Source organism: Rhinichthys klamathensis, unplaced genomic scaffold, assembly GCF_029890125.1.
Source record: "Rhinichthys klamathensis goyatoka isolate OS25496 unplaced genomic scaffold, OSU_Roscu_1.1 h1tg000222l_1, whole genome shotgun sequence".
In the NCBI taxonomy this organism is placed as follows: Eukaryota; Metazoa; Chordata; class Actinopteri; order Cypriniformes; family Leuciscidae; genus Rhinichthys; species Rhinichthys klamathensis.
The window spans coordinates 29,352-137,599 of record NW_026606746.1 but is presented as its reverse complement, the minus strand read 5'-3'; the positions used below and the strand labels follow the sequence as shown (position 1 = coordinate 137,599).

The window sequence follows — 108,248 nt, the reverse complement described above, 5'->3', positions numbered from 1 at the left end:
AAGTTTTTCAGTAAACTGTTGACAACATATTAGAGGTAGTGTAAATTTACTGCCACTAGGCTGTCATTCTGACTAATCTTTAAACACTTGCTCACCACCTCTCATTCATTTGTAATTAGATGTCAATGTGAAAAACAATCTCATTCCACCAATTCCAGCACTTCTCTTTGCAAGCATCCAAATTGCACCCATGTATTATTTAATAGAGCCGTCCGAGGCAGTTCAAATACATCACTTTGTCAAATGAACATTGAGGGCTTGTCCATTGTAAATGTGGCTCATAATCAGAGGTGATAGGTTGTTGTTCTTATAGTGAAATCATTTTAAGCTCTATATCAATTATTCATTCCCAGGAATGATTGAAGCAAGCAACTGTGGATAGATCGCCGTAATGTATTATCAGGATGTTTAACATAATAAATCCAAAGTTTCCATATTTTAAATGTTATTACTGATTACGTTTTATACAATCATGTTTGAATATTATTTGTGTTATTTACCTTTAAATCACACATAAAATCTGCTATATGTGTCAGTTTTATTAAACAAAATATCAAACAAAATGGCATGAGCATTCAAAAGATCCTAGAGCTTTTCTGAAATGTTTGTTTGATAGCCTATCTTTATTTAGCAAAACGTAATCAAGTCATATTTATTTAATGCAATGAGCATTTGGGGGTAATGCAAGAAAGGTGAGTTCCCTTTCAGTCATTCACGTTCGAAGTATCGACGTCGACTGAATGGGATCACGCTTAGGGAGCCTGTCATCTTCGAGTACAGTTAAAACGAGCCAATGCACATTGGCGTGCGAGATTTGCATCTCACACTCCCCTGTGTGCTCCGGCACTGGTGATGAGTCCCATTTCCTGAAAGAGCAACACGGGTGCGTTTGCGTCTCTTTCAAGATGTCATTCCATCCGTGCGTTTCTGGATGCGGTTGTTCCCTGTCCCCCTCTGATGGCCACATCGCGGTGTTAAGATCAAGACTCGCCTTCAGGCGTGAAGGTGGAGTCCCCATTACCACGCCCCGCTACGGCGCCGTTTGGGATGGGTGATCAGAAGATCATAGTGAGGCTTCCCTGCCCGGTAACCAATCCCTGTGGGCCCCTCACTCCTCTATCACAACGCAGCCGGTGGAGCTCCCCGTGGAGCGTGCTGGTCCCTCTGTAATGGACCGACCAGCCGTTTCATTCGGGGCCCCTCCAGAGGACAGGATGCCGATTGCAGCATCGGAGGGTGAGCTGACCTCTGGAAATGATGACTCGGCTGTATTATCTCCCTCTGGGAGTGGAATCCCCCACTGTGTCCCGAACAGTTTTGGTTGGATGATTGGTATCTTGGGGCGGGCCACGCTGGTTCTCAGCTCGCTGCCCCAGTTCCTTTCTTTCCCAAAGTGCATGGAGAGCTGCCAGGTCGTGGACGGCACCTTTCTCTGCCAGAAACTGCCTGAGTAGCTCCTCCCCCCTCACTATCCTTGACGGAGCAGCGGTGGTGGGTTACGAGGCTATCCCTCCAGTGGAGCGGTCTGTCGCGACACAGGTGCACCTGTGTCCGGCGGCCACTGCCCCACTGCCTTTTGGATGGAGGATCCTCGTCTCCCCCTAAGGCCTGCGAGGTTTCATCCGTTCCGACGGACAGAGCTTACAAACCTGTGAGCAAGCCGCCTCCTCTTTGCATGCCATGGTGTTGCTACAGGTCTATCAAGCCAGGGCACTCATGGACATGCACGAGGGTTGCCCAGACCGTGCGCTCATAGGTGAGCTCCACACTGCAACCGACCTCGCCCTCTGGGGCACGAGCGTTGTGGCGTATGTGATCGGTCTGGCGATGTCCACTTTAGTGGTCCAGGAGCGCCATCGTTGGCTCAGCCTGGTTGATATGGCGGATGCGGTCAAGGTTCGGTTCCTGGACTCCCCAATTTCCCAGGTTGGGCTGTTCGGCAACGCGGTGGAGAACTGCGCCCAATAGTTCTCTACCGCCCAAGCGCAGACGGAGGCCATCCGGCACATCATGCCCCGGCGGCCCACTGCTGCCTCCACCCCGCCGCCGGTGGCAGTTCCTCCGCCTGCTCGTCGCCGAGGGCATCCCCCTGCCGCCATTTCTGCTCCTGCTAGGCCTCTGCAGCAGCCTCCACCCAGGCCTCAGCGTGGAGCCAACCACAGGATGGGGGAACGAGCTCTTCAGATGGTTACTGTCGATACCCGACTCAATAGAAAGAGCAAATTTCTCTGTTCCTGGGTCCCAAGAGGGCCAGACTGGCGGTGTGCGACCCTGTAAAGACTTGCACCCCTCAGCCCTCTCTTGTATTGCCAGCCGGCAGCTGGGTATGGTTCGAGGACCCGGTCACGCCTTCTCACACACCCCCTGCCGTCATGTGGAGACAGGTAAGTGTTGTGCACCACAGTCAGAACCCGCTTTGGGCCGCTTTCGGGCCTTCTGAGCCGGGTCCCTGTCCTCCACCTTGCTGCCTCACTCCGGGTATGTCTCTGGTACCTCTGGTTCCCTGGCCCGGTTCGTAGAAGCCTAAGATGCTCCCCAACCGGTCCAGCTGGCTCCTCCGTACCAGCAGACTCAGCTTTGCGATCAATATCGCTCAGCATCCGCCCAAGTTTAGTGCTGTTTACTACACCTTGGTGTTGAGCAAATGTGCTCCTGTCATGCGTGCAGACATCGCAGTCCTACTGACGAAAGACGCGATGGAGCCCAGCCGATGTGAAGGCCGGCTTCTATAGCCCGTACTTCATTGTACGCAAGATAGGTGGTGGGTTACAACCATCTTGGACCTGTGACCGTCTTGTAACGGGCCCTTTTCTAAGCCTCCGTTCAAGTTGCTAACACAGAGATGCATTTTCAAATGCTCCATCCCCAAGGTTGGTCTGCAACGTTTGACCTGAAGGACATGTACTTCTCTATCCTTCCGCAACACAGGCCATGTCTGTGTTCTTGCGTTCGAAGGTACAAAGTCCTACCCTTCGAGTGTTCCATAGCCAGTTGGGTCTTCAGGTCAACTGGGAAAGAGTAAACTCGCCCACGGGCTAAGGATCTCTTTTCTGGTATGGAGATGGACTCGGTCCAACACGTCTCTTAAGAAGAGCGTGTCCTGTCGGTGCTTTACAGAAGTGAGAAAGGGTCCCACTGAAATTTTCAGAGGCTCCGGGGGCATATGGCAGATCCAGCCGCACGTCTTCCTCCATATGAGGACCGCTTCAACACTGGCTTCATGGCCGAGTCCCAAGAGGCAGAGCTGCACGCTCCGTGTGACAATCACTCTGGGCCTCGGAGAGTGGAGACTCCATCCCCGGGCGGTCCAGCTGGTCAGGGACCACTTTGGGGCCGCACAGTTACATCTGTTTGCCTCTCCGGACTCGTCCCGTTTGACAGTTGTTTTTACTCCCGGTCCGAGCAGACAACCCTCTGCACGGAGACACTGGCTCACATCTGGCCCCGGGGCCCCCGCATAAATGCGTTTCCCCAGTGAGCCTTCTTGCACAGCACTGTGCTAAGTCAGGGAGGAGAAGGAGCAGGTCTAGTTTAGTTGCCCTTTATTGGCCCAACCGGACCAAGTTCCCCCGAACTTTTGCTCCTCTCGACAGCCCCTTCCTGACTCTGAGTACATTCTCATGGACGGGGCATGATGGCAACCGTGTCCAGACCTCTGGTAACTCCATGTCTGGTCCCGAAAGGACGGGACGGTGTGGTTCTGGATGATCTACCACAAACATGTCGTGGACTTCTGCATCACTTCTGCGAGAGCACCCTCTAACGAGGCATGCTTACACCCTGGAGTGGAACCTGTTCGTTGAGTTCCAGCTCTCTCTCCAAGAGGAGACCCCGAAGGTGTTCGATCTCTTCTTTGCTTCCTTTCCTGCAAGATGGGCTGGAGTGAGGGCTGTCTCCCTCCACCCTTAAAATGTGTTGCCTCTATGAATTGACGCACACACATGATGCAGTGGACATAGCTCCATGGGGAAGCACGAATGATCGTCAGGTTCCTGAGGGGAGCAAGGAGACTGAATCCGCCTCTATAACCTCTTGGGACCTATCTCTGGTGCTACTGCACTTCAGAGACCTCCCTTGAGCCGGGCAGTGAGTTGCAGGCAGTGAGTTAAAAAATCCTGTTTTTAAAGAAACAGTTCTCCTGCTTGCTGGGTCTCTATCTAGAGGGTAGGGGACCTGCACGCATATTCAGTTGACGAATCGTGCCTGGAATTCAGGCCGGCCAACTCTCACGCTATCCTGAAATCCCACTGCATAGTGGTTGCCATCATCTTGGTGAGTTATCCCAAGGTGCACGTGCCCCCCTGGGTAGTGAGCTCCTCCAAAGAGAGAGTATAGCTCCTGCCTAGGCCTTGGCACAGAGTGCCTCGCTGACAGACGCTTTAAAGCTGTGGGCTGGGCGACACCCATCACGTTCGCTATAAAAATAGCCTACGTGACGAACCGCTGCTTCCCGTGGGCTCCCTTCTCATGAAGCCAGTTTTCACTGTAAGCCCGGTTCGAAGTGTCAGCTTGCTGTGCCATTTCCCTCTTATGGACTGGATACATGCGCAATTCTTGCTCCAGTAGAGTTCCTCTTTAGCCGAACCCTGTTGAGTTCCTCCATACCCTTCGACTATGGACCTGACGGAGCGTCCAAAGCCAGGCCTTTCACTCGTATGCACTGGTGGAACCTGTGTTAGGCTGGGTCCATATGTTGTGATCCCTACGGCGATCCCATATGTGTGTTCTTCCATGGTACGGCTCCCTGCGGCGAGCCTGTGTCTTCCCTTGGCAGAGCCCGCTCTGCCGTCACTGACTGGTTGAGTCTCCCCTGTTATAGGCTGGAGCCACCTCAGTGACATTCCATATGTTGTACTGCCCAGTAACGCCCAGTCCATATGTGTATCCTCCACATGTTACCTCCCTGCGGGCTGGATGTGGCATCCGTAGCGTCCCTCCTTTCATCGAAAGGGCACGCCTTCCCAGTGGTCTTGCCGAACAGCAGTGACTTCCCAGGCCTAAGCCCTGTCCCATCTACGCCTCAATAATGTGGGGGGATCAGGAAGCTTTTGTCTAGGCACTGGAAGGTGGCAACACTAGTGGCGTTTTCAATGGTGATCCCATTCAGTCGACGTGCACATTGGCTCGTTTTAGCAGTACTCAAAGATGACAGGCTCCCTAAGCGTGATCCCATTCAGTCGACGTCGACTACGCAACCAAGACGTTACGTAATCAGATTACTAGTAACTAGTGTAATGCATTACTTTTAAATTTACAACAAAATATTTATTATATATAGTTACTTTTTCAAATAAGTAACGCAAGTTTGTTTTTCCATTTATTGACTGACCGCTCTCCATGCTGAGAGAAATCAGGAGTAAGTGGAGAGGTGTTGTGTGCGATGTGTAAACATGATGGTTTTTGTTGTTCTATCTAGACTAAATGTGAGCATGCATTTACTCATCTCAGATTCAGTATTCCTCAAAAGCAACACAAAACTATGAAATGCAACTCAGAATATTACGCAAACCTGCAATAATTTAATATGTTAAATAACACAAATATACTTTATGTATTTAATCTCACTTTATTAACCAATGTCTTTGCTAGCTGACCCTTGATGATCCAATTCAACCATACGAATAAGCAAAACATCTTTTATCTAAGGTAAGAGTTTTTTTAGTAAGAGTTTTGAACTTATCCTGCGTCATATTCTTCTGAAATTCAGAATGGCAGCACAGCTGAAATGTTTGTTTGAGCTGCGCCCTCTGCACAGGTGTGAATTTGCTTTCCCTTCAGCCTGAGGCTTATTCATTTCACCTTTGGTGTGAAAAATATAACTTTTTTTGTTAAAACAAAAGTCTTATAACTGATGCTGCTAATGTATAAAAAAATGAACACAGAACACAGTGAATAATATGTGCTGAGGTCTATTAGATATGATGTAGTCTATGATGTCATGTTTCCAACAAAGCAACATTGATGGATAATGAAACCTCGGAAGAATTTCTTTAAGAGAATGGCTTGCTGTAGATGTAAGAATAAGAATGCCCGTTTCCTTTGTGGAGAGGAAGGACATTTATAATTTATTATTACTTGGAAAGACAGATAGAAAACTAAGGAGAAACAACTGCTACATGTGGACATTTATATATAAGTGTGCTATGCTTTCATTTCAGTAATAAACATGCACCAGGATTTCAAAGTCCATTGCAAAATAATTTTTCAACTTAACCACTGGGTAAAACATATCCCTTTCACCAAATTAAGTAATACTGCATCAAACGGCAAAGTTCATCTTAAAAAAATATACAGCTAAATGTAGAAATAATCCCAGCATTTACAGTGCACAGTTTTCATACTGGAAACGAGATGTCACAGTATGTAATCAGAGCTTATATCTTGCATTTCAGTAACACACACATTTTTTTTTCAATCATTGTGTGGATTTTGCTTACACTTAAATAGTTTTTATATTTTGCATTAATGCATTTTAATTAAGACATTACTTAGCATGTTTGGGTCTGGTTTTGGTTGGAATGAATGCAGTTAGTAAAACCTGAAATCACCACAGCTAAAAATCTAAACAGCTAAATGTTGGCATACTAGACTTTCTGATACTAAACTACCTAGTTTATATTAATTGTAACACATAGGGAAACATGTCCAAAAAGAGCGTTGCTTTTGCGTCTACACGCTTAAAGAGGTAGGCTACTTCACCATTGGCAAAATGGGCTTTCAAAAAAAAATTGGCTGCCTATAGGCTACAGTAGAAAGGCGATTTTTTTTTCAGAGAAAAAAGGCTTTTGCCTTCCAATTTGCCAAATGTAAGAAAGCTTCAACACCCATAATGCATAATGTCAAATACTGCCTTGCTTTATAGGAAATACTTCTTCAATACAAACTTTATTCATAATGATTCATAGATAGCCTAAATGTTTAGCGGGAGTGAGTTTCTTTTGGTTTCCGATGAAGGATCCAGCGCGTTGTAGGCAGTGGCTAAAGGCTGCAAAGAATCGTAAATACGGAGAAAATGGCGCGACGGAAAATCTAAAAAACGCCATGTTCGTAGTCAACATTTCAAACTGGATGACCACGAACACAGTCATTTATGCCAAACGGAGGGGAAAAAACGAAAAGAAACGGCCATTCTGTCAGTTCCGCCCAACCCCCACAAAGCAAAGCTCTGTTGTGCGCAGGTAAGAAAGATGTTGCCATTGTGTTCCATTTGTACAATAATGCTGTTTAAAGAGAAGACATACATAGTACAATAAAATTTTCAGTGATAAACCTACTTACAATAACTGTTGTTAATATCCTTTTGTTGATCCGACTGTCCGTGGGTGGGAATACAAAAATGCAGAGGTATAATCTGTAGTTTTTGTGTGTGTCCCTTTAAATGCAAATGAGCTGCTGCTCTTGGCACAGAGGGCTGAGCTTCGCGAGCTCATGTGTTAGCAGCTCCTAATTACCTCACACAGACACGCACTGAAATTTTCTAAAACTTTTAGCCTTTTATGTTCAAACCGGACAAAGAGAGACTCAAGAAGAAGTGACATGTAGAATGCAACAGGACATTTCTGAATGGTTAGTTGATGAATTTATGTAGCTGATATGGAGTTAACTATCTTTAAAGTCCCTGTAAAGGCAATTTAAAAAAAAAAATGCTAAACACTTTATAAATGTTAGAAATGTATTGCTAAAACATATTACAAAGACTGTGAACTGTGAAGTACTGAATTGTGGAGTTAGACCGTTAAACAGTTTTTCACCATTGCTATTTTCCGGATTTTATGGGCGGGGCTTAAACAGGGCTCGATGACGCACTGGAGACCTTGAGCTCCTGGACACGCCCCTACTTGATGACGCACTGGAGCCCCTGAGGCTGGCCGCTCCTAACAATATTATAGAGCAGATTCACATCAGTGTGCCGCTCAATCGCGAGTTACTGTCAGTACTATTATTAGTAACACAGCCTATAGATTGCTAGCTACGCCTTCGTCACGGAAATGCGTACTACCTGGATGCGATCACCGGATCACGTACAAAACAGATCGGTGTCCTTGTTTAAATTTCCGAAAAACGATTACATCAAGAAGAAGTGGATTAATTTTGTGAAGAGCCACCTTGATGGAGAGCTGAGGATCACCGCCAAAACCCGCCTCTGTAAGTGATCATTTTACACGGGATAGTTTTATAAACTTTCGTCGGAGATAACTGTCTGGGATTCACTGAAAATCCGCTGTTACTGGTGAATGGGGCCGAACCGACTCCCGCCTCAGCCTTCATCCTCCCGTCGCGCCGACAACTGGTGCCATCATCGGCAGTGCGTGCCCACCGTGCGAGCATCCATATGAGCAGCCAGAGTTGAGTGTGGCTGGTCGACGGCAGCTTTCCCGCGAGTGGGCGTGGTTTCAGCGCAGCCAGCGGACACGCCCCCAGCGTTTGAGAGCAGAGATTACTGCTCATTTTTTCAAGATTTTGATAGCTTATTTTATGTACTTGCTGACTTTTTTTATCATTCAAATTTGGCTGGGTGACAAATAACATATTTTTTTGTGGTGTTTGACTTTACAGGGACTTTAAGTAATTGATTAGCATACCAGTCGTTTCTTGTAACTTGTCCTTAAAAAGCGATTTCTGTAAAAGAAAATATCTCCCTTTGCTTTGAACTTTGAGCGTTGTAACTTTGCAGATGTTGTTTATGCTCAAACAGCAACATTACACACTAACTAAAGTTAAAAAAGTGAAATCATAATCAACCAACATCCATAGGTTTATTCTTTAAGGTGGAAAAAGGTTCTTTAGATTATTAAAATGTTCACAAGAAAAACATGTTTTTTAAAGAACTTTCACTAAAAGGTTCTTTGGAGATCCCAACATGGAAAATAGTATTTGGAGCATTTATATTCTTACTTTATGTGTTTTCAAGACTTTAAAGTGAGATGTGAATTCAAGAGAAATATCTAGATTATGTGATGGGGACAGAGCCCAGATTCATCTGACAAGATTAGGGAAATGTTCCTTTGATGATGGATTGAGTATTTAATGATTATTTAATGGTGATGAGTTAAGATCACAACGGGACTCTGTAATGTTTCTCTTGTGTTCAGGTCTTCAGCTAATAAGGGCAAAACAACTATTGTGAATCACATCTACCTCGAGGCAGAAGAACCACCAGTCAATACCCAGGGACATAAATTTCCAAAGCTCTATCCAAACACATCACTGACTCACACATTGAAGAGTGAGAATGGGTGCTGTTACTTCTCTGATTCCGCTCCCAATTACAGGCAAGTCAAAGTGAAGAGATATTTAGCAGTAAACATTATTTGTTGATGGCAGCCTTAGGCATTCATCCACATATTTATTCAGGCTGATCAGTTGCCATTTTGGTGCTTAGTGTTGAGTGTTTGAATTTGCAGATCTTATAACTACAGCAGAATTTTGAGTGAATGACAAATTAGAGAATTCTTAAAATCTGTATAGCACAAGTCATATGGACTTCTATTTTGATGCAAATTTATCCTTTTTTGGAGTTTGACACCCCCATGTTACTATTCTATATGGAATGGTAAAAAACAGATTAGGGTCCAATTCTCATTATTGCTTGCATGGATATTACTATGATATTGCTGTTCATTAATTCTTATAAAGCACATATTTATGCCTTTTGACCATATTCTACATCCCTTAATCCTACCCAATACCTAAACTTAACAACAACCTTAACAATTAATAAGCATGTAATTTTGAGTTTGAGGCAAAAGTCGTAGTTAAAGTCCCCCTGTGGTTAAAATCAATAAGCTTTTAATGTTGTTTATACACTCACCTAAAGGATTATTAGGAACACCATACTAATACTGTGTTTGACCCCCTTTCGCCTTCAGAACTGCCTTAATTCTATGTGGCATTGATTCAACAAGGTGCTGAAAGCATTGTTTAGAAATGTTGGCCCATATTGATAGGATAGCATCTTGCAGTTGATGGAGATTTGTGGGATGCACATCCAGGGCACGAAGCTCCCATTCCACCACATCCCAAAGATGCTCTATTGGGTTGAGATCTGGTGACTGTGGGGGCCATTTTAGTACAGTGAACTCATTGTCATGTTCAAGAAACCAATTTGAAATGATTCTAGCTTTGTGACATGGTGCATTATCCTGCTGGAAGTAGCCATCAGAGGATGGGTACATGGTGGCCATAAAGGGATGGACATGGTCAGAAACAATGCTCAGGTAGGCCGTGGCATTTAAACGATGCCCAATTGGCACTAAGGGGCCTAAAGTGTGCCAAGAAAACATCCCCCACACCATTACACCACCACCACCAGCCTGCACAGTGGTAACAAGGCATGATGGATCCATGTTCTCATTCTGTTTACGCCAAATTCTGACTCTACCATCTGAATGTCTCAACAGAAATCGAGACTCATTAGACCAGGCAACATTTTTCCAGTCTTCAACTGTCCAATTTTGGTGAGCTCTTGCAAATTGTAGCCTCTTTTTCCTATTTGTAGTGGAGATGAGTGGTAACCGGTGGGGTCTTCTGCTGTTGTAGCCCATCCGCCTCAAGGTTGTGCGTGTTGTGGCTTCAGAAATGCTTTGCTGCATACCTCGGTTGTAACGAGTGGTTATTTCAGTCAAAGTTGCTCTTCTATCAGCTTGAATCAGTCGGCCCATTCTCCTCTGACCTCTAGCATCAACAAGGCATTTTTGCCCACAGGACTGCCACATACTGGATGTTTTTCCCTCTTCACACCATTCTTTGTAAACCCTAGAAATGGTTGTGCGTGAAAATCCTTATCATATTGAATACATTTCGCCATTGTCGTAACTTCACATCTGGCTCCACAGCGCCTGTTAGCTTAGCTTCCAAACAAGATGGAGGATATTGCTTTTAGTTTCAGAAAGTAAAGTCCCACCCACTGATCTGTAATAGATCTGTAGCATGAGTGGGTCCCACCCCCTGGGAAAATAAGGAACGAGTGTTGTAGTCTCAGCGACTTCCTGCTTACAATGATGCAAAATGATGATTTTTACATCATTATAAGCAGGAACTGCAACACTGAAATCCTTATTTCTCCTGTCTCAGGGAAAAATGAGGGAATAATGCACGACCATTCAAAAATATGACTGGGTTTCTAACGATACAAAGCTTAATGCAAATGGGTGAAGTGTCCCTTTAAGGCATGAAGAATGTTTTTCAAGAAAAAAACTTTTAAATGTGTCATTTTGGTGATAAAAGATGAATTTTAAGGGATACAATTATTGACCACAGGGGGACTTAAATAGTTAGTTAATAATGAGAATCAGACCCTGATCTAAAGTGATCACAGAATTTTCATTTTTGAGTGAACAATTCCTGCAATTCCAAATCATAGCAATTTAAATAATACATTATTTTACAGTAGGCTAGCCTAAATTTACATTTGCTGTTCTTTAAAATGTTTTATAAGATAACTTGTTAACATGTAGGCTAGTATTTTAGAGTCTGTATAGTCTAATTATATCATATTTATAGTGTGTGGCTTTAATTGTCATGGAACATTAAGCTGTTTTTTTTTTGGTGTTCATATGACTGGTAATACACCCCTGTCACGAAAGAAATGGGTGGATCCAAACGCAGCAACATGGTAATCAGGGCAATCCAAATAATTGTCATCCATGCAAGAGTCAAAGTCCAAATAATCAGAATCGTAGTCATCCATGCCAGTGTCGAAAACCATTTAATCAGTCAGCGAACAAATAAACAAAACAAGCAAGAACAAAAACGAGAACAAACTTGAAACCAGACCTTAGCGTAGACGAGTGACATACAATAATGACTCCGTGACATGAACTAACACAGACAAGGTATTTATGCACAGACACTAACAACATAAATGGGAACAGCTGGGTGCAATCACAAGTGATGGGAACAAACAAGGATTATGGGAAATGTGGTTCCAGGATGAATGGAGACAGGAAGGAGACATCTAGTGGACACCCAGTGGAAACACAACAGACACTGTGACATAACTCCCCCTCTACGGAGCGGCTACCAGACGCTCCATGACAAAAAAAAACAACTCGACAAAAGTCCAGGAGGGAGGCGGAACTGTGGGGAATCAGGGGGAGGGATGGAGGGCCAGGACCATGGGAGGGAATGGACACAGGGGATGACAGTTTATCGGGCGGCCTGGGCGGAGACGACCCTTCAGGTGGCCAGGGTGGAACAGACCGTCCATCGGGCGGCCAGGGCGGTGAAGACCCATCGGGCGGCCAGGGCGGAGAATTTCCCTCGGGCGGCCAGGGCGGATCCGGCTGTGCAGGCGGCCGGAACGGGGCAGGTCCTTCGAGCTGCCACGGCGTTGAAGACGCCTCAGGCGGCCACGGCGGAGACGACCAAGGCGACCACGGCACAGGAACAGAACCCGGCTCAGGAACAGCAACAGAACCCGGCTCAGGAACAGCAACAGAACCCGGCTCAGGAACAGCAACAGACACCGACCCAGCGGCGGCCATCCTGTCTGGGGACACTAGAACAGGCTCAGGAACAGACACTGGCTCCGGCTCAGGAACAGACACTGGCTCCGGCTCAGGAACAGACACTGGCTCCGGCTCAGGAATAGACACTAAAACTGTAACAGCCACAAGAACAGACACAAACACTGGAAAGGGCACTGGCTCCTGCTCTGGAAAGGGCACTGGCTCCTGCTCTGGAAAGGGCACTGGCTCCTGCTCTGGAAAGGGCACTGGCTCCTGCTCTGGAAAGGGCACTGGCTCCTGCTCTGGAAAGGGCACTGGCTCCTGCTCTGGAAAGGGCACTGGCTCCGGCTCCGGCTCTGGAACGGGCACTGGCTCCGGCTCCGGCTCTGGAACGGGCACTGGCTCCGGCTCCGGCTCTGGAACGGGCACTGGCTCCGGCTCCGGCTCTGGAACGGGCACTGGCTCCGGCTCCGGCTCTGGAACGGGCACTGGCTCCGGCTCCGGCTCTGGAACGGGCACTGGCTCCGGCTCTGGAACGGGCACTGGCTCCGGCTCTGGAACAGTGAACACAGGCATGTCCAGTATCCGAGCCAAACGCTCCAAATAGTCCCTCAGTAGACCCCCGGCTGCGAGAAAGGGTATTTCCTGATCCGACTCTGACTGGGCAGACGGGACGTGAACAGTCTCTGGCTGGGCAGACGGGACGTGAACTGTCTCTGGCTGGGCAGACGGGACGTGAACTGTCTCTGGCTGGGCAGACGGGACGTGAACAGTCTCTGGCTGGGCAGACGGGACGTGAACAGTCTCTGGCTGGGCAGACGGGACGTGAACAGTCTCTGGCTGGGCAGACGGGACGTGAACAGTCTCTGGCTGGGCAGATGTGACGTGAACTGTCTCTGGCTGGGCAGACGTGACGTGAACAGTCTCTGGCTGGGCAGACGGGACGTGAACAGTCTCTGGCTGGGCAGACGGGACGTGAACAGTCTCTGGCTGGGCAGACGGGACGTGAACAGTCTCTGGCTGGGCAGACGTGACGTGAACAGTCTCTGGCTGGGCAGACGTGACGTGAACAGTCTCTGACTGGGCAGACGGGACGTGAACCATCTCCAAATCAGCCTCCAGAAAAGCGGCGGGCTGCTGGGACACGGCCTCCGGGTCTTTGGAGAGGCTAGGGGTCTTCCTCCTCGTCCGCCGTTTCCGCTGGTGAAGTGCGGGTTCAGGACAGGACAGGACCCGCGGCGAAGGGTGTTCTGGGCTGCGCATTACCGGACCATGGTCGAAGGAGGACCGAACTATAGACTGGGTCCGGGGCTCACCTCTAGTACTTCCTCCTCTGCGAGCTCCACGGGTCCCCGGAAATCTGGCCAGACGCTCTCCTCTAAAAGACTCTCTGTCGTTGAACGAAAGATCTTTAGGAAACCTGAGCGTCGTGGCCTCCTCCCTTTGACGGACCACAAACGCAAAAGCCTGCAAAATGTTTATGCTGCTGGATCCATTTGCGGACGGAGTCATTCTGTCACGATCGCTAGCAGAGAAATGGGTGGATCCAAACGCAGCAACATGGTAATCAGGGCAATCCAAATAATCGTCATCCATGCAAGAGTCAAAGTCCAAATAATCAGAATCGTAGTCATCCATGCCAGTGTCGAAAACCATTTAATCAGTCAGCGAACAAATAAACAAAACAAGCGAGAACAAACTTGAAACCAGACCTTAGCGTAGACGAGTGACATACAATAATGACTCCGTGACATGAACTAACACAGACAAGGTATTTATGCACAGACACTAACAACATAAATGGGAATAGCTGGGTGCAATCACAAGTGATGGGAACAAACAAGGATTATGGGAAATGTGGTTCCAGGATGAATGGAGACAGGAAGGAGACATCTAGTGGACACCCAGTGGAAACACAACAGACACTGTGACAACCCCTGGTTACGATATTCTTTTGTGGAATGGAGAAAAAAATCCAGCAAAAACATTCTTCAGAACATCTCCTTTTGTATTCTACAGAAGAAAATGCATAGGGATTTGGAATGACGGCTGAAAAAACGACAACATTTTCATTCTAAGATTTTCTATTCCTCTAACAGAATCATTCCCATTTTTAAAAGGTTTAATATTGCAGTAAAATCATATATCTCCAACATTTAAGAGTTAAATTATAAGAAGGGAAACCCCGTAAGTGTTAATAACCAATAAAAGAAAACTTGTAGCAATTCTAACGGTTGTGTGATGTCACTAATCAAGCGCCACGGCAGCATCCCTCAGTCTGACACCATGACAACCGCAGCGCGCGAACGCTGGAATCTTTGCTGCTGCCGCGAAGCCCAATATGAAGACAAGATGCCGCCATACGAGCGCGAGACGCACTTGTTCTTTTGAAATATTCCTCGCTCCGCACTTTTGGAAGAAGACGTCGGAGATTTGCAAAACCACCTGTTTCTAGCGTCCGTCGGCAATGTGAGTTAAACAGCCTTTCTGTTGGCCAAACCTTAATATTTATGTGCCGTAAGAACTGCGCTGGTTTGAATACACTAAAATCAGGAGCGATGAAATGCGCATTGGAGTCAGGGATGCACCTCATGGCGTTTACGCGTGGAGAGCCCACTGGGGCGTGTGTGCTATGCGTGTTAATGCATGTGTGAGAGATCGAGAAAGGAAAATAGAGGAAAGAAAAAAGGCTTGTACATTCGCCGCACGCGCTTCACTGGCTCTAAATGGGGAATATGTGGATCTTGTGAGGACGCCAAAGATAAATAGTATTCCAGACTCTCCTGCCACACAAGAGGAGCACGGAACACCCTCCTCAGAGACCCCTTGTTTAATACAAGGTGCGATTGAATATCCACATAGTAAGACGCATCAGGTAAGCGATACGGGGGTTGCATTCGCATTGAAGTTCTAAGCGTCTTTTGTCGAGCATCATTTGATGCGTCGCAAAAGTGAAAGCGCACAAGCGCCTTCGTACCTACATATGCAGGTGTCAGTGCGTGCGCTTTATCAACAAAAATGGACATCATCACACAACTGGCCACGGAAACCTGGTCTGCAAAGTACCTAAATGAAGCGTTTTCATGCAGATTTTATTCAATTGCGGAAGCTTCTTGAGATTTGACAGCCAATTGAGACCAGTTCATTCGATAAGAGTTATCACAACATTTATGTTCTGTTTACTTAAAGGGTCTTCTAACAACTTGGATATTATCTTGTAATGATGTATTGTTCTTCCATCATCTTAAACGATCCTGATTACTGCATGGATGCTTTAATGCTGCAGTGTTGGTCTGAGTTCAACTTCGAGATCGCACACTATTGCTTTTTTATGACGATACCAATACAGATTATTTTTGATGTGTCCAATATAACGATACGCATTACAGATTTTTAACTATTATTATTTTTCCTGCTTTGACTCATAATTATCATAATACAAAAAAAAAAAATGATATGCCTTCTGAATAATGTATTATTATGATATTTATTCAAAGATTTGTGATCTAGATGGTTTAGGGCTGTCTGAATATTAAACTACACAATTCGCACTTCTCTGGCTGTTATTTAAGAAGCCATTTTCCAAACAATACATTAAATTAGTTGCTCTTGCGAATATTGTTGTTGGGTGATTTTCCATATTAGTGACCAACCAAGTGTCATCATTTATCCGGCTGATTACTTGAAAAGAGTGATTATCAGGACAAATATTGGTCAAACTGATTATCAGTCTGTATCTATTCAAAATGCCAGATTATAATGGTTATGCAAAAAAAAAGAAAAGAAAATGCATGCATTAATGCATCTAAGACTTGCTAAGTAGCGAGGCACAGCTTTCTGCAGGATAATTATTGATACTCACTGCTCTCTGAGGGCTATAGAGTGTGATCAAAGATTTATACACTCGTTCCAGGCGCTGTCACGTGTGGAAACAGAGGTTAGGAAGTAGACAGGTTTTGTCCCAATAGATTGACCATGCTCATTGCCTCAAGGGAGCTGAGGGAAAATAAATTGCTGTGAGCAAAACAGTTTGGTCTGTAAAATATTAATTAAGCATTTTTTCAATGCATATCATTAATGATTTGGGGAAGCTAGTAATATTTCACAGGTAATTGTCACCAAGGCTTCAAATGATAGTTGTTGTAACATTTATATTCCGTTTAGTTAATAGAGTCTAACATCATTAGATTGTATTGTAATTGTGTCTGTGTCTTGTATAGTATTTGGGTTCCATTATCTTAAAAGAGATATCCTAAAAGAGCATAATGCAGCAGTGTTGGTTTGAGTTCAACTTTTTAGATTGTAATGGTTATGTAAACAAATATCATTCTTTTTGGCATGAATTAATGCATGTCAACTTTACACTGCGGAACAGAAGCTGGAACTGAAGTTATATATATCACAAAAGGTGCATTTGCACAGATATTATTAATGTAGAATTTTTGTTGTAAAATTGTATAGCCTGTTAGCTGTCAGTGTCCCAGTATGGGACACTTGACACGTTTTTTTATTGCCCTTTTTCCCCTATGACATAATTTAGTATTTTATATTTAGTATTTTAGAATTTGGCAACATTAAAAAAATTAAACACTCAAAATTCATCCTGTGAATTTTCTTTTCAGTATATCTGCTTTACAGTAAATTGTCTAAACTTAAATTATCATGAATGCTTTGGAAAACAGACAGGCTGGAAAGCACTTAAAAAAAATTAAAGTGTAAAAAAGTAATTACATTTGTGCTTTCCAACCTTAGCTATGCATTCCAAAGCATTCGTGACCATTTAAGTTTATGTTTATGAATTATGATGCACAGAACCATATGAACAGTGGGTCCAAAGAGTCCGAGAGATTTATGGAATGGAACAAATAACTTACTCCCATAGACTTCAGTCAAACACTTTTGAGGCAAGATGGAGCCCAATTTCAAGAATAGTACATAACAATGACCAACAAGCACTGTAAGAAATTATTGTGAAATGATAAACGGTAAAGGACTGTAATGGTAAAAGACTATAAAAATACTACGGTGAAAATCTGTTAATTGGTTAACAGAACGTTTCCGTACTATATGGTAAGTAAAAAAGATCTAACCGTTTAATTTTACAGTAAAACACTGTTGACATTCCCTGAACTCCCTGTGACACTTCACATTTTATGTATTTTCGTTGAAATAACTATGTTTCTTCTTAGTTTTTTTCTAATGGTTTCATAATTTTGTTAAATTAATGTTACTGCATTTTTTTATGTTGTGTGTTACCATGATATGGTGTTAATTGTTTGTGTGAATGACACTGTGCACCTTCTTTATATTAGTATTCATCCTTTCAGTTTGTGGAAAAGCTACTTGTGATGAGCTTTGATTCATCATTTGACTTTCTCATCACCTGTTTTTGTTGGTTGTCAGTGTATTACAAATGTACAAACCAGATATTAGTACTTCAATCGGTTGGCAAATGAACATTATATCAGTTAATGAATAAATTTGTTTTTACTGTAAATTCAAGTTCAATTTGTAAAACCTAAAAATGTTGCTAGCTTATTTTTTACGGTAAATTTCAGGCAACCACAGCTGCCGTTTTTTTTATACAATCATATACATATATGATTCTGCCGTGTTATTGGTTCGTGTGCTTAAATTAAGGACTTGAGGTTTTGCTCATAGTTCTCTTTTCATTCCCCCACCCCTTTTTTTAATTTCTTCAATTTCTGTTTACTATGTATTTGCTCCCCTGCTAACTATTCCTGATGTATATCTGTGAGAACATGCTGTTTCTAAGTTCAGGGGAAAAAAAGAAATTATGAATAGAAATGAAAAAAACCCCATAAATTATGAAATAAAGCTGGTTTGGATGGGTCAGATGAGATGGGTCAGTGGCATATTTTAGTACATTTTAGTATATTTTAGTACAGATATGGGATGTGTGTGCAGATACCTTAAAATCTGGCCATTTCTAAGCGTTGAGGAGTGTGACCAACGGTTTATACACTCGTTCCAGGTGCTGTTTTGAGTGGAAACCGAAGTAGACAGGGTTTGGACTGTCCATGCACATTGCCTCAAGGTTAGCTCAGGGGGGGAAAAAGGAAATTGGTCCAAGCAACACTATTAGGAAGTAACAGAAAAAATCTTTACTTTATAACATTCAGTTTGTTGGGATATGAGAGACGTTTTGAGTTTGTAAGCCAGGGTTCATTTGGGCTAATGTCTCCAGGGATCAATTTAACCTTGTCCCCAGTTTTTCATCTCCATGGTTGTAATGAAATTGCACAGGACCCATCAGGGTACAACCTTTCAAACCCTTGATTATAAGTGAGTGACCTAGTCTCTAAAATAAGATTACATCGCTTAATGGTGCATTACATAAGACAAACAGATTTGGGATTTAGCAAATGCAGGTGTGTATTTACTGGCCCGCTCACAGGTCTCCAAAAACAGTGGATCGTCATGCTTTTAGCAATCTCTCATTATAGAATGATCAATAAATTATCGGAAAGTTTAAAAAAATATTATGTTTCCTTAAATATTACATCCTAGTACAGTGCACCCGTAAGTGATTTTAAGGATGCTAAAGCAATCAAAAAGAGTTATTGAAGGACAACGAGGGAAAACGCGTGTGATAAGTTCTCCAGACCTCTTATCCTTGATTCCTCTTGCTTATTTTGACATTGTGTGCCCTTGGGCATCATTCAGGACATGAAGAAGATCAAACAGACTTATTAGCACCAAGCAAAGCATAGATTCTTCAAAAGGTACAGTGGTAAAAAAAACAGTGAAAGAGTGGGAGAGGAAAAAGAGAAAAATGGACAATGAGAGAAGGTCAGATTTACTTAGTGAGAAGATAATAAATCTAATACATTTGCAGGGTGTCTGGTGGCTTATGCTGTCTGGCTTTGCTGTGACGGAGTGTTTGAGACGGAAGAAGTCACCTCCATCAAAGCCCAGACTCATACAAGCTGCTTACGTGGTTTATATCAAATCAGAGCTCATTACTGAAACTGCCAGTGCTCTTTAGCAAGAATAGTGTGCCATAATTGGAAATGCTGAATGTACTACTGTTTTGGTCATGACAAAAATGCTTTGGAGGCATTGTTACATCTAATGTTTAAATTATTGGTCCGCGTGATTTCAAAATAGATCTTTTTAAATGCCTCATGCCAAAGGTAGTCTACACATTTAGCCTGTTTGGGAAAACATAAATTGGTGTTTTATTTTCAGTTATATAATGTTAGTTTAAATTTGATTAACAGTCTAATCAAAATCTAAAGCCTAAAAATGACCGACCATGTCCTATCTAAACAATTGTTTCAATACATTATATTATATTACCAGAGAAGCTTTAGTGAGTCTGGAATTTAATTTAATTTGGAAATCAAATTTGGTATAACAAAAATTTGATTTCAAATTTTGCTGTATAGCATCAGTAACATTTGCTGCAAGGTAAATTAATCTCTGTCAAATTATGTTTTTTTTTTTTCTTCAGTCACCTATGATAAGTGGTTCTGATATAGACTCTGCAGTTTTCAAATGCAGTACAGCAAAAAGACAAAGACAAACGGCAGTTAAAATGCTTTGCAAAATCACACTTTACACACAGCCAATGTACAGTAAGAATAATATCCAATAAAAAAACCTGCCTATAAAAGGCATTATGTGCTCCAGACCCACATTCAATTTGGCAATGTATCACTAAAAATAGTTATTATAGTTATTACATAGTAATTAATGTAATTATAAAAATATTATTGTACCCAATACTTGTGATTTCAATGCTTATAATTTCATGCTAATGTCTCCAGTGAGTCAATTCTGAGTCGAGTCTCCCATGCGTTTCATGTGAGACGAGCTATTGGCACATGGATAGAGTGCTCCAAATCAGTAACGTTTGAGGTTCTACACTCTTTAGGATGCTGCACTAGATGCTCGCTTGTGAAACAGAGCTGCAGACACACAAATCAGAAACTTTGATCCCATCTCACATCGATGACACATTCTTTAGACATGACAAAAGCATGGCTTTGAAGTATCGCCTATAAGTTCACGGAGAGGAGAGTAACCCAACGTGCCTGGCATATTAAACTCTCACACCGATGCTCTATATCACTGCCACAGCGTCTCCATATGTCACGGCGCACAGCTCTTAACCCTGGAAATGACTCACAAGATGAACTCACTCGTGGCTTATTCTTTCCCGTAATTATCGCTGCTACTGAATTAAACAGCCTTTCCATAGACCAGCGAGTTCGTTGACGTGGATAAATGATAGAAAATTGTGTTTGCGTGTGTGTTTATGTGTTACAAACGACAGGGAGACTGATTATCTATTACACTAAAAGGTTAAACTGGAGACAGGCTGTTGGGAATACATTCAGGTATGACTGGGAGATTAAAAAGAAAAGCGTATCATGTTGTCCTAAAGCGTACAGATAACTGAATTTAGAGCCGATTTTTAATAATATATAATAATAATAGCTCTAATGAGAGAAAACAACAGATTTCAGGATTGGCAGCATATATGCCAGGAATGTAGCTAAGAATATCTTTGATCATGTTTGATAATGTAATGCAAAGCAGCTACAGTAATTTACAAAAAATAGCCCATTTCCTCCTTGTCAGATGAGCATTTGGAGAAGCAGATCTGGGCTTTTAATGTTTATATGTGAAATATGCTGGGAAAAACAGGCATAGTCCTTCCAGTCTTTGCATGCTTTACACCAGACAAGGCGGAGATGTTTCCATGCTTGTCTTTCGCGAGTTTGTTTTGGATCACAAGAGATTGCAGAGCTTAGCTCTTCATAAAAATGTAAAGATTTCCCAAACACCCTCAAAGCTTTGCTCATGGCTTTATGACATGATGGTGGAGCACATGGCTGAGTTTGCTAAAAGGAAAAGATATAATGGTGAGGTGAGCTGTCACTTTGTATTGTTAGAGAATCTGACAGGAGGAAGCATTTTCCTTCCTCTCAGACGTATGTTAAATTTTCATTATACGTCTGCCTGTCAGTGTTTGTTAGGGTTTGTCGAATGGGTAATGGAAAAAATGACAGAGGTTTCCTCTAAATGTTAACTGTAGGGCCCGACATATTGACCACGATAATAAATTACGACATCAGAAAAACAACAGAAGAAATTCTCTATTGTTGCTTTTAAAAAATTGAAGTTGAATGTGGTCTTGGTTGTAAGACAGATAGACAGACATACAGAGTGACAGATAGATAGACTGATATATAGACAGATAGAGGCTAAGGATTTTTTTTTTTTCAATTTCTTATTCGTCTTTCCAGACGGGTTTAGACTGTCTCTCTCTCTCTCTCTCAACACACACATCACAGAAAAGAGTCTAATTGGATTACAGTGGCGTAAACGTGGCATCCTTCGCAGTCGGCTGTTGTTTTGTAGCCGTGCTTACATTTCTGATGTCTCTAATACCCGTAAATGTCTTCCCAGTTGCATGCCATATCTCTGCCAGCTTGTTCCTCTTTAGTTACAACCTAAGCTATATGCGCTAATCTCCCTGCTTCCCATAATTCACGGAAACTGCCCTCAAGACACAACTGTGCTGTGTCAGGGCCATTTTAAAATTAATTTACTCATCTCAAAGGACCAGACAAGCCCAAATGAATTCTTATGAGCGTCTGTGTTTGATTCTCTTGAGGTTTCTCCTGAGAGATCCATACTCTCTGTCTGATCCAATCTGGAAAATACTCATCGATGTATTGATTTAATCAGTGTGCCCATTCGGACCTCGTCAGCGGCTTTTCATTGATCGGTGAAGTTAAAGTTATTTCCCCTCAGAGCACAGTTTGTTTCTTTTTACTGCGGTTAAAAACAGGGAAAACAAAAAGCTAATTCTGCAAGACAATGTTACAGTGGGGTTCAAAAAGCCTGAGACTACTAGTGAAAATGTTGCTGGTTAGCATTTTTTTTTGCATTATCAGCATTAAAATAATGTAGTCAAAAGTTGATTTGAAAAATGCAAATGGTTTCAGGGTTCCTCAAATCCGGTCCTGGAGGGCCACTGCCCTGCAGAGTTCAGTTCCAGACCTAATAAAACACACTTGAACAAGCTAATCAAAGTCTTCACAGTTACTAAGATTACAGGTAGGTGTGTTTGAGCTACACTCTGCAGGAAAGTGGCCCTCCAGGGCTGGATTTGAGGAACCCATTTGGCATTTCCCCCTTGTGCTTTAATAATGATAGCATGAACTCAAGTTATAATGGACTTCGCAAGTTTGAGCAAACCCCAGTGATCCACATCTTACACAGACAGACCAAAATTTACTTTGTATAAAGGATTCTGACAAATTGATTAGTGACCTACTGTTCTTTTGTAAAATATTTCATATACTGTTCTGGTACTGTAAAAAAAAAAAAATACATATTTCAGATTATTCTGAAATATCATTATTGCGGTTTATTAGTGCAGTAAATAAATGAATGATTTTGTTAGATACTATTGAAGGAAGTATCACTAAGTTAAGGCATTCCAGAATGGCACTCATTCCAACCAGAGAAGCGCAGTCCACTTCAGATGGATCACTGGGGAATGTCCTGCACACTTAGTTTACGTCTAATTTATCAGCTAATGTTTGGCCCAGCTTATACTCTAATGATATTCCTCAGAGATAAGCAGCCCTTAGAGGACTGAGAACCACAGATTAATTACACAATTAAGCCATCTGCGATTAGACTGCAGAGATAATTGCTCGGTCAGAGTGGTGCTTTGTAGTGGAGTCACTGAGGCTGTCCAAAGCATGCCTTCCCTTTATCTTCTCATCAGGGTTAGAAGCAGGGTAAAGTTTATGGGTCATCGACTGTTAGAAATCTTTATACAGCAACCACATGAAAGTAAAAGAAGCCTAAAGAAAGAATGCAAAATAAGGAAAATTCCTCCCATCTATTTCATAAATGAATGATATAGATTATATTGTGAACGCTTACTCATGTATGTTTATTTTTTAAAATTTTAATTTTATTGAACCTTATAATGTTAGGCAAAATTACATAACTCAGTCTTCATTTAGTGTGCTTAAACTCCGACACTCCACATTTGACAGAAAGCGTGTATTCATGTCTTAGACATTCATAATTTAGGTAATCAGTTACCCCTTTGAATCCCAACACATCACATATTAATCTTTTGCAAAAACACACAAAATAACACTTATTTTCAACAATCATGCTCTTTATTCAGTCTGACACAAAAACATGGTTGGAACTACTGCTGCAACTTATTCATTTTAAGTTCATCTTTATATAATCAGTTATTAAGCTCACCTAACTTTTTTTTCTATTACGTACAATGAACTTTCAGTCAAATTTGGGTCAAAATAACACAATAGATTTTTTTTTTTTTTCCTAAAGCAACCAAAATCCATTTAGAAAACATCACTGATCCTGGAACTGTTCGCCTGTGCATGCGCCTATCCAGTATCTAAAAATTAGCATTAAGGAGCAGAAAGCTGTGTGGGTGTACCAGCTGCAGTGGGGGCAAGTGCACTGATGTGTTCACCAGCATCGGATTAACATGGTGTGGATATTTAGAGAGGTTGAGAAAAAGAAACTTGGATTTAGTGATAAAGTTGCAACTTGTTATTTGCTAAAATTATTGTTAGGGACCACAGGCTTTCTTTCTGAAAGTCGCTATGTAACGGAAGTAGATATTTTCTTCCATATTGTGACGTAGATCTGATTGAAAGTGATTATCAAAAAAGAAAAAAGTAGGGCAATTCATTGGTGGTTGATTGGATGGTTGCAGATGTGAATGTGAGCTTGAGGTCGACGGTGGGGGCGGAGTTTAAGCAGACTAAATGATTGGAGAAGTCCAGCATGTCAAGAAGTCTATCATTTCATCATGAGTTATATTTTGATTTAAAAATACAAGCAAAAAAAAAAAAGAAACATGCATGGATAAATAATTTACATAATACTTCTATTTCATGCCAACTTTAAGTGCAAATGCAATTGACAAAAATTGACAAGCTAAAATAATGCTATTAAATTAAGTATTAGTTACTTCCCCTGTAAAAAAAAAAAAAAAAAAAAAACAGGTAACACTTTACAATAAGGTTCATTAGTTAACTACATTAGTTAACATTAACTAAGAATGAACAATACTTCTTCAGCATTTGTTAATCTTTGTTAATGTTTACTTCAACATTTATTAATACTTTATTAAAATCTTGTTAACATTAGTTAATGCACTGTGAACAAACATGAACAAACAATTAACAGCTGGATTTGTATTAACTAACGTTAACAAAGATTAACAAAAACAGTAACAAATGTATTGCTCATGGTTAGTTCATGTTAGTTAATAATACATTAACTAATGTTTAATAAATGAACTTATTGTAAAGTGTTACAATATTGTAAACTTATTGTAAAAACAGACATAATAAATAACATGACATTATGTTATTAGTGGATTAGAGGATCTGCATCTATTAGACACTGGTTAGACCCCATAATATAAAATTCAACGCAACGTGTAAATTGGGTGCTAATGAGTCTGAATGTGCTGATAAGTGTGTGTGTGTGCATATGTGGTGTCAGCTGAAGCGAGACCATATGGAAGACGCCACCTGGTGTGTCTGTTCATCTTCTTCAGAGAAGAAGATCAAAGCAAGACACAACATCATCACCGAGTCAATCACAGTAATTACTCAAGTATTCCCATTTATTCTGAAATTAGAGGGATATCTTTCATTGCTGATCGGTACACTTTGGAATGAGTAGAGATGAACTGCTGGTAAGCTGGAAAATTTTGAATTCTACTGGTTTGCTTACCAATAACACTAAACTGAGAGCAAAACAAAAAAGAAATACGTGTCCTGTTGATTACCACAAACAATAATGTCAACCTTCAGTGTGTATAATTGAAAGAGAAATGTTTCAATTGTTTAGTATTGCTCACCTACACTGTATGTAGCGAGTTCTATCCGATTTTTAAGTTAATATCATGGCCAGCTAAAAATGTAAATCTAGATATCCGGAATACCATGGGAAAGATGTGACGTAACTACTCATAACAAACTGTTTACATGGAGCCAACAGCCAAGTTTTACGAACTACACCCACAGGAATTACACTAGAAAGGCACAATTAGAGGTTCTTCCAAGTCCCACTTCAAAAAAATTTTACAGGTTTTTTTTTTCACCTCGACAGCATTTCCACAGATTCTGTCCATCGACGAAATAGTTGTAAATAATATTCATTTAACATTTTATATACACTACCGTTCAAAAGTTTGGGGTCGGTACGATTTTAAATACTTTTAAAAGAATTCTCTTCTGCTAACCATGGCTGCGCTTATTTGATTAAAAATACAACAAAAATCAGTTATAGTATTAAATATTATTCCAGTGTAAATCAGCTGTTTTCTGTGTGAATATATAGTAAAGTGTAATTTATTCCTGTGATCAAAGCTGAATTTTCAACATCACCAGTGTCAGTGTCTTCAGTGTCAAATGATCCTTCACAAATCAGTATAATATGAGGATTTGATGCTCAAGAAACATTTATTATTATTATCAATGTTGAAACAGTTGTTGGTCTGTCAGTTGTACAGTTTTTTTTTTTTTTTTTTTTTAGGATTCTTTGATTAATAGGGTTAGGGTTAGAATCTTTTGTAACATTATAAAAGTCTTTACTGTCACTTTTGATCAAATTAATTATTCCTTGATAAATAAAAGTATTGATTTCTTTCCTCCCAAAAATAAAAATAAAATTCTCACTGACCCCAAACTTTTGAACGGTAGTGTATGTGCAAATACTGTATTATCCTCTGCATAAACCACAATTGTGTCCACACATAGCAATCAAATACGTTTAATTAGTTTAATTTTTTGTTTTGACAACTAAATGTAAAAGTAATCGATTTAGGCAGTCCGATTTTGGGACTCACCTGACTCAGTATTTACACTTGCGGTCTTTGTCACTTAAGAGTGTGTGGATGTGAAAAGTTGGGTTATTATCAGTTTATTATCTTGTCTTCCTTAGTGGATAGGCTGCGTCCGAAATCACCTACTCTCTTCAGTTGGTACTTATTTTGAATAAGTAATTACTTCAAGACCGCTGAAAAAAGTATAGTATGAGTGTATGTAGTATGATTGCAATCCAGACGTACTACTTTAGCAATATTGTCATTATCATGTGACCTACCAGCATCAATTGCATCTCTTCACTGCCATTCACAAATCCTCTCCCGTGGGCTAAGGCCTCATGGGATAGTAAAATGTATGTACACTTCAGAATCTCGTAGGAAGTAGTAGGTCATCCAGGTACTTTTTGCGTATTCCTTTATGAGTACTGTGAATTCGGACATACTTCTTTTGTCACATACTGTTTTTTGCCTACTAGTGAAGTATGCGATATCGGATGCAGTCCTAATGTGTGTTTTGTTAGGAACCTATTGTTTCCACCGGCCCAATATTTTTAATGAAGGTTCAACTTGTATATTAATCAAAATCTCCCTAGTTTGAACAACCATTTTTAAAATTCCATTTGGTGCCACTAGTGCAAACAATTACACAATGTAGCTTTAAGAGTTGACTGCATATGATTTTGATTAATCCTTCCATACACTCTTCCAACAGACACTTATAAATATCTGTATAAATATGAGAATGACATTAAAGATACTCTAAATGTACTCATAACACCATGATGTTTCAACACAAATGTATTTGCTCTACTTCTTTTGATAGAAACCTGAGGTATACATGTGTGTGGTTAGTATTTCACAAAAAGCATAGCATATGGCTCTTCAGTTGTGGCCTAGCTGAATTATGATGACTGAACATAATAACAGAGAAAGCTGTTGCTTGTGACCATGTTGTGGCCATTAAGAAAAATGACTTGAAGCATCAGTCACTCCCGGAAACGTATTAAAAATGAATTACAAGTGAAACCGGGCCTAAGTCTTTTTGTAGATGTAGTGAACATAAAGGTCACCTATTAATTTCCCACACACGGCTACAAGTATCTCTGATTGAAATGTACTCAAATTAAACTTCAACGAGCATATCTTAATGCATTTCAAGATCATAGAAATTACTTTTGTGGAATGATACGATATATCATTTATAAATGTACACTATTTCCACGGACAGATAGCAAGTAGTCTGACTTTTGTAATGAATTTTTTTTTAAATCAAGTGCCTATGTCCTGTTTGTTAGAGAAAATTAATTGATTATACCTTCTCTATCTCACTTTTTTCTTTCTTCTAGCAGCATCCATCATGAATCCCATGTCACATCTATACTACAAAAAGAGCAGCTACTCTCCGTACCGGGACCGGATCCCTCTACAGATCGTCCGGGCAGAGGTAGAGCTGTCACTAGAGGAGCGTTCATTCCTTTTGGCCGTGGAAAAAGGCGACTATGCAGGGGTCCAGCATGCACTGCGTGAGGCAGAGGTCTATTACAACATTGATGTGAACTGTGTGGATCCACTAGGCCGCAGCGCGTTGCTAATTGCTATTGAGAATGAGAACCTTGAGGTGATAGAGCTACTTTTGGGTCACGGAGTGAACACTGGAGATGCTTTGCTCTACGCCATCCGCAAAGAAGTGGTGGGAGCCGTGGAGTTACTACTGTCCCACAGGAAACCCAGTGGAGAGAAACAGGTATGTTTGTGTTTCGGATGCATTTTCAGCGCTGAAAAGAGAAGCTTTAGACTCTAGCATTATTATTTCTGTTGGGGTCCCGGCTGGTTTATGTTGTATAGTTTCTAGTCTAGACTCGTTCTGACAATGCTGATAAGTTAGTTAACCCTGTGAAGCCTGATATATTAAAGGGATGCTTCACCTCTGGGAAGATGAATGTGTATTTAATATTGGTCATTTATGTAGTAGAAATATGAAATTATTTTTGAAATTGAAGCATTCTAGACTGAGAAAAGGCAGAAAATGTATTTTTTACTCATGTGGCTGAAAGACAACAACTCCCAGAGTGCACTTGCTTTGCTGCCCTTACGAGGCCACTCCCAAACCACGCCTACCGGTTACAGGCGGCAGAATCCGAAAAATGGATACAACTAGGCTTGCTTTGATACATCGTGAGTTATTTGATAAATTTTCATCGAAATGGTGCTAAATTGGTTGTACCGAGATGTACTAGCCTAATGTATAAAACACAACTTAGACTTTCACATTAAAAATATGATGCAAATTGCAATGCAAGGCAGGACCATGTCAACAGAGTAGCTTAGTTGCTCTGCATATGAACTGTTTTCCTCCAATTGAAATCACTATTTCCCTAAGCTAATACATTATCTAGGCTAATCCATACTCTAGTGACACTGTGTGTTCACACCGAATGCGAATAGAGCGTCAAATACGCGTCTAGTTAGACACTTGAATCTTCCGCTCGAGTTCAAATTTTTCAACTTGCACAGAAGACGTTCGCGGCAAACGCGTCGCGAATGATGCGTCTATTTGCGTCTTTGCATTGACTTTGTATAATCTACTCGTGCAAATAATTAAATTCGCGTTCGGTGTGAACACACCACAAAGGTTTATATAAAGAACCACAACCAATGTGAGTTATAACTTTTAATTAAAAAAATAATTAATATTAACACTTTTACACTCAAAGCTCTGCGGATTCAGCGAAAATGAAGAAAATGGCATCGCTGAGATTCGCGACAGCAATAGGACTCTATGTCTGTTTCCATGGCGCACAGCGAGAGCACTGACACCACCAGTCCGCCCCAGCTCGAGTCTGGCCGGGCTCAGGTCTCGCTCCCCTGCTGCAGGCAGCTGCTCCGGCTCTTGTTCCTCCATCTCCCGCAACTGTTTATCGCTGTATTGCGGCTCGTACAGGTAGCCGCGAGCATCAGATTTTCGCAACAGATCTTCGAAATCCCCTTCTGCCATTTCAACTTCAAAACTACCTTCCGCCATCGTGATTAGCCTACTATACAAACTTTCTACACAAGAGGCAAGAGCCTGTAGCTTCTACAGAAAGATGGCTGACACTCTCTTTACATTCTGTGAGTGAGATCCCGCCCCATATGGGCGTGGTGAAAACATGCGGAACACTGGCTGTAGTCTTTAGCCTCTGGCACAAAAATCCTCCGATGACGCAAAATGACGATTTTTGCGTCATCTGAGGATTTTTTCCAGAGTACAAATTTATTTTTTGCTCATATCAGGGGGATATGAGGGGGGGAAGCACGGTAATTCGAAAATACTCCTGGTTTTCTACTGATACAAAGCTTAATGCTAAATCCTGAAGTATCCCTTTAAATAATTGTCATAATATTTTTATTGAACAGTTTATTAATCACAGAAATGTTTGACAAAATTTAGACAAAAGCTTTTATGACCCATTTAGTATAGTGAGAATGTGGAGCTCACATGAATAAAAACAAAAAAACACCTTAGTTTTATTCAAAGGCCCAAACTGAGACAAAGGGCCCTATCTTGCACTCGGCGCAAATGACTTTGTACACTGACGCATGTATCATTCCTATTTTGCACCCGCGCAAAGCGGGCTTTTCCCTCCACAGACGCACGTCGATAAACTAGGGAATGAACTTGCGCTCCCTGGGCGGGTCGGCGCAAAAAGGAGGCGTGTTTCGGCGCAAGCATTCCCTAGTGCTATTTTGCAGTTCCAGAAAACAATTCCGCCACTGACCAGAAAAGATCTAGTCTAAAGTCAGTGGCGCGTTGTTCATAATGCTATTTTAAGCGCGCATGCTTGGCCATAATGTAGCGGGTGCACAACGCGCATACACTTTGATTCTCTCATCAACACAGATGCAGCAGTTTTTATTTTTGCAAATCATACATTATAACAAGGAAAAATATTAACACATGAGGGAAATCATTGTGGTGTCCATGAAGATGTAAAAAAAATGTAGTTTTTTTCCTCCCACGCCTGTTTAACCGACGCTGATTTGGGTGGGTTTCTCCCATCCCCATACAACGTCGCTTCTCTGTCTTTCACACGGTCCTGACGAGAACATCGGTCTCCTTGGCTGTGAACCGCTCCTGCCGCGCGCCTGGTAAATCCGCCGTTATAATAGCAATCCGCCATGCAACATGCGCACCTGTTCTTAAAGGGTATGTTGGACGACGCTCGGATTGGTTTATTTCACGTTACGCCCAAACCACACCTATGAATAATGAAGCTACTTCAGACCAACCCCTTTTAGATTTGCGCCAGGCGCAAGAGGCATTTATCCCGCCGGGAAAATAGCAACAGCGCCGGGATCCGCCCACAAAGTTACTTGCGCTTTGACACTTGCGTTTCAGATCGTTAAAATAGGGCCCAAAATATGCAATTTGGTGCAGATGTTGTTATTTATATGGCCAAAAAGTAAGATGAAATTCTCATAGCTTGTAATGGTAATCAACTAGATTTTTATAACAGTATAGCAAACAATAGTAGGCTTTATAGGGTTAAGCAGCCTGATAGGTATATCAGCACAACATATGCTGGTGACCAGCCATGGTGATTTTTTCAGCTGGTTTACACTGAATACTCACCAGGTGCAATGCAACAAACTTAATTTGTCCCTCCACGTTGTGTCACAGCCAATAAGACAACATAAGATGATTGGTATGCTGTTATTCAGAGCAGAATTATGCACCAATGAGATTTCCGTGTGAGCAGGGCTATCTATTACCAGTACAATGCAACATAAATAGAAAAGGTTAGGACAAAAAGGAATTTAACGATTCAGTATATCAGCCACTCGCACAAATAATTAAGATTAAGTGCAGTTCAGTGAGTAAGTCTTAGACCGGTCCTGCAAGTTTCTCAAAAAATTTAATCCAATAAATCATGAGTTTAAGATTGACCCAATTATTAAAAAGAAGAACTTATTCAAATGAGTCGAATGTGATATTGTGAATCGGATGTTTCTTGCATACAATCAGTGAGGACAACCCAATAGAACAGTGACTCTCAACCAGGGGGCCTCAACAAACTTGCAAGGGGGCCTCAAGGTGACTTAATTTATTTAAAATAAGACAAAGCAAGCATTAAAATTAGCTAAAACAACTAAAAGTGTAGATATTTCTTATTTCTTATTTATAATAATGCATAAATATACATTCCTCTAGTTATGCCAAGCTCTAAAATATTTCATTGGGTAGAAATTGTGAGTTGGAGGGCCTTGAAACATTGTTGTGGACTGTGATGGCCCAAGGCCACACAGGCAAGGCCGGGTAACAGCCAGCAATGGTAATACCAGCACACATGGGTTAAGCATGCAGGTTAAGTTATTTTTTGCAGTTAGCCACACCCCAAACAATTCATGATTTCAAAACACAGATCATATAGTTTATTTCAATTATAATATACATTTATTTGCTTTAACCATACACTGTTTAAATGGAGTGCACACATTTTCACATTGTAGGGTTATGTAAACATTTTCTGTTCGATTAATTATTGTTTCTTTGTTACCATGTTGGAGAGAGATCTGTCCTGGGGGAAGAAAGGCGTGGCCAAGGGTGGAGGACTGTGATATCCTGTGGCCTGCCAATTAAGACATACCATGTGCTGGCATGTCGGAGGGGGGTTTTGGGTTTAGTTTGTGTTAATTTTTTTACTTGTGGTATTTGTCGTCCATTTTGTTTCCCCTTATGTGTAAATTGGTTTGGCCAAGCCACTATATATGTTCCCTTGTGTCTCATTTAGGCAGGTCAGTTTGTTTAGTTCATATCTTGTTTTGTTGTATGCTGTTTTGAGTATACTTATATTTTGTTGACCTCTTTTATAGGCCTTGTTGCTAACATTTTGGTTTCTATTGTTTAATATTTTTTGGGTAAATAAAACAAAACCCTATTTTTCAACAAAAACTCCTGTTCTCCTCATTGCCGGACTGTTTGGTCCGTGACAATTGGTGGCAGCGGTCGGATTATCCAGTTGAGGAAACAGGATTTTTTTTTTCTCTCTCTGCTCTTCCCTTTTCCAGTTTTTTTTGGATTCTTTGGTTGGTGATCCCTCCAACACTGAAGAAAGATGATAAAGGGAAAAGGTGGAAAAAGACTTGGTGTGTCTACAGTGGCCCTGGAGAAGCAAGCCAGTGAAGAGGAAGAAGGTGGAGCCTCAGGAGGGGCTGAGGACACAGAGGGTAAGGAGCCAACTCTCTCTGACTTGATGGCCATTTTTCAGGCGCACATGGGGCAGCAGGAGGCTCGAGAGCAGAATGAGGCAACTGTGAGACAAGAACAACGTTTTAAAGCTCTTCAACACCAGTTTCAGCTTTTGCAGTTAGAAGTTCAGGCCCGGACATCTGTGGTGCCAAATCCACTTTCGGACGACTCTGATCCTCCAGATAGGGAGGTTCAATCATCCACTATGCACCCTCTGCCAGACCAAGCTGAGCCCATGATGACCACTCAAACAGGGGCCTCGGTAGGTCAGTCTTGCTCACAACATAAGCCCAGGTTGGAAAAATTAACTGATAATGATGACATTGAACATTTCCTCATTACATTTGAACGCATTGCTGTAGCATGCAGGTGGCAGAAAGTTGATTGGATTTTTCAGTTAATTCCATTACTAACTGGCAAAGCTAGAAGTGCATATGTTCATATGGACAGTGATGACTCCCTTGACTATGATCAGGTAAAATCAGCCATTCTTGCTAAATATGACATTAACCCTGAGACCTACAGGCAAAGATTCCGCTCCACAGAGGTGAACTCTGATGAGAGCCCCAAGGAGTTGTATGCAAGGCTCAAGGAGCTTTATGGAAAGTGGGTCCAGCCTAAGGGTAAAACCATCCAGGAAATTGGCGAAGTGATGATACTAGAGCAGTATCTGAGAATGTTGTCTCCTGAGCTGCAGGTCTGGGTCCGAGAGCACGACCCAAATTCAGCCATGGAGGCTCCTAGACTGGCTGAGGTTTTTGTGGCTGCCCGAAAGAAGGGACAACCATGGACTTATAACTCATGGAGAACTGCGAAGGATAATCGCAAACCAACACACGATCCAGGCACCGGGGTGGGTAAATTCCCCATGAAGGAAAGCCAACCAGCTAACAGACCAGTAAAATCCTTAGGGAGGAAGCCAATCTGTTATTTTTGTGGAGTAGAAGGCCATACGAAACCTATGTGCCCTAAAAACTCAGTTAACATGACTCAGATGTGCTTTGTACCACGAACTCAGGAGGAACCTGAGCTCAAGAAGGTCCAGTCTATTAAAATGAAAAACATTGAAGTTAATGGGATAATGCTCAAGGCTCTGCTTGATTCCGGAAGTGATCAGACACTTGTGCACAGGAAGTTTGTACCTCCCTATATAATTAGCACAGAAGACACCATACCTATCTGTTGTGTACATGGGGATGAAAAGAGCTATTCAACAGCTGACATGTACATAAAAGTAGATGGGCAAACCTACCTGTTGAATATTGGGGTTGTCGATGGCTTACCTTTTCCTGCTGTGCTAGGGAGAGACCCCCCAGTGCTGTTTGATTTGTTAGAGTCAGACCAACGCCGAAAATGTAATGCAGTTGTTACCAGAGCACAGGCAACGAAATCCAATGACTACTCTGAGACTCTATGTACCCTGCCTTTCTACAATGAGGAGTTGGAACCAGCATCCGGGAAGTCTCGGAAAACTCGCAGACAGAGACGGCAGGAGAAGTTCCAACATACAGTGGTGAAACCACCAACCCATCCTGAACCAGAGTTACCCTTAGGATTTCAAATACCAGAGAACCTAATCGAAATGCAGAAAGCTGATCCATCTTTAGTGTCTCTCTTTCAGAAAGTAGAGGGAAAGGAGCCAGGAGCTGGGCAAGACTCCAACAAAGATGAGTATATTCTGCAAAATGGCATGCTCTACCGTCAACAAGGGTCAGTGTTGCAGTTAGTGGCTCCCCAAGCGACTAGACATACCATACTCACCATGGGGCACTCTGTTCCCTGGGCTGGCCACCTGGGTAAGCACAAAACTACAGCACGCATCAAACGTCATTTTCACTGGCCTGGCTTAAGCAGAGAGGTAGCTGAATTCTGTAGAAGCTGCCCTCAGTGCCAAGTAACATCAGCTAAAACTCCCTCCAAAGCTCCTCTCCGACCCTTACCCATCATTGGCACCCCATTTGAGCGCTTGGGAATGGATATTGTGGGTCCTGTTGAGAGGAGTAAATTAGGGAACCGGTACATGCTGGTCATAACAGACTATGCTACAAAATACCCTGAAGTTTTTCCACTTAAGTCTATAAAAGCAAAATCAGTGGCTTTCTGTTTGGTGCAGTTCTTTTCCAGAATGGGTCTCCCTTCTGAAATACTAACTGATCAGGGAACTAACTTTATGTCTACACTGCTAAAACAGGTGTACCAGTTACTCGGTATAAGGAGCCTGAGAACCACGCCGTATCACCCTCAAACAGATGGACTGACAGAACGCTTTAACCAGACCCTGAAGCAGATGCTCCGGAAATTTGTCAACGACAGTGGTACAGATTGGGATCAGTGGCTGCCTTATCTTCTCTTTGCCTACAGGGAAGTACCCCAAGCCTCCACTGGTTTTTCTCCCTTTGAACTTTTGTACGGGCATGAAGTACGAGGTCCTCTCTCGCTGCTGAGAGAGATTTGGGAGGGAGGCAAAGGGAAACAGGAATCAATTAATATAATATCCCATGTTGTTCAGATGAGAGAGCGGCTGGAAAGGATGAGCGAACTCGCCCAATCACATATGGTGGAGGCCCAGCAACAGCAGAAGTCCTGGTATGACCGGTCAGCCCGGCAGAGATCTTTCAACCCGGGACAGAAGGTGGTCCTCCCCAGTGATGACAACAAACTCCTGGCAAAGTGGCAGGGGCCGTTTGCGGTATTAAAGAAACTTGGGCCCACCACATACCAGGTGGCAACCCCAGGGCTGCCGCGGTCAAGCAGGACACTTCACATAAATCTCCTGAAGGAGTGGGTGCAGCGACCTGAACAAAAAGTGATGCTTATTAAAGGTGTGCAAGAGGAGGAGGAAGTGGACGAACAGTACTTGCCTTCAGCTGGGGTTTCAGGGGACCACAACCTCAACCACCTCTCCGAAGAAAAGCAGCGTCAGGTGAGAGAAATCTGTAATTACGAAGTATTCCAGGAGAATCCTGGGAGGACCGATACGGTTGAACATGACATTATTGTTAAGGAGGGTGCTTCAGTGAGGAGACTTAGTTACAGGATTCCTGAACGCCTGCTGGCCTCACTAAAGAAGGAGATAGACCTAATGCTGTCCCTGGGGATCATTAGTCGCGTTTCCACTGTCGGGCCAGTGCTAGGCCAGGGCTTTAAACGGGCCGTGCCGGGCTAATAGCCTCGGGCCAGTAGCACCTGGCTTGCGTTTCCACTGCCGGGCCAGAAGCTCCACAGCGCGTCACTAAAACACGCCCGTAACACGCCTCTCTGAAACAACGTCACACTAACCCATCATTTCACCAACAAATGGAAGTTTTATCAGAAAACTAATCAGAATGAAATCACTGGAAAGAGCGTGCATCGCAAAACAAACATGATAAAAGCGGCGGTTTGCTGGCATTTTTGTTGTTTACTTGAATATTTAAAACCCAAGCATCAATGTTTTACCACAGGTTTACAATAAAAAGTGATACATTGATCATAATGAATTAAGTTATGTCAAAATTGCACATTAGTCACACAGAAATAAATTACTGTTAGGTCTATTTCACAAAAGAAAGAGGACACTTACATTATTCAGTCGAGGCTGTTTCTGTTTATTTGGTAGTTACAGGACATATATCACATTTAGAAAGAATGATACTTTCTACAAATATATGCCACCAAAAACACGACATGCGGAGCTTTAGCACTCTCTCGACTCGGCTATATTTTCAGTCAGAGAAACAGAGGAAGCTCCCGAAAAAAAGTAGCTTTTTTATGATAGTCCGGTATATAAAGAGCGAGACGTAGGCTACTGACAGATAGAATAAAAACATGATTGTGATAGCCTTATGATTGGTCTGATTTCATCAAGCGTTCACCATGTTTTTTTACTATGCGTATCTTCAAGCGTTTACTATGTTTACTATGGTAATGGTTAGCGCGCAATGCGCGCATAGTCTTTTGCATCGCGTATAAATATTTCTACCTTATAGCTACGGTGATCAGAATCCAAATCGGATCACAAACAGAAGGCATTCAAACATGAAAGTGAGTTAAACTATTTTAAAAGTAGCCTATTTAATGCTGACAGAATCATCCAGCGCTGTCGTCTCCAGACTCAGGTAAACCCCGCCTCTGTTCGTAACCACTCCTCTAGCCCGAGCTGGCCCGCTTTGGCCCAAGGTATTCGACGGGCCAGAAATCCTGGCCGTTGGCCCCGAGTAAGCCCCGATCAAGCCCCGGAAGTGACAGTGGAAACGCGACTGGCCCTGGTACGCACTAGCACGGCTCGGCCCTGGCCCGTCAGTGGAAACGCGGCTATTGAGTCTTCAAGAAGTGAGTGGTGTAACCCAGTGGTCCTGGTGCCAAAGAAGGACGGAAGCATGAGGTTTTGCATTGACTTTAGGTACCTGAATTCCATTTCTCAGTTTGATTCATATCCCACACCGAGAATTGATGAATTGTTGGAACAATTGGGGAAGGCAAAGTACTTGACCACAATAGATCTGTGTAAGGGTTACTGGCAGGTTCCACTCACTGAGCGGTCCAGGTATTTGACAGCCTTCAGGACTCCATGGGGTCTCTTCCAGTTTACTGTCATGCCATTTGGTTTGCATGGGGCTCCAGCCACCTTCCAGAGGCTCATGGACCAGGTACTGTGTGGTTTCACTGATTTTGCAGCTGCATATCTGGATGACATTGTCATTTACAGTACCACCTGGGAGGACCACTTGGAACATCTGCAAGCTGTCTTGGATCGTCTCCATTCTACCGGGCTGACCATAAATGCATCAAAGTGTGTCTTCGCTGCTGCAGAGACAGAGTACCTTGGTCACATCATTGGAAATGGGGTCCAGGCCATAGAGTCATGTCCGTTGCCATACACAAGGAAGCAACTTCGGTCTTTCTTGGGCATGGCAGGCTTCTATCACCGCTTCATCTCACAGTTCTCCAATAGAGCAGCTCTTCTCACAGACATGACAGGATCTCGGTGTCCCAACCAGATCCAGTGGACGGAGGAGGCAGTGGCAGCTTTCCAGGACATCCAGCAGTCACTAAGTAAGGAACCAGTTCTGTATAGTCCAAACTTTGATGACGACTTTATTCTGCAAACAGATGCTTCCGATAGGGGTCTGGGGGCGGTGCTTCTCCAGGGACCACCAGATGACCGCCATCCAGTTGCCTATATCAGTCGTAAAATGTTCCCCAGAGAGGTGCGCTATTCAACAGTGGAAAAGGAGGCGCTGGCTATAAAGTGGGCTCTCGACTCCTTCCGTTATTACCTCCTGGGCAGAGAATTCACCCTTGAGACAGACCACAAAGCTCTTCAGTGGATGGAACGAATGAAGGACACTAATGGCCGGATTACTCGTTGGTAACACGCCTCGTTGGGGGGGGGTTGGGGGGGTGTGATGGCCCGTGTGTGATGGCCCAAGGCCACACAGGCAAGGCCGGGTAACAGCCAGCAATGGTAATACCAGCACACATGGGTTAAGCATGCAGGTTAAGTTATTTTTTGCAGTTAGCCACACCCCAAACAATTCATGATTTCAAAACACAGATCATATAGTTTATTTCAATTATAATATACATTTATTTGCTTTAGCCATACACTGTTTAAATGGAGTGCACACATTTTCACATTGTAGGGTTATGTAAACATTTTCTGTTCGATTAATTATTGTTTCTTTGTTACCATGTTGGAGAGAGATCTGTCCTGGGGGAAGAAAGGCGTGGCCAAGGGTGGAGGACTGTGATATCCTGTGGCCTGCCAATTAAGACATACCATGTGCTGGCATGTCGGAGGGGGGTTTTGGATTTAGTTTGTGTTACTTTGTACTTGTGGTATTTGTCGTCCATTTTGTTTCCCCTTATGTGTAAATTGGTTTGGCCAAGCCACTATATATGTTCCCTTGTGTCTCATTTAGGCAGGTCAGTTTGTTTAGTTCATATCTTGTTTTGTTGTATGCTGTTTTGAGTATACTTATATTTTGTTGACCTCTTTTATAGGCCTTGTTGCTAACATTTTGGTTTCTATTGTTTAATATTTTTTGGGTAAATAAAACAAAACCCTATTTTTCAACAAAAACTCCTGTTCTCCTCATTGCCGGACTGTTTGGTCCGTGACATGGACAATGGGTGGTTGGGGTACGTTTTTAAAAAATGGAACTGATACTGAATAAGAACCAGTTCTTCATTCCCAATGCACCTGGTTATGACACAATATATATAAATATAGAATTTTCATATGCATTTTGTCAGTGTCCACCTTCTTATGCAATGCCTAATCGTTGTTAGTGTGTATGGAGTGAGTGTCTGTTATTGAACAGTGTGCATGCAGGTGGGAACTGTTCATATTTGTGGTTGTACTCTGTGCATGTGTTCGGATGAGTGGGTGTTCCAAAGCTAATAGAAAAGATGAGATGGCAGAGATTTATCTTTCAGATTTGATTTTCACCTCACGTAGCATGACAAATCTTTATTGGATTGCATTTTGTTATCCTCTAATCTTTCCACTCATTCAATGGTAAGATTAACCTGAAATGCTTGCGTTCCTGTATTCTCACAGTTCGTGTTTTGTGGCATGCTTGATTTCGTAGCCAGTGGAGGATGAAGGGGAATGTAACTTCAAGAGAGTTCTGCTAGCATATACTCTGAAAAAGGGCATGTGACAGCGGTATTCACTGTGAACCGGGGTTCGATTTGTACAGCACAGTGCCAGAAGGAAGCCACATGCACACAAAAGCTATCACTATGAATTTATCATTGCTTGAGGTTATGAATGCACTTTTTTAGGGGTAGAATCAATTATGCACATAAAATCACTCCCATCTCCGGGTGAATAGATGAGGTAAAGCCAAGCACAGGAAATGCAGAATCTGCAGAAACTCACTAAATATTTTAAAAAAATATTTTTTCATATAGTGCAATTCCATTGAATTCAAGTCTTTATAATTCTTTACAAATTCACTGAACTTAATTCAGTTTGCAGAGTTTTTTTTTCCTGGTTCGGTTAAGACACGCCTCATAATCAAAGCCCTATGGAGCAGTATCAGACTTAGCCTGGGTAAACCCAGACATCTTCCGGCAAATTTAGATTTGCTCTGAAAGTTAGTCTGGCAAAGAGCTCATTCAAGCCCATTTCCAATCCGTCGAAATCGAGGCACCAATCAGAAACGTTGGGGCGGGCTTTACACGATGATGACAGCGCTGGGATTTTGAAGCAAACTTTGTAGCCTAACTTACAAAGATGGATGCCGCCGTCGAACATCACTCGTTCGGATCAGCTATCGCGTCTGTTTTAAGCGATTTGAACGCTTCCTTTTTGTTAAAAACCGAGCAAAGAACGACACTCGGAGATGTTTCTTCGCCGCTCTGCATACGTCATCTCCTTCATCGCTCTGATTGGTTTTAGGTCTATCCGCGACGTCCGTTGGTGACGCCCCTCTGGAAATGATTTGTCTATGACGCTTTGCCAGACCATAACTCAGTTACAACTGAGAATGGTTTGGTTTTAACCAGGCTATATCAGACTCACATTCTGACTAGAATATGAGTATGACGAAGTCAGGCTAGAGCGCAGCTGCTTCGATTTACACTTTATCAAGTCTTATCTCACATAGGCTGCCTTTACACTTGACATTAACATGTGACCTGTATCCGGATGTTGTCCACACATACACATTGAAAAGACAAGTGTAAACGCACTTCTGATCGGAATGTTATCCGATCAGCGTGTCCAGGTTCGGAGGTAGTCGAGGATGCATTGTGATCGGATCTCAGAGTAATGTAAACGCCATCCAGCCATCGTGTCTGCATTCACAGGTGGACGTCATATAAATCCCCTGCGTGGCTGTCAGAAAATAATGGTCAGACGCAATTTAGACAAGAAGTTAAACTTATTTGAACCTTACAATAAACGTCAATCTGTAAAACAGTTTATTTAGACTTACATGATACTATGTGTGTCATTTTTTCATTTTAATTGTGCAACATTATCTGAACGAGGCGATGGCCTGTACTATCACAGTCAGTCATGAGATCTTAATGAAGAGCTGCACGCTGCTTTTCTAGAGGAATCATCAGAATCTGAATTTTTTAATGTTTTAAATGTTGAATGTTTTTATTGTTTCAGCATGTTTATCAATCTCCCATTTCTAAGACTTCATTTCAATATTTACTCGCCCCAGCCAGTCCCATGATAAGCATATACTGGAAACTGGAAATCATCTGTCCTTTTTCAGTAATGCAGTGTTACTGCCAATGATAAATATTCACGGAGAGGATTAATGGATTGAGTAAACTTCTGTTTAACAAATTTAAACAGACTGCATGCTGTAAAAATAAATTGTGATAGCTTGTTCAAGAATAGTTTTTATTAGCTTATTTTAATTATGTAAATTGTACAAGCAGGATTATTTTTAAAGGAATATCCAGTTTTTCCCCCCCAACATGATGTCAACCTATATACAGTATAATATATATATAATTTCAAATTATCCCTTTAAACTGACAATTATTTTCTTATTTGGAATGAGCTCATCAATATGTCACAAGGCAAAGAAAACTGAGCTTGTCATTTCATTTTATGTGGTCTTTTGAAATCTGGTTGTAGCTTGCTTGCTAGTGTATAATGTACTGTGAACAGTAATATTATTCTAAACACGTTTTCCACTTGTTTAGAGGGAGGATTACAAATTGCTGCAAGTGGTACATGGCAAACATGTGGTACATAAACATTTGTTTGGAAAAGTAATGTTCCCATAACACTTGAAAAATTATAAAATACAGAAAACATTCCCTTAAGGGGACTTATTATGCTAAATTCACTTTTATAAGGTGTTTGAACTCAGATGTGTGTCCACAGTGTGTGTAAACAACCAGCCTATAATGGTAAAAATTCACCCACTCCTTTTTTTATAATCCCCATAAATCATAAACAATCTCTCCAAACGAGCGGTTCTAGATTTCCCCCTACTCTATACGTAAGAATAGATGGAAGCCCCACCCATGACTGGTGACGGTCTGCCCTATTAGCATAGATACTACCCTGAGTGAGCCGCAACAGTCCGCCATTTCTGTTTCCTCGCTGCAGCAGCTAGAGATAATACAATGTTAAACATTACAAATGTTCTGATATTGGATGTACCAATAAACATAAGAGTGTCCATAGACTGCCAGTCTGAGCCACTGAGGACACCGTGGTTGAATTTAATTCTTAAGAAAGTCGTTATTGTTATATATTTGCGCAAATCATTTTACACCTGACTGCTTCACAAATGAGGGTCAGTTCAATGCTGGATTTTGCACTAAAGATTAACATGACTGTACATGCTAGTCGATTAGTTGAATCAACTTAAGGCGAGACACTACAGGTGAATAGGGTAAAATTTTAAAATAATAGACATCACCATGAAACTTCCTCAGTTGATTACTTACACAAGTATATAAAAAAAAATGTACTACAAGTTTTTGAAATTTGTATGTTTAATTATGCAAATTAGGCATTATCTCATTAAATATGCGGGATTTTGCATATATTTCCGGTAGATAGATCTGAACATATGATAAAGCCAGGTGCAAAATTCTTTTTTCATTTTGTTTACACACAAGATGAAAATAAAAGTTCAGAGGGATTTGAGGATATATGCTTTCATTACCTAGGAAATCAAAATATACTGTCCATAGCCTTAAAAAATCGATTTTCGCCATCATTTTTGGATTAAAATGTCACGTAAATCAGGCCAGGAATGATTTATTAACAAATCCCTCTGAAAATATCTTCAGAATACTGCTAAGTGTATAACTGGAAAGTTTGGTGTACATAGGTGCTACATAGACTGAGATGTTTCTACTGGAGAATGACAAAAAACTAATTTTGAGAAAAAGGCATTTAAAGATTTAAGTAGGGAATTTAATACATTTCAATTGGAAAAAAATGCTCAAAAACAGAATAAATGCTCAGGCCCTTAGTAATAATAATATATAATATTTCAAGCTCATTAAAACTGATTATTTAATAACATGGCAGGCATTTAAAGCCTACAACTGCAGTAACTCAATGAATTAACATTGGCAGAGTACACCACGTGATGCGTCTGAGCGAATCACGTTAGCAGAAACCAGCAGTAGCCAATGAGATTTCATCATTTCTTTAAATCACCCTTTGTACATTCACGATTGGTTACTGATAGAAAGGAAATGCCCATATTTGGGTTACATAAGGTTGTGCAGGAGACTCAGAGCTTTACAGCGATACCTCTCATGACAGACTTCAGTAAACAGACGGAACGCGGCATGTCGCGCTGGAATGCTAACTTCTTGGTAAATTCGGGAGAAACTTACTGTCGCAAGTAGACAAAATGTAATAAAATAAACATCTTAATGTATATTTTCAACGTTTTCTTTATAGCAGATTGAAAGAACGTCATATTGAAGGAGTAAACTAGCCCAAAATCTCAAAACTGATCACTGCATGAAAAATCAATGTTTTTGCCTGCCGTGTCTCGCCTTAACTCCACAACAACTATATACATTTATCCAGAAACTTCTAAAAGTTGTAACTTCTTCCTGAGTTTCTCCATCAGTATCCAACTCTGGGTCGAACATGTAAGGCTGAACAGCGCTACTGACAATTTCTGACATTTTGGTTGCGTGACATTCCCCAGTTTTGTTGTTGCTGAAGTATCTGAAGTGCGAGCTGTAAAGGCTCTGCCCTCTTTTGGAAAGAGGGCCGGGACTCATTTGCATTTAAAGAGACACTCACAAAAATGGCGTGTTTTTGCTCATACCCATATAGGGGCAAATTTGACAAGCTATAAAAAAATGACCTGTGCTGAAACTTCACAGACACATTCTGGGGACACAAGAGACTCATATTACATATTGTGAAAAGGGCATAATAGGTCCCTTTAATGTTTTCTGCAAGGTTCACAATAACCAAGAAAACATTAGTGCTTTGGGTTTTAGAAAAGCGCATTATATATTTTATGTTATATATTTGAATTTCATATTGCTTATTATATGTTTGAATTTGCTCAAAGTCTAGAGTGACCGCCCCATTAGAGTGAAGATGCAGGAGACATGAATTATTCTATAGCTCTTTTGTAATTCTACAGCTTCACTGACTTACAAGTGAGCAGCGATGATGTTTATGCAGCTCCCGGTAGCTTTGGTGCTCCCTCTTGGATTAGACATACACAGTTTTATGAAGTGAAGTGCTACATCACTAATACTGTTCAGAAGAGAAGCACGGGCTTCCTATACTTTTGATGTTAGAGGGAACAAGCATTAGGGGAAATAAAGCCGGTAGCAAGGTTTGTTCTTTTTGCTTTATTATTTGTTTTTTTAAAGTGAACTCCGTTGGTGCAGATACATCAAGTGAGATTGAAGTGCCGTGGGGCCTAAATTGGAATCTAGCCCATGTACCATGTGCATGCCATTCGCAGAGCATGGGCTATTTTGCATTGCTATCACTATAGCAACCCTTGCAGCCACTTGGGAGTTCTGGGTGAGGACTGCTATACTAATGGACTGAAAATAAATCTCAAAATAAAATGCCTTTGCAAACCTCACTTAATCACTGGCTTGTAGCACCGCCATACCACAAATCATATTTCTGTAATGTTCTCATGGCAGATATGGCTGTCTTTATGATAGGATTGAGTATTTTGGTCATATACTGGCACTTAAAAATTGATAAATGGCATCATGCATATGATATGCTTTTAAGTGTGTTTGTGTATTCACATGTAGTCATCTGTGCTTACAAGTAAAGCCCTTGACTCCTAAACAAAGGTAAACAATCAGTGTAAAAAATGAAGGAATTACAAAAAGGTTCATGGGAAGACCTCTGAATGACTGTGGATGTGATCGATGGGGAGAAAAGATACACATGGTGTGAAAGACAAAGATAAAGATGAAAGATAGGAAAGGCTCTAACTGGCTCGAGGTTCATCTTTCTGGCAGTTGCAAGGACAGCATGATATATAAGCAGTTCTCCTCTATCATCGCTTGTTTCTTTTGTTCACTCATCCTGTAAACAGTCTTTCTGTCATGTCTCTTGCGTAGCCTCCCTGTTTGTGAGGGGAGGAGTGAAAGGCAGAGGAGGCGGGGCCTTGAACTGTCTCGCACCATATTCTGGAACCACTTCTCATTTCTGTCAAATTGACATTTCTTCTTTCATCTCTGAAAACATGCGACAAAATATAAAGCTCCAGTCTTAGCTACTCCCGCTAACATATTGTGTATTTGGTCCACTCCCTCTCTCTTTATTCTGTTTTTTATTCGATTCTAAAATCCGAAATAAATGAAAATTCTCTCATTATTTACTCATCCTCATGTTGTTCCAGGCAGTAACCAAATTTTTTTTTTTACGAGCCTTATATTTTAATTACGAACCTAAATGTTTACATCAAAGAGTAAGTTCCTAAGTTATTATTAGTAACTTAAGTTATTCTTAACTTTACTTAGGAATTATTATTGGTTCCTAAGTTATTTTGAATTGGAGTCACGGTTATTAATAGTTCAATTGTGAACCCAGTAACGGCTCTGAACGTTTTATTGACTGAGTTCTATTCATTGTCCTATTCAAAGTCCTATTCATCCGGTGCGTCCAACTTCGATTTTAGACATACACTCGCAAACTACTAAGTGCCACAATTTTGAAGTGAGTTCCACTTTGTCAAGTGGGTGAGGGAAGTTTATGTGGATAGGCCCTTGTCCCCTCGATTTTGACCGAGGAGCCAATCTACTCCGATGTACACTTCAAGCAGCTCTTTATCCCACAATTCAACTTGATTGTCGTCATAGCGATCACGCTTAACTGTAGTGTATAATAAATATTAAATATTTTGAGAATTAATCGCATAATAGTGTATAATTTACATTAATTATATTGAGATTAAATAATAAATCATTATAAATCAATAAATAATGAGAGAATAAATCAGCTCCATAATGAATTAAGGGCTTAGTGCGTTCCTTTTAAACCTTATGTACTAGTTCCGCCAGTAGTGGGCACTCGTGCAACGCAAGTAATGATGCACTTCCGAGTCCACGAGACGGAGGGAAGTTAGCAAGTAAAGGAAGAAAAAAAAGTTACGCGATACGCTTCAGTGAGCGCTTGGACTCAAGCATTTATTGCACTGAATTTGTACAGCACTATTTTAGGGTGAGGTTTATTTGAACTGACAGACCGTATGCAAAAATACAGAGTCAACCAATCCTCATAGACAGTAAAAGAAATCCTGCCCAATTCCTACTCAGAGGAGACATGTGAGATCATAATTTTAAAGGTAAAATGCTACGTTAAAAGTCATTGGTTAAAGGTACAGTAAGGACCCTTACTCTATACGGTGAAAAACTGTAATAGATAGAATGGGACAGTCATGTAATTTTACAGTAAAATACTGTAAAATGTAGAGTTTTATCTAATTTTTGTAAATTAGGGCTATGTTGTTAAATTATTGTTTATCTAGTCATCTGTTACTATGATGGTGTTTTGCATTTATGTATTTATGACAATGTGTACCTTCTATTTTAGTATTTACCTCAAGCTGAACTTCATCATGGTGGCTTTCTTTTTATCAACTGTGTTTTAAGGTGGTGCCAGTATTATAAAGGTATTAGTTTTTATTAGAAGTTATTTTAATATTATATTAATAATATTTTTATTTTATTTTAAAGGTCTGGCAACCGCAGCTATCGTTATTTCAGATTATTGTAGGGCCTTTTTCACGGACTGGTTAAAGTCTCCATTTGTTCTTAATTTAATCTTATGGCTGATACAGCAATCAACTGTGATATTAGACAGCTGGCTGCACTCTTGTCTAGTCATCTGTATTCTGCTGCTTTAGTTTGTGTTTACATGCAGTGCAGGTTGGTGGATTGCCATAATGATAGACTCTCAGCAGCTTGTGCAGGTGAAACGCTCCATGAATCTTGTGTTTTTCACACTTTCGTTCTTGTCCCCTCTCTCTCAGGTTCCATCATTAATGATGGACGCCCAGTTTTCCGAGTTCACACCTGACATCACTCCCATCATGCTCGCCGCCCACACAAACAACTATGAGATCATCAAACTCCTTGTCCAACGCAAAGTCACCATCCCTCGGCCGCACCAGATCCGCTGTGACTGTGTGGAGTGTGTGTCCAGCTCTGAAGTGGACAGCTTGCGTCACTCTCGGTCCCGTCTCAACATCTATAAAGCGCTCGCCAGCCCCTCTCTCATCGCCCTCTCCAGCGAGGATCCCATACTAACCGCCTTTAGATTGGGCTGGGAACTGAAGGAGCTCAGTAAAGTGGAAAACGAGTTTCGACAAGAGTACGAGGAGCTTTCTCAACAGTGTAAGCTCTTTGCTAAAGACCTGCTAGACCAGGCACGTAGCTCCCGTGAGCTGGAGACCATCCTCAATCACCGTGATGACCAAAGCGAGGAGTTGGACCCGCGAGAGTGCCGAGACTTGGCCAAACTCAAGCTGGCCATTAAATATCACCAGAAAGAGGTGAGGAAACTTCTATTAGCTTCTTGAATAAACCTGTTGCACGTGCACATGTTGAACGTAGGATGGGAGATTTCTCCTTCACTTTATTGAATGATGCTTTTGGAGAAAGCGTCTATTACTGTGAGTTTGGCTGTTTTTTGCAATTGTATCTGAGATTTCCCTCCAGTAATGGACATACATTACTTCTGCTTGCTATGGCTTCAGCATAGGCAGCACAGAAACCTCGCAGAAAGGAATTTTATAGTTTTGCAGAAAATAATGAAGCCTTTTTTTTTTTTTATGTCACATTTTTAGGAGGGAAATGTATGTAATTGTCAATACCATAATGCATCTGCATACTTTTTTTTTCTTTCTTAATTCTCAGTATTCACTTTGCATGGTTAGTCTTATAATATATATACATTTAAATCAGCATAAATTAAAGCTGCAGTCCGCAGTTTTTCCTCTTTGTCGCCATCTCTGTTCGAAATCTGCAATTGCCTCGGCACGGCACAGCGCGGATGAATCCGATGTTTTGAGGAGAATGTGCAGCTGTCAGTCACCGCCGGTGTGGATACTGTCATTCAGAATCACAGATTTACTTTTTGGAAGTATGACCAACATAAGAATTTTTACTGGAAAATGTCATCTGAACAAGTAATGCCGAGGTCAGACTGCACGATTTTCAAAATAATCGGGTCACTGTTGTTTTCACACTGCATGACTATCTGGGGTAACATTCAGTTGCTGCTGTGTTCACACGATGGATCGGCGACAGGAGGTTTCACACTGCATGACTTTACAAAAGAAAGAATCGCCGACAACTTCTGCCTGGTCCGCAAACTACGTTTCACAACCAAACAAACGCGAGAAGTGATAGGAAATAACGGAAGATCACGCGTGCGTGAGACCGGAGTTCTCGCGCGACACTGAATTTGTTATTAAAAATGATAGCCTACAAATTGTCTGTGCACTGATTTGTAGCGAAAATGAAAAAAAATATATATAAACAGTTTATGCAGGAAATGGTTGGGAAGACGAGCGGAGCAAGGACTGTGTTTTGCAAATAGAGTTGGGGGTAAATAAATAATTTTGCAAATGTCCTGCTGTTGCTGCTGGTCATGCAAATGTTTGTGCTTTGTTTATGTTTGATATAATTGTAAATATAAGCCTATCTATTAAAATACTGATATTCTGGTCTATAACTCCTCCTCCTCCCTGTATCTTGCTCTCTCATTGGCTGTCGGTCATCGCCGATGTAGTTTTCAGTCAGAACACATTCACACACCAGGATTGTGAATCGCCGACAGGTCCAGATATTTAGCATGCCAAATATCTCACGGGCGTCGGCGACTCGTCGGCGATTCTCTCAGATCGCGTCTTTGCTAATTCACACTGCGTGATTGTCACTCGCGTGAACGAGCACCGATTTGCCTGTGATTTCGGGCATTTGTCGGCGATTTCTCAAAACCTGTCGGCGAGCCAAAATCGGGGCTAAAATCGTGCAGTCTGAACTCGGCATAAGTAGCATCCACTTTTGTTCTGACCAACTAAGGGAAAAAAGCATTGCAGTAAATCGCGCTGATTAAATCTAACGATTGCTTATCATATTACGTCAAACCGTGCAAATTACACTTTCTTCTCAAATTGTTCATATTAACAACATCATTGTTAATGTTCAACAGCAGCATTGTGACTACATTTAATGCCCTTCCAATATTTATCCTTGGTTTCGCATGGGTCCGGTTGCAGTCTCTTTTTTTCTGTAACCACTCTGAAGTCTTTTGCATTTTACGGGTTATCGGGTGAATCTTCAGTTGTCACTGGTGATTGTCGTTTGAACCTTTCTGGATCCGCCATCAAATTGAAAAGTTTAAAGGTGCCCTAGAATGTTTTTTTTTATTATTTTATAATGTTTCCTGGGTTACCCTTATAATGATAGTATGTTTTTTAGATAAAAAAATAATCATAATTTAGAAATAAATGGCATTTTTCCTAGCCTGCTTTTAGCCTCTGATTTGAACACTCTGTTTGAAGGGGCGTGTCTGCTGTGGGATTCAGTGTAACCGCGGCCACTGCTGTGATTGGCTGACATGCTTGCATATGAAATAGCAACGCATTACATGTGAAACTCTCTCCCGAATACTTTTACTACTGCTATTATACGTTTTTACTATAACAGCTATCGAGATTAACGAATCGTGAGATGTTTTTAAAGTATTTAGATCTATTCCCATCACATAAAATGTTGCCGTGATGAGCATTGAGCAGATGACAGTCTGTTGATCGCGAGACTGAAGATCTTATCATTGCAAAGCAGTTTCTGCACTCTCTCTGCTTTCACCAATGCAAACACGATGATGTAAATACAGTAAGAGCTTCGTTGTGCAGTAACGTGCGTCATTGATTTCATAACGAGTTTGGCAAGTGTCCAGATAAACTCGCGCTGTGTGGAAAGATTGTTCTCTGATCGCTTTCTGTATATAATTTGTTCACAATTTAAATACGATTATTTTCATCCTACTAAAAGAAACGATGTGAAGCTGATATTTTAGTCACTGGTTTGACTTACTGATGCATAAACAGTATTGAACGATTTTGAGAGAAAGATTACCTGTCTGAACTCGAACAATTACACATCAGAAAGTGTTGCTTGGTAGCTCGATCCGAGGCCAGCTCTGTATTGGCCCAAGTTGAGGAAACACTCGGTGAAATGTTTGGAAATTTCCAGAGAAAATAAAATTCACCCATTGTTTCTTCAAAGGCTCAGATGAAGGAACTAAAAAATACTTTTGTGTTCATGTGTACATCCACACTGAGCACTGCCATGCTTCGGCTGCGCAGTTCCGCCTGGCATTGAGGGCTGGCATTATGCAAATATTTGGAAGCGTACATATTAATCATCCCGACTATTGCGTCACAGTCGGTATTGTGTGGAAAACCGACCGTTTTTCAGGGGTGTTTTTCATCAACGTTAATTAAATGAGAACGCGAAAACAGTCCAGTTTGAGATTCACTCTATGTCATGTCCATGCACTGAACTCTTGTTATTTGACTATACCAAGGTAAATTCAATTTTGAATTATAGGTCACCTTTAATTATATCAAGTGCTGTGAGAAAAGGCTATAAATCTCCTCCTCCAACATCATCACCTACTAGCCGAGACTCCTTCTTTATGTGTACAGATGTGACGTAATGACGCAAAGACATGCTTGAATCTCCCGCGGAAATCCACCAGTACCACTGGAGTTAAAAACATTATTACAAGCTTACCGTTTTGAATCGAGCTAAGGCAAGCAGATAGTTTTGAACACTGGCTGGTTATGTATTTGCTCAAAAATTTATTTTGGATAATTTTTAACCCAAAAAAGCTACGGACTGCAGCTTTAAGCAAAATATATTTTTGGGGTGAAATGTTGGACATGTTCTAAAAGGTTTTCGGAGATGCACTTACATACACCATGACATTTTTTGCACTTGATTTAAACTTTTTGTCTAATTTTTTTTTGCCATAACAATGCAGCATAAACACATCAAATTTGAATTGTCATGCCTTTATTGTCATTCTTGTAATTTCCTTAGGTGCATGACATAAGCCAATTGCTTCACCAACCCAAAATTTTAGCAGTTTAGCAGCTAGAAAAATATAGCTTATGCATGAATTTCATTGTATGGCAAAAGTCCACTCACTTTTTTGTGTGGAATTTATTATTATTCTGCAGACACTTGGAATATTCTCTACTTTAGAATGGCTTGTTCCAAACCTAAAGCAGTAGGGACACCTTTCTATCTTTCTCTCTGAACTTTGTGATCCACAGGGAGATAAGATGTGTGCTGAAGACCAGAGGCTTGACGAGATTAGAAAGACAGGAGATAGAGACAATGAGAAAGAAGCACTAGGCAGATGAAAGACAGGAGCTTTGTTCCAAAACCTTGTGAGCTGCCACACTGCCTACTGCCTATAGGCAGAAGCCTTCTAAGTCAGCATCCAAATAGTCTTGGAAGTAATTTGAAACTCTCTAGGCAATAGCAATCAATGCAACAAATAAATAGAGTTTTGCAATTGAGACTTGATTTAAAATTGATTTCAAATGACACAATACTCTAATAAACATAAAAATACATCACACACAAATATTGGGTTAAATTTGAATTACACTGAACCATTTTTATTGACACTTCACTGAATGCAATATATATTTAATCTACATTTCTCCTCATCTGCCATCTTGGATTAATTTTTTTCCACTGAGCTTGTCGCAGTGCATTATGGGATTGCATTCTCCACAAAAGATACATGATGCTGTCTTAGAATCTGGCCAAAAGAAGGCAGCATAATTAAGTTTTGAAGCTTACCTTTTGGAACAGCTTTCGTACTGGAAGCGCTCCAATGATGCCTGAAAATGCTTCCTCTGTTGGCAGATCACTAGGTTTTGGAAGAAGAACAAGAAAAAACAAGGGAGTGATGTGCTAGGTAGAATGTTTGCAGCATTTTCTGAACATATTTCGATGTAGACTTGCATTTGAAATTGAATTTCTTTCAACATTTTGACTATTTTGCTGCTGTTGGCTTCCATCACAAAACAAATATTTAAATCAAAAACAATATCAATGTCCAACTGAGGGTTTATTTTGGTCATACTGCATGTAATAAGTGGGATAATTTTTGAGTCAATATAAACTATTTCAGGGCAATGGTTTGCATACTGGGTTTATTTTGATGGTTTGTTGTACATAATTCCTTACTTTTTATTACTGTTTACTTGGCATTATCAAACTTAAAGCTAGCCTGACTTCGTCATACTCATATTCTAGTCAGAATGTGAGTCTGATACTGCTCCATAGGGCTTTGATTATGAGGCGTGTCTTAACCGAACCAGGAAAAAAAAAAACTCTGCACTCAATTGGATAGACAACCAATGAGAGCAACGCAGTAAGTCAACTACCTTGCATAGCAAAGTTGTCAACTACAGAACTCAAATGCACGCACGCTGGAAGAAGTAAAATAACGAGTGTTGCTTCTTTTACTTGGTCCTCCATGAGTGCGACCAAAGGAGAAACCACAACGACCACAGGGTTTTCATTGCGTCCCATCTTCTTAGCGACCATCAGAGCCAGCTGATAAATTAAACTTTTGCCGAATCCCGTAGGAAGGACGGCAAACACATCTTTCCGATCGACAACTGCCTTGATTGCAGTTCTCTGTTCGTCTATTAAAATGAATGCGCTGTCGATTTCTTTTACAACAGACGCGATAGCGGAATACATCTCAGTTCTCCAGCAGCAGTTATCTCTGAGGGAAACCAGTTCAGTGTTGCCAACTATTTTCAAAGGAAAGTAGCTAACGCCTTCCCTAAATGTCGCTAGATGATGTCATACGTCAATTAGCATATTCATTACGTCATGGCGTCGTACTTGCGTTTTGTCAGCCTAGTGCGTTTTCTCTCTAAATTAATGCTCTATTTAATATAATATAGCCGAATGTCAAATAAAGCTGTTTTCATTTCCTATTTTTGTTGTTGTCAGACAATAGAACGAGTAGCTATAATATAGTGAATGATTACATTTTCTATAGGCCTATGTGGAACATTATCTGAATTGAGAAAGTTAGGAAATCGGATGAACTAAGCTCTGTGATAGTGAGTGTTACAAGTAAGCACAAGAAAATAAATAAAATTAAAATGGTCAAACTAAATTCTTTAAATATAACAAAAGAAAAGCAGATAAGTGATAAGTCCGTGGAAAAACACTGCTCATTCGCGTCTGTCAGCGGCCATGCGCTCCTCTCAGCCATTCACTCAACAGGGGAGACGCAGCTAGAGACAGCGACGACAGGGAGAAAGCAAGACCTCGCGCTCACAGGACAGTACTGGCAACATTTGGAAGTTACTGAGGTTTGTCCAAGAAGTCGCTAAAATTGTCGCTAGTCGCTTTTTTGAAAAAATGTTGCTGAAGGGGTCTGATAAGTCGCTAAAAATAGCGACAAAGTCGCTAAGTTGGCAACACTGAACCAGTTCAACCCAAGCGCTCTTTGATAACGTGATGATTACGTAACTGCAGATCATCTGTCCATAATCGTATAAAGCCCGCCCTGGCAATTTGATTGGCCCGAACATTTTTTGACTGATCATAATTACTCCTCAATGGAGCGAGTCCAGACCAAACTTCCCGACCAAAAAATGTTGTGGGCGGGGTTCGGGCTGGCATCCAGGCTAACTTAAAGCACTAACATACAAGTGAGTTCAAAAGGTCTGACTCGGTAAGATTTATTCATTTTTTACACATTGACAAAAGTACCAATACAGACTTTTATGTTTGTTAAACAAAAAATGCACAAATAACCTATTTTAAATAAATACTGTTCTTTTCAACATTTTATTCATCAAAGAATCCTGAAAAAAATTATTATGTTTTCCATAAAAAATATCAGCACAACTGTTTTCAATATTGATAAGAAGAAATGTTTCTTAAACACCAAATCAGCCGATTAGAAGGATTTCTGAAGGATCATGTGACACTGAAGACTGGAGTAATGATGCTGAAAATTCATCTTTGCCATCAAAAAAATCTATTGTTTTAAAATGTATTAAAAATAGAAAGTGGTTACTTAAAATTGTAATAAAATTAAATAAAACTAAAAAGATCTTCTAATATGTTATATTAGATGATATACGATATATATTAAAAAAAATACAGAAAAAAAACTATATATACTGTATTTTTGATTAAACAAATGCAGCCTTGGTGAGCATAAGATTATTTTCTTGTTTTAAAATCATTAACAAATCTTACTGACCCCAAACTTTTGAACAGCGTTGCAGCATGGATGATATCTGTAGTAAACAAAAAAAACAGCATATGGGATACAGTGGGACTAAAGTCGTAAATAAAAGGAAACATGCAAGGTCTAATACATTTTTTAAAGGCTATCATGCTTTTCAATCAAAATTGCGTGAAAAACACCATAATGGTCCATTGGAAACCACCTCAAGTTATGTTTACTTGAGACTGTGTAAATCAATTTTAAAAAGCGTCATGGGCTCTCTAGGGAGATTCTAGTGATCTTTTTCATTTTGAAACCCAAACCGTCTTGTTGCAGAACTGACACTTGTTCCAAACGGAGGATTTGAGAGCCTATGTCAAAGCAGTTGGTTTCTCTTCCTGTCAGTCAGAGGTGATGTTAGCCCTGGCCCTACGAGACTGCTCCTGCAATTAGCTCTAATTGTTTTGTGCACCTCAAGGAAAGCTGCTGTGAATACAGATCACAATGCTGTACGCTTACGCACACATGCAAGATGGTCAAGAAGACAGATGTGGCGCTTTGAGCCAAGACATGCTATACAATTGAAAGAGAGATCAGGATTATTATGAGCACATTTAGTGTGCCATAATATTTGTAGTGATTAAAGTTTTAGGATGAGATAAAAAATTGAGAAAACGTTAGCTTGAGATTTCTAGCTAGTTACTTGAGATTTCACACAGTAATTTTTCTAATATAAATTGTTAATATGACAATGAAATGAGTCAGAGAAGATGATGGCGTAATACTGGGCTGAAAAGGTGAGGAGAAAGAATCAAATACAGCCAGACAGGCTTCCTTGAAACATCTCTCAAGGTTTTTATAGTGACAGATAATTCTGCTTATGGATTTCATTTTATGCTCACAGGTCTGAGGAAGAGACTCTGTGTTGTTGCTTTAGAGCTATCCTTTAATGGGATGATTCTGGTCTCTCTGAACGTTCTGGTATTTTTTGTTGTTTTTGTTGCTGATAAAGGGTTGTACAACCTTGTACATAAACGTTGGCAAGACATCTACTTGGTTTCTGGATTTTCATCTTGTAGATGCACTCAGTATTACTGATACCTATTGGAACAAGCTTCAAACATTAAGTATCAGTGTTATTTTAGTATTATTTATATACTATTTATTAGGGGTGTAACAATATATCGTGCCACAATATATCGCAATAGAAAAATGCAACAATGCGTATCGTGGATAGTGACAATATGTATCGAGGATAGTTCCCCCAAAATAAAAATTAAAAAAATTAAAGTTTACAGAGTTTTAGTGTCAGTACTACATTAAACTACTATATATATTGTTGAATATAGTGTATAATAATGCAGTGGGGGGATATTTGTGGGTCCTGATAATGCCAAATGTCTTATGTTACCTGACATTTATTTTAAATATATCTAGTCAGTGACAGAGTGCAAGCATATTCGTCTAAAATTATTCTGTATTTTCAGCTTCAGAATCAGGAATATTGTTATTCTGGTGTCACCATTGTCCTTGGGTTTCAGCACCAAGTCCAAAACTATTCATTTAAACCCACAATGTAATATCAAATTTAGCATTGTAATCAATAATAAATTTTTTGTTACCCTTTTACCATATGTCTTGGAGTATCGCAATAATATCGTATCGTGAGTTCAGTATCGTGATATGTATCGAATCGTGACATGAGGGTATCGTTACACCCCTAGTATTTATTAATATTTTGAATGAGCTTCTATTTTTATATTTTAAGTTTTCATTTTAATTTTAGTTTAAGTTTTGGTAATTTTTTTGGTAATTTTTAAATATTTCTAATTCTATTTAGCTTTAATTTCTTTTAATTTCCGTTTTTTTCATCTAATATTTATATTTTATTTGTACATGTTTATTTTGTCATATTACAGAGCCCCAAAACACAAAGTACCGGAACATGTACTTGTACAGTCCAAAATGCATTATTACAAAATAAACCGAGACAAGGTGATCAGGACTCTGACACGAAGCAGACATGAAAATACAAATCTACAACAAAAAATTTGATCTCAGAATACAGGCAATGACCAATCATAATCGAACTTTCTGGCGCAGTGTGAGTTAAAGCCAAAGCATGTAATTGTTTTCAGTGTTGAAATTAGTGATGCCCTGAAATTTCGGCAGCGGATAATATTCAGCCAAAATGAATTGAAAATAGATGCCATTTTAAATTGTGTTTTTGTTCAAGGTTTCATCTTTTTTTGATGTCAGCTTCATTTCAGTTAGTTAATAACTTTGGTGTGTACTGTGTAACTTATCCCATGTTGTTTGTATATGAATATGAATGATACCCCGAGATACTTCTGTTTTTTTTGTGGAGAGGTGGTTACATTTCTAAGCAATCAGATAGATAAAAGATTCTATAGGCCCTTTCTATCCTTCTTCTGATGTCGTTCCCATCCCATCCTTTTTTCTCTCATCACCTCCTGTCCTACCATCATCTCTTCTTTTCTTTAATTTTGGAAGATGGAGGAAAGTTGATTTACTGCAGTTGATTTAACCCCCCTCCCCCCATTCCCTATGTTCCCTCATCCCACCCCTCCGTTCATTCGCTTTTTGAATCGATAAGGATTACATACCCCATATCCTCTGGGCAGCACTTTGCTCAATAACTGCTGTGCTTCAATCTCCTTACCTCGCCTCTCATCTGAACTACTGCTTGAAGTCTGTGCTGTATTCATGCGCATCGATAGACACAACTGCTGCTGTTATAACTGTACAGAGGTGGATTCTGGGATTTGGCCAGTGTTATTGAAGGGGACTTCAATAACACTGTGGTTGATAGTGGTTGATAAGTTGGTTGTGGTTGATAAGTTGATCTGTTACCACGTTTTAGGTCAATCATGGCCAAGTTGTAGTAATTCCTTCCCATGATTTATTAATTTGTTCCCGCCTGTCGTTAAATCAATGCCACGACTTAACTGAAACGCGGGAACAAATTAATAAATCATTGGAAGAAATTCTTAATTCATGGTAATGATTTATTTTTCCTTTTTTTTAGATTTCATGTCTTGGGCTCCATACACTTGGATATGCATCACAACAAAGAAGAAAAAGATGATCGCAATTTCTGTTTCATGCTTACTTTAAAGCTTTAATTACCTCATCAAGCTGAAGTGTGTACATTTTGTAAAAATTAATCTAGGACACTTATCAATGCACTTATTTTTATTTTTTTACTGAAACAGAAACCAAAACTAAAGTTTCAGCAATTAGACTTAGCTAATTGGGTAAATGAACTAATTGAGCTATTCAGTATTCTTGTATTCTCAAGTGATAAAGTAAACCAGTTGTAGAAAAGTTCTTCGGCAGTGACCCTCTCGATATTTCAGCCAAACAAATTTTACATATTGCTACTCTAGCATAATTCTTAGTCCCGGTGAAGTGTGTTCAGACTACTACTAACATGTTTATCTGTTATATTAATTTATCTACAGTGTGTGCCTCAATAATCTCCTAATTTACTGCTTATTAATAGTTTGTAAGGTAGTTGTTAAATTTAGGTATTGGGTAGGATTAAGGGATGTAGAATATATGGTCATGCAGAATAAGGCATTAAAATGTGCTTTATAAGTACTAATAAACAGCCAATGTGCTAGTAATATATGCAAGCTAATAAGTAACTGGTTAATAGTGAGAATTGGTCTCTAAACTAATGTGTAAATAATTGTTTTATTTGTTGTTGCTTTTTTGGCTGAATATCTCAGTAAATGAACATAGCCTACTTCAGTTAGTACCTCCCAATAGAACTCTTCAGTTTTATTAAAATAAAGACATTTCAGTAATTTTAAGACACATGAAGCATTTACCCACCCTTGTGTCATTTCAAACCTGACTTTTCTTTTCTTTCATTGGAAACAAAAAAGGAAAATTTAGCAGAAGCTGCTCTCCTTTATTCATTGAAAGTGAGTCAGGCTCCAAAAAAGACAACAACAACAACAACAACAAAAAATCGCCATAAAAGTAATGTACACCTTGTGCATTACATTCCAAGTCTTCTGTTTCCTTGTGATAGCTTTGTGCAAGGATCAGAAGGGTCCCCCTTCACTTTTATTATAGAGAAAAGAGCAGCTTGGGAATTGAGTTAAACATTTACTTTTATGTTCTATGGAAGACAGTAAGTCAAATGGTTTTGGACGACATGAGAGTAAGTAGATGAATTTTCAATTATGGGTGAACTATTTAAAGGGACGTTTACACGAGTCACGACAGTTTTCAACTAAATATTTTGGCAGTTCATTTACACGACAACAGCGTTTTGGGGGCCTGAAAGTGCAAATTTTTGAAAACGATGCCATTATCGTCTCCATGTAAACTACAAAAATGTGAATATGTGAAAATGGTGACATCATCCGCATGCATATAGATTGGTGCAGGGATGACGTAATCTTGTAGGCCCACCCGGAAGTTAGCATCACACTGGTTCTCTCAACAAAAACCCAATAGGATTTGAGGTTTTGATAGGGTTTGAGTTTAGCCTGACGTCGTCATACTCAGATTCTAGTCAGAATGTGAGTCTGATACTGCTCCATTGGGCTGTGATTATGGGGCGTCTTTCAACCGAACCAGGAAAAAAAAAAGCCTCTGCACTCAATTGGATAGACCAAATCCCGTAGGAAGGACGGCAAAAACATCTTTCCGATCGACAAATGCCTTGATCGCGGTTCTCTGTTCCTCTTTTAAAATGAATGCGCTGTCTACATCTTCTATAACAGACGCGATGGCTGAATCTACATATCTAAATTCTCCAGCGGCAGCCAGTCTTTGTTGTAAACGAATTCAACCCAAGCGCTCTTTGGTGACGTGGATGATTACGTTACTGTTGATCATCTGTTCATCATCATATAAAGCCCGCCCTGACAATTTGATTGGTCCGAACAGCTTTGGTTCGGGCATACTTACTTCTCAACGGATCAAGTCCAGACCGAACTTCCCATCCTCAAATGTTGTGGGCGGGGCTAAGTTCGGCTGGCTTCCAAGCTAGTTTGAGTCAATACTAGTTTTCAAGAGCGCGATTACAAACACAAGGAGGCTGTGATTGCGGACTAGTGAGTAGATGAGTTTACCTGTTCGGCTGATGCAGTTTAATGTCCCCGTCAACCGCTAGTCCCCATTTAGCCACTTGTTAGTAACCACCTTTTTCAAGACAAGTAAAAGGTTTACAAGTAAAAGGACAAGTAAAAAAGTTACATTTTATGTCATAGAATAAACCGTGCAAATATCTTGAGCTTGTGTTCGCCACAGACCTCATTTCAGGCATATAACCAAAAACCCATTGACTTCAGGACAATGGAACCGGAAGTGCTAAAATGCTAACTTGTTTCCATGTTTTGGCCTACAAAATATGTCATCTGTGCACCACTCTATTGCATGTTCAGTCTGGCACTGTAGAAGAATGTGTATGTGCGTAGTCAAGTGGTTCTTTACAAAGTGACATCGCCAACTACTGGCTTGCTTGGCATGCATAATATATTTTTTTGTGTGTCATTTTGGCAGATCCGTATGAATGGGGATTGTTTTGACAACATTGTCGTATGTACGCAGAACTTTTCAAAAACGCGAAGAACACAGTTGTCGTGTAAATGTACCCTAAGACCGGTCAGGTGAAGGAGGCCGCTGATCTCCCGTTTGTTCTTCACGGTGGATACTGGATGAACATTGGATATCTCCCTGTATTTTTAGCTCTGCACCCTGCCGGAGGAATTGCTCGCTCTGTTCTCACTGCACGCTCACTGACGGCACCCTGGGATTAGAGTACGCTCCCTCCGCTGCCTCTCTCAAAACATTATTTTCTCTCTTTCCAGTACTGATCCAAGTCAAACACACATACAGAGTGATGGGGGCAGAAAGGATGAGGGATAGATAAAGAAAAGACAGTAAAAGTATCTGACTGAACAAATTGTTGCTGAATAATACAACGCAAATCAATTTCTCACTGTGCCTGGTCGGCAGGTTGGATCGCTCCCGGCCAACTGAGCAGCAATGGCTTCTTTTGTTCTGATAGAGCAAGGGAGGAGAGAGAGATAGGTTTATTCTTTCTCTCTGGCACTCTGCTGCTCTATTCTGCTGTTCTAGACCTTGTGTGTAAAGACAATCAATGCTTCTCCGCTTTGATGACTTATTTCGTTACAGGAATCCACAATAAGTTGAGCAAAGATTTCTTGCTTTTCTTTTTGGCCCTTATATTCATAGTATAGAGATTATAGGAACTTCTTGGGGCATGTGTATGAAGTGTATTTTGTAAAATACAGTATATAGTGTTATTTTAGTATTATTGATTTACCATCAATAATTTTATAATTTTGTTATGTGTTGTTGTCATTTTTATTTGTTTTTGTTTTTTATATTTCTATTTAGCTTTAATCAGTCTTAGTTTTAGTCATTTCAACTTATTTTATAACTGTAATATTTAATTATTAGATCTGAATTTGAACATGGGTCCCCTTGAAAACTGTATCACTTAACCAACACGTATAATTTTTTTCCCTTTGGTTGTGGTTTTTACATTTATAAATTATTTATATATATATATATATATATATACACTCACCTAAAGGATTATTAGGAACACCTGTTCAATTTCTCATTAATGCAGTTATCTAATCAACCAATCACATGGCAGTTGCTTCAATGCATTTAGGGGTGTGGTCCTGGTCAAGACAATCTCCTGAACTCCAAACTGAATGTCAGAATGGGAAAGAAAGGTGATTTAAGCAATTTTGAGCGTGGCATGGTTGTTGGTGCCAGACGGGCCGGTCTGAGTATTTCACAATCTGCTCAGTTACTGGGATTTTCATGCACAACCATTTCTAGGGTTTACAAAGAATGGTGTGAAAAAGGAAAAACATCCAGTATGCGGCAGTCCTGTGGGCGAAAATGCCTTGTTGATGCTAGAGGTCAGAGGAGAATGGGCCGACTGATTCAAGCTGATAGAAGAGCAACTTTGACTGAAATAACCACTCGTTACAACCAAGGTATGCAGCAAAGCATTTGTGAAGCCACAACACGCACAACCTTGAGGCGGATGGGCTACAACAGCAGAAGACCCCAACCGGTACCACTCATCTCCACTACAAATAGGAAAAAGAGGGACAGTCACCAAAATTGGACAGTTGAAGACTGGAAAAATGTTGCCTGGTCTGATGAGTCTCGATTTCTGTTGAGACATTCAGATGGTAGAGTCAGAATTTGGCGTAAACAGAATGAGAACATAGACCAACGCTACTTTTGCATCATCGAAGGGTAACGCCCCCTTTTGGGGGAAAACAAACGGATTCCCCTGAGAACAGAACTCGCTCTAGATCTACTAAGTTTCTTGATAGCAAAAATGGCACAAACTTAAATAAGCTACTGGATACGGGGTTACAGAGGTGTCCCTTTGAAATGGTCGAAAACTGGATTAGTGACCCCACGTAGTGGCCAAATATGGACTATTCAGACATCTAACGTTACCACTATCTCGTGGAATCACCAAGTAAGTAACGTTAGCCTATTTTTTTTTGTCATTAACACACTCACAGTATGACAAACTAGACGATGAGGCCATGTCACTTGGATCATATTTAACTTGATTTAAGCTATTGACATAGTTTTGTTGTCGACTAGCTATACTAGTTAGAAAGACGAAGCTGCTAGCAGCTAACGTTATGTGATTAGCTCTCACTAGGCACGCTAATTGGCTGTTAACTGATTTTACTGTTGAAATAGTGGTAGGCTAGGACTAAAGTGGACTTGGCTGGTTTCTGCTTGTGTCTAGAAAGTGCTTTAGGCCTATATGACTTTTCGACGAGCACTGCTCTGGGCTACATGTAACAACACGAACGGCAGTAGATAAAGCCTTCTAGGCTAGATAGGATAGCGTAGCCTAATGTCACAACATCCAATTTGATAGCCCCATACATACATAGGTCCTATACATATTTTGCCGTACACTGTAAACCTTTTTTACAACTTTCAAAGTCCTAGCACTTTCTAGACACAAGTAGAAACCAGCCAAGTCCACTTTAGTCCTAGCCTGCCACTATTTCAACAGTATAGTAGCAGTATAGCTAGTCAACAAAACTATGTCAATAGCTTAAATGAAGTTAAATATGATCCAAGTGACATGGCCTCATCGTCTAGTTTGTCATACTGTGAGTGTGTTAATGACAAAAAAAATAGGCTAACGTTACTTACTTGGTGATTCCACGAGATAGTGGTAACGTTAGATGTCTGAATAGTCCATATTTGGCCACTGCGTGGGGTCATTAATCCAGTTTTCGACCATTTAAAAGGGACACCTCTGTAACCCCGTATCCAGTAGCTTATTTAAATACCGCCACGGTCCTCGGCCGGCAAAGAGAGTGTGTATGTTTGTGCCATTTTTGAAGAAACTTAGCAGATCTAGAGCGAGTTCTGTTCTCGGGGGAATCCGTTTGTTTTCCCCCAAAAAGGGGCGTTACCCTTCGATGACGCAAAAGTAGCGTTGGTCTATGGGTCCATCATGCCTTGTTACCACTGTGCAGGCTGGTGGTGGTGGTGTAATGGTGTAGGGGATGTTTTCTTGGCACACTTTAGGCCCCTTAGTGCCAATTGGGCATCGTTTAAATGCCACGGCCTACCTGAGAATTGTTTCTGACCATGTCCATCCCTTTATGGCCACCATGTACCCATCCTCTGATGGCTACTTCCAGCAGGATAATGCACCATGTCACAAAGCCCGAATCATTTCAAATTGGTTTCTTGAACATGACAATGAGTTCACTGTACTAAAATGGCCCCCACAGTCACTATGATCTCAACCCAATAGAGCATCTTTGGGATGTGGTGGAATGGGAGCTTCGTGCCCTGGATGTGCATCACACAAATCTCCATCAACTGCAAGATGCTATCCTATCAATATGGGCCAACATTTCTAAAAAATGCTTTCAGCACCTTGTTGAATCAATGCCACGTAGAATTAAGGCAGTTCTGAAGGCGAAAGGGGGTCAAACACAGTATTAGTATGGTGTTCCTAATAATCCTTTAGGTGAGTGTGTATATACAGTATATATATATTATAGTTTTTGCCTTTTCTACATTAAAAAGTTTTTTATCCAAAGATATTTTTGGATGATTTTTTATATTAATTTACTCATTTCAACCACTGAGATGCAGTGAAGACTGTAGGATGGACAGTAAAGGATACTATATTCTATAAAAACCAACCAGATAAAGAAATCTTAGTAGACAGGATGTTAAGGAAACATTAGATTCTGACATTGGCTTTCTACCGTTACATATTGCCTGCAATGGCAACATTACTCACTTTTCTGCCACAATCTTGTACAATTTTGTTTTAATAGTACAAGCTTCCTGTGCACACTTATCCTACTTGTGATGTTATATACTGTTAAAAATTATATATGTGCTGTTTTGCTCAGTCATAGCCTCATTAAACATTAATATGAGCTGTAAATTGGAGTATTGGACTAAAGGAGGAAGCAGGGGAAGGAGGTTACAGGAAGCTGAGAGGCAGAGAGAAAGAGAGACAAAGAGCTTATTCCAGCCAGGAAAAAAGAGAGATGACTTTCTGGCTGTACAGTAACATCAGGCTTATTCTTGGCAGCCTGTATGAGAACAAGAGTTACAGTTCGCTGCCCGTCTGCTTCTACTACACTACACTACCCTGCCCACCCTTGTCATTTATTCATCTCACTCGGTAAGAATAGCAGGGACTGCATAAATTAACCAGCACTCCAGTGTCTCTGTGACAAGCCGATTTCTCTCAACAACTTAAAAACACAAGGAAGTTATGACGAGGGATAACCCATTAGACAAAATGTTATCTTGGCTTTTGGTGCATAGTTGACAATACATATTTGTTAATGTGAATGTTTGCTTAATTATTAATTGTGTAGATCAAAAACAACGCACCTACATTCAAGTATGCATGGAAATGTAAGTATTTGCGAGTGAGCTACAGCCAAATTAAAGGACAGTTGGACTATACTGCGTTCATGCCAATTCAGACCAATTCCCCATGTGTGATCACACACACAGTGTTCTTATCAAACGGTATGTCTTTGTTAAAGTGTGTTGAAAATGTAAGGATATGGTAAAAGGTATGGTTTAGTTCTTTCTGCCTTTCAAGAGTTCGGAAGATTCTGAATTTTCAGTAGCCATTAATCCAGTCTTCAATATCACATGATCCTTCAGAAATCATTAAATATGCTAATTTGTTGTTCAAGAAACCTTTATTTTTATTATCAACATTGAACACAGTTGTGCTGCTTAATATTTCTGTAGAAACTGTGATCATTTATTCGAAATAGAAATCTTTTGTTGCATTAAAAATGTCCTTTCCTTTTTTTTAATCAACATTATGTATCCTTGCTAAATAAAAGTGTTAATTTCTTTAAAAGAAAATCTTACTAACCCCAAACTTTGAACATTGGTGCATATCTGCAGTTTTAGCAAAAGGATTTAGAGATTAAAAAAAAAAATGTTTAGAGGCCATGCATTCTTTTTTCTCTCTTTTGTTTTCTTGTTATCACAACTTAATTTTCTTGTGAAATAAGTGGCCTTTGTTACTGCCAAGCCAAGAAAAAAAGAGTATTGTATTTATACTGTATATAAGCATATATAAAATATTGTATTTTGAGAGATGAGTCATTCCTGAGAAAACATATTTTGCTATGTTGAGATCATGACCAAAAAAAAAAAATGCATAAAAAGTAATTTATGAAAGTTTTGAAAACTTTTCATAAACCATGCGAACACTGCTGTAGGGAAACTGGATAGTTGCACAGTTTGATTAGAAGATTCGCTGAATTTTCTCAGGATCTGATGTGTGCTGTTGTGACATTTATGCATATTCTGCATCATTAGTTTCAGCAACGCATTAATTATATCTTTACTTGCCTCAGTGCTAAACGTCACCTACAACTGTTTATAGTATGTACCGATTAAACCACTTCACACCTCAGCAAGCACTTCAGTGTATACAGTAGTTGTGATTCAGCTGCATGATTAGGTAAACTAAAATCAATGGTTTCACAGTTCACAATCTGCTCTGCTTGATGTCATTGTCTTTCTCTTGTGCTGATATGACATTCATAATTATTCTCAATTTGAATTAAAAAAATAAAAAAAATCCGAGGACGCTGATCTGAACATTTCACCTCTGATTGTACTTTGAATTCTGCCATGAAACATTTATTGTGGTTAGCTCAAAGTTGTTTTGTGCTTAGTGGCCAGATTAAATATGAATTACGAGGGATTTCATCATATAAATGGCTGAATTATACATTAACATTGTTCATAATTCAATTCAGAGTATTAAAGAGGTATTTACACATTGTACAGAGAAACATTGGGATCTTTTGCCATGTCATTTTGGCAGTTAAACATGCCAGCGGGCACAGCTTACTAAAGTGGCGCAATGCCTATTAATATACCCCCTCAGACCTGTGAGGACAGCGGCCGTGGCATCTACCAAGAGTTAGCGCTTTAACCATACTGTATCTCCAATGGGCTGTTGGAGATACAGTATGGTTAAATCACTAACTCTTGGCAGATTCCATCCTTTAAAATTTGGTCCCCATCCTACTCTTATTCTGTCTCATCAAGATTCTCTTTGACTTTATTTTTTCCCCTCTGCGTCCTCCCCTCCCTATGTTGTTTCTACAGTACAAACAGGGACAGAAGACCTCCGTGGAAAAAGCTGGGAGCGATTATTCTTCACTCCAGAGTCTTACACTTGCATTTCTGCATCTCTCACTTATTCGCTGGCCTCCGCCTCCATCTCTTAATCTCTCCCTCTCGTTCGTACTCTATCACTGGCAGCGGTTATTTTTATCTATTCTGTGGGTTTGCTGGTGAGTGAGTGTACAGGTTGTAGAAGTTCTCACTGGTGGATTGTGCCCTGGAGAACACGTCCTGATGATTCCTCACTCAGGAAATCAGGGGAAGTGTTTACAGCTTGTTTTCTCATGCGGTACAGCACTGGGATTGGACTTCTGACGTTAGACTGGTGTTCAGTAGAGCTTGGTAGTAGAATATAACCATTATATTGTTCTTGAGCATTTTTCTATTTGAGCACAAATTATGAGCATAGCTCTTTAAAGACCCATGACATCATTATTGTTGTTCAGTGGCTTATACTGTAGCTTCCATCTGGTACCTTTAAGGCCATCTATATTAGGGCTGCCCCCGACTAAAGTTTTTTCTAATTTCTTCTTTTCATGAAGATTAATTACGTTGTATGACGTTGTCCCATTACTCCTATCTGATTTGCTTGACGGCAGAGGTTGTAAATAATCAGTATTTGGATATGCAGTTGGTTTCCCTTTGTAGGGGAGACCGTTATCTAAGCCAAACTAATTTACATCTATTCTATTATTTTAATTATAATGATGTCATAGAGAGTGTATATGCTGAAATACAATTACATATAGCATGCAGTGGAACAATATGAAATTAATATTTACTCCCCTGTTGTGCAGAGCAAGTAAGAATTTACATCATGATTTGTGAAGTTTGGCTGGAGTGGCATCCGACACATCTCGGAGCCAGTGGTGCATTATCTGGGTTGCTCATGCTCAGCTAAAGAGCAAATGACAATCTGCTTATACAGTGTGCGTGATCTGTCGTTTGGAGCGCTGCCGGGGCTTTACAGAATTGCAGTGGCACTGCAGCAACAATGCAGCTGTGGGGACTGGAGAGGCTAAGTGAATTAGCATTTAAATCACATCTGACCTGAACTGTGCAAAATAAAATTGAGCAAGCTGAACGCTTATTAGGGGAGGTTGAATGAGAACCGCATGGTGGGGAGGGAAAGATTAGAAGCGTAGAGTTTGAATAACTGATTTCCCTTAAAGTAGTATCGAAGCTAAGCTAACCCTAAAATTTGGTCAATAGTATACACAACAACAAAAAAGGACTAATTGTTGATAGAAAATTAGACCATTGCATGTTAAATAAGCACTTAATAACTGTATTGTCATTGTATACAATAATATTATATTATATTTGATACATATTATATTATAGTATCATATTTGATACATCACCTTAAAAAAAAGTGTAACCAACCAGAATGATGATTGAGAGATCATCTTTTTAAAGCATGGTGTATCCTTTTTGATACTCATATTTTAAGATTCATTTTCTAAAAAATTATTAATAAATAATCAAGTAAAGTGTTCATCTTGAGATATTACTAACAATATAAAAGTTATTCTTCCATTTATTTTACTATGTGTATCAAATATGATACATTAGGCTTTATAGAGTAAAAACTATCATGCTTTTTGGGCATGGAATATGACCCATGCTATTCTTTAAATTCCTATATACAGTGTAAACCATACCTAAATATGGTCATACTGTACCATGTTATACAGAATATCATGGTATTACCATCTGATACCTTCACTGCACCATGGTGGTGAACGTGATTTCACCAAGTACAACATGTTCCAGGATCACAATCTTTGTTGATCCTGGAACAAAATTCCAGTCAACCAATCAGATTTGAGGGACAAGCTTACAGCTTGTCAAGTTAAGGCTTACAGCCAGGGTTAGGTGCTTCTACGTCAGTGTTATTCATCTATTATTTCCCTCTGCATTTGGGGATAAGTTATTGGTAGGGTGAGGTTTAGGGGTAGGGATAGGGTTAGGACTACATTTTGGACAGTAATGTTGTTCCAGGATCCATGAACATGTCTTACAGTATGTTTCAAAATCACGATGACCGTACCATGGTACTGTCACACTTTAAAAAAAATCTTTTTGTTGTTGTTGTTAGGGCTAGCATTATGTATGTTTTCAAATGTTGCTGTTGGTAGGCTATTTCTTCAATACAGATATAGCATCACCGAAATAAACATCATGAGGGGGAAAAAAATCTGTTATGTAATCCTGAAAAAAAGCAGCCAGTAATGGCTTACCTTACTGTAGATATATTTTTTTCAAACATACTGTCTTCTGTTTTTGAGGAACTTAATGAGAAACTGTCTTTTCAGACCGTGATTCAAGTAGATGCAGCTGACATGCCGATAACTCTATACTAATGTGACTTAAAGTAGCCTGTAGCCTGTACCCACTGCCTTGTCAGGTTTGCAAGTTCCATTACTCAAATAAAGTCAAAGTGGCAGCTAAATAGTGCTTGTTCCGTAATCTAAAGGGAGTGCTTATGCACCTGAATAACCTTTTGTCCATTCTACATATGACATATTAATCTTTTCTTTCTGTATGAAGATGCAAGAAAAATCATACGTATTTTATGGACATCTGGATTTTTAATAATTGTTCTTGAGCCTCAAGACTGCTGAAAATCTTTTCCCTGTGCATAATGAGATTTTAATGACTGTTTTTCTCAGATTTGAATATAAACGATTATTGCATTGCACTGAAGATGAAAACGAATCACCATCCCTTCTCTCCCTCTCTCTCTAGCACTCTTTTGTACTGCAGTATGAGTTTTGATTCACCTCCTACTTTATTGCCAGATACAGTATGCAATTTAGTCCACCAGCTTATATTGAGAAACTTTGATGCGCAAAGCCTTTTTACAGCAGATGCTTCAAAGGGATTTGGGAAGCATTGCCCCCTTACAGAAACAATTTCCTACAAAAGAGCCATTTTTAAAAGATTAAGGAGGTGCTGTGTCTGGGGTTTAGGGAACAACAAGATCCCAGTGGCAACTTAATTTGTCAGAAATAAAAAAGACGCTGATCACAGTGCAATTTTGCAGGTTTCTGTAAGTTTTTGAGATTGAAGTAAAGAAAACTGCAGTAAAGATGTTGTTTGGTGGCTACCAACACACTCACACCCTACTCGTCAAATGTCTGACGCATGGTCAAGGACCCCTGGCGTCAAGTTTCAACGAAAGAGGTGTACCCTTGACGTTTTTTTTTCGACGCGGGGGTCCGTCAGAAGACCCCACCGATTTCTGCTGCGACATTCAGATGGTAGGGTCAGATTTTCGCGTAAACAGCATGAAAGCATTATTCTATCCTGCCTTGTCTCAACGGTTCAGGCTGGTGGTGGTAGTGTGGGGGAGATTTTCTTGGCACACTTTGGGTCCCTTCAATTGAGCATTGTTTAATTATTGTATCAACAGTATTGTTGTTGCTGACCAGTTTCATCATGTAGTGACCACAGTGTGCCCATCTTCTGATGGCTACTTCAGCTGGATAACGCACCATGTCACAAAGATCAAATAATCTCAAACTGTTTTTTTTAACCGCACCTTTTTGAATATATTCCACAAAGAAATAAGGCAGTTCTGAAGGTGAAAGGGAGTCCAACCCGGTACTATTGCAAGGTATACCTAAACTGGCTGGTGGCTGTTTATGTTGCTATGAAGTTGCACTTTAAGGCAGTGGTTCTTAAAATGTTTTGAAGGTCTGTACTGATAAAGACAAGAAAACAACACTAAAAGACAATAATGAATCATAGTATATCATGAGTTGAAAAATAAATACTTTTAAAAAGAGAAAACTTCCAAAATTGGTTATTGTTGATACTGAATGCAGTTTGTCCTAAGAAACTTTACAATATTCTGGTATACTAAAGAAAATATTACCCATGGTACAAAAGCTATGAGCCACAAACATGATTCGTCCTTTGTGAAGTAAATTACTGGCTAATGAGAGCATTAAACCATTGATATTCAAGTATGATAGAACAATAGACCCCTTTTCAGTTAAAACATGGTGACTTTTTTGTGTGGGCGGAGCTTAGGTGGAAGCAGAACGATTCCTCAGGCCGCTTCACTAACGCTAGTTAGCTTGTTTTTTAACAATGACTCAAGAAAATCTAAAAAGTCACTCACCGTCCAGGACCGTGATTGTTATTTGGAAAAGTTCATTTTTAATGGACGGAACCAGATTTTCCGACCCGTACACGCTCACTCAATGGATCTGACAATGGATCTGACAGTCTGTCAATGGATCTGACAGGATTATCTCCAGTTGAGTGGCCTGACTTCTACACCTACCTGAAACCAAGCATAAAGAGAAACTGAGGGCATATAAATCTTTAGATGGCTATAACTATTTGCTGAATGGTCATACACGACTTGTGTGGTACGATCTGAAGTTTTGCCTAGTCAGCGTCAAGGCCAGAAGACGACCATGTAAAGAGTGACATTACAGTGCAATTTTAATGATGTGAATATTTTCTAGAAATATTTTTTTTTCAAACTATGTATTTGATTATTCTTTCTTACAAGGTTTTTCAAAAAGTCTAGTCACAATCAATCCACAACAATACAATCATAGATGATTCACAAATAATCACAATAGTTTAGAAAACATTATGCGATAAAATTTCAAATTGGAGTCTGTACTCGTCGATTCTGGCACCCAACGACACAACAAGATGACATTTTAAGCTCCTTATGTAGCCGAATCTGTGCTGGTTTGTATTGGCTGCCTCCAGTTTTCCCTTTGTTTTTTCCCTTTGATGTAATTGTAACGTCGGCGCAAAAAGGGTCTATAGATATATTGTTCAAAATATAGACTTTTGAGTATTTTGAAACCCTCTAGTAATTAGATGTTAATAAAACATGTTCATAATTAATGTGATATTAATTTAGGGTCCAATTCTTACTACTAACTAGCTGCTTATTATTAGTACGCATATTACTAGGAAATTGGCTGTTTTATTAGTCCTTATAAAGCACATATTAATGCCTTATTCTACATCCCTTAATCCTACCCAATACCTAAAATGAACAATTACCATACTAACTATTAATAAGCAGTAATTAGGCATTTATTGAGGCAAAGGTGGAACATAATCTAAAGTGTGACCAAAAATGGGTCAGAAAAGTCAGATCTGAAAAAAACCTTTAACATAATTTGTTTGCAGATGCAGTTTTGATGTTTTGTTACCTAATGCATTCATACATTTTTAAGCGTGACATCAGTGTCCAAATACTGTTGGGGCCACAGTCATCTCATGCAGGTCAAATTCATCTCATGCAGGTGTTTACAGTGTTAGGGGAAGTTAATTCCCCTGCATTAGAGTCAGTTACTCTTCAAGAGTGAGCCAGCCTAAACTCTTTGCATTATCAGAGCTGGAGATCAATCCTCATTAGCATATTGCTCCCTAGCAACCAGAACATGAACAGGACATCTGTTGTTCTGTAATCGCTTCTGTCAAACAAGGCAGAAGAACAACAGATTACATCATTACCTGTCCCTCTGTTCACCTTTTGACCTGTCTTATAAAGGTCGCTCAGAGTAAACCTACAAACTAATAGTGTTGATTGATCCCAGTGGCTCGACTCTTTTGAATCTGTTCACCAAAAAGATGAATTCACTGATAACTTTCTTTAGCTTGAGTCATTATGCCAATTAAATTATGAGTGAATCATTTTATCATTTACCCAAAATATTAATTCAAAACACTAACATTTAATTTATTAAAGTGGATATTATTACAGTCATTCATGTATAAACTAAGACAATGAATACTGCGAATAAAAACAAAACAAATAGGTTCTCCTTCCTTCAATGAGCCACCAAAATTTGTCTTTCACAGGTTTTAGTTCTGTGGGCTATCATTAAGAACTGAGAAAGACAAATTTATTTAAAAATTAAATGCAATTCAGTCATCATTTCGGTTTTATATCTTTTAAAAAAGCAAGACGAAAATATTTGCAAACTATCCTTGATTGGGAATCTCTGTACTGAGAGATTTACTGGAAAAGCTATCATGTGGCTGAGCTTCTGTCACGGTTCTGAGAATGTAGTTAGGTTAGTAGCATCACTACTTTGAGTTAGTTAGTCCACAGGACTGCATGGAAGTGAGCAAGAAAGATTCATTCACTTCATTCATATCAGAGTCGACTGAAACACCACTACAGCAAATTCATCCATCTTTTACAGTAATACAGTTTCATTTATCTTCAACGCAGTGTTGCAGTCAATATGTGCGCCATCCCTGCTTCAACACCATTCTCCCAGGTCAGAATACAAGACGCCATTTATTTACTTGCAAGCCACGTGTTGTAAGTCATTACTACAGTCCGTAGTGGTGCTGGCTGGCTGGGATGTTGTAAGTCTCATTTCGTGGGCAGTTTGAGGAATGATGTTGTTAGCTAAAGGGCCGCCTGAAGGTTAGTGTTCATAATGATGGATGAAGAAGCTTATTGCTGTAGTGTTACTCTCACACCATGGATGAAATACCAGCAAGTCAGGTGTGGGGAAATGACCCATCCTCCCAAACTGTTCATTATAAAATAAAACCTGAAGGAAATTACTGTCCTATCTCTTTTCTCAAAGCTCTTTGTAAAATTCACTCTTGTGTCCTTTTTTTACCCTTTTCCACGTCCCCTCCCTAGGGTTCAGGTGCTTCTATTAGCTTACTTGATTAAGTGGAGGTTGATTGTCTTTTTCCTACGGGACCTTTTGTGATATATGCAATGAGTTTGAGTGGGGATTGTGGGAAACCAATAATTGGCTGTGGGTTTAGTGGATATTCAGAGGGGCACGGCTGGTTCAGAAGCCATTGCTTTCTCAGGCTTGCTACAGAAACTCTTGACAACGGAAACTTTAAAATCTGAGATAGAGTTGTTACTCATCTATCATGCAGTGTTGTCATCCCACGCAGCATTTTCCATTATAGCCACTAGATAACTTATCACAAATGGGCTATGAAATATGAGGCGAGTCAGTTCTTGGCTCGCTTCATTTCAAAGCAGATGTTTCTGAGGACGCTCTCCTACATCCTACAGCAGTGCACTAAACTGGTAATTAGCTTTGTTTACACTCGAAAGAAGCGCTTTTCCATCCATCCTCCACTTCCTACTTTGAGAATGATTGATAATAATGATACTTTTTGCATCATTAAAGAAATAGTTCACCCTAAATTGAAGATTTTGTCATTATTCAATTGCTCTTGTTTTGTTGAAAACCTATCACTTACTTTATGTGGATCACAAAAGGTATTTGTATTTATTTATTTTTTATCATTATTTTTTTAAAGAATGTCCAGTCTTTTTACAGTTTTTCTCGATTGCTTAAACACTATAACCAGGCTTTTAAACTAAAATTTGAAAACCATAATGCCATTTATCAAAAAGCTCACCCATTTCACTAAACCATAAACACTAGGCCTATTCCCTGTTTTTGACACGTGAGTCAGATTTGTTGAACTGTCACAGCAAATCTCTACACACAAATCCCTTCATTTCTCATTGCCTAGACCATGTGGTCATTTAGAAAGCACTAGTATTCAATATTGTTCACTCAAATCAGCACAGCTTCAGCTCAGTTAGCACACAATTACCCAAGTGGAAACACTAAGAGTCAAAATTGAACACGCATCAATCAGATCCTTCAATAGATAGATAAAAGGGCCCGAATCAATTTATTGAGTTTTGGAATTATGAATCCAGAAAGACATGAAGGAAGAGGTTGAGGAGGGAGAGGGGGAGGAGGAGGAGGAGGAGGAAGGGCAAAGGGAAGGGCAAGAAGACAAGCAGTCTCGGATGAAATTCAAGCCACTTTAGTTGACCATGTCCTTGTCCATGGTATGACTATGAGGGAGGCTGGGCAACGAGTAAGGCCAAACTTGAGTCACTTCACCGTCGCCTCTATCATCAGAACCTTCAGGGAGGTGCGGTGGCAAACAAAATTCTATCACTGAATAAGAGACAAACATTTCCAATTGTCTTTGATGAGGTTTACTTTCTTGCAAGAAAAGGCCAGCATTCGTACAGTCATACAGAGTGGCTGCAGAGTGTGACAGTGAAGGGAGGGCATCCTTTCTCCTTTATAGTCTTGACTCCCAGAATGTTATCTTTCTAGGCCAATGATGGTATTTCAACCATATGTGAAACATTCTTAGACTTGTTCATCATATTGTATTCTTGAGTGGAGGCCCTCCTGTCACGTACCAACACTCTTTACCATTCCAACAATTCCATATTAGAATAAGGTTTGTGTGTGCTGTTTTACTGTCATATGATGGTCACACACATCTTACAGTAAGTAAATATATTTTTTTTTTAGAGGAGAAAGTAAAAGAGTAAAACAGAAAGAAATTTTTGTGTGTGTGTGTTGTACTGTGTACATGAATGAATAAAAATGTGCCAATGTATCCATTGGTTGTGTCTTTTGTGTTCATCATGTGAAAAGGTTTGTGAGGGGGGAACCACAAGCAACATAACTTACCAGTTTTTGGATTGTGTTCACATTATATTATTTCTGTCCGAACTGCATCAAAGCAGCAGCTGTTTACCCCTTGTTGCATGGCTACGACGACGCAGGAGATGGTGGCAAAATGCACAACGGTGCTCACCTCACTTTTAGATTTTGGTTTTTGATCCTTTGGTTTCCAAAGCATCAGCACATTATGGCACTTGTGTCTGTCTGACGCGAATGTACTGCAAATGTTCTAAAGAACACAGGAGTCCATTTCTGCTGAAAAAGATCAGAAATTACACATTCTCTCTGCTTGCAGTACGTCAGTCCAGCCCGTTCTCATCCCAAGGCGTCATATACTGACGCTTTTGCCAAAGCGTCTATATCCAACGCACATGGCACCCTTTAGCGTCAATATGAGACGCAGATATATGGCGCCTCCTAGTGGTCTAACCCTAACACTACCCCAGACCTAAACCTACCCATAACCGAAGCGTGTTATATTGACGCTAAAGGGTGCCATGTGCGTCGGATGCAGACGCTTTGGCAAAAGCGTCAGTATATGACGCCTTGGGATGAGAATCCGTTGGTCAGTCACGCTTGTCAGGAAAGTGAGTGAAACACACTCAAACATGTAGTTTTATCAAATCGTATGTTATTAATAGCGGTTCATTTCTGCGATTTAGTAAGATTGCGTTCATATCAGCAGCAAGCCGTACTTGATTTCACATGAACCGTACCCCAGACCACCCTTTTTATGGAGATGGTCCTCAATGCAGTACATGAAATCCACAGGGAGGAGTCGGATCTAGATCCAACTCCTCCCACCTTACATATATCTAAACCTACCAATCTCCGCCCCCTGATCCCTAAACCCACCCCTAATCCTACCCATCTCCTCCCCGTGGATCTCATGTACTGCATTGAGGTGCTACTGTTTTTATGCGGACTGGTACAGTTCACGGGTGCACACCCGAGTTCGGAAAACAGAGTTCACATCATCCAAATGAACCGAACTCTGACATCAATCAAATCCGGGTGTGCACCAAAAGTGCTAGTGTGAAAGCACCCTAAAAGATTGTGAATATAACAATCACATCATGTGTTTTATTTTCTGACACTTTTATTGTGCTTTTGTGTCCTTTTTGACACTTGAAAGCTTCAACCTCCTTTCTTTGTCTTTGTCGTTTGTCTTCCTGTTCTAACATTCGCATTCAGCTGCAAACCATGAGTGACATTTCAGAGCTAAATGTGTTAACACGCATGGTTCAATCAACAACAAATGCGGAGAAATGAATCACAGTATTGGTTTGTCTTTTAAAGCGAGCCATGCAATAAATGTACATAGATTTATCATTTTTTTATAGGTATAGGCAGTTACTTTAATTTTTTGGCTGTACTTTTGCTTGTGCATTTGACTGTAAAGGAGACATTTTATTGTTGTTGGTAAGATGCATCATAAATCTCAAATGTGATTATATAGAGTACCCATCAAAAGTTTGCACCATGATTGTTTGCATGTGAAGTTGAAAACATCTTCAACAAGTTCAGCTCAAGACCACATATTGCACTTAATCCTGTTCCATTCTGTTTCTCCATCTAGCTGTTTTTTGACACTTGAATGCATCCTTTGAATGTCGCATAAGAAACATATCTGATTTTGATGGTCTGGTAGACCCTAATTATACAGGTTTTCCTTAAGATCACCTAGTCAACTAGTCATTCATGCCACCCACCAACAAGAGGATTATGAAAATATGTAGTTTTACCCATCTGTAGGATAGATGAAATATTGCTCATTCTTGTCAGAGTGAGTAATGCATCTTTTTCTCCAAGCTAATTGGTCCTTCTGCGTATGGTTGCCATTATGCATGAGCATTTACAAATCCATTTACAAAGCTCTCTTTTTTTTCACAGTTCGTGGCACAGCCAAACTGTCAGCAGCTCTTGGCCACACTATGGTATGATGGATTTCCTGGCTGGCGTCGTCGTCACTGGGCAGTTAAGCTGGTCATGTGTTTCATTATCGGCCTGCTCTTCCCTGTCTTCTCGCTGGTCTACCTGCTGGCTCCCAAAAGCGCGCTGGGGCTCTTCATCAAAAAACCCTTCATTAAATTTATCTGCCACACAGCCTCCTACCTCACCTTCCTCTTCCTCCTCCTCCTGGCCTCACAGCACATAGCACGCACCAACCTACACATACAGGGCCCTCCGCCCACTGTGGTGGAGTGGATGATACTACCTTGGGTGCTGGGTGAGTATGATTGTGTGTGTGATGATGGAGATGTAGGTTGTTTAGCTTGTAAAAATTAGTAATGAAATATATAATGAAATTGCAAATTTATAGTGTGTGCAAGTTGACGCTGTATAAGGGATTTTTACTTAACGCTTTGCCCTAAGTATTAAAGTCCGGCAATTATATTAAGCCCTAACTGTCACGTGTGGGTTCAGGAAGACAGAAGAATCAAGTTCCAACACAAACGTTTAATGATAAATATCTATAAGGAAGACAAACAAGTAGGGAAACACACACATGGGGTAGCGGTGATCGGACAGAGAATGAATGTGAGGGACCAACTTATATAGCAAACACAAATTAGGATGATTAATAGAACACAGAACTAATAATGAGGAGCGGGAAAACTGAACAAAAGAACATAATGTGTGACACTAACAGCTTTCAACTTTTTTGTAGATTATTTCCAGCTTTGATATTTGTATATTTTTATATTTATTTGAGTGTTTTCAGGCATGTTTTGGACCTTTAAGATTAAAGTTAAAAAATCTCACATTGACTTACAATTTAAAATGTAACTGACATAGATTGAAATGTTTGATTTAATTTGTAATGTTTAACGTCTATCTCATACAGATAAAACATAATTTACAGTGCATATGTGCAATAACAATATGTAATTTGATAAACCCATTATTATTATACCATTATTGCCAATAACCAATAAATTGTCAAGATTAGAATTAAATGATATTTTGTCTAAATAAAAAATAAATAAAAAAACATTAAAGTGAGTTTAAGCATCACAACGTTGTAATGTACAGTTGATATTCATTGTGAGATTTGATTACATTTAACTGTGTTATTAAATTATTAAGTTATTAGTGTTTTAAAAGTAAAAGTGAATGTTAAATGATGGCAAAGCTAATTTAAATGTAAAAGTGGCGGAAATGAGCATGAACGATTAAATATGCAATTTCATCCAATAAATGTATACAAAAACTGATACAATAAATAAAAATTAAAACAGTAATAACTAAAACAAATCTACAAGTGAATTCAGGCATCACAGCGTTATAATGTACAGTATGAAAATGTATATTCATTGTGAGATTTGCTTATGATTACATTTAACATTGTTATTAAATTGAATTATTTATTACCTTTTTCATTCTACTAACTATAAGTAACTTTGCAGCTACATGTCAACTAATTCTCATTAGAGTAGACTAGAAGACGGTCAGTGGTTAGGATTCGGGTAAGAAGAATATGTTGACATGTAGTTTCATAGTTATAGAATGTCTGTTAGTGTTAGCAGATATTAAGCAGAAAGTCTAATACTTTAATTAAAGTTAGTTGGCATGTAGTTACAAAGTTACTTGTAGTTAGTAGATCTAAACTGGACAATCGAAATAAAGTGTAACCGTTTTTTAATCTAAATGTAAATATAGGGGAAATGAGCATGCACCATTATTAATGCAATATTATCCAATATATATCCAGTTACATCAACCGATATGATAAATTAAAGTATTTTTCAATAACTGATATATTGCATCCCAAGTTTATTTCTATGTTTGTGTGTTTTGCACATAGGCTTCATATGGGCTGAGATTAAGGAGATGTGGGACGGAGGTTTTAATGAGTACGTCCATGACTGGTGGAACCTGATGGACTTTGCTATGAATTCTCTGTATTTGGCCACTATTTCTTTAAAGATTGTTGCTTATGTCAAGGTAAGCTCCTCCCTTAATTGTTTTGCTCTCGGTTCAGTCATCCTTGCTCATTCTCGAATGCACGCGAGCACATGCACACAGACACACTCCAGACTCCATGACCATCTGCAGCTGTGTTAGTCACCCTGCATGGAAGGGTTTCAGCCCACACGAGTCCCCTACAGCGTGTGTGTGTGTGTGTGTGTGTGTGTGTGTGTGTGTGTGTGTGTGTGTGTGTGTGTGTGTGTGTGTGTGTGTGTGTGTGTGTGTGCGTGCGTGCGTGCGTGTGCGTGTGTGTGTGTGTACATTTGTGAGATGAGAAATCCAATGGGCTAAGCCATATAATTTATGTTCTGTTTTGCATTTGGACATGTTCTCAAGAAATGCATTTAAAGCTATAAATGTTTGTGTGAATGTTCCTGACTACATGTATTATCATTTTATTGTATGATTTCAAAACGTGGGAATAGAGGGTGAATTTATGAGTCAGTTAATATTGTGGTCTTAGTCCCAGAAGAGAGCAGAATTTAAAGCAAGAAGAGCTCGGCCATACCTTGCACTCAAAAGCCAGACTTATTTCTCTGCCCACTGAAACATGGAATTGAAGGATGGTGCAGAGGAAAGAAGCCGTCTTGTTCCACCCTCAAGTTGTGCAAGGCAAGAGCTCAGGAAATGTCCAAGAACCTGTAGACTGTTGACTCAACTGCCTGGAAAAACAATACAAAAACAAAAAAACTAATGGATCTGTAGGTGCTGCAATAAAAATTTCAATTATTATTATTTTTATTTTTTTCAAAAACATTCTAGAGGGAATTCACTAATGATTTAAACCTGTTGATAGTGTTGTGTCATTTGCATCTGTTGTCTGTATTGTTACAGCACCTGATTAACTCAAGGAATTATGCAAATCAGGTAATGGTGCAAACACGCCCACAAAATTACTGCTGATTGCAATTTGCATTTCAATTTTTTTCTTTGCAGTGCTTCACCATTGCAATCTAGGCTCTTTAAAATGGCTAAATATTGCTCGACTACACAGCACGTCTTTTGTTCTCCATCTTTTGATCATCATTTGATGAATTACTGCTGCCAGGATCGCTAGAAAATGTACACAAACATACTTTTTAAATACAATTACTGTCAGCTTCTGCAGGTGGTAATAGCGCAGCGTTAACTGCATCAGGCAAATAAGCCAATCCATTCATGTTTGTGAATTCGATCCATTGAGCCACATTTGCATAAGAGGAGGCTTATTTGCCCAGAAACAAATGACAGTGACTTGGCAATGAATTTAAATATGCATGATGCAGCGCTTTACCAGTGCATTTAGCACCTGCTATGTTGGACTGTGGGTGTTACAGTATGTGAATAAGGCTAAAAATGGACTCTACACAAATATGGAAACTCTTGGCCAACCAACTGTAAGGATGGTCCCATTGTACATACACTACCGTTAAAAAAATATTTGCAGGGCAACCATTTTCCACACTGATAATAATATTAAATGTTTCTTGAGCTCCAAATCAGCATATTAGAATGATTTCTGAAGGATCTTGTGACACTGAAGACTGGAGTAATGATGCTGAAAATACAGCTTTGCCATCACAGGAATAAATTACATTTTAAAATATTAGTTATTAAAATAGAAAGCTGTTTTTACTATATTTTTGATCAAATAAATGCAGACTTGGTGAGCATAAGAGACTTCTTTCAAAAACCTTACCAACCCCAAACGTTTGAACGGCAGTGTATGTATGCATTCTTGCAGTACTTTTGCATCATGTTTGCGTAGCTAGAATCCCTTCTAACTCTGAAACTAAATCATGAAATAATTGGCAATATTTCTGAATGTTTTTATGTTCTCTCCAGTATAACAGTTCTCGTCCACGAGAGGAATGGGAGATGTGGCATCCGACGCTGATCGCTGAGGCTTTATTTGCCATTGCTAACATCTTCAGCTCGCTTCGGCTCATCTCCCTCTTCACAGCCAACTCTCATCTGGGCCCACTGCAGATTTCTCTGGGCCGTATGTTGCTGGACATCCTCAAGTTCCTCTTCATCTACTGTCTTGTGCTGCTGGCCTTTGCCAATGGACTCAACCAGCTTTACTTCTACTACGAGACCGAGGCAGCAGACGAACCCAACCACTGCAAGGGGATCCGCTGCGAGAAACAGAACAATGCATTCTCTACGTGAGTTTATCAGCTTTTCTGACCGGGCTAGCATCTTCATATTTCTTTTTCCCTCCCTTTGTCGTCCGTTTGTTGTGTTATTTAGTTCTTTTAATTCTTTAGTGAATCAGTTTGTTTGAATCAGTAAAAAACAAAGTCACAGATTAATTATTGTCCCTGCAGTAAATCCTGTGCAGCGTTTTACTTCTTTTTGAAGTGATGTACAAAATACAGTTCTCGTTTCTATTACAATCATTTTGTAGTTCTGTAGTTTATCACTATGTTATATATAAACTGAGAGGTTTTCTAATTCTAATTGTGGTATTTAGTGTACACTCACCGGCCACTTTATTAGGTACCCCATGCTAGTAACGGGTTGGACCCCCTTTTGCCTTCAGAACTGCCTCAATTCTTCGTGGCATAGATTCAACAAGGTGCTGGAAGCATTCCTCAGGGAGTTTGGTCCATATTGATATGATGGCATCACACAGTTGCCGCAGATTTGTCGGCTGCACATCCATGATGCGAATCTCCCGTTCCACCACATCCCAAAGATGCTCTATTGGGTTGAGATCTGGTAACTGTGGAGGCCATTTTAGTACAGTGAACTCATTGTCATGTTCAAGAAACCAATTTGAAATGATTAGAGCTTTGTGACATGGTGGAAGTAGCCATCAGAGGATGGGTACATGGTGGCCATAAAGGGATGGACATGGTCAGAAACAATGCTCAGGTAGGCCGTGGCATTTAAACGATGCCCAATTGGCACTAAGGGGCCTAAAGTGTGCCAGGAAAACATCCCCCACACCATTACACCACCACCACCAGCCTGCACAGTGGTAACAAGGCATGATGGTTCCATGTTCTCATTCTGTTTACGCCAAATTCTGACTCTAACATCTGAATGTCTCAACAGAAATCGAGACTCATCAGACCAGGCAACATTTTTCCAGTCTTCAACTGTTCAATTTTGGTGAGCTCTTGCAAATTGTAGCCTCTTTTTCCTATTTGTAGTGGAGATGAGTGGTACCCGGTGGAGTCTTCTGCTGTTGTAGCCCATCCGCCTCAAGGTTGTGCGTGTTGTGGCTTCACAAATGCTTTGCTGCATACCTCGGTTGTAACGAGTGGTTATTTCAGTCACTGTTGCCCTTCTATCAGCTCGAACCAGTCTGGCCATTCTCCTCTGACCTCTGGCATCAACAAGGCATTTCCACCCACAGAACTGCCGCTCACTGGATGTTTTTTCTTTTTCGGACCATTCTCTGTAAACCCTAGAGATGGTTGTGCGTGAAAATCCCAGTAGATTAGCAGTTTCTGAAATACTCAGACCAGCCCTTCTGGCACCAACAATCATGCCACGTTCAAAGTCACTCAAATCAACTTTCTTCCCCATACTGATGCTCGGTTTGAACTGCAGGAGATTGTCTTGACCATGTCTACATGCCTAAATGCACTGAGTTGCCGCCATGTGATTGGCTGCTTAGAAATTAAGTGTTAACGAGCAGTTGGACAGGTGTACCTAATAAAGTGGCCGGTGAGTGTATATTGACTGTTATGTATCATTTTATGTTACATATTTAAAAGATATTGGAGGCCCTTTTAAATAGCTTCAATATATAGTACTGCAGTGATAACGTATTTTTGTCGGAAGTTATCATCACCCTGGTTCACAATGGGATTTTTCCATTTTGACTTTTGGATTATTGCAGAATATAAACTCTGTGACCAACAAAAGTTTATGATTCTGGTTTCGCTTTATTTTGATGGTCCCTTTAACACATTCTCTTGACTATAAGTAATGTTGCACGTACATGACTACTAACTCTCATTAGAGAATTAGTTGAGTATTAGTAGCATTAGCGTAAATTTCATCTAACAGTTGGGGGGACAATAAACAAAATTTCTCAAGAGCAATTTTTGAAGGGGACACAAATAATACAGCCAAAAATGTACTTGTAAGGATATGTGTACACAGAGGAAAGCCTTAGAAACAGAGGACGTCTCTTTCTTATATTCAACTGCAGCAAGCCCACTGATCTGCCATTTAAAGGGTTAGTTCACCCAAAAATGAAAATTTTGTCAGTAATTACTCACCCTCATGTTGTTCCAACCCCGTAAGACCTTCGTTCATCTTCGGAACACGAATTAAGATATTTTTGATGAAATCTGAGAGCTGGATCACTCCTCCAAACTAGTCCATAGGCTTCTTCAGGGATTGAACTTGCCGGCCTTGAAAAGTTATTAAAGACATCGTTAAAATAGTCCAAGTGACTACAGTGGCTCAATCTTAAGTTTATCAAGCCACGAGAATACTTTTTGTGCGCAAAAAAAAAAAAAAAATAACGACTTTGTGGGCCATTTCCTTCTCTGTGGGCCTCGAGTCAGTTCACTAGTGTAATAGCGTAAGCTTCTGTTGTTGTACGTCACACGCATCACACACATGACCAGCGTCGACCAATAGTGAGCCTATACGTGTGACGTAGCTCTACGGAATCACACTACGTTAACTGACTAGAGGCCTAAAGAGAAGGAAATGAATAGTTGAAATTAAGTCGTTATTTTTGTTTGTTTTTGCGCACAAAAAGTATTCTCGTCGCTTGATAAACTTAAGATTGAGCCACTGTAGTCACTTGGACTATTTTAACAATGTCTTTAATAACTTTTCGAGGCCGGCAAGTTCAATCCCTGAAGAAGCCTATGGACTAGTATGGAGGAGTGATCCAGCTCTCAGATTTAATCAAAAATATCTTAATTTGTGTTCCGAAGATGAACGAAGGTCTTACGGGGTTGGAACAACATGAGGGTGAGTAAATACTGACAGAATTTTCATTTTTGGGTGAACTAACCCTTTAACATCATATTGAGCAAAACCCAACACAAATATCTTCAATATTAGCCTATATCAGTTCACACATAGACTTATGGCCATTATAATCGCTAGCATAGCGGACTCGTGGAAAAATACATTGGATATCATAATTTTTTTTGTCATGACTAATTTATTAATGACTCAGCATCATCTGTATTAAAAAGAAATGAATCACTTCATCCGATGTTTAAAGTTAATAAAACATCCTTGACAGTCTACTTATCCCAATCGCGTTCCGGGGGGTAAAATCCAAGTTTTTTGGCAGGGTTTCTCTGGTAAAAATCACATTCTGGAAGGTACATATCGTGTGTTATTGGGGTCTCTTCAACACGTTTCAACACTTGAACCAGTGTAAACGTAGCCCAATTTCACGGGAAAACCGCAGACTTTGCAACACTAAAAAGGGGGAAAGCAGGCAGTGGACCAAAGCCCTGTGAAGCAAGGGAGGGGGGACTCAAAATTTTATTTCAATTATTTTAAGTATATATCATTATATTATTTACAATACGCAGCATGGTTTTTAATGATATTTTCAGTGGTGGACAACCCTCAGATAGGGTTGGTCCCATTTAGCCATTTGTTAACAACCGCTTAATTCATGACTAGTAAAAGCTTTAAAAAAAATCACAAGGAGGTATTACTGATGTATTTTATGCCATAGGATAAAACATAAAAATATCTTGAGCTTTTGTTAAAAACAGACCTTATTTGAGCGTTTATTAAAAACAGACTTTAAAAAAACCCATTGACTACTTACTGAAGTACAAAAATATGTCATCCTGCAGCACTCTATTGGCCCCCATATAGCTTCAATGTAGTTAACTACATTTTATTAGCACTATGTAGTCAAAATGGTACCTTGAAGGAAGCTTGCTCAACACTGTTTGTTTACAACATACATTCATTCTTCCCTGCGCTGCAGCTCCAGGTCAGGCTCAGTCAATGCTGATGCTGCTTCTGAATATTCATCAAGACCTCTTGCTTTTCCAGTGATTTGTTGATCAATGACACATCAATAACTGCACAATCATCCACCACTGCACAATAACACAATAAATTCAAGAATCACCTCATGGATATTTGAGAGCAAGCGTTGAGAAAGAAGAAGATAAATCTGTGCTGTGTCTCTCAGAAAACTGCAGCTACTCTGTGAAACATAAACTGCTAAAAAAATCTGAGCATGTTGTTGAAGCGTCCTGGGATTTTCTTGCATTTCCATCAGAATTCTGTTTTTTTTTTTTGCCTGCAGCTGCATATGAGCTTTATGTGGCATTACCACACCAAGATATCAAATCCCTCAACTCATATCACGTCTGAAGCAGCACAAGCTCCTTCAGGCTTCCTGTGGTGTTTTCTGAGGTTCAGTCACAGAGACTCCCCTTCACAGATTAAAGTCTTTGACATCCCATACGGCGTGAGCTTTTCAAAGAGAGACGTTTTTATTAATCAGTATTTTGTCTGCTTTCTCAGTAAAACTTGCACTATTGGCATTTTTAATCTGATACCATATTAAGAACAATTTCCCAATAGGGTAAGAAAAATCAACTTGATTCAAGATTTATTCTCTGAAAACAAGTATTGTCAAATAATTGAGAATTACATTTTAAACATTTATTTTTAATAATTACGTTTTGCTTCTCAAGTAAATTAATCTTGTTTTTATGGATGTTTTCATATTAATTTTTTTTGTTTGTTTGTTTGTTTGTTTGTTTGTTTGTTTGTTTGCAGTGCTATAGCAGCAAAAAAGATTTCTGAGGACAGGTCTTAGGTACACTAAAAAATGATTCATGTCTTCTCTGTATTATTTTGGCCTTTGAATTGGAAAGCTTGAAATGCCACATGTCGACTGAACCGGCACAGGATGTGCAGAGCTGCTGGCTCTAGTGGGCTGCCAGTTGTTATGTCACTATCTCTGACAAGTCAGTGAGGTGATTGAGGCAAACCTGTGTGCCTCCATTAGGGCTCTGCCACGGCAGTCACGTGGTTCAGGTGCTGGACATGCTTTATTTTCATTTATTATATGAATGTGGCAAAAATATAACATGGATACAGCCTTCTAAATTTGGTCCAAGTGATCAAAATGGACACCACTGTTCACACAGATATAGCAATGCCCTGCGGAGGTCACTTGCCTCTTCACATATACTATATATATATATATATATATATATTATATATATATATATATATATAGTATATTGTATATACAGGATGAATAAAGATCTAAGCAACTACTTTGACAAGGGCCAAATTTTTATGGTCAGACGACTGGGTCATAGCATTTCTGTAATGGCAAGCCTAGTGTGTTGCTCCTGGTCACTATGATGACCCCTGTCCACAGCCGAAAGCCCCTACAAAGGGCACAGGGGCGGACTTAACCATTAGGCAAAGGTCGGCAATTGCCTTGGGCCCCGAGCTACCTAGGGGCCCCCAAAATGCCCCATTAAATTATGCTTAAGTTTTTTTTTTTTTTTTTTTTACTTTTCGCAAATTATATATTTCTAAAAAACATTTGCGAAAAAATGCATCAAATCATTAGTGTTGCAGACAGGAGGGGGCCCCCACCTCACTACATTGGACTATTCCATTATCTCACTTTCTGCGTGCGAAAGTGACAAGGCTGTAATGCGCCAAAAGAACTGACGCAGAAAAAGAAGTGATTGACAGACAGTGTACAAAATGACAGACAGTGTACAGAGTAGTAGACAAAGTTAAAATGAAGCGAAGCTACCCAAGCGGTGCTGAAAAAGCAGGAAGCGGGAGGAAAGCAAAACGTTTTTAGCAAAATTGCAGAAGGTAACAAACTTTTTTGTGATGCCCGCTGACAATGACAACAATGCTAACGATATGTTACAAGTCCATGGCCATATGAGGTCACCGAGGTCCGGACCTCTGTCGTTTTTTTACATTCAAAAATAAAATGTCAAGCTCTCTGAATGATTAATTAGCCGTTTAAACCACCTCATATGAGTGTTTGCAATTCATGTTGCTGCGAGAAGCTGGCGCAGTGAACGGGGCTTGAGAGCGCGCTGTGAGTGAGGGCGCGGATGCAGCCTCCGTGTTGCCAGATCCACCTAATAGAAAGGTGGCAGTAGTCTTCTGGACCTGTTTTTCTGATTTAATGTGACACTTTAGGAAGTTATTAAAGTGGAAAGTTGCATGTTAGGGTTAGTGATATATTAATCTTATTTCCAAAACACAAGCTTTGAACTTATTTCGGATTATTATTCTGTTTTGTTTTTCTTGTTTTTCGTAGCAATCTGGCAACATTTTACTGTCGGCATTACAGTTTTTTACAATCACTTTGTTACTATTTTCAGAACCTTGATGTCATTTTTCACAACTCTAGACACAAAACTCACAACCAATGATCAAAATGCACATTTTTCAAAACTCTAACCCTTTTCTCAATTGCTTGGATACAATACACATAAAACTTAGATCATTTGTTCATTCAACAAAAATCACCTGCTCAATTTGACACAACTTAACATCAAAGTACTACTATTTCAAAAGGCAATTCACACATTACATTTCAAATGAGTGTCTATTCATTTCCTTACAATGATCTAACTATCAATTGATACAACTGCTCAAAATGATAAGTAACTGTTGCAGTACTCTTAATGCATAGTTGTATGGAAACAGACACACAATCTTCCATGTTTACAGTAAATCATGAAAGTTTCAAGATAATGAGATTCATTGTCACCAATTAGCGTGGAGCATGAACCAATTAGACTACAATATCCATGGATGTAGCCTAATATTTTATATTTTAGCTTTGATTCCAATAAACCTATGTTATGATTGTACTGTAGTGTTTTGCATCAATATATTACAAACTTTGCTCAATGATTCCACTATGTCTGTATTCTCTCTACTACTGCAGTACTTTTACAGAGATGTATTTACTGTACATGTAGTACCATAATGAAACCTGTATCACCTATTTTGTTCTACAATATTTAATGATTGAACGAACAATGACACAGTGAAACTATCGGTTGCTTGTGTGTGGGTGATCTATAGTTATGTTTCAATGGTATTTCACAGTAAATTTGTTTTTTGGACCAATGATTGTGCAAGTGCAAGATTTCTTTAAAGATATGAATGCACAATGCAATGTTTTGAACATTAGACAGCCTGTGTTACAAGTGATAACCGTTTTGAGTTTTGTGTCTAGAGTTTTGAAAAATGACATCAAGGTTCTGAAAATAGTAGCAAAGTGATTGTAAAAAACTGTAATACAAAAAAAGCTTATAGACAAACTGTAATTGCATAAAGCTACCACATTCGGTAAGACAAACGCAATGATCATCGTGATTATCTGTAAGAAATGTATAACACTATCAAAAACTATAGCATAATACAGATCTGTATGAATGAAATTTGCCAAAAAACTTACTGGCCAGCAGGAAGACAGCTCATGCTGTTTAGTTAACCTTTCACAAATTCATCATAAAAACATTAATTAAAGCAGTGTTTCTCAACTAGCAATCTATTCAGTCAGCATATTTGTGTTTGATCTGTGTGAATTACAGAAATATAAGACTTGCTAGACGACCTACTTTTTTTCTATATTTCTTTGCACAAAACTCTCCAGAAAGTGCCATTTAATGGTTTATTTTTCAATTATGTTTTTTACTTTTTTCGTTCTCTTTTAAAGATCGGATGGGGGGCCCCATACTACCTTCGCCTTGGGCACCCAATTTGCTAAATCCGCCACTGAAAGGGGACATGAGCGTCGGCACTGGCTCCCATGCATGATCCACAGTGCTATGTCATTTCTGTTCTGTTCAACTCCTTTTTCCTATTTTCTGGAAACCATATTGTATTTATCTCTGCCAAAACTTTGATGAATGCTGACCATGTTGAATATTTAATGGGACTTTTGATGCTGTGCATTGCAGTACTGTAGCGTCTAGCTGGGTTCTTTACACAGCTGTGAGACTCATGTCTTATTGTATGTGCATGTTTGTGTGTGTGCAAACCATCAATTTGTGAGATTCATTACATTTTAAAAACATTTTCAGACTGTCAGTGCGATGAAGATGAATGCAACTGCAATAGAATTATAAATATAGCAATAGATTTAAACACTGATATATACAGTATATATACATTTGTAAGCATTAAGCGTTGTAAGCATATGTTTATGCATTGTAAGCATATTTAACAAAATGTGACCATTTGAAGTGTCCAATGCTTTTTATGTATATTTTATGTATATTTACTAACATATTTAGAATATGGGAACATAATTTCACTTTTTTTTTTTTGTGGGGGGGGGGGGGGGGGTGGGGGGGGGGGGGGGGGGGGGGTGGGGTGGTATTGTTACAATTGCCCCCATCTCTCCAAGTCATAATCTCTCACATTCACAGTCATTCACACACATTAATAACTTGATTTATTTCACATTATTTCCTAATGAACTGTTTACCCCTGGAGCTTTGTGATCTTCTCTGGCCCATCCTTAACGCATCTGTGATGCTGTTGCACATTATTCCTAATCATGTTTCTTTCTTTCTTTCTTTCTTGCCTTTTTTCCCTTAATCTTTCAGGTTATTTGAGACACTTCAGTCTCTGTTCTGGTCGATATTTGGCCTCTTGAATCTTTATGTAACCAATGTGAAGGCTCGGCACGAGTTTACTGAGTTTGTTGGAGCCACCATGTTCGGCACCTACAACGTCATCTCACTGGTGGTTCTCCTCAACATGCTCATCGCTATGATGAACAACTCCTACCAGCTGATCGCTGTGAGTACTGAGCACAATAATCCAAAGGCCAGAAATATACAGTTTCAGCATCCTGCTGATTTAGAGAGGATCGAATACGAGAGATGTAGTCTTTTCAATAGGTGTTAGTTTATGGTATTGGTTTATGGGTTGTTTTTTTATCATATGTTGTTCTTCTTCTCACCAAGGCTGCAATTATTCTAGTCAGTGTCACATGATCCCTCATTCTAATATGTTGATTTGATCCTTTGATGCATAGAAAGTTTAAAAGAAACATTTATTTGAAAAAGAAATTTCCTTATTGTCACTTTTGATCAGTTTAATCCATTCTTGGATTTAAAAAAAAACCTTTACAACCCCAAACTTTTTAACGGTAGTGTATATCATCACAAATTGTCATTCATAGTTTTTTTTTTATATATAATATACTGTGTAAAATAAATATTAATTTGTTTTATTATATACTATATCAGTGGTTCTCAAACTTTTTGACTTGAAGCCCCCCCAATATTCAAAGCCCCTAAGATATTTCCAGTATGTCTGCCATGATTATGACAAAGCTGCTTGTTTTAAAATGTTTTTAAGAAAAAAAACTGAGAGTATTGATATATTTGTTAACCATGATTGATTTTGTGATTCCAGAACTGTATATTCTTCAATTAAAACAATAGTTATTGAGTGAATTTTTTTTTAAAGTTATTTGAATATATTAATAATCATTTATTCATTTAAATACTTTTAATTCATCTTGCGACCCCCTTGGAAGTTTACTGAGGCCCCCTGGTTGAGAACCACAGTACTAGATGAATTGGTCGAATATTTTGTTGATTATTATGATTCAGTTCTTCTTATTATTAATTCTTTTGTTACTGTGCCCCAGGACCATGCTGACATCGAATGGAAGTTTGCTCGGACCAAGCTGTGGATGAGTTACTTTGATGAGGGTGGGACACTCCCTCCACCGTTCAATATAGTCCCCAGTCCTAAGTCCTTCTGGTACCTGTGCCTGTGGGTACACGGGCGGCTCTGCGGGTCGGAGACTGCTCCACCTGAAGAAATCCCCCATAAACATGAGAATCTGAAGGAGTTTACGGTAAAGACAAACCCTGAATTAATTTGAACATTCTCTCTGTGATTTCATCTGAATCTGATCAAGTGGTTCTGGTTTAAATGACACTTTAAGCACAATGCAGCCGGCTCATTGTGTAACTGATTACCCATTACAGTGACTAACAGCACAGCCACACACATATATCAGCATGTTGAATGCTAAAACAGCTCATTTACATTTTTATTGCTTTTGAACTATTGGTTTTTTGACACATAGTGGGCTGCAGTAATTGTATTTAGACTGGTATCATCATGCATTACCAGGTATCACTGGGTAAAAGAGATAGTGTACATGTAAAAACCTTTGACTTTAAGAAAGACAACAACTTAAAAAATCTAGCACATTCAAATCAACATCAGATCAAATACTCATGCTTCAAACCTTGATCTTACGATTGAGTCAGTGATGTCAGTGTTGTATATCTACAACACCTCACAACTCAAACATATCTGCAGTGCACATATACACTCATTGGGTTGCTTTCTTTTTGTATTAACATTAAGACTTTAGGTTCAAATATACATTCATTTTAAGGGAAAGTACAGTATACACTACCGTTCAAAAGTTTGGGGTCAGAAAGACAAAATAAAGGCTGTATTTATTTGATCAAAAATACAGTAAAACAGTAACATTGTTAAATATTATTAGAATTTAAAAGAACTGTTTTCTATTTCAATATATTCTCAAATGTAATTTATTCCTGTGATGCAAAGCTGAATTTTCAGCATCATTACTCCTTCAGTGTCACATGATCCTTCAGAAATCATTTTAATATGCTGATTTGCTGCTCAAGAAACATTTATAAATATTATCAATGTTGAAAAAAGCTTAATATTTTTGTGGAAACCGTGATACATTTTTTTTCCGTGATTCTTTGATCAATAGAAAATTCAAAAGAAACCGCATTTATTTGATATATAAAACTTTTGTAACATTTTAAATGTCTTTACTGTCACTTTTTGCTCAATTTTATGCATCCTTGCTGATTAAAAATATTGTATTCTAGGTAGAGTATATTTTAACTGAAAATTGGTCACCATTACTTCTTGTCTTTAGTAGTACCATTTAAATGGTCTTGCATTATACATTTTTAAAAGTACAGTTATTCTGTGTAGTCTATCAATTAATATGAGGTCAAGAAAACAGCTTGGATAATTCTTATAAAAGAATTGGCAACATGCGGTTTAACATAGTTTTTAGCATGTCACATTGCAGGTCAGCTGCATTTTATCTGAAATACCCATTTATCAGGGCTACTATGGCACAGGCTTGGTGCATGAATATGAATTAAGTTAGATAACCAGGAAGGTTACCTAGCAACGTCAGCATGACCTAATTAATATTCATGAGACAGGTCTTTGCCTTTTTTTTGACATCACAATCAGCTTGTCAGCCCCCCTCCCCCGAACTCCAAGTACTGCTTTCATTCAGAGTGGCCAGATTGGTAGCAAATTTCATTGCAATTGAATCAGTGGAGTTTCATGTGAATTAATTAAACTTCTATGAAGGAAGATTCCTTTATTCAACCAGTTTGTATGTCTCCTTTGATGATGTAATGAGGTGTAACATGGCCCAAGTCTGTCTGGAGTTTAAACTCCTGTGTTGCCATGCAACTTCCCTCGAAACTCCCGGGACTTTCGTCATCTCTGTTTCAAATATAACCTCTCTTGTTCCACCTGATGCACTTTTATTACAAATCCATCTCTCTGCACGGCCTTTATTGGTCTGCAGCAATACAGATGCTCATGCACTCTCTCTCTCTTTTTCACACTGTCATTCACGCACACACACACACACACACACACACACACACAGCCGAAGCACACTCACTCAAAACTCTCTCCCACATGTTTGCTGGCATTGCTGTGCTGGGATCAAACCTTGATCATTATATAAAGCTGCCTACATGTAGAGCTAAGAGGAGAGCAGCTCTCCTGCAATATCTGATAAGAATATTAAAGATGTTTTACAGCTCATACTGCGATATCAGAATGCCTTTTTCTGCATGTGCATCACATTTTGCCCTGGTCTTCAGAGTGTGCGAATATCCAATTGAAAAAAGCATCTGCTGGATAAATACATCTCGATACTCTGCAAAAGCATTGTAGGGCTGCACATGAGAATTTACATTTAAATAGCATTTGAACATTTTGATTAATTCCCTCATTGTGGATGTGAAAGGAAAGTGTTGATATAAACCCAAGATTGTTTCTTTGTTTCCATAGCCACTGTGTCTTTTTACTATCCCAACTTTTTTTGTAAAAATATGCAGCAGCCTGAATGGCAACAGCATCGACAGTGTCAAACTGTCATTTTTATCATCACCGTCAGTCCAGGATGTACACTACTGTTTAAAAGTTTGGGGTCAGTGCGACTTAAAAAAAAAAGAAAAAGAAAAGAAATGAATACTTTTATTCAGCAAGAATGCATTAAAAGTGACAGTAAAGACATTCATAATGTAACAAAAGATGGTAACACTTTATTTTACAGTGTCATTGTTATGTTACATTCAGTTACTAAATTATGAATAATTACATGCTATTAACCCTAAACCTTAGATATGTAGTTGCTTAATATTACTCAGTACTTAAATGTATAATTACAGTGTAAAAAATACACCTTAAAATAAAGTGTAACCCAAAAGATTTCTATTTCAAATAAATGCTGTTCTTGTGAGCTTTCATGAACATCAACCAATAAAACAAATTCACGTTTTTCACAAAAATATTAAGCAGCAAAACTGTTTCAACATTGATAATAATCAGAAATGTTTCTTAAGTATCAAATAGGCATATTAGAATGATTTCTGAAGGATCATGTGACACTAAAGACTGGAGTAATGATGCTGAAAATACAGCTTTTCATCACAGGAATAATATTTCACATTATTTCTGTTTTTACTGTATTTTTAATCAAATGAGTGTCAAAGTCTTGGTTAGCAAAAAATCTTACAGTCCGCAAATCTTTTGAATGGTATTGTGTGTTTATCAACATCTCCTATGCTAAAAAATATTCTAACTGCAGTGTGAAATTAATATTGGCGAGGCCGATATAAATGCAAACATAGTGGTAACAGAAACTTAATTTTCTTTTCTTTTCTTTTTTTCTGACCCTAAATTTACAATCATCAAAGTACAGTAGGGAAACGACTTACAACAGTACAGTTGTTAGACAGAAAGTACAGAGGGAAATAATATGCAAAAACTACGGTAAATGTATGGTTTACTATTCAACGCCATTCAAATGTAGAAATGACGAATGTGAACATGCATATTGAGTGACAAACGAAACTAAATCTGTAATCTACACTAAATTATATATAATTAATTTATAAATGTATTAAATTCAGATTCATTATAATTCATTTAAACTTTAGTGCACCTGTTAATGTCAATTGTAAGTGATGGGGACACGTAGCGCACAAATTTGTTGATTGTGAATGACCCTGGAATTTAATTGAATAATTATCCAACAAACAAATAAATAAGTGGCATGTATTTAATTAGTCAATGAGCTCAATAACCCTATAATTACAATGTGAATATTTGTTTCTCCTTTAATAGGAAAAGCATGCTGACAGGCTGATCCAGAATCAGCATTATCAGGTATGCCAGCAGATAAAGCTCTGCAATTACACACATATGCAAGAAAACAACATTGTGCATGTAATTGCATTACATCACTTCGCCTCTGGCTTTGTTTTTCCCGTCTCTCTTTTTCCTTGCAATGTCACACCAACGATCCAGCTGTACATTTCCAGATTAACAAGATTAGGGAGTTCTGTCTGATTGCTTGCTTTCTCTTCTTCTCCTTCAACCCCTCAGGAGGTCATCCGTAGTCTAGTGAAGAGGTACGTGGCGTCCATGATCCGCAACGCTAAGACAAACGAAGGGCTGACGGAGGAGAATTTTAAGGTGCTTCTGAAACTGACTGCTCTCTATTAATCTTGCATAGACATTAGGAAATGGATGCTCACTAACAAAAAAAAAAACTGTCACAAATAATCATTTTAGAAACACTTTTCAAGTGTTTCTAGAAAATCTGGGCATCTTCTTTTGCATTTAATTATTATTATCTTTAATTGTTACTTTAGCGAATAATCATGTAACAAACATTTTTGGTACACTAGCACACTACACTTGCACACTTGAAAAAAACTAGAAAAAATGTGAAATATTTATTATGATCACTATTTTAAAAGTAAAAAACCTGTTTATTGGTTAACAGTAATGATACTTTCCTTACAATATACAGTGATAAACTATAATCTAAAGGGACAAATCATAATTTAACAGTAAAATTTTTGTTTTGGAAATTAGTATTTACCTCAGCTCGTGGAAAAGCTACTTTGACTCATCATGTGGTTTTCTCTATTTCTAAGGTGGTTGTCTTATAGAGATACAAGACAGATTTGAGTACTTTGGTATATTAACCTTTAACTTTTTGCTTATTAGCTTGCATATTACTTGCAAATTGGGTGTTTATTAGCACTTATAAAGCACATATTAATGCCTTATTCTGCATTACCATATTCTACATCCCTTTATCCTACCCAATACCTAAACTTAACCACTACAACAACTACCTTACTAACTATTATTAAGCAGTAAATTAGGAGTTTGTGGAGGCAAAAGTCATAGTTAATGGTGAATATGTGTTCCTCAAACTAAAGTGTTGCCATTAACATTATATCAGTTAATGAAATTTACAGTAAATTTAAGTTTAATCTGTAAAACTTAAAATGTTGCTTAAAAAGTCTTTTTACAGTAAAGTTCTGCCGACCACAGCTGCCATTTTCTACCATAAATTTCACAGATGTTTTTTTTTTACAATGATATACATACAGGATATTTTCATCCATTAATTGCACCTTAAGTCATAAAGAAATGAATCCATGACAGTGCCTTAATTTTAGTTTTCTTCCTCGACCCACGGTGAAATCTGGTTTCTAAAAACAGTTCATCAGAATAGTAACATTGAATATGTTCGGACTAGTATTGATTTACTTTTGTCTTGCATCGTGTTAGAATCTTGGATTCTGTTGTGCTAAAATGAGGATATTTTTCGAATGCATCATGTAATTCTGTAATACTCTGCTGTAGGAGCTGAAACAGGACATTTCCAGCTTTCGCTACGAAGTTTTGGACCTTCTCGGCAACCGAAAGCCGCCCCGGCGGAACTATTCCTCGAGCAGCGAGGCCACGCTTCGAGACGAGGCCAGCGACGATGGCGAGGCCTGTTACCACAGCGACGGGAGCAGCATCGGGGCCAAAGGCGTCTCTTTCAAAACCATTACGCCTTCAGATCCGTCGTACGGAGTCTCCGCCCTTTTCCGCTCCATCTCCGGAATGGAGGCCTCCGCGACGGAGACGACGGCGGCAGCATCGTCGTCTGCGTACAGGGAAGGTAAACCAAAGATCAACGGACTGAGGAAGAATCCCTCGCCCTCCTCTTCCCTGTCCTCAGTGGCTCCAGCAAGACCTGCACTTTCACGGACTTGGAGGCGCTTTTCACGCTTCTCTAGTTCCAAGAAGAACTCCTTCAGACGACTCGGGCTGCTGTTCTCACGCATGGGCAGCCACATGCCGCAGGCCGCAGGTGTCACTGCTGCAACATACACTATCTCAGATGGATTGCTTCACCCGCCGGGAGCCTGGCAGGACTTGGGCTTCACCAGAGGCGATGGTCCGGTCACCCGCAGCGAGACCAACCTTAATCAGGTGGACGTGGCCGCTTTAAATGAGGGCGACAGTGTTGCAATGCCAACCAGACAGAGAGCTAACGGGAGGGATGTTTTACTGACACTAGGACCTCTGTGTCCACCTTCTTCCCTGCACTGTGCTTCCAGTTTCTCCGCCTCCAGCTCCCGCCTCCTGGACTCAAACGAGGACGTGTTCCAGGGGTTGGTCGGGCCCTGCGGCGGACGAACGCCAGACTCGTCCCGCTGGGTAACGGAACAGGACGATTCGGTGACCACACAGCTATAGTATTGCTAGTCTATACTGTACAGCACTTTGATAATAACAATAATCAGTGATGATATCAATAACTATTACCTTAACAACAACCGATTCTTCTTTGTTCTTTTGTTTGCTGCTGCAATATTTTTCATTTCTCTCTGAGATTTAACCAAATCGAAAGTCATTTACAAGACAGATGGGGTGAGTAAATAAAATGGTGGATGACAGAGATTCAGAAAGGGACAGAAAAGTGCCATAATCAGCAAAGCAGACAAACTCATTTTTGACCCAGGACTCATTTTTGCGTCTTCATTGCGTCATATCATTAAAGGGATATTTCACCCGAAAATCAGTCAGTTTCAAAAATAAATACAAAACCTGTCCTAATTGAAAGAAATCAAGTTGAGAAAAAGATTGAATCCAATATTTGGTGATAATATAGCATAACGATAGATTTATAAGCTATTTTTTGTATGCCGGCCATTTTTGACCGGGAACACCACAAGTGTGGCTTTGTTCCATTTTGTACAAGTGTAATACCACAAGTGTAACAGGGTGGGGGGAAAAAAATCTCCAAAAAAGTACAAACATTATCCCCCAAAAATTGGGAAGTAGTAATACCCTGTGTGAATGAAGTCAGTAAGTTTTATTCTAACGTGACAACATTAACTCACATTTTTGGGGAAAGAAAATCCTCTCCAGGTCAAAATGACCCGAACACAACATGAGGGTTAAGATTTTGGGTGAACCTAAAAGTCAACTTGAAATCAAAATTTACTATTTATTTTCTTAATCAATTTTTCTGGTTGTATTGTGTGTGATGCATCAATGCATGTTATTCCAAAGATAAAAATATTATAAATCAAATTGTAATAACCTGCTCCGCCACTAAAACGACTTGTCTTTTTGGTTGATGTCACGTAGACTGTGCAGGCTATGAATTAGATGTTCTAACATCTTTTTATCAAATTGTTAGAGCATCAATTTAATGTCGGTTAAAGTTAAAATTGAAAGAAATTTACGCCAATAACATCACATAATTGATTGATTTGCAAAGCGTTACTAATGGGATACTTTTGGGAATGGTGGACTTGAGTCCCACACTCATTTTTTTTTAACATTGAATATCCTATTTCACTCAAAAAATGTCACATTACATAAGAATAATTTTTTTCGTGTGCCATTTCATGTTGATGTAAACCCTAAACCACACCAGTCAATACACTATATCAGCAATGTGCACTGGAAGCATTGTCAGTTCATGTATTTCATTTTCATAGAAAGTTCTCATTGGAAAGTGTACTTGAGCAAGAAACACATCTGATATGGACTTACAGTGAACGTTTAAGGACATGATGCTCTTGGTGGAACAGGATTGAATCTCAGTAACTGATCAGTGAGCCGCTGGCACTCACCCGGTGAAGGTTTCTCACTTTAGTGCTATGATACGTGCACATCATAGTGTGACGTTACTTGTGTTATGCACCCGGAGGGCTGAAGTTATGCTAGAATCTAACATGACTGAAATCTTATTTTTGTATTTTGAATAGCATGTACAAATGATTTAATTTCAAGACTGTTTTAGTATAGACAGACATTATTTATAGATTATACTATTATAATGTTTTTGGAGCTGTTTTTTTCTTTTCTTTGACTGCTTACTTTTTACTGTATGTGAATATTAATTAGTATATTATTATAATCAGGTATGGGGGAGATGCATCGAATAAGACATCCCCCTGCTCTGCGATGATGAATGCTGATGAACCATGTACAGTGCCTTGCAAAAATATTCAGTCATTTAACCAGCTCTGATACTTTACTGAGTTATAAATATGACATTACTCATACTTGTATTTAGAAGTTATTTTAATTTGTCATTGTTTTATGTTGGAAAATAGGAATAAAAGTTGGTTTTGGGGCAGAAATTATCTAAAAATTTGCAGTTTGCAGAGTATTGGATGATGTGATATTTAATGGTATGAAATAGATTTAAATTTAAAAAAAAAAAACTATTTAAACATTTCTGAGTGATGCTGTCATAAAAAGGTTCCAAAATATGACAATGTTGGGATTAAATGTAACTAAACAATGTCACATGATTTTGGGTGCTTTGAAATGGGCACAACTGCAATGTGGGACTGTGTAATCCAGTAACATGACAGAATTGGTCAAGGCCTGATTACTTTTGCCAAGGCGCTGTAAATGCTTATGTAAACACTTGAATGAAATACATGCTACTCTTGTATGATTCTTACGAGTTTCTACTTTTCCTTGGAAATGTGTGAACATACGATGAAGATAAAAAGTAGTTCTGACAGCCAGAAACTGAACTCAAGGGAATGCCGAATATGCAGATTCAATAAAGCTAAATAACCCTGGTGATGTCTTTGGTTTCTTGCCATTTCCTGACAAGATATAAATGTCGATATGTGCTCTGCTTTTTGCTGGCTCTAAGATGTAGCCTATATGCCTACAGTAAATTGAGAACAAAGTTTTGGTATTAACAAAACAAGTACCTATACAATGCAAATATGCAATACTTTCCTGAGGGATCCATGCAAACACCACAGTACAGTAGTTGTGTCAAATTGGCACTGCAAATTCAGATGTGATGTCTTGCCTTGCATTTTAATTACCTTTTATTAATCAGCACATTCAGTCACCGAGTTTTAATGTGTTAAATCAAGCTGGACTTTGCACGTGCAACATGCATGTATAAAAAATGTATGCATGTAAAATGAATGCAGGACAGGTTATTAACTCACTTTGGACACTATTTTTTATTTTATTTTTTTCGTTAGACATCAAGGCCACCCAACACAATACTAAAAATGTTTATTGTATAAAGGCAAGACAATGCCCTTAAATGAGAACATTTTATTAGTACACATTTATTAGTATTACCACGAACTTTGTAGGCGGAATAGGAAAAACGAAACTGACATCCTCTGAAAATGAGGGACACACTTTGTAAATGACAGAGAAAATGTTCCTAAGGGTCTTTAGCAGGGGTAAGATTAGTAAACACTGCAAACACATGACATGCTAATTTATGAGTGCAATTTTTGTTCCTGTGGAAAATCTAATTATGTGGAGTGCGATACCCTCTAGTGGTTGCGTACACCCATTGCACAAATACTCTGGTAGTTTAATTTAGATTAGATTTTTGTTTAGTTGTATTGTTCTAGAATCTAGAACCTGACCTGCATAAGAGGAATTTCTACCGCATTTAAGAAAACGTACAATTTCTTTGTTTCTTTAAATTTAACTTACTGTTAAAAAACGTCAAGACATTCTGTCATAAACAACTCTCATGCAAGAATACTTATCGTCGTCCCCGCCCACGGTTTTCATTGGCTCGCTCATGCCACTTCGGCGTCCGTGATTGGTCCACTCGGTTCAGTGTCTGCGTCAACCTGCCACAGCGGAAGTGAAAGCTGCATTGGAAATAGCGGCTAGATAAATAACCATGTCCGGTATTTTAGTATTGCTCATTGTAAATATTTCCCACTAACAAAAATGAATGTATTTACCTGCGTCGTGTTATTTCTCGTAAGTGCCGCAGCTGCTAAAAAAAGCGGGGACGATGAGTGGGTGCATCTGCCAGATAAATGTGAAGGTAAACTGTCCTTATTTATAATTAATCAATATGTTGATTTTAAATGCATCATGACGTTTTGTGCATTTCTACACCAGTTTTCAATACTTGATCAAATCAAGCTTGAATACAATCACACACACATATTTTACATAATATAAGAGGTCTAAGATCTGTTTCAGACTCATTTCAGAGGTTCATGTATATCAATAGCAGTCTACTTAGTTTTTTGTTTCATAGCAGCTTTAAATCGAAAGAGATCACTTGAATCATTTAAATTTCTAAAAACGGTAAACTGTCTGAACATTGAACTAATTGATATTCCACATTATTTATTTTACCTGTCTTACTATATGTGGTATAGTGTACTATACATTTCTAATGATGAATGAATTCTAATAATTATCATAAATAATTTAAAGTATTGGTATTAAGCAACATATTACCCTTTTCAATGTAACTTACTTGGTGTCTCAAAACCTAGTGTGCTGCCTACCTAGACTGCATGAAACGTTTGAATAGGCCTATTATGACCAACAGTGCAGTCTATGTAGGCAGTGCACTAGGTTTTGAGACGCAGCAGCTTTCTGTTCCTCTTCGGTCTTCTAAATCTGAATGTGGTCTATATGTTTGTATAGTGTGCAAATTTGTGAGTATTGAGATGAAGTCTGCATTTGAAGAGACTGGCAAAACAAAAGAAGTGATTGAAACCAACTACCGTTTCCTGGATGATAAAGGTTCACCGCCAATCAAATATGTCAAATCGTAAGTGTTTTTAATGCAAACCATGATCTTAAGCTAAATAATGAGGCATCTGGTCTAGTGGACATGTGCATACTGTATTTAGATTTAGAGTTGAGCAACATCTACTGCTGTCTTTTGCTTTTCAGTGATATTCGTTTCATAGAGGTGATGGAGAACGTTTGCTCAAGGATTATGCAGTACAATCTACACAAAGAGAGAGATGGCAGCAATCGCTTCGCAAAGGTCGGCTACTACATCCTCTTCTACCACCTTTGTTTTTGCACCACAACTTTAGTGCTCTTACTAAATAATTAACATCTGTTGAACACTCTTGAGTGACTCAAGACTTAATTGTAGAGTAAAAAGTTTTGAATGAAAATTGAATGCACCAAATTGCAGTGCCAATGATAAATGATCACATTTCATATCATGAATGCCATCAATGTTGTGTCAACTCAAAAGGTTTCTTTAATTGATAATCTAGATGTACAGTATGTGATGTTGAGATTGTGAATTGTTTTACTGTAATATGAATGCTGTGATGTGTCAAACTGTATTATAGCTGGTGAGATCTGATCATTTCTCTTTCTCTGCTCAGGGTATGTCTGAGACATTCTCTACCTTACATAACCTGGTTAATAAAGGCGTGAAGGTGGTCATGGACATTCCCTTTGAACTGTGGAATGAGACCAGTGCAGAAGTGGCTGACCTCAAAAAACAGGTGTGCGAGTGACAGAGATCGTAATAATTAGGGTTTTTCAGTGGATTTAATTTTGCCATTAATGTGATTTCTGCTGAAAATCTTATTTTTTATATATATACACTAAGTACATTACTGTACAAAAGTTTTTTTTATTATGAATACTTTTATTCAGAAAGGTTGAATTAAATTGATCTTAAAGCGGCAATAAAGACATTTCTAAAGTAACAAAAGTTTCTATTTTAAATAAATGCTGTTATTTTGAACTTTATATTCATCAAACAATCCTGAAAAATTGATCACAGTTTCCACAAACATTTAAGCAGCACAACTGTTTTCAACATTGATGATAATTAGAAATGTTTCTTGAGCATCAATAATAATTATCTTAAATTGTTGTAATAATATTTTACTGTATTTTTTTTTTTAAATGCCGCCTTGGTGAGCAAGAGACTTCTTTCAAAACATTGTGTATATGGATCAAAACAAAACACAAAAAAAACAACACAAAACAAAACAAGCCGAGACCTAATTGTCCATGTTATCATCAAGCTGAGACCAGTTGTGTGTGTTTTGACCCATATATACAGTATATGGGAGTGTGTGTGTGTATATATATATATATATATATACACACACTCCCATATACACATACTCCCATATACATACATACAGTATAAATGTATATGTATATATAAATGAGTATATATATATACATATATACATTTATACTGTATGTATGTTTATATACATTTCTTTATAATACTGCTCCAAACTGTTATGCTGTCCTTTACTCCTAAGATAAACAAATTGATTAAAAAAGATAAACTCTTTTATATTCTTTGTATATTGTATACATTTCTGATGTCTTCGGATTGTATGTATGCATATTGTATTATATTAGTGGTTAAGTGTACAAAACAATCTGTGTAAATACATGTTTGCAGTATATATCCAGGTAAATGAGAGATCTGATATGCCCCAGTAAGAGATGTGTTTTCTTCCCTCAGTGTGATGTGATGGTAGAGCAGTATGAAGAAGTCATCGAAGACTGGTATAAAGGCAGCCAGGAGGAAGATCTCACCACTTACCTGTGTGAAAAACATGTGCTGAAAGGACAAGACGCTGGTAATGTGAAACTAACAGCTGTTTTACTTCATCACATATACCCACTTAACAGTTAAACTGCACTAGACATAATATTATGACTAAAACTCTTGATCTCCTTTATCGGCACCGCTTTTAAGAGCCGTTGTTTTTGGGAAGAATCAGACAGTTACTCAAGGCCACAGGAGCAGAAATAGTAAATGACGTACCCTAAAGCATATAGCAGCTTCAGCTGGTGTCCTGTGCGCCTCTGGTTGTACAACTAAATGGACAAGGCTTTAAAAAAAATATATTTTTTGAAAGAAATACTTGCAAAGATGCATTAAAGGGATAGTTCACCCAAAAATGATATCATAATTTACTCGCCCACATGTTGTTCCAAACCTGTATGACTTTCTGTCTTCCGTGGAACATGAACAAAAAAATATTTTGAAGAATGTTGGTAACCAAACAGTTTTGGTTCCCATTGACTTTCATTGTATTTTTTGTGCATACAATGGAAGACAATGGGAACAAAACTGTTTGGTTACCAACATTCTTATAAATGTCTTCTTTGAAACAACATGAGTTGGATCTTCTTTGGATGAGTAAATTGTGACAGAATTTTCATTTTTGGGTAGACTATCCCTTTTAATCGTCATTTATACAGTTGTGGTCCGAATACAATTTTTTAGCTGTCTGTCTTCATATCACCCGCTTGTTGCTTCCTGTTATAGAAGATAAATGATTAATTTGGCATTGTGCTGGCTCTCATGTCATTGCTATAGCAACCAATATAGATCTGCCAGAAAAAGACATCACTTCCCGAACACAAAGCTCTGATTTGATCACTTGTTGCTAATAACAGTGCTGGCAGTCGGTATAAAGATCGGAACTGTGCAAACACGTGCTTCTCTCTGCAGACTGTCTTAAAGAGACATGGGCTGGGAGAAAGGGAGACACGGCAGCTATCGCAGAGGACAAGAAGAAAAAGAAGGGCAAAAAGAAGAAGGGTAAAGACAGCGAGGATGGGCAGAAAAAGGAAAAGAAGGTGAAGAAGAAGAAGAAGAAGAAGGAAAAGTCCAAGCTTCACAACACCAAAAAGCGGAAAACCGAAGAAGCTGGATACACCTCAGATGAGGAGGAGATTCAGAAGAAAGTTCCTCTTAATCAGGAGAAAACTGAACTCTGATATAGTTCTTTGCCTTTTTTGTTTGTTTGTTTTCTGACGCTTGACATCTAAAATTACAACTGATACCAAGATGTACGTTGAGTTTTAAGTCCATGAGAAGGAGGTAATATCGAGGTCCTCTTTCTAGATCAGACAGAACATGTCACTTGAATGTTGCATGAACTGGAAGATGCTAAAATCAAACGCCATTTCAGATCCAAAAATGGCAGCTACTGTAGACCAATCAAATCAGAGCTTGGATTTAAACGTTTGCTTGTGTTTGTTCTCATGCTGGTACATGTTGGTGACATTGATAACATGCTAAAATAGGAAGTGTTTTGAATCAATGAAGCTGGCAAGCTCTTGGAATGGATTCTGGAGATCCTTCTCATGGTTCTCATTTCTATTCCTCTCACTCATGTTTCTTTCCTAAAATTTAGTTTAGCTTATAGGTTATCAATTTAGTCTTTTAACCACTGTTACTTTTACTTGCCATTAATTTTCATCATTGTTGATCCCTTTTAGATTCCAAATAAGAAAATACATTATTGGATCTTTTTTCAGTATTAATAGCCAGGATTAGGTGGTGCAAAATGTTAAATTTGACTATTTTTTTGTATAGGATAATATTTTTATGAAAACATTTTGTGTGATGCAACAAATATGTTTTGTTTTTTGTGATTCAACATGTCCATAAAATGTGATGGTATATTTTTCTCCCCCAAAATTTCCTTTTTTATTATTAAATTTTTTAGATGGAACAGTCTGAACTTGGCACCTCTTAATTTCCCACATCTCTCATTTCAGTAATGCAGATGTAACCCTGAGAAAGTAGGGGCCTTTTTTCTTTCTTTCGTTTTTAAAATCCAAATATGGTTGTACCATTTTTGCTTGATCTGTCCATATTTGTTTTTGTGTTTGCAGTGTATGTGATGTCACTTACAGGAAATGGTTGACCTAATTTTTTCTTAATACTTTTCTGTATGGTATTGTTTACTTCAACTGTTTATATATCAGGCTGATATCAGGCTATTTCCAAAAGCTGTATGTATGTATGTAGGAATATGTGTGTGTGTGTGTGTGTGAGCTCCTGCAGGTGTTTGTATGTCTTCAGATTAGTGTTGTTTGGAGTGCGATGTGGACTGTATGAAAGTTATTGACCTGAGATTGAACTGGATATGCAAATGTTGTAACGGGAGGAACATGTGCCGGTTTGTATTTCTTGGGACCAGCTCATTGAGTTGTAGATGACTGATAAATAAAAAAGAAACCAACAACAAGCAACTGTTGGGTTGAATTATTATTAGTTTAGTATTATTATTATTTAAATATGTCAGAAGAAAATGTTTTAGGCAGTTGGTTTGCAGCCTTTACCACAAGGGGGTGGTAACGCCAAGAAGAAAACAAATCCTTGCTTTTATAGTTTTGTGGGAATGTGTTACTACGATATTCTGAATAGTTTCCTTGTGGTTTGTTGTAACAGAACTATCAGGTTCGCATTCAACGAGTGTGTGTCTTGTCCGAGTGTGTGAGAAGAGAGATCATGGTATTCCCTACGACTTTATGGGGACCGAATGTCCCTCAAGTATAGTAATAGCAGAATATTTCACCAAGTGTGGGTATCTGCAGATTGGACTAATGGGCGTGCCGAAAGGTAGGCGCGTGTAGAACGGTCTTTATCATTGGTCGCGAAAGCTGTCTGTCAGGATGTGGGGTCAGTTTCTGTTTAGGAAGTCACCTTTCGACACGCCCATTACTCCGACCTGAAGATATCCCTGTCTCCCCCATGAGGAAAATTATATTATGTTTTTTTGAAAATGTAAAAATGCAGAAACTTTTCTGTGAGGGTTGTGTTTGTGCATACAGTTTGTACCGTATAAAAATCCTTTGCTTTGTCTCGAAAGTCCCCATAAAACACGGAAACCCAACGTGTGTGTGTCTATCACAACTTGTCAAACCACAACGATCCCATCTATTTTCACATGGACAAAATCAATAGAAAATATTTTGTTCTTGTTCGAGAAGTCTTTTAACTCGGATATGTCACAATATCGTTACTTCCGTTTGACATACCGACTTTGGAATGTAGCTTTGTCCTTCTTATTTGTTATAAACTTGTGCTCTAGTAGCAAAGTTAACCTTGAGCAAAAACAACAGACACGGAAATTATTTTATATTACCGGTGATTTATATTACCGGTGATTTGCCCACCCTCCCCCTCCCCCTCCCCCTTTCTTAGAAATGTGTACAATCAACATCCTACAAATCTATCAAATCTCTTAAGACAGATGTAAGAATTGTTGTAATAAACAAGCTTCAGTGTCGCTCCGTTTGTTACAAGGACTGTTTATCAGTAAGTGACCCTGAAGCCTTTGTCCGCATTTCCACTTCTCAATGTCAAATTCCTTCTGTTATGTTTGAGCAATCTGTATTATTTGCCCTTCAGTATTGGAGAAAATGGCTATTCACTTGCACAAACACATCTCAATGAATAATTCACAAAAACAAACATCTTGCACCCAGGCTAAAACCTTTTCATTTTGCTATCAGTAAGGCCGGGAGATTCTTCCTTCGGCAGATGGAGAAAATCTAGTATTTGATTGTTCTCTAATCTCTGAGAATAAAAATGCAGTCTGAAATTGAAATATTGATCTTTTACATTGCAATCACCTTGTATATTACACCAGAGACAGTATGTGTGAGCAAGAATATGAATATCTCTTCGGTGGGCCTTTTTTTGTTTTTATTTTGTTTTTGTCAGTGAAATCATATCCTGCATGGTTTCCAGTTTACCATGGTGATTAACATTTAATTTGAAAGAATTGGGCCTGTTTTTTTTTAACCCTGTTGGTGGAGTGAAGATTATTAGTTGTTAATAATATGGGTGTGGACAGTAGGCTAATTAATTATGTAGGCTATATATTAATTAAAAAATACAGGATTAATTTAGTATAGTATTAATGGATTATTTTTTGTTGAATGGTATATATATATTGGGTTTTTTTTTATTAATACTTTTATTCAGCATGATGCATCAAACTGATGAAAAATAACAGTAAAGTCACTAAAAAAATGATCGGTTTTCACAAAATTATCAAGCGGCACAACATTTCAACATTGATAATAATAAAAAAATGTCATACTTGAACACCAAATCAGCATATTAGAATGATTTCTGAAGGATCATGTGACACTGAAGATTCTTAAAATTCAGCTTTGCCATCACATGAATAAATAACATTTTATAATATATTACAATAGAAAAAAAGTTAATGATAAAAAGTTTTTAAAAAATGACAGTTATTTTAAATCATATTTCACTATATTTTTTAACCCAAAAATGCAGCCTTGGTGAGCATAAGGAACTAAAAAATCTCAAAGAACTTTTGCAACATAGTGTAGGTCTATACATATATCAATTATTTTTTCCTTGTATTAACACAGTCATACATTTAAAGAAACATTCTCATTCTTCTATATGGTGGAAGTCAAACGATTAGAACGTTGGTCACTTTAAATGAAGAAAAATATCCTCTGCTCTCTTTCGATGTCAAGAGAAAAGTTGTTCAGGGTTCAATGACTTAATCACGATTTAATAATTTCCTTTCAAAGCGTCTCCTCCCTTTCCATCCCAGTGTGCCCTAATATGGTTAATCTAGTTAAACAAACATTTTTTCATGTCTTACTTAAGTGCTTTCTTCACAATGTCTATCTTTATTTGAAGGCTGTGGTGCATGAAATGGTTCTATAACTAACTTCAAATCGCATAAAAAATAATATCTGGGCTGCCTTTTTCATGAGTAACAAAATAAACTCATGTTTCTGTTTGCAGTATTATGGGTAAATCGTTTAATCAGTGCCTCTGACTATCTATAGTCATAGTCGTACCACCCTGAGAAAACAGCAGCCACCCTCAGTGCATCCTGGGAACAATATGACTTATCAGGCACATGTTTTTTATCTGGCTCGAGGGAATTGAAAAACGCCCCACAGCTTGGATAATTGTTTTGAAGAAAATAATAAATGCCATAAATTGGTTTGTTAAAACTTTGAAAAAAAAACCACACCATTTTTTCACACAGCAGAGTACGTTTTACAAGAATATGCAACTACTTCAAATTTCCATATTTAATTACCTGTTACTTGCCATTTCTTTGTATTTATTTGTAAACTATTCTAGCAATTTCTGAGTGAAAATAGTTTCAAAGCCATTTTTTTTCAGTGACCATGTTCTTCATACATGAGGTTTCGTTTTTATTGTTTATTTTTTTGTTTCCAGCCTACTTAGTCAGTGATCAATATCCTGTATGTAATTTCCTTCTACATAGGGACTCAAAACTTGTGTATAACTAAAATAACATATTTTCCACGATGCTGAAATTGACTGAATACACAAATAAATGCAACAGTACTGATATATTTCTCCCAAAACAATCATGCCATTTCTGTATCCTAAACACATATGTTTATCTTCCGCCTCTATCTTTCGCTAGCTGTAGTTTTTAAACCGAACATTTCCCACGTTCCCAAATGGTCATCTCCCATTTTTAGAGTGCAATTCTAAATCAGAGTAAATTGTTTTCAAATCTATTTATGGTCCCCACAGATTTATGGTCTCGGGTGATATTCCTAAAGTATGCAAAAGAAAAATATTACAACTCCACGTTGCAGTACTGTACTTTGAGTCATGATATCCTTGTTTGGAAAAGGAAATTGGTGCTTTCAAGGGTCCCTTTAGACTCATGAGTACAGGACACACACTTTAATGACACTTTAGCTTGTGTCTGAAATGCCGGATCACAAACTGAATGTTAATGAGGACTTTGATATGTGTCAATAAAGGCACTAATGGGGTCTCATTTGCATGACCTGAATCAATAGGACTGTTTGATGGCTTTTGCTTCATGAGGAACGCTATTGACGACAAGGTGACACCGGTGACATGAGCATCGCATTGTTTATTTGTGTCGTCGGTTCTTTCTGGTGCACAAAACGGTGACAGACATCGATCTACACCTTTCAAGACATCATTTAGCATTCAAATGCCTATAGGAATGATGGCTCAAGGCTCGTCCTGACAACAGCAGCAGGGAACTTCTGTTCTGCGGGAAGTCTGTTTTCCTCTTTAAGCAACACTCAGACTAAATAAAGATTTGAATGTTGGGGAAAATGCCAAATATCCTCTGCGGTGTCTAGT

The 108,248-nt window shown here is 39.2% G+C and overlaps 2 protein-coding genes across 4 annotated transcripts; both read left to right on the top strand.

Moving 5' to 3' along the window:
* The first annotated feature begins 14,602 nt into the window (after window positions 1-14,602).
* Window positions 14,603-96,764, top strand: trpc5a (transient receptor potential cation channel, subfamily C, member 5a). Of its 3 annotated transcripts, none has more exons than XM_056264532.1 (12): window positions 14,603-14,918; window positions 27,678-28,072; window positions 46,516-47,037; window positions 75,866-76,202; window positions 77,781-77,920; window positions 78,779-78,811; window positions 79,769-80,091; window positions 88,504-88,699; window positions 89,559-89,771; window positions 93,353-93,394; window positions 93,614-93,703; window positions 94,892-96,764. In XM_056264532.1, exons 2-12 carry the CDS (start codon window positions 27,686-27,688, stop codon window positions 95,774-95,776), a joined length of 3,168 nt encoding a protein of 1,055 aa, XP_056120507.1. In that variant the 5' UTR covers window positions 14,603-14,918; window positions 27,678-27,685; the 3' UTR covers window positions 95,777-96,764. The 3 variants fall into 3 exon arrangements, with proteins under 3 accessions (XP_056120507.1, XP_056120508.1, XP_056120509.1); XM_056264533.1 differs by having other exon boundaries at window positions 27,675-28,072; XM_056264534.1 differs by lacking the exon at window positions 78,779-78,811 and having other exon boundaries at window positions 94,892-96,763.
* A 2,389-nt stretch (window positions 96,765-99,153) lies between these two features.
* On the top strand, window positions 99,154-103,485 carry cnpy3 (canopy FGF signaling regulator 3). Its single transcript, XM_056264537.1, has 6 exons — window positions 99,154-99,371; window positions 99,989-100,115; window positions 100,241-100,337; window positions 100,693-100,815; window positions 101,805-101,922; window positions 102,804-103,485. The coding sequence occupies exons 1-6, from the start codon at window positions 99,272-99,274 to the stop codon at window positions 103,070-103,072; spliced, it is 834 nt and encodes a 277-aa protein (XP_056120512.1). The 5' UTR covers window positions 99,154-99,271; the 3' UTR covers window positions 103,073-103,485.
* The last annotated feature ends 4,763 nt before the right edge of the window (window positions 103,486-108,248 follow it).

What these genes read in the sequence shown, in the direction of transcription:
- trpc5a (XM_056264532.1), top strand. Translation starts at nt 27,686, where the DNA reads ATGAATCCCATGTCACATCTATACTACAAAAAGAGCAGCTACTCTCCG. An exon ending in GATACTACCTTGGGTGCTGG is followed by an intron (nt 76,203 to 77,780) that starts GTGAGTATGATT and finishes TTTTGCACATAG; the next exon opens with GCTTCATATGGGCTGAGATT. An exon ending in AGATTGTTGCTTATGTCAAG is followed by an intron (nt 77,921 to 78,778) that starts GTAAGCTCCTCC and finishes GTATTGTTACAG; the next exon opens with CACCTGATTAACTCAAGGAA.
- cnpy3 (XM_056264537.1), top strand. Translation starts at nt 99,272, where the DNA reads ATGAATGTATTTACCTGCGTCGTGTTATTTCTCGTAAGTGCCGCAGCT. An exon ending in GCAGCAATCGCTTCGCAAAG is followed by an intron (nt 100,338 to 100,692) that starts GTCGGCTACTAC and finishes TTCTCTGCTCAG; the next exon opens with GGTATGTCTGAGACATTCTC. An exon ending in TGGCTGACCTCAAAAAACAG is followed by an intron (nt 100,816 to 101,804) that starts GTGTGCGAGTGA and finishes TTCTTCCCTCAG; the next exon opens with TGTGATGTGATGGTAGAGCA.